Source organism: Petaurus breviceps, unplaced genomic scaffold, assembly GCF_028583685.1.
Source record: "Petaurus breviceps papuanus isolate PSGF00001 unplaced genomic scaffold, PetGlider_PUasm1.0 154, whole genome shotgun sequence".
Taxonomy (NCBI): domain Eukaryota; kingdom Metazoa; phylum Chordata; class Mammalia; order Diprotodontia; family Petauridae; genus Petaurus; species Petaurus breviceps.
This window is the reverse complement of record NW_027185715.1, coordinates 12,990,525-13,134,703: the sequence shown is the minus strand read 5'-3', so window position 1 is coordinate 13,134,703 and position 144,179 is coordinate 12,990,525.

The following is a 144,179-nucleotide window of genomic DNA, read 5'->3' as shown; positions in this document are numbered from 1 at the left end:
CATACATACACATGTATATACAGATATATGTATTTTTCTTAATTGTTGAGTCATTTTAGTCATGTCTGACTCTCCCTGACCTCATTTGGAATTTTCTGGGCAAAAATATTAGAGTAGTTTGACATTTCCCTCTCCAGCCCATTTTACAGATAAGAAAAAACTGAGACAAACAGGGTTAAGTGACTTGCCCAGGGTCACAAAGCTAGCAAGTGGCTGAGGCCAGATTTGAACTCAGATCTTGAATCCAGTTCCACCGGTCACCTGGCCTCAGTTTGTAAAGTGATTGTCTAACCTGCATTTTAGGAGACATTTTAACAATTTACCAAAAAGCATCTATTATATTAAATGCCTTTGATGTACCAGATGCTGTGTTAGGTACTGGGGATAAGAAGATTAAAATGAATCATTCCCTACCATCAAGGAACTTCCATCCTCTTGGTGGAAACAACCTATACACTGCTAAGCAAATCTAACATTTATCCATGGTAAATTTAGTCTCAGGGAGTCAAGACTGAGAGTGGGGTGGGATGGGCTGGAATCAGGAAACGCCTAATGCAGGTGGGAATAATTGAACTGAAGTTTGAAGGAATCTTGGGTATCTAAGAGCCAGAGCTGAAGAGAGGATGTATTCCAGGTTTCAAGTACAGTGTATGCAAAAGCATACGGATGGCATTTGGATGGTTCTCTAGAAAGACCATATCTTGTGTTTTATGTCTTGGGAAAAGATCACCTACCTGTGATTTCATTTGTATAGGAAACTCCCAAGTAAGGAAACTCCTTTACTAATTAATACATGTCTCCTCCTCTCCTAGAGTAGAGATGTCAAACACCTAAATCTTTGACCACATGCAGACCACAACTGTCCCCAAGCGGAGCCTGAACCAGATTAAAACGGAGTTGGGAAATTTTTAACAAAATAAATAAAAATACAATAAATCATAGATGATGTTACATTTTAAAATGAAGCCAGTATATGGTCTACAGGAGGGCTTCTTAAACGTTTTCCCCTCGACCCCTTTTCACTTTTCAGGCAGTATTTGTTCCCTGAGGGCATATGGAGCTGCACAAAGTGCCATGCTTTGTGTTCAGAACCAAGGCTGCAGTGAAATTGAGCAATGCAGCATGGGCAAGCATTACCAGAAACACCTCAGTTTCATTACTCCTTTGATTTTTGATTAATTTTTGGTCATTTGCCCATTCAGAAACCTTTTACTATTGCCAGATTTTTCACCACCCCACATGAGGTCATGGACACTTAAGAAGCCTTGGTCTATAGGATTCAGGTGTACAGATTAGTGTCTCCCATTTCTGTTTGACTTTGATAACCCTTATTTAGGCCCTGAGAGGTGAAATAATTTTTTTCTGGGGTCATACAGACAGTATGTATGAGAGACTGACTTGAACCAATGAGTCACTGCCTTCAGGCAGTGAGGTACAGTGAGTTACAGACTCTATCTGCTAGGCCACACTGGTTTAGTCTTATTTTACCTTATGAATATATTATTAATTTGTCAATTTTTTTTTGCCAGTGGGGTTTTGCTTATATGTTTTTGTTGCTTTTCGGTTTTTGTTTTGTTTTGTTTTGTTTTTTGCAGTTTGGCAGTCTCCATTGACCAAACCTGTTGGTTTAGTTTGCTTGAAGAAATCTTGAATCCGATTGCTTTTTAACCAATGTGATTTTGTTAAGTACATAGTAAGATCATTCAGAAGTGGAACCATTTTAAGAAAGTCAATGCTCTGTATGCAACTATAGCTTTTTCTGCATTCTGAAAGGAGATCTTCCAGCTGTTGGGCATCCCCCTTTTTCCTGTTAAAAAGACCACCCGTGGCTCTTAAAGAAGAATGGCTTTTTTACATAAATTTATGTAGTCTGAATTAGCAATGGAGCAGATATTGGAGATTCATTTCCTCCGTCTGCTTCTTCTTGGCAGCACCTGAGAGACAGAGGTTTTTCAGCTAATGAGGTCAGAGATTTGTATCTCCCTCATAGATTTGGTAGTGCCATATTCCTTCTTTCTAATGCTTATGAAGACCACAGCTAGTGCTGACAAAGGTGAAGCTTTCTGTTTTGTAAAGTATTGGCCTCTTTCTCCTGTCCTCACTGCCACCCCTCGACCCCCATTAAGAGGAATTGTTGCTACCATCATTAGTAGTAGTATTAGTATTCATAGGGGCAGCTAGGTGGCACAGTGGATAGAGTGCCAGACCTGGAGTCAGGCATCAGGGAGGCATCCTAAACCTAAGCCCAACCTCTACCCCTTAACCTAAAATTTTTCAGTGGAGGAAGGGCAGTCAGTGCTTCAGACACTTACCAACTGTGTGACCCTTGACAAGTCACTTTACCTATTTTGCTTCGGTTTCCTCATCTGTAAAATGAGCTGGAGAAGGAAATGGCAAACCATTCCAGCACCTCTGCCAAGAAAATCCCCAAATGGGGTCAGGAAGAATCAGAAAAGATTGAAACAGCTGAAAACAAACATGAGATAAGACTATAAGATTGAAGAGGTGTTTTTATCATTTATTTTGGGAACCAAGATGATAAAACTTCACAGTTAATATATTGGACTCAGCTTCCCAGCTGATGCAAGGGTCTAGTAGTGCTGACCTTTGGTTTGGAGAATTTAAGCTGAAATGGGATGAGGGGTTATCTTTTGTCTTTCTGGTCTGTGGCCACCTTCCAGGTTTTTCTTTACTTGGAATTACCTTCTCTCATGGCATAAGGATATTTCTAATCTCATACAGAATTGAACGGTCAACATGTTCTATTTGTCCAACATGTTTTATGTCAGCATCTTAGAATAGCTCAGCTTGCAGAAAGAAAAAAGAGAGTGAAATAATTCACAGTCACACATCTTTCAGCTTTCTCTAAATGCTTGTCATTGATGTTTAAGCATAGGTATTTAGCTCTGTCATAGTAATTCCCATCAGAAATATTAAATACTATTTCCCCCTATAGATACCAGTATTCAATTTAGACTGTGTTATCTGAAAAAGGCACATTCAGCAGCAAATACATTTTGTTCAGGCCAAATTAGCGTGGAATTAAAAGTAAAAAGATAATAAATTTTTGTCCTTTTTTATTCAGTGACACTGTCATCAACAGTGAAGGTTAGCTCCTGAAAAGACCGACATACAAATGTTTTATTACTACGACTAATAGCCTAGCATTTATAGAGCCCTCTAAGGTTTGCAGAGAACTTTACAAACATTATTTCATTTTGTCTTCACAACAACCCTGAGAGTTAGGTGCTATTATTATCCCCACTTTACAGATGAGGAAACTGAGGCAGATGATTTACCCAGGGTCACCCTGCTGCTAAGTGTTTGAGGCTAGATTTGACCTTGGGAATTACTGGCTCCAGTTTTGAGCTGTGTTTTATGCAGTGTGCTGAAGTCTCCAACAGTGAAATTTAACAAAGCGAAATGTAAAGTTGAACTCTAGGTTAAAAACCCAAACAGTTTATTGGACAATTAGGAGTCTGGGAAATCATGTTGTAACTGTAATACCTATGAGAAAGATTTCTGGGTTTTAGTTGACTGTAAGTTAAACATTAGACTAAAAGTTAGCTACACCTGGCTACCAAACAAATCTATTTTTTTTTTATTCTGACCTGTGATTGCATCCTCAGCATGGGAAATGTTAATTGTGGAAACACCCTTCATTGATGGAGATCGGCAACTGGTCTGGGACTTTTAGTCCGAGTCAGTTAGGGGGTTTGGTAACTAGAGCACTAGACTTGGAGTCAGAAGTCCTGAGTTCAAATGCTGCCCAGAAGTAGTGGTATGACCCTGGCCAAGTCACCTAAACTCTCTCAGCTTCATGTGTAAAATGGAGGTGATGCTAGCACCCTGCTCTCTGGTTTCTCCTGAGCATGAAATGAGACAAGATATGCAAAGCTCTTCCTAAAGGTTAAAATGCTAACTAAATGTTGTTGTTATTACTACAGAGTTGCCTGAGGGGCGCTGAGTGGTTAAGAAATAGGGTCTATACACTTAGTGTATGTCAGAAGCAGGACCCAAATCTTTCCATCTCCCTGGCCTGCCCTTTGTTGCCATCTACATTAATAGATGTAGACTGGCTGGAACAAGGGTTCGATAGACTCACTGTATTCTATAGACATTTACGCTAAACTCTGCCCAATGTATCGGTCAGATTTGTCTTTAGTTCTGGGCACCAATTTTTTTTTTTAAAGGAACATTTAATAGAAAACATCCAGAAAAGGTCACTCAGTGTTCTGGAAGTATGTTATATGAGGTGCATTCAAAAGACTTGGAGAAGACAAAGAGATGGGGGGAAGGGAGGCCGTAACATGATAACTCTCTTTTAATATTTGAAAGGTTGTAATTTGTAAGAGGAAATAGAGTGATTCTTTATAGCTCCAGAGGGCAGAACTATGTCCAATGGGTAGAAGTTATGGAGAGATATATTTTTACTCGTTAGAAGTAAAAATTCACACACAGCTTTGAAAGGATAGATGTGTTGTTTCATGAAATAGAGCAGAAAGTGGACCGCCATCTGTCACTGATGTTGTACAGGGTATTCTGAGTAGGAAAATAAGTCACATTATTTATCTTAGATAGTGTTATTTATTATTATCCTAAATAGTGTTATTTATTCTAAATAGTATTATTTATTATTATGGCTAAATAGTGTTATTTATCCTCATTAGTGCTATTTGGTTTCTTGAGTGACATCATTCATGTGGAAGCCTCCTGTCTTATAGAACTGTAGCTGTATAGCAGGTTCTCATCTCACCTTTATGGTTCTCTGATTGATTTTCTAGTTGCTCACTATCAGACATAAAAGCTAATTGATGGAACAGTCAAGAGGATAGACCAAGGAAGGTCTCATGACTCCCACTTCATTACTTTTTCTGTTATTATTCCTGGAGTGACACTGTAACCCCTTGGGCTGTTTTAACATTCAGGTTCCATAGAGACAATGAGAACTTCCCACAGAAAAGGAAAGAGAGGGGCAGCTAGGTGGCGCAGTGAATAGAGCACTGGCCCTGGAATCAGGAGGACCTAAGTTCAAATTCAGCCTCAGACACTTAACATTAGCTGTGTGACCTTGGGCAAGTCACTTAACCCCAATTGCCCTGCCTTCCCCCCTCCAAAAAAAAAAAAAAAGAAAGAGAAGGGAATTAACTGAGTGGGTATGTTAATTAGTGAGTCTGTAAAGAATGTGTGGAGTTTCATTAACTTCTTGTGTGGGTTGTAGGGAGAATTGAATGCAGGCAGACAGGAGTAGCATGCTTCTTAGAGCAGATTTTAGGATTCTTAAGTGTATTCCCATTGCTTAGCATGGCTCCCTGCATAAGTAAGCACTTAATAAATACTTGATTTTTGGTATTGTTTGGTCTCTGAGATAATATCCTGTCGTTTCAACAGGGGCTATCCAGAGACAGCAACCCTGCCTTTGTCAGACTGTAGGGGCAACCAAGCAATGGAAGATAAATGGGATGGGAGGCATACTTTGGAGCAAGTTGGGCAATGGGAACTTATAGACAACCACTTATATAGGATGAAGCAATTAATCAATCAGCCAACAAAGTTCGTTAAGCTTGGTTCTGTAAATCCTTCAAGAATCTGTGAGTTCATTGGTGTAAATATTTCTTCTAATGACAGTGATCATACCTTTCCCATGCCTAATTAAATCATTAATTCCTGTGTCCAAAAAAATGTATCACTTCCTAGCCAACCTCTTTGTGATAAACCTCCCTGAACTTTTAGCTAAAATTGCACTTCTATGGCAGAAACAGCCCCTTGCTAGGGCCCTACTCTAGCCTTTCCATCTTGGTAGAACCTGACTGAACTGTTGAGAACCCAAGCACTGCTTTCATGGTAGGATGAGGGCAGGATGTTTATGGGTGAATTCACTAAAGTACTTAGGTCAAATCTAGTTCTTTACTGTGAAGAGAAAACCAGGACCCAATATGGAGCTATAATTCTAGAAGACAAAATGCTTCAATGTGAATGATGTCACTTGGGAAACCAAGTAACGCCAGTGCTGTTTAGAATTTATGGTAGAATTGAATCTGTATATTTCCATTTGCAATATTGGAACTCTACCTAGATGTCTCATTAACAATTACATCTAGGCTTAGCGCCAAAAAGGCATTCTACAAAATTGATGTCAGTTGGTTTATCGGCCAGATAATGGATATCTATGGGACTTATTTTTTTCAAATAATAAATTTTATATGTTTAATAATTTCGATGGATATCAGCTGTCAAGCCAAAGGAGAAATTAAGTCCCAAATAAAACCTTGTACCTCAAACTATTTACATTTCTAGAACTGTGTGTGTGTTAATGAAATAATGACAATATATTGTAGTGTATGGAATTGAACTCCATACCCATAGTTGAATCTGGAGAAGTACAGTTAGGCAGATCACAAAATTCTCATTAAGATTTAATTTAAATTTAAGATTTCATTTAAACCAGCAGTCACTTAGAGAGTCCTCTTTTCACCTGCATTCCAAGGAATATACTTCAACAAGTTGCTCAGAGTTAGTAATATTTTAAAATAATATGATTTATTATAAATATTTTACTTTTCCCTTTTCTTCTCCAAAAGATGTGAAAATAGTGATTTGTGGCAAGTTTCTCATCTAGATCTCTTCCAATAGATGTAAAATGAATGATCATTTATTAATTTGTAATCTGAATACAGTAATCAATTTATTTAGGAGTATTCTTTCTTTATTATCAGCATTAGTAACTTGCCCAGGGTGAGCTAGTTAATGACTGAGACTGGATTTGAATTCAGGTCCTCTCCTGACTCTAGGCCTGGGCTCTATCTACTGTGCCACCTAGCTGCCCCCAGACTACTGTGTTTTAAAAGTTCATTTGTTAAGTTGTTGGCAATTTGGAACATATTTTTCTGTGGGAACAATGTTATCAATGGTGATTAGAGTTCCTAACCAGACAGCTAAGGTGTATTTAACTGATCATTTATAGTGGAACAATATTAATAGTCACCCCAAAACTTGAAGTTTCTTAGGATTTCTGAGTTACCAGGTCCCCTGAGCCTGAAAAACTCTAATCTTTGAGTGAGGCTTTCCTCCTGTTCACCCCTATCCCAGCCTTCAAAATCTTAGAATACGGATATTCTTTTAGTAATTTTATACAGATGTATTATAATAAATTTGTGCTTTGAGTTTAATTTAACAAACATTTGTTGTCTGCCGTATGAGAGTCAGCCAGCGTGGCAGGTAATGGACAAAGAAGTGGTCTGGAAGCCAGGGAGACCTGAATTCTAGTCCCATCTCTGATACATACTTGGCTGTGTGATCCTGGGAAAGTCACTTGACTTCAGGGCTCAGGGGTGTCAGAGTGCTCTGGAACCAGATTAAGATGTAATTGAGAAGTGCTTAACAAAACCAATAAAAATATAATATGATTTAGATCATTTTAATTTGTGGTTTTCTAAACCAATATGTGACCTGCAAGAATCTGTTTCTTTTTAATTTGACACTTGCTTTAAGACTGCTCTCTAAGACTTAAGTTGAAGGGAGGAAGCTGATCAGCATTAATTGAGGGAGTTTCTTGCCTTACAGAATTCCCTATATCTTATATGCTTTGTCTATGTCAGAGGTTCCCAAACTTATCTGGCATGTTGCTCCCTTAAAAAAAATAGCTGTGTCCCCTCCCCGACCCCTCAAAATCTACTTTCTTTAACACTTTAATGTTTTTCTTAAAATTCATGTCATTAAAAAGTTACAATTTTTAAAAAAATATGCATCTGAAATTTAAAAATTTATTGTAAATTTCTGGGGGTTTCTCCTGCATTGAAATTTTGATGATACAATGTAACCATATAGTATCGTATTGTAAACAAGTCATTACATGCAATTATTCCTGAATTATATAAGCACTTACCTGCCAACACTTGCTTGTTAAGACCTGTCAGCAGTTATAACTTGCATTTTGTGAATTTATTTGGAAAATAATATAATCACTACAACTTTAATTCTGTTATACAACAAATGAAATGGGTACAGTTTTTAAATTTTTTTTTCTCTTCTTTTCTTTCCTTATGCTTCTACCCCTCCTTATTTTTATTCAATGCCCCCCAATTGTATTCAAGGCTACTACCATGCTGCCACATCATTCCAGCACTCCCCAGGGGGCAATATCACCCACTTTGGGGACCTGTGGATAAGGCAATATGTCTGGTACTGGGATGACAAAGACAAAGACAGAGGTCAAGGGTTCATCGCCTGGAGTCTGGATTTTTTTTTTTTGAGCAATCGGGGTTAAGTAACTTGCTCAAGGTTACCCGGCCAGTTATTTCTGGGTGTGGTGCTAAGTATCAGAGCCCGGATTGGATCTCAAGTCATCCCAACTCTGAGGCTGGTGCTCTTACTCACTGTGCTACCTGGCTGCACCATCTGTGGGTTTTTAAAAAACATTTTGGGAGCAGCTAGACAGTGGATAGAACACCAGCCCTGGAGTCTGGAGGACCCGAGTTCAAATTCGGCCTTAGAGGCTTACTAGCTGTGAGGCCCTGGGCAAGTCACTTTTCTTTGAGTGCCTCAAAAAAACCCTAAAAGCATTTTGATAACTTTCAGAATCATTCATTTCCTTAGTAATCCTATGTAATTTATTTTATGCATTTAAAAACATCATTCTGAGAAAAGGTCAATAGGTATCAGCGGTTAAGAAGACCATGAAACAAAAAAGGTTAAGAATTCCTCACTTGGATGAACTTTAAGGCTCCTTCAAGCTCTAAATGTATAATCCTGTGGAATGGCCTTTGCTTTCTACCTGGTTCGAGGAGGAGGAATGCCACATTTGGAGAAATAATACAAATTAGTTTGAGAAAGGTTGTGAACATTAACCACTGGGGTGGTTTTGAGTGAGTCATTTAGCTGTCAAGAAAGGCTACGGAGAAGTCGCACCTGGGGGAAAAAGGAAGGAGGGAAAGAGAGCGGAAATAGGCCATTATTAAGTACCGATTATTTGCTGGACTGGGCTAATTGCTTTACAAATATTATCTTATTTGGTCCCCAGAGGTCTTGAGACATGTTACTGAGAAATGACCATTAAACCTGATCTGTAATGATATAAGGGACAGCTAGGTGGTACAGTAGAGACCCCAGCCTGGAGTCAGGGAAGATTCATCTTTGTGAATTCAAGTCTGGTCTCAGACACTTACTAGCTTTATGACCTTGGGCAAGTCACTTAACCCTGTTGGCCTCAGACCTGTATGATGAGCTGGAGAAGGAAATGACAAACTGCTCCAAATGTCTTCACCAAGAAAACCCAAATGGAGTCAGGAAGAGTTGGACAAAACTGAAAAGACTAACCAGCAGTATATAATAATTTATGAATTTTTAAATTTGAGTTTTCCATGGAAATTCTTGATAGTATAGCTATCAAGTGTTTTCTAAGTTAAAATAGAAGATATTTTGTTGAATTTATGATGAGCCAGGATGAAGCAGGGAATGCCATTATATTTTCCATTAAAATTTCTGTTTTATGCCTTATGACATTGACATACTTTCAGTCTGTATCACATTCATCTTGTCACTTGTCATGATTTGGATGCTTTTTAGATAATGTGTTTATTTTGGATAATAATTTCTTTTATAAGGTAATGTGGTATGAGAAAGATAATTTGAGTTACTTTCAAAATTTGGCAACTTGGAAATAAATGCTCAATTTGTTTTTATTGTGCAGTTTAGTTATTATGGAGGAGAATACTATAATCAAGCAAATCTTTCTTAAGCACCTGCTTTAGCTTGATGCTAAGTACTGAGGGGAGATCCCTGCTCTCAGGGAATTTATTAGTAGGGAATAAGGTGGGAGAGCAACACCATTGTATACCTAATACACAAAACTACGTGATACAATTCTTACTGAGATATAAGAACAGTGCTATCTGATTTCTGAGGGGAACATGTTCCCCAGACAGGGGAATTGGGGAAGAATTCTTCAAGGAGTTAACTTTTGAGTTAGACTTTATAGTACAGAAAGGAATGAAACTTGTTAACAAAGGAGTTCATTGGAACTGTGGGTACTCTACCCAAAGGAATGTTAATTTTCATGACTGAAACCTGGAAAGATATCTTGGAATTTACACCCAATTCACTCTGACTCTCTTTGATGGGCTAACAGTAGGTCCCAGCCCAAGCCCTACTTGGTTATTGTTTGGGCCCTGATTGACCCAAAATGTAAATGTAAATAGTGATTCTTTCTGTTTTTGCCAGAAGCCTTGACAGTCTTCCCCTCCTAGACTGATATTTTTTTTTTCCTCAGTCAAACTGAGACCTGGGAAAGACCTTAATTTAAAAAGTCCAAGGTCTCCCACTGAATCCAGGACCATCTCCAGTTGTCCTGATCTGCATCTTGGAATTGGACCCAGATAGCTCCAGGGGAGAAAGTGAAGCTGGGAGCTATGCATAGCCCTCCCTCACTTAAATCCAATTCACTTGCAAGTCATGGCATCACCTTCCTAAAGTCATGGTCCTCTTTGAGAACAAAGGGCAAGCAAAACCAGAGAACCATATGAGCAAATACAGGTAGGCATGAAAGTCTGGTGTGTGTTTGGAAGGTCAGAGGATTGTGATCGTAGACTTTGGAAAAAATACTTGTTTTTTGTATTTCTGTGTAGGTCTGTAAGGCAGAACCAAGACAAGTTAGCTGAAGGAGCAAATTTAAGTTAGTGTATGAGAAAAACAATCTTAATAATTAGGATTGTCTCAAAGTGGAGTGGGCTGCTTTAGGATGATGCATGCTTCTGCTCACTGGACATCTTGAAGCTGAAACTGGCTGTCCACTCTTCCTCAGGATTGTATTGGGAATTCTTTTTCATTTATGGATTTATGGGTAAGGTGGCTTCCATCGTCTCTCTGGACTCAGATTCTGTGATTTCAATTCTGTGAATCAGATGGAACATGGTGTGTGTGAAGGGAAGTAATATGAAATGAGTCTAAAAAAGTAAGATTGTGTTGACTGAGGAGGATCCTGAATGCCACACACAAAAACCAAATCTGAACTTACCTGATAAGCAATAAAGAGGCATAGAAGACTTTCGAGCAGAGAATTTGTTTTGTATTTCTATCCCATTACCTCGTATAGTAGGCTATTAATAAATACTTGTTGATTGATGACCAGGAAGATTAGTCTGGCAGCAGTCACTAGGAAGTGTGGATTGGAAGTACAGATTCAAGAGAAGTATTTAAGGTAGAACCGATTTCTGCCAGCATTTTGGTAAATAATTAAATAAGAAAAACATGGGAGAGAAGGAAGAGTCCCTGATAACTCCAAGGTTATTTACATGGGAGATTCCCGTGGTGCTATAAAAGGGAAAAGTAAAATCAAAAGAAGAAACAGGGCAAAACATAATGAGCTTGGTTTTAGCTATGTTGAATTTGAGGTCCAAGTGGGAAAACCAGGTGGATATAGCCTGTAGATAGTTGTAGGCATGTCTTTGTAACATCCTTTGTAAACATTTGCCCTACTTTTTGAATGGTGAATCATTGCTGTTAACATGCTGTAACCTACCTGTGTTTACCATGTTCCTTTTTTCCCCTTTGACCTTTTTGTAATTCCTCCTCAAAGTCTAGTTTACAAATGGAATGCCCTGAATGTCACTTTCACACATCGGTCAATTGAAATTTTAATCTTGGAATTGTAACATATCTGTCGTTGAATATTATCATACTTTGGCATGTAACCAGTCTTTACTAATATCATTGATTTGTAATCTGTGTGGCTAAATTTTGTTTCTTGGACAGAAACTCATACTACTTCTTTTCCTCTCATCTTCAAAATTCATCCTATTACCAATATCCTTATTGGTGTATAGAGTTCAGTTCAAATCCCTCCTCAGACAAATATTATTTATGTGACCCTGGATAAGTCATTTGAGTCACACCTGTCTATATCTGTTTCCTTTGGTCACTTGAGATTCCTCTCAGGTCTAAATTCCACAATCTTCTCTAGTTTGACTCCACTTCATTTGTAGTCCTTCTTTTAGATTACATGGCCTCAGCCCTGTACACTGGAGCCTTCCTCCCATATTCTTTGCTAAGGTAATATGTTACCCTGGTGAGACTTCATCAAGATGGGAAGGAAAGAGGCAAAAAGATAAGAGACAGCGAAAAATGAAATGAAATTAATATATCCTATATTGGTGTATCGTTAGATAGGTTATATGTCACCAAAAAATATTTCTAGAATCAGAGCAAAGTTGTAAAAAATACCATTCAAAGGATTGGCGAGCCATGGTCTCTTGCTACTAATTGGATTCTGTAACCACATTTCCATTCATGATGGGTTTTTCTCCCACTTTAAACAATAGATTACCATAGAATTTCATTATATTTATTTGGAGACTCTTACATTCTTTTTGACATTAACGTTATTAATTTGATAACTATAATTTCAGAGGCTTAGTCTGTTCTCCATCAGCTTTATTTTTAATCATTGATAGACACCAGTTTATATGAAATTCTGCAACATTGCATTTTGCAGAGATATACCTGAATACCCGACCAACATATTTTTAATAATATGAAGATGGTGGAGGCTTCTGGGGCAGGGAGGTAATAGTTGTTTCTAATTACTTCTGAACTATTCATACAATTTTATGTGACTGCTTTTGGCAGTGGCCCTAAGCTAGTAGTTTTAAAGGTGTAGGAAATCAGATCTTATTTGTGAAGAGTCATTTTGTGATAAACTAGGGCCCTGTCAAACAGAACCAATTAAGTATGTGATAGCAGCAGAAGTATTTATTTATCCCTGCTGATTCTAAGGTTCAGTGTTTTTAAAAGTCTCCATTAGATGAAATGGAAATTTTTTTAAAAGCTTCTTGCTTCCTAGTTATTTGGAAAGTTGTGATTAGTGCTTGACTTTTTACCAAACCCAGAATACATTTGGAAATGGTAATTAATCAAAACATTTTAAAAGCAATTGATAATTATCTCCTATTTGAGAATTTATCAACACAGTTCACTCTATTGCCATTATAATTTTTTAGAGGAAGCTATTGAACATTAAGGTAAGAAAGGTGAAACTTGCATGACTAGCAGCTAGTCATAAAGTTATGCCACATGGGCCAACTAAGAGATTTTGTTTTTCAGTTTGTTATTGGAGAATTGGGAAATTCCAAGGACTTGAAAATTATTATTGATGTCTTATTCTTTCTATTGATCGCAGATTTTATGGTTAGTAGGAAATAACAACATATCTATTTTATTTTTCAAAATACCAAAGTATTTATTTTACAGAAATTAGACAGAACTTAAAAAAAAAATCATAGACAAAGGTAGGAAAGCAGCCCGTGCTCTAGAGACAAGCTCATTGTCTACTGTCTCCTCTATAATTAAGCTCTTCAAGCCTGAGACCTTTGCTAAAGCACAGGATTTCCATTTTTAATCCGAAGGCCCTCATTTTATCTTTCATTGTCTCTTATCTTTTTGCCTCTTTCCTTCCCATCTTGATGAAGTCTCACCAGGGTAACATATTACCTTAGCAAAGAGTATGGGAGGAAGGCTCCAGTGTACAGGGCTGAGGCCATGTAATCTAAAAGAAGGACTACAAATAAAGTAGAATCAAACCAGAGAAGATTGTGGAATTTAGAGCTGAGAGGGATCTCAAGTGACCTCAAGGAAACAGATATAGACAGGTGTAACTCAAATGACTTACCCAGGGTCACATAAATAATATTTGTCTGAGGAGGGATTTGAACTGAACTCTTTCTGATCTCAAATCCAGGACATTATCCACCACACCATGCTTTTCAGAAATAGGTTTTGACCAGAACTCTAAAGGTGAAGAGGAACATGGATTGGGGGGAAAATCAAGATTTGAACTCAGGTCTTAACTCTTCAGTTAAATTTCTGTCCACTCTGCCATTCCACTGTTATTAATTTTCAAGTTGCAAGAAGGTTATATAAGGGGTGGCTAGGTGGCACAGTAAATAGAGCACTGGCCCTCGAGTCAGGAGGACCTGAGTTCAAATGTGGCCTCAGACACTTAACACTTACTAGCCATGTGACCTTGGGCAAGTCACTTAACTCCAATTGCCCTACCTTTCACCCTCCAAAAAGAAAAAAAAAAGCCTATATAAATATGCTTCCTAGTTCTTCCTCTGTTAACAATTATGTCTGTAACCTCTGGCTAACCCCTTGACTGTTTTCAGCCTCAATTTCCTCATCTATAAAATGAAAAGATTGCCCAAGAGAGCTAAGGATCCTTCTGTTGCTAAGATGAATTATTTCTCTGTTTCTCCTCAAAATGTATGCATAGTTTGTTTTTATTTTTTAAAGCAATGGATTTTGAATGAATTAGAGTGGACACTATCTATGTACCAAGCACTGTACTAAATGCTGGAAATATATATAGAAAAGCAAGACAATCCCTACTCTCAAAGAACTCACATCTTAATTAGGAAAGACTACACATATAGAAAGATTAAGCTCAAATGATATGGCAAAGCCCAAGAGCCCTTAGGGTACAACAGCAGGTCAGATGGTAATGCCCAGGGATCTGGTAATAAGTTAATCAAGTAATAAGACAAATCCTGAATGAATTTTCCTTCCTTCCTTCCTTCCTTCCTTCCTTTCTTCCTTCCTTCCTTCCTTCCTTCCTTCCTTCCTTCCTTCCTTCCTTCCTTCCTTCCTTCCTTCCTTCCTTCCTTCCTCCCTCCCTTCCCTTTCCCTCCCTTTCTTTTTTTGAGAGGCAGCTAGGTGGTGCAATGGGTAGAACATTGGCATCAAGAAGATTTAACTTCATGAGTTCAAATCTGGCTTCAGACACATATTAGCTAAGTGACCCTGGGCAAGACACCTAACCCCATTGGCCTCAGTTTCCTCATCTTTAAAATGAGCTAGAGAAGGAAGTAGCAAACCACTTGAGTATCTTTGCCAAGAAAGCCCCAAATAGGGGCATGAAGAGTCAACCATGACTGAAAAAGGACTGAAACCAAGGCAAAAGGCTCAGTGGTTCACCATCTCATCAGAGGGATTGTGATTGGTGGTCCCCTGTTTTTGCAAGTGGTGTGATCAATCAAATCAATTAGCAAATATTTCTTAAGTGCCTCCTTTGTGCCAGGCATTGTACATAGCCAAATCCCCAAGCAATAATTTTTGGGAAGGAGGTAATGATCCCTTGGAAGCAGAAGATGTGGATTTGAATCTCCTCCCTGCTAATTGCCACTGGGGTGACTTTGGCTAAATCACTCAGTTTACACATCTGTCAAATGAGGGATTTGACTAATTCTCTATGGCCCTTTTGTACTGATTCTGTGTTTCTATCCAGTATTCATGCACTGTCTGGCAACAAGAATATTGGGTATGATGCTGGCATACCTGGATTTTAATCTCCTCTCTGCTGCCTATCGCTTATATGACCTTTGGCAAATGAGTTAGCCTCCCTGAACTTCGAACTTCTTCCTCCATAAAATGAGGGTGTTGGTACTGAATCATCTATTAGGTCCTTTCCAACTCTTTAGCCAATGAATAATCAGCATCTATACAAGTCTATTTGTGCACTACATGGTTACTTTTCATCCTATAAAAGATTCCAAAATTCATCTAGCTTTTTGGAAAATAACTCAGAACTGGTTTGCCTCTCACCTTTGCCAAGTTATGTAACTACAGATGAATCATTAAAGAAGATACACATTCAAAAACCTACCTATGAATTCCCATATGGGTACCAGATTTACTTTTAGATAATTGTCATTGTGGGGGCAGCTATGTGGTACAGGGGATAGAGTGTGCCAGGTCTGGAGTCAGGAAGACTCATCCTCCTGAGTTCAATATGACCTCAGACACTTGCCATGTGTCTAACCCTGGGCAAGTCACTTAACCCCGTTTGTCTTAGTTTCCTCATCTATCAAACGAGTTGGAGAAGGAAATGGCAAACCACTCTATTGTCTTTGACAAGAAAACCTCAAATGGGGTCATGAACAGTTAGACATGATCGAAAAACAGCTAAAAATTGTTATGACGTACAGTGATATTATTTTGTTGTAAATATTAAAATAATTAACTACATAAAGTATGTATTAGTAATATCATTCATGAATAATGAAATGAATATTGAATATTCAATAAGTTACCTCATTTCTGTTATACTATGTGAGCTTGAGTTTTGCACAAGATTATCTTTTGAAGCTGCAATTAAATTTAAATGTCTCAGTCATGTGACATCATGGAAAGAGCTATGGATTTGGAAATAGATAATGTGGGTGCAGACCCCAAATATCTTGCTCATCAGTCATCTGTTTCACCCTTCTTTGCCTCATTTTTCCCATCTGTAAAATAAAGAAAGCAGTTTAGGTGAGATCTGAGTTCTCTTCCAGACATCAGTCTTATGACTTGACTTTTAATCTTTTCCACAAAGCTGAAGTATGCTCAACAAACCAGAGCTGGTCTTTCGCTGACATGACATTCTACTTTGAAGCGTATCATTGTACCCTCGCATTTGGCTGGAGGCATCTGAGAATTCCCAAATGTAATTAAGAAGCTATTTCACCTAAGAAGTCACAAGCAGTGCAAGTTTTCTTACCTGTGGAATCAGCACTTGTGTGTTTTGCAGACGGCTTGTAATTTAGGTTTTAAAATTTCCTATTAAATAAATACATGTTTCTTTCCAATCAATTAACATAACGTTGATTGAATATCTACTATGTACCAGGTCCTGTTCTAGGTTACGAAGTAGATAGAAAGATTTGAGATGGCCCTTGTCCTGAAAGAACTTACAATACAATGGAAGAAATAGGGCATGTTCACAAGTAATTCTATTGTAATGTGATAATAGTAATAATAATGCGATGCACAAAGATTTTAAGTGCATGAGTTGTTCTTTATCCTTCATTCTTGAAGTGAATGATGCCATGACTTGCTAGTGAACTGTACAAAGTCACCAGCCTCACTTTCTCCTCTGGAGCCATCCAGGTCCAGTGGCATGATTATAGATCAGGACAATACTAAACATTAGTGCTTGAGATTCAAATCCTATAGGGAGGTTGGAGGCAGGCTATAAAGAGCTTTACCGGACAAACAGAGGTATTTACATTTGATCTTAGCGGTCATAGGAAGCCGTTGGCGCTTACTGAATAACATGGTCGGACCTATGCTTTAGGAATGACACATGATAGCTGTGTGAAGGATGTATTGGGGAGGGACTTTGAGACTAGGAAAACAACTGGGAGGTATTGTAATAGTGTAGGCAAGGAGGAATCAGAGTCTTGAGCTAGGGTGGTGACTGTGAGTCGAAAGAAGACAGATTGAGAGATGTTGTGGGGGTAGAAATGAAAGGTTTGGCAAATAATTGTTTATTTGATGTAACAGTGTCTCTAGGCTGACTCTATGTTTTCAAATTTGGGCAGCTAGAAGAATGGTGGTGCCCTCTATGAATTTGGGAATAAGTAAAAGGGAAGGAGACAATAAAGAGAAAGATTAAAGGTGAAGAAAGGGGGAAAATGATGGATGGAGCAAGGTGTATCCAAGGAGACAGAAAAGAATCGTGAGTACAAGTAAAGGGTTTGGTATTTAAAATCTCCCCCAAACTGGCCCCAACCTACTTTTTTTTGCCTTATTATACATCACTGACTTTCATATACTCACTTTCTTACTGTCTTTATATGACAGTACATCTTCTTTCATATATTTGCTCAGAATTCATGCCTCAAGTGCCCTTCCTCCTCCCATCTGCACTAAGGTTTCTTCAGACACAGTTTAAAAGCCACATTCTATATGAAACCTTCCCCCTCAAATACCTTGTTTCCTCTTTTGTATATATACCTACATATGCACATATCCACAGTCCCCACACCCCCCAGGACCTCCTTGAGAACAGATATTGTTTAATTGTCTTTGTAACAACTGTAGCTTCTAACACAGTGTCTTGTACATAGATGCTAAATATTGCTTGTTGATTGATTGGTTGATTGATTGAAAAGAACTGAAAACAGGGGTTTTAAGGAGGCATATCATAATGGGTGGCCTCAATTTTGTGATTAAAGTCCGAGGCTAGGTCAGCAGCAGAGCGAGAAGCACTAGGGTGTAGTTTGGGGTTGAGAAGAATGGAAAATAACTCATTAGTTATCATTCCTTAAGGTTTGCAGTAATTGATGTTAGGAATTCATCTGGGATGAGTGATATGTAAAAAAGATGGCTGAGCAGGAATGAGGGCTCAGATGAGGTTAAAAAAACATTCCACAGCAAAATGTAGAATTAGAGAATCACCGTTTACAAGGAATGTAGATGTCGGTCTTTTCAACTTTGGTGTATGATTCATATTCATGGACTCTGGAGAGCTATCACTGTGCATTATTCCTAGAGGCTTTTTTTTTAGCTAAAATAAAGGGTTTATTAGTGCTGTAGTATTTCAATTCATGCTTTTGACCTTGTTCGTTAAAAGGGAAGTAGAAAACCCGGGTCTGAAAGACCTCCATTGCCAGAAATACTAGCCTAGAGAACAGCATTCAATAAGCATTGATTACTCAGTCTGATGCAGTTTACTGCTGATTTTATTCCTCTAAAAGAGTCAATTATTCTTGCCAGGACATTTTTATTCATGGACCTGCTATTTGAACTTGAATAATGAGTTTAAATAGAACAGAGTATTGAAAATAATTATTTAAAAACTGGTGTTTCTCAGTGATCTCAAAATGTTGATTTGGTAAATCATAAAGAAGGCCAGAGAATGCTTATTGGCAGAAAGTTATGGAATTATCGAGCACACATTCTACAGGAGAATGTAGTTCTGGACCCATTTTTATTTCAGCTTTTATTTCTATTGCATTTCTATAGTGTTCTCATCAGTCAGCTGGCATTTATTAAAGACCTACTGTGTAGTAGGCACTGTGCTGACATTGAAGATGTAAAGGAAGGCAAAACCAAACCAAACCAATCTCAGTTCCCAAGGGGCGCCATTCAAAGGGAATATCTAAACAAATATGCACAAATAAGATATATTGTACTTAGAGAAAAAGTAATAGAAATAATCAACAAAGGAAAGCCATTAAGAGATTCAAGAGGACTTCTTGCTGAAGATGGGACTTTTACTGAAACTTTGAAGGAAACTAGGACAGTTAGAAAGTAGATATGAGGAAGAATGATTTCAAGGCAAGGGGGATGCCCCCCCTCCCCCCCGCAGTGTGAATATTAGAAATTGGAGTCTTGTGTGTGAGGAACAGCAATATATTTATATAGTAGTAAGTACAAAGTGCTAAATCAAATCAGTCCTTGCTTATAAAACTTATTTGTTGACACTAATAATAATTTTTTGTACTTTTTTCTTCAATGTCTTTTTATTTTGTGAAATATTTCTTAATTGTACGAAAACTTTTTTAGTGTTTTTTAAAATTTTGAGTTCTACCTTCTCTCCCTCCCCTCTCCTTGAGAAGAGAGGCAAATTAATATAGCTTATACATATGAATTAACGCAAAACATATTTTCATATTAGCCATGTTGCAAAAGAAGTGACAGATCACAAAAAAAAAAGAAAGTTAAAAAAATATATGCCCTGATCTGCATTCAGATTCCATCAGTTCTTTCTCTGGAGGTGGATAGCATTTTTTCATCATCAGTCTTTTGGAATTTTCTTGGATCATTGTATTCCTGAGAATAGCTGAGTCATTCACAGCTGATTTATAATTGTTGCTATGTATAATATTCTGGTTCTACTCACTTCACTTTGCATCAGTTCATAAAAGTCTTTTCAGTTTTTTTCTGAAATCATTCTGCTCATCATATATTGTAGTACATCATTTATTATAGTCCATCACAATCATGTCACAACTTTTTCAGCTATTCCCCAGTTGATGAGTAGCTACTCAATTTTCAATTCTTTGCCACCATAAAAAAAAAGTTGCTGTAAATATTTTTGTACATGTAGGTCCTTTAAAAAAAATCTCTTTGGGATATAGACTTAGTAGTGGTATTGCTGGGTTTGCACAGTTTTGTAGCACTTTGGGCATAACTCCAAATTGCTTTCCAGAATGGTTGAATTGATTCACAATGCCACCATTAGTGCATTAGTGTCCCATTTTTTCCACATTCCCTCCAACATTGGTCATTTTTGTTTTCTGTCTTTCAGCCAGGCTTGTAGGTCTGAGGTGGTAACTCAGAGTTATTTTGATTTATATTTCTTTAATCAATAGTAATTTAGAGTATTTTTTCATATTACTATAGAGAACTTTAATTTCTTTGTCTGAAAACTGCCTGTTCATATCTTTTGACTGTTTATCGATTGGTGAATGATTTGTAGTCTTATAAATTGAACTCAGTTCTCTCCGTATTTTAGAAATGAGATCTTATTCAGAGAAACTTGTTGTAAACATTTTTTCTTCCAGTTTCTTGCTTTCCTTCTAATCTTGACTGCATTGGGGTTTTTTTTGTACAAAATCTTTTTAATTTCTTGTAATCAAATGAATACATTTTACATCCCATAATGCTCTCTACCTCTTATTTGGTCATAAATTCTTCTCATGAATACATTTCATATCCCATAATGCTCTCTACCTCTTATTTGGTCATAAATTCTTCTCATGAATACATTTCATATCCCATAATGCTCTCTACCTCTTATTTGGTCATAAGTTCTTTTCTTATCTATAGTTCTGACAGGTAAAAATTTCCATGCTCCACTAATTTGTTCATATTACCCTTTATGTCTAAATCACATTACCATTTTGACCTTATCTTGGTATATGGTATGAGATATTGATCTATGCCTAGTTTCTGCCAAACTTCTTTACGGTTTTTTCAGCAATTTTTATCGGTGAGTTTTTTTCCTAAAAACTTGGATCTAGATTACTATGGTCATTAATTACTAATGATGAACCTAATCTGTTTCTCTGGTCCACTACTTTTTTTCTTAGCCAGTACAAGATTGTTTTGATGATTATCGCTTTGTAATATAATTTGAAATCTGGAATAGCCAAGTTGCTTTTCTTAATTGATTCCCTTGATATTCTTGACCTTTTATTCTTCTAGATGAATTTTGTTACTATTTTTTCTAGCTCTATAAATTAATTCTTTGGTAATTAGATTGGTATAGCACTGAATAACTAAATTAACTTGGGTAGAATTTTCATTTTTGTTATATTGCCCTGATCTGTCCATGAGCAATTGATATTTCTTTAATTATCTAGATCTCTGACTTTGTGGAAAAAAGTGTTTTATAACTTTGTTTATATAATTTCTAGGTTTGTCCTGGCAGGTAGACTCACAAGTATTTTATATTGTTAACCTATATTTTACATTTCTCCTTCTTTTTCTTCCTGCTAGACTTTGTTCATAATCTATAAAAATGCTGATTTACATGGTTTTATTTTATATCCTACAACTTTACTGAAGTTATGTGTTTCAACAAGTTTTTAAGTTAATTCTCTATAATTTTATTTCCTCGTTGTCTATTCTAATTCCTTCAAATTCTTATTCTTTTCTTAGTGCTATCACTAGCATTTCTAGTACAATACTGAATAATAGTGGTAAAAATAGGCATCCTTGCTTCACCACTGATCTTACCAGAAAGGCTTCTAGCTTTTCTCTGCTAATGTACTTTTTAGTCAAGGTTTTTTTTTTAAATAAATGCGTCTGTAAATTGTTGATTTTTAATGAAAGATAGATTGGATACCAATTATATCAAAAATGTAAAGAAAATAGCTCAGAATTTGAAATAACTGGTTCAAGAACTTCAGTTAACATTGATCTTTATCGAACAAATTCATGCTTCTTAGTGAAAATCTATGGTGTAGACAGGGCATATGTTTGAAATGTGGTGGGGGTGGCTGTGGTGGGGAGGAGAATTAGTAATATAAAATGAGTACTAGAGTAAACATTTCATCCCTGTTTAAATGTTTGTTGAGGAATGGTGTGAAGACCAAATGAGAAGACATATGTAAAGTACTTGATAAAATGTAAATGTCAGCTATTATAATTATTGGTGCTAATATTAATATTCATAATAACTAACATGTATATAGTACCTACAATGGGCCGGGCACTGTGTTAAATGCTTCATTAATATTAGCTTACTTGATCCTCTTCCAACCCTGGGAGGTTGTTATTATTCCCATTTTACAGATAAAGAAATTGTAAATAGAATTTATTGATTGAGAAATCAAATAGGAGAAAGACTCATTACTCTCAGAGAAGGGGACTTAGTTCATATTATGTCCATTTCTTTACACAGGGTTTACTGAGAGTCCTTGATCCACCAAATTCCATCTCCCCATCAGCTAATCCCAAAAATTCTTGGATTAGTTTGGGAATAATAATCCTGTGAAACAGGGTTTCTTAACATTTTTTTACATGAAGACTCCTTTGGCAGATGAGTGAAACCTATGGACCCCTTCTCAGAATAATGTTTTAAAATGAATAAAATCAAATATGTAGAATTACAAAGAAAAATAATTCTGTATTATGTATGTATAAACAATTATGTCTTTTTTCCCATCCACATTCATGGATCCCCTGAAATCTAATGACTAACTTTTTGAGCATTCATGGACCCCAGGTTAAGAACCCCCGATTTAGATGAATTTATTATTTATTCCTAGTTACCATATTTCACGGTAGAGATTATATATAATATGTACCATACATACACACATATGTGTGCACATATATGTGTGTGTACCTATGTATGGATGTATATATATTAAAATATACAATATATATGCTGTTATTTGTCCTTCGTTTTCGAAAAGGACCAATGATATCACAGGATTATGTTCTGACTTGATGTGAATTGGTACATACATCTATATAAATATACATACATACACATATATATCTGAATAATTAAATGTCAGATTAACTTGTTTTCTTGAATTATAACTTTTATTATGTTTTCTTTGATTGGAATCTGAAATGGTTTACCTCTGTTCCAACCTCATATTTTTTTGCTTATGGGACCTGGTCATCTGCTCAGGACCTAAATAATAATTCCAGGAAATATTGTTCAGTGCTTCTAATTTGAATTTCCCACACCCTGAAAGCCATATATGACAACATAAAGAAAACAGCCGCAGTATTAAAGAAAAACATCCCTTTGGTTGTATGTTTCATTAACCTAGAAAATCTTAGCGCATGAATGAACTGGTAGACACACAATTTACAATGAATAATGAATGAGCTGGAGCTTTTTAAGTATCTAAGCTATATTGCTGATTGAATGCCTGGGAGTTCCTTACAAAGAGACTTGGATGAATCAGCTCCAAAATAAAGGATCTGCTGCTGACTCAACAATGTCTTTCTGCGTTTACTTATTTTAAGTTGTTTTTCAGTGTCTTATTACATGAGTAGTTCCCCAGACTCTGCTTGGAATATCCCATCTTAAATACTTGTAGTTAGAATAAGCTGTAAAATTGATAAGTTGCTCATCAACCCCTATTGTCTTTAAGACAGTCTATCAGGATACTGTCAGCAAAATACATTTGGGATAATGCTTTCATTAAGACAGCTTAAGGAGTGCAAATCTAGCCATAAAGACATGGATTTGCCTCCTTTGTCAGTTTTGTTATTATTTTGTTTCAGTTATATCTGATTCCCCTTGGCACCATTTGGGGTGTTCTTAGCAAAGATACTGGAGTGGTTTGCCATTTCCTTCTCTAACTCATTTTACAGATGAGGAAACCGAGGCAAACAGGGTTTAAGTGACTTGCCTTGGGTCACACTGCTAGTGTCTGAGGCCAGATTTAAATTCATGAAGATGGAGTCTTCTGATTACAAGCCCAGTCCTCCATTCACCTAGCTGGTCACCCCACCATGCCTGAATTTCACTTAATTGCCAACTGGGAAAGAGTTACACTGCCAATTTAGGTCAATCATATAGATTTTTCCTCAGGTCTTAATAAGTGATAGATAAAAGTATATCACCCCCTAACCTGCTAACTGGTATCTTTCTATTAAAATACATTTTTTATTTAAAAAACGTAGGACTTCTACTTCTAAGTAACATCCTACCCAAATTAGATCAAGGGATAAAAGACATACAAACTCAAATTATAAATTATTCAAATGATAAATTAAACATCGTTGGTCACTACTTAGCTGTTAAAAGTATCGCTTATCCAAATATTGGTTTTCTTTAACAGGAGAAAAAGGCCATATTATTTTTCTCCCATTCCCGCTGGAGAAAAGACTGACTTTCTATGGTCTCCTGATCAGAGAGAGTGTGTTAATTACCTCTTTAGCAATTTCTGTTAATCTGTGAATACCAACTGTTCTTTATTTCTCATAGAGGTGAGGTCTCTGCTCTGTGGCTCTGACTTCCTCCACCACCTCTCTAAGTACACACGTCTAGAATTTTAGAACTGGAAATTACCTCAGAGATCATCCAGGCCAAATACCTCATTTTACAGATGAAGAAACTAAGACCCTCAGAGCCTCTCCTGGCAGTTGAATTTATACCCCCATTTTATGACATGACTTCCTAAAGAGGATAGGTAGTTTTTCTTCTAAACATCTTTAAACCATCACAAAAACAAACCATGTTTTAAACAAAAACATATATATTTGGGTTTTTCCCCCCAGCGGGATTGTTTTTATGTTCCTGTTGAGCTGAATCTAAAAAATATTAAATTTAATAGACATAAATGTAAAGGTCTATGCTTATATTAAAAAAAGAAATTACAGGATGGGTGAGACATGGCCACATTGTTACCAGGTCCCTGTGAAAAGTAAATGAAGGAATTTCTGGACTTGCAAACCTAATATGAATCAGTATCATGACATCACAACCTTCCCTTCCCATCTCCCCCACCCCCCAAAAAAAGCTCAATGGAATCAGAGACTTCATTAACAGAGGCATAACAGTCAGAAAAAAAGGGATGTTGTAGCCTTGTTGTAGAGGCAGTTAGGTGCCTCTGCATAGAGCACTGGGCCTGGAATCAGGAAGACACGAGTTCAAAGGTGGCTTTAGACTGTATGACCCTGGGCAAGTCACTTAACCTCTGTTTGCCTTAATCCCCTGGAGAAAGAAATGGCAAATTACTCCAGCATCTATGCCAAGAAAACCACATGGACAGTATGGTTCATGCGGTCAAGAAACCCTCTAGTTAGCCTTTGTCAGACTATACCAGGAGTACTTTCAAAGTATGGTGACCAATAGAGTACTAAAAAAAAATGTTTCATAAAAATTAAACAATGCATTTATCCTGGAGGAGAAAAGACTTATAAGGGCCAACCAGCTGTCTCTCCGTATTTCAGTTTTCATTAGAAAGAGGGAACAGACTTAATTTGTAGAGGGAAGAATTAGAAATAACAAAGAGAACCAGAAAATGATTCCTGACTAAAAGTAGTCTTGGAGTGGAATGGGTTGTCTCTGGAGGTAATATGTTCCCTATCACTAGAGAGGTCTTTAAAGCAGTGACTGGAAAACCATTTGTCAAGACTAGTTTAGATGAAATGCCTCTGAAAGATCTCAAAGCACCAAAAAGAAAAGGGCAACGGAAAAGTGTGTTTCCCCTAGTTTTTGCTAATATTTACTCTGTCTTCTAACTCAAAATCTAGGTTCTCACTCCAAGAGGAGAAAATATTGGGAAACACTCTCACGTCTGACTTGGACAGAGGTCAAATTAAATTTTCTTTTCTTTTTTTAACTTTTTCTGGGACTTGCTTAGCAAGAAAGATAGTGCCTCTTGAAGAGCTGCTACCATATATAAAGGGAGAGTTATAGCTCTCCTATTTAACATAATGGTTTTTTTTTCTATCCCTACCTTCAAAGCTTCTGTGAAAATATGGCTTTTACTTAAGAAACTAATTCATTTACATTCAGTATTTCCTATCAGGTTGATATTCATTATAGTTCTGCAGGAACTTAAAATAAGACACGCTCAATAAATATTTGTTGAATTAATGTTGAATAAAGGTAATGTGCTGTAGATGGAAAGCATCTGGATGAGAAGTCAATAGAAGGCTTGGCTTTACCACTAGGTAGCTATGTGATCATGGGAAGTGTTTCATCCCTGGTTCCTCAGTTTCCTTATTTGAAAAATTTGAACTAGAAACCTATATGGTCTCTTTCAAATCTAAAAATTATATGATTTTACAATGAGTATTTTCTTTCTCATTTCAAGAGGGGAAATAAATGTATAGTTTTCATTAAATTATTTTCTACTCATTCAATAAAAACTTGAATGCTTTTCAGCCTCATTTTTTTCATCTGTAAAATGGACTAAAATGATCTCTTCTAGGTCTAAATCACTAGTCCTATGGAGAGTGGCAGGGAGGAGAGGTATTTTAAACCTCTCCTTGATCTCAAGAAATTTATATTCATGGTAAAACACTATATGCTTTTGGCACTGCTGATGGGGTGCTTGGCTGCCTGTGCTTGAACCCCAGTTTGTAAAATCATATTTCTCCCTAGCCTCAAAACACTGGCTCAGGCAGTTTCTCTCTAGCTCAAGGGCAGCATGCCCTAACAAAATACATATCTTTCTTCCTGATATAGTGGACAGCTGCACTTATAGAATTTAGTAGTTTGACCTAACTGCGTACTGGCTGAAGCAGCTGTGTATGGGGTCATACATAGCATATAAATCCTAGACCTGGTCATATGATCCTAGCTCATTATACATATCCTGAATCCCTCATTAGCTTGGGATATACTGAACTCCCAACATCCATCTTGTCAAACATGACATTGAGGGGTAGCAGCTTGGTCAGCCCTGACCATTAGGTGACTTAATGAGGTTTCAAGCCTAAAACCACACCTCTAGGCAGCTCCCTTTGGGCTATTTCCCAGTGAAATACACCTGCACAGCAGACATTATAAGTGCATGTTCCTTTAAGCACTGATCACTCCTTAACTCCTCCCTCATCCCACCCTTACTCAGTTAGCATAATTGACATCTGATTTACTATGGTTATCCTTTATAAACTTTAACTGTAACCCTTTAAGGTTGCAGGTTCCCTAAGAATTCTTGCCTGCTGTAAAGTATAGCAATAAACTTTTACCAACATGACTCAGAGAATGCTTGATCCTGTGAATTCATTCCAGATTGCCCACTGAGGGACTTCTCCCCCCCGCCCCTTCCTCACTGCCAATGTAAGGAGAAGTTGGCACTTCATTACATTTCATCTAAATACATGAAAGTTTGGAACAATGAATAGAAAGCTGACCGCAGGGTCAAGAAAACACCTCTAATGTCTACTATAGTGTTCTGACTCTGGGCAGGTCACTTAATTTCTCCCCTAACTCCCACCCCACAACTGTCAAAAATTATAAGTTGCAGAGAAGGGACTGATCTTCACTGGTAGAGGAACAAATATACTTAGCAGGAGTTCTCTGCACATCAAAATCACAGATACAGTAAAACAAAATTTAAACACTATGTAAATACAAATGCTAATTAGCATTAGTCTAAATAGTAATGCTTCTATAAACTGTTGGTATGTTTGTATGAGTTTAGAAAAATGTCAATGTCCTTCACATTTCTCAAAATGTATGTTTTTGCCAAAGTCTCTGAATTTTTACTCACTCTGACACATAGTAGGCACCTGAAAAATGCTTCTCAATTGATTCTAGTCAATTCATTAAACTTACTAACTTATTAAATTAATTCATTAAACTAATTAAGTGCTTGCTATGTTGAAGGCACTGTGGTAGACAGTCGGGTTACAAAGATTTTTTAAATGGCATAGATGCTACCCTCAGGGAATTTAGAGGTTTAGTGAAGAGGGGGATATAGTGATTACACAGATAAGGGTAAGGTAATGTAATAGGAGTAATGAGAGATTCAGACAAAGATTTGAGGAAAGAGAGAGCAGTTCAGTTAGGGAGATTGGGGAAGACTCCAGGGAGGAGGAGGTTGCTGCTGTTTTCAATAATTTTTCAGTCATGTTCAATTCTCCATGATCCCATTTTCTTGGCAAAGATTCTGGAGTGGTTTGCCATTTTTTTTCTCCAGCTTATTTTACAGATAAGGAAACTGAGGCAAACATGTAAAATGACTTGCTCAGGGTCATACAGATGGTAAGTGTCTGGAACTTGAACTAAATAAGAAGGATTATGAAAGGGGTAAATAATTTTATAACATTACTTTGCTATCTTGCCTATTAATTGACTTTATAAATCCCTTGAGGGCAGGAACTGCCTCTCAGATTTAAACAAATAAACAAAAATCACCTACAAGCAGGTAAATTGTAGGTACTGTGGAATCCTCAGTGGGTTGAATTTTAAAATTCCAAATATAGGATTTTTTTTAAAGCAATTGGGGTTATGTAACTTGCTCAAGGTTACATGGCCAGTTATTTGTGTGTGTGTGTGTGTGTGTGTGTGTGTGTGTGTGTGTGTGTGTATGGGTGCCAAGTATCTGAGGCCAGAACTGATCCCGGGTCTCCCGCTCTTACTCACTGCACCACCTGGCCACTCATCAAATATAGGATTTTGATTGAAATTTGAGAGAAACCAAAGAATCTGTGCAAATATAACATCCTTAGCAAGAAGGTTTTGGTGTTTCCCTTTGCTGAGCGCCTCCAGTTCTGCTCAACAAATCTTTACTTCAGATCCTGATAGTAAGAAACAAAATTCCTTGTCTCCATCTAGGAAGACAGCAGAAGCAGAAATGGGCAGCTGTGCTTTTTTATTCACTGATTGTGCTGTTCATAGCCCATAGATTTTAAGCCAGAAGGGAATTGAGAATCCGTCCCTTCCATGCCTCTCATTTTACAGATGAGGAAACAGTTCCTTTGGGACTAGCTGACTTCCTCTGGGTCCCATGGCTATGAATGATCAGAGCCAAGGTCTGAACTCAGATCTTCTGACTCCAGCGATAACACATTTACATGAATCCATCAAATGGCCATGACTTACTCTCTGTGGGTATTTGCTTTGTCAGTGCTGAAAGAAACCCCTCTATTCATTATTACATTATCTTAGTGGGTCATTGTGGCCAAATTTTTAGAAATGAGCTCCCATAAAACCTTACTAAGTTTATAGAAGACTAGTACAAAACCTGTCACTAGATCTTGTTAGGCGGTGAAAGACTGGAGGTGAAATATACCTTCAGGTAATTAGTGTATGTGTGATTTATTCATCCATCCACCATTAATTATTTATTAACATTTGTCTGCTTTACTTTCCTCAACTATAAAATGGGGATAATAATAGCACATATGTCATAGAGTTAATGTGAGGATCAAATGAGATGGTATTTATAAAAATGCTTAACACAGTACTTGACAAATAGCAAATGCTAAATAAATGTTAAGCACATAGGTGCAGTGGAGAGAGCTCTGGTCCTAGGGTCAGGAAGACTCATCTTCCAGAGTTCAAAGCCAGTGTCAGACACTTACCAGCTGTATGACCCTGGACAAGTCATTTAACCCTCGTTGCCTCAGTTTCCTCATCTGTAAAATGATCCAGAGAAGGAAATGGCAAATCACTCCAGCATCTCTGCCAAAAAAACCCCAAATGGGATCATGAAGAGTCAAACACAGCTGAATAAGGACGGTAGAACAACAATAAATGTTTGTTACCTGTCCCCCTTCCAATTTGGTAGGACCTGCAGCAGTTTGCAATTCAGCAATCTAATTGTCAGCAAACTCGGGGAACACCCATGTCATGATAAAGCAGTGATGATGATGATAATTGACAGTAATCAACTAGCTTTTTATTTCATTCTTTTAAAATTATATATTTATTTTAAACTTTCTTTTCTTTTTAAATTGAGTTTGTAGGTGAGAAAATTGAGTTTCAGAGAGGTTAAGTCACTTGCCCAGGATCATATAACTAGTGAAATTTTGTGACAGTATTGGAACTTGGGTCTTCTTGACTTCAGCACTTAGAACTTTATCCAGGACACCATCTAGCTGCCTGTGAGGCAAAGAAGTAATCTTTAGTGAAGATCTTCACCTCAGAGACTGTTGTCCTGACCTGTTTTGCCACTGGACTCAGATGACTCTGGAGGAAAGAATGAAGTCCAGCCCTACCTTTCTTAAATCCAGTTCACTTACATGTCAAGAAATCATCCTCTTGATGTCACTGGTCCTCTCCAAGGGCCATCAACAACAAACACCTTCCAGAACAAAAGTTCAGACCCAGTGCTTTCCTCTTTCCAGACAGTCTACGTCCATCCATTTAAAGGCGAATCTTCTTGCAGGCTTCTTCACCTCAATTTCTTCCTTTGTCTTTCCCCCAGTTCACCAAGGTAGTCCATGACATTCCCTTCTTTCTTGCCTTGGCTCTTAGAATTCTTTCCTTCTCTCCCACATAATCTGCAAAAGGAAAACAAATGAAAATCCCCAATCCCCCCGGAACAAGTAACGGGTAGATGTTATTCATCTCCACATTTGTCTGTGTTTCATTGCCCAAGACGTCTTTCCTAATATTGAACTCTCAATGCATACATGGCTTCATTCCAGTCTTCTAAATTGCCTCCTCTCCCCTAAAGTGAAAAATGTCGAGTGTATTGAAAAAAGGAGTGAGTTTATTAATATGGAAAAATATTTTACCTGATTTATAATGGAAAAATTGCAGTTATATCCTTCCTTTGCTGAGGTTAAGTCATTGTGCTAGGCAAGTAGTGCCTGACTTCAAGTTAATTGGCTAATGAAAACAATGTGGTACTCTAAGTACTGAATGTATATTATTGATGTTAATAATTAAATGGTGACATTCAATGCCAGGGAAATTCTTTTTGTATATGTGTCTGTGGGTTGTTGCTGTTTTTCCATAATATTTTCTTGCATTCTTGTTCTCATTGATTACATGCTTTTATCTGCTGTGTACAATTGACAGCAGCAGGTTTGTTATCTTCTTTCTAATCTAAAAAGCAAACATTTCCTTCAGTCCCAGGAAACTAAAGCCTGAATATCTTGGATATCTATGTAAATGATGGTAAGGACAGCTGAGCCTGTCTAATCAGCTTCTATCTGGTTTGGAGTCTACAAGCAGATCAGCAGTTTCTGGGCTGTGACCCTGGGCATCCACAGCAGAGATCATTAGGCCAGTGGCCATCCCTTCATTAAGTTTTGAGAATCATAGAAATGAGATTTTGTAAATGGATTTGGACAGCGACCAGTCTCTTGGATTTAGGATTAGAGTGTTCCTCCCCTAGTGGTATTTTGTTTCAGGGCAGTTAATTTTATATATCAGTATCATCAATCAATAAGCATTTATTAATGTGCTTAGCACTGGGGATTAAAAAAAAGCCAAATATGAAATAGTTCCTTCTCTTAAGAAACTTCGTTCTATCAGAGGAAGCAACTTGGGTGTATAGGCATTTATAGGATACATTCAAAATATATGTGAGTTGATTTTTTGGATGGGAGGCTGTAGCAGTTGGCAGGGAATTAGGCATGTCTTATGTAGGAGGAAGTGCTTGTGCTGAGCTTTGAAGGAAACCAGGAACTCTGAGGGGGAGAGGTTGTACATTACAGACATGGGGAGATATGGTGCAGCTTATACAAATGCATAGTGAGGGTAGATGAAATATTGTGTGCGATGAACAGAAAGAAGGCTAGTTTGGCCAGACCAGAGAAGGCATGAAGGAGAGTAGTGAGTTAATAAGCCTAAACAGGTAGGTTAGAAGGAAATTACACAGGGCTTTAAATCCCAAAATAAATTAACATGATAATTTTGTTGTATGTGTGAAAGGAATAGCAAGTTGTACCTTACAGTTTCATATGCAATCATCTTTTTTTTTTTTATCATACTGTTATGGGAATGCTTGTTTTATTCCATAAATTAAAAATAAAATTAAAAAAAATACCAAAAAGCAAGATTCTATTTAGTCCCAGGGCTTAATTAATAATAATAATAATGATAATTTTTATAAAGCCTCCTATATTCCAGGCACTAAGTGCTTTACAAATATTATTATTACAAATATCATTTTCATCCTCAATAGGAGATATATGCTATTGTTGTGGCCATTTTTGAGTTGAAATAACAGGCCAATGCTGGTTAAGTGATTTGCTCAATGTCCCACAGATAGTAAATGTCTGAGGACAGATTTGAACTCAGGTCTTCCTAAATTAGTAAATCAATGATTCTACTGTATAACATACATATATATGATACTAGGTTCTGAGCAGCTAGGTAGCTCAATGGATAGAGTACTGGATTTGGAAGACTCCTTTGTGAGTTCAAATCCAGCCCCAGACACCTACCAGCTGTACGACCTTGGGCAAGTCACTTAACTTCTTTTGCCTCAGTTTCCTCACTTGTAAAATGAGCTAGAGAAGGAAATAATAGAAAATTACTTCAATAGCTTTGCCAAGTAAATCCCTAAAGGGGTCAGAGAGAGTCAGACATGACTGAAAAAAAGGACGAAACAGTTGTACTAGGTTCTGGGCTTTCAAGGAGAAAGAATGAAACAAATGCCTACTCTTGAAGAGTTTATATTCTTGCTAACATATGCATATATGTGTATTTTATAGGGTACATTTTTGTACGAATAGACATTTAAATGTGAATATCCTTAGCACACTTGTCCCAGCCTTGTGCATGTAATTTATTCCTTCTGGATGGCCACAGAATCAGATGTACTAGGAATTTCTAAATTTAACCAAGTATTTTTTAATAGAATGCTTATAATAAATAAAAAGAGAAAAGAGAACCATCTAGCCTATTTTATAGTTCAAGCGTAAGCCTAAAATTATATTTTGCTCTGTGAAGTTCTAGAAAGAGATTCCATTTAATTGCTAATCGTTTTTACCAGTCACATTCTGCAGGAAAATCTGAAAAAATTCTTAAAAGCTATGTTCTCATCCTTTGTATTTTTAAACAAGCTACTATGCTTTGCTTTATCTAAACCCTTTCACAGAGTATGCATTCATTAGTGAAAAATACAGAGTGTTTTTTTTAATCCTATATTTGGTGGTATTTTAAATTATTTACCATTTACTTGACAGTCACAATGTGCTGGGCTGAAAATCTTAGTTTCCCTTTTCAGCTTCTGTTTGCAGTTCCTTTAATGTCCTTGCTTTTTAATCTCCTTTTCTTTCCTTCTCTTTCTTTTCATCTCTGTTTTCTCTTAACCTCCCCTACAACACATTCATTCACCCAGCTATTAGTGACTGGACACAGATGCATCCTTGAATTTAATTTCACATTCATCATTTGAAATATGACCGTGAGCAAAGCTTATGGTCTTTCGGTGCTGGGAAATCAATATGTTAATTTACCCCCCATCTTATTCCTAATGCAGTCTTTGAGAGAGTGAACTCTTCCTGTGAAATGAGATGTGGATAGTTTAGTGAGACCTGAGTGTTACCACCAGCACCCACCTTTATACAGCTGTATACCCAGATACAGGCAGCTCCCACATTTAGTGAAAATTAATCGTTTTGTGCTCAGATTAGACTTTCCCAGGTGTAACACGGTTAGAAATTGTGTCTTCTTGTCATGGCCAGTCCACCAAAAACCTCTGCATAGTGCTGTGAGTAGCATCATAGTTCTGAAAAAGACCTAGAGCCGGGTGGAAAGAGAACTGGGTGTGGGGTCAGAGGATGTAAATTTGAATCCTGGTTCTGCTGTTTTCTATCCATGTGACTGTGGGTGAGTGGCTCAGAATCTCATTTCCTATAAAATGAAGGGTGTTAGAAGACTTACTGGGAACAACTAGGGGGCTCCATAGTGCCCACCCTGAAGCCAGGAAGACTCATCTTCCAGATTTCAAATCTGGCCTCAGACACTAGCTGTGTGACCCTGGGCAAGTCACCTAACCCTGTTTGCCTCATTTGTAAAATGAGCTGGAGAAGGAAACAGCAAACCACTCCAGTATCTTTGCCAAGAAAACCCCAAATGGGGTCGTGGAGAGTCCCACATGATTGAAAAACAAAATTTACATAACTTCTAATGTCCCTTTCATTTCTAAAGTTCATGATTCTTATGATGTGTTATTATCATTCAGCCATGTCTGATTCTTCATGACCCTGTGGACCATACCGTCCGTGGGGTTTTCTTAGCAAGCATACTGGAGTGGTTTGCCATATCCCTCTCAGCTTCTTATGAGCTTGTCTAACCCAGTGCAGGAATCCATTCTAAGCTCTATTCGTTATTCATTTATTGGGCATTTACTATGTGCCAGGCACCTGAGACATCATCAACTGACCTCTGCTTTTTCTTATTATGGGGAGCTAACTATTTGTAAATAAGACAGACCCATTAAGTTGTCCAACAGCACTGATTAGCATTAAAAAATACATCTATCTATCTATACACACATATGTGTATGTATATGTGTATATACACATATACACATACATGCATATATATATGTTTATATACTCATTCAACCAAATCTGCCACCCAGTAATCACTGCCCATTGGTTATAGTTGTACCTTGGGGAACAGTAGAAGTAAGTTGGTTCCCGCTCCTAGGTAGTATTCAGATATTTGAAGATTATCATGTTCCTTCTAAACCTTCCTTTAATCTAGTCATCTCATATTCCTTCTGCAATTACTTATCTGGAAGGGTTTTTAGAGCTCCCACCATTCTGGTTCTCATATATGCATGCCATTTTCAGTGTCTCTCTTAAAAATGTTGATTTCCTGAACTGAACACACTGTTCCACATAGTTTAAGTCCAGGGCAAAGTACAGTGGGGCTTTTTTCTTCCTTCTTTTGGACGCCATCATTCTATAGTTTAGCCTAAGAAGGCATCTGACATTTTAGAAGGTAAGACACCATGTATGTTTTCTACTTTAACTTCTAGTTAACTGTTATAACTTAAAAAAAAATTAGATGTAGTAATTTTTAATTATCATTGTTAAGTCACATGTTGTTGATTTTACCTCTCCTTTCTAACTTTTTCAAATATTTCTAAATCTTTATTCCATCATCTGGCATATCACTGATATAAACATACATATACATATATAGATATAGATGCAGATATATGAGAGGGAGAGAGAGAGAGGAAAGCAAAAAATAATACTGACTTTTCTGGATCAGGCCGAACTTAGGCCTGTACAGCGATTTAGACTCAGGATTAGAATTCATGAAACACTGGAGGACCATAAAATACAATGAATGTGACTTTATTAATAGCAAAAAAATGTAAGATAATACAATCGTTAAGGTTATAAAAAGGTAGTAATTCAGATAAAATATCTACTCCCCTCTACCTCTGCACTCACCATGGTAAACAGCCATATTAGAAAGGCATTCATTACAGGGCACTGGGAATTCTGTTAAAGCATCTGACACCAGTTCCCCATAGGCTGAGCCTTTTATGCTTTAGGTGGCAAGAAAACTGATTGCCTGCTTTTCCCCTTTAAAGGATCAGTCTAGGCCTCCTTAAAACTACCACTATGTCTTTCCGCTGTCACCACAACAAAAAAGTACTCCCAAATTAATTTGTCAGACTATTCTGTGCAAAGCACTGTACTGAGTATTACAGGTATAAAGTTGAAAAATATAACATAATCCCTGCCCTCAAGTACCTCACAGTGTTCTAGGAGGTATTCAATTTATAGAAAAGTAAGTATTATATAAAAGCTAGTGTGATAATGTGGTATCGACTCCTAGGTGGTGGAGTGGGTAAAGTGCCAGACCTGGAGTCAGGAAAGACTCATCTTCCTGAGTTCAAATTTGGCATCAGACTAGCTGTGTGGCCCTGGAAAAGTCACTTAAACCTCTTTGCGTCAGATTAGTCATCTGTAAAATGAGCTAGAGAAAGAAATGGCAAACCACTCCAATATGTTTGTCAAGAAAATCACAAATAGGGGGTGGAGTCAAGATGGCAGAATAGAAACAGGACTTCCTTGCAGCTCAGGCTCCCACCTCCCCCAATTCATGTAAAAAATGACTCTAGACAAACTTTGGAGCTACAGAACCCACAAAATGACACAGAGAAACTAACCTCCTGCTGAGGACAGCCCGGCAGGCCGGCAGCAATTCTCTGGGCCTCAGTTTCTCCATTTGTAGAATGAGGGGATTGGACTAGTTGTCCTAAGTTCCTTCTAAACCTGGATCTATGATCCTGACATCCTTTTTTTTTTTTTAATAAAGTTGATAGACTGTATGAAGAAACAAGTTCTAGGCTATAATCAGTGATTGTAAGCATAGGGCTACTGCCATGGTGAACTCATTCACATGAATGAATTGAAAAAAGTCACATGAAGCTGAAAAGACTTTTGTCCAATGATTTGCAAACCCTTGGATTATACATGTAAACTAGATGGAGAAGTGTGAGTAAGTACTGTGTAATAATATAATATAATTAATACATTCCAAATCCAAATTATAATGAGAAGTAAATCTCCTACAATGGCAACAATATGAAGAAAAATGGTCTAGCTATGTATAATAATATATCATACATAATAATATACATATGTCATATATACATATAATAACATAAAATAATATAATTACTTGGAACTAGTGAAATGATTAAACACAAAGATTAATCATTAGTGGTTTAATGTCACTTTGGAAGGAATTGCCCAGGATCGTGGCCCAGGTACATCTGCTGTTTAGCATTTTATCAGTGACATCATAATGCATTTATCGGATTTACAGATGACAGAAAACTGCAGAGAGAGATAGTGAACATATTGTGGGACAGGTTCAGAATTTAAAAAGATCTTGAGAGGTGAGAATTTTGATTTAATTAAATAAGATGGTATTTAGTAGGGATAAATTTGAATTCTTAAAATTAAACTAAAAAAAAAACTAACCTAACAACTAAGGATATAGGGGGAGAATCAACTAGATATCCTTGTTCATTAACCTACTTTACTAGACTGCCAATTCATTGTGAGTTAACAGTGCAATATGGAAGGACATATTTTCGGGAATGGGGGTTGATGGTTCTGGGTACTCCATTTCAGAAAGAACTGATCAGCTGGAGTCTGCCCAGAGGAGGACAATTGTGAAAAGCTAGGGCAAAAAAGGAAAGATCAAATTGAAGGAGCTTTAGAAGATTAGCCAGCAGAAGGGAAGAATAGTCTCAGAAAGGTGATGGGAAGGGACATGGTGAAGGAATTAATTAGAGAGAATTTATTAAGTGCTTCTAGCCATAGAAAAGATAAAATAGCTCCTCCTTTCAAAGAGCTTCTGTGATTAGTTGTTGTTCAATCACTTTTCATTCATGTCCTAGTCTTTGCTATCCCATTTGGGATTTTTTGGCAAAGTATAGTGCCAACTCAATATTCCCAGTGCCAATGATGACTGTAAATATGTCAGCATAGTTCTCAATTGCAAAATATAACAGACTCTCCATATAGAAGACAGAAGCAAAACATTCATTCAAATACCAGGAAGCCAAATCCCAACACCAGGAAACCGAATCCATCATGGCAACATAGAAGTTACTACACTATAACATAGCAGAGAGTCACACCATCCTTTAGCCTTCCCATAAACAAGCACTCACAAGCCTAGCTGTCTCCCTCCCTGCATCCTCTCTCTCCCACTGGCTAGCTGCTCTGACTCCCAGCTTCCTCTGGGCTCTGCTCCACCCTTCAGCAAAGTCCTCTCATCACAGGCTCCATGTGATTACATTCAGCCTATCAGGAGGCAGAGAATTCCCTTAGGCTTATTAAGGGGCAGGGAAGATCTTCAAATTCCCATTCCCATTCCCCAAAGATACTGGAGTGATTTTTCATTTCTTTCTCTAGCTCATTTGACAGATGAGGAAAAAGGCAAACTGGGCTTAGTGACTGGCACAGGGTCACACAGCTAATAAGTGTCTGAGGTCAGATTACCCCTTTTGGGGTTTTCTTAACAAAGATGCTGGAGTGGTTTGCTGTTTCCTTCTCCAACTCATTTGACAGATGATGAAACAGAGGCAAAGGGGGTTAAGTGACTTGCCCAGGGTCACACACCTAGGAAGTGTCTGAGGCCAGATTTGACCTAGTGAGGTCTCATGCTGTATGCACTATGGCAGCACCTAGCTGGGATGGGAGTCTTCATAGATTTGAATGGTTATCACAGGAAACAGGGATTTCTTCATGGCCCTTGAAGGCAGTACCGGGAGCAACAAATAGAAATTTTAGAAAGACAGATTTTGGCTTAGGGCAAGGCCAAACTTCCTAACAAGTAGGTTTGATTGGAAAATGGAATGGAACCTCAGGAATAAAATATTCCCTCTTCTCTAGAGGTCTTAAAGGTGGTGCAATGGCTAGAGTGCTAGGCCTCACATCAGGAAGACCTGAGTTCCAATCCAGCTTCAGACACTTACTAGCTGTGTGACCCTGGACAAGTCAATTAACCTCTGTCTGCCTCATTCTCCCCATCTGTGAAATGGGAAAATACCAGCACCTCTACCTCACAAGGTTGTTTTTTTTTTTTTAAGCAATCGGGGTTAAGTAACTTACTCAAGGTTACATGGCCAGTTATTTCTGGGTGTGGTGCTGAGTATCTGAGCCCGGATTTGATCCAGGTCATCCCGACACTGGAGCTGGTGCTCTTACTCGCTGAGCCACCTGGCTGCCCCCATAAGGTTGTTTTAAGGATCAAATGAGATAATAATTGTAAAGCACTTAACACAGGGTCTGGCCCATAGTAGTTCTTAATAAATGATTATTTCTTTTTTTCCTTAAAGCAAAGACTAGACAATCATTTGCGGGATATTGTATAGAGAGGATTCGGATATAAGAGAGACTTGACGGCCTCTAATTGTATAATTCTGATTCTGTCTATGAAAGTGGTTGTTACAGTTTTTTTTAATTGCTAGGACTGTCGTTCTGGTAAGGGAAAGAAAGATAATGAATCATGTGTAGTCAGCATTCTGAAAGCTATTGTGTGTCATGGACTTCGGTCCTTATAGATGCTGTGTTCTGGGAGCAGTGCATGGATGTCCTTGTCTTGTGCCGGGCCCAGGGGGGGGAGGCAAAGACTGTTCCATAGGATAATTAATTCCTTTTGGGCAATTAGTGGGGAAGGGCGTGGTTGGAGGCCTGTGTGTGTGTGTGTGCACGTGTGTGTGTGTTACAATTCAATAGAGATTTCCACATCTGGGTTATTTTGATTGTTGGAACATTGATGGATATGTGTTCTCACTAGATTGAGTGCTTCCTCTTTTAATTTAGATTTCAATCTATTCTCATCCACTGAAGTTTTAGTCAGTGTCTTTTTATAAATCCTCCATAGCCAGATTTCCCAAAGCTCAGGAGACCATCTTCTGTTTTTAAAAACATTCCAGGGGGGTAGCAATGCCCTTGTCTTTTCATGTTTACTACATGACTTACCCAACCCCTTGTGGGGTGGTACATGTCTAAGGTGAAATATGTCACAGGGAATGGAAGATTTACCTAGTTAGAGATTTTTATTTTATGTAAAATTCAAAGAGGAAAAACAAATTCATTATTTAACCTCTGTGTGCCTCAGTTTCCTCATCTGTACAATGAGGATAATAACAGCCCCTACCTTTCAGGGTTGTTGTGAGGGTCAGCTGAGATAACGAAAGTAAAGTGTTAAGCACAGTGCTTGATACGTAGCAATTGTATAAATATTATAATGATGATGATGGATATGATGAGACCCTTCATGCTTCCCCTGATGGAAATGTTAGTGAATACAGTCTTACTGGTCACATTACTTCCCTTGCATCTTTCTCGTTATTATATTAACAGGACATTTCTCTTCCTGTGACATGGTAAGCCTCCAATACTGATGCTATCCTTTCATTCTAACACAATAATTTGAATGAAACGGTGCCAAGAAAATATTGCATTTTGTTATGCATGTACATAGCTAGACCATTTGATCTTTATATCATTCCTGTTGTAGGACGATTGCTTATTTGTAGTAGCAATAATAAGAATGATAATCATAATAGCTAACATTTATGGTTTCATTTGAACCTCACAACAACTCCGAGAGGTAGGTGCTGTTAATATCCCCATTTTACAGAGGAGGAAACTGAGGCAATCAGAGGTTATGTGACCTGCCCAGGATCACACAGCCGATAATTTTCTAAGGTTGGATTTGAACTCACATCTTCCTGATTTCCTGGCACTCTATCCACTGTCTGAGGCATAATTTGTTTGCTGAAGGCAGCCCAGGCAACCAAGAGATTAACTTCCTCAAATTATCATGAAAGTCATTGTTAGAATAGAAAATAGAATTGCTTGTTTCTGTCTTCAGTCCCTGAGTTCACTACCTAATCCTCTGGGTGATGCCAGCTCTTACATCATTAACTTTCTTAATTCCCCCAGGTTTATCTTTCCTCCTGTTGATGACTGAAGTATTTATTACTATGGAAACCATAGGCAAAGTGACAAAAGCCTACCCAATGTGAGTTTAAGCATCATCAGCTGAGCCTGGCTTTCTGTCAGTGTGCACACTAGAAATGCCTCCTGTTGTTACGAAAACATCTCAATTAATGGGCAATAATGGGGAAATGCAAGTTTAGAATCAGGTGACTTGGATAAAATGTTAATTCCAATAAGCATCATCAGAAAGTACCAGCCCTTCCCTAATAACAATGGGAAAAATCCCTATTTCTAACTCTTTTTTTGCTTTTTGGAGGAGGGAAGGCAGGGCAATTGGGGTTAAGTGACCTGCTCAAGGTCATACGGCTAGTGTGTCAAGTGCCTGAGTCCGCATTTGAATTCAAGTCCTCCTGACTCCGAGGACAGTGCTCTATTCACTGTGCCACCTAGCTGCCCCTCCCCCCATTCCTAACTCTTTAATGGAACACCAGTGGGATACAGAGACACAGCAGATATATACCCCTCCTCCCAGAAAAGATGGAGAAGTCTTCTTACCCCTTACCTTCCTGTCCTTTCCTGTCTACACTGGTCACCTTATTTTTTCCCCACAAAAGACATTGCATTTCATGATTCAGAATTTTTATCAGCTATCTATCCCCTTTACCTAGAATTCTCCGCTTCCTCGTCTCTACCTCTGTCTTTCCTGGCTTCCTTCAGGTCCCAGCTAAAATCCTCCCTTCTCTGACAAGCCTTCCCTAATCTTCTTCAATGCTTTTACTTTCCTTCTGTTATTTATCCTGAACATATCTTGTTTGTACTTAATTTTTTGCATATTGTCTCCCCCTTTCAACTGTAATCTCCTTGAAAGCAAGAGCCTTACTTACATTGTATCTCCACTTAATTTTTTGCATATTGTCTCCCCCTTTCAACTGTAATCTCCTTGAAAGCAAGAGCCTTACTTATATTGTATCTCCACTTAATTTTTTGCACATTGTCTCCCCCTTTCAACTGTAATCTCCCCGAAAGCAAGAGCCTTACTTACATTGTACACCCAGTGCCTGGTACCTAATAAATGCTTATTGACTGACTGGGCTACGAGAATGCTGATCGCTTCACATGGCGTTACATTTAAATCCACTGGGATATCTGGATACGTGTGAGCCCCAGCTAGACGTCCTTTTCCCTCCCTCATTTATGTAAAATTTAAAGCAATTTTCCCAAACTATTTCTAGAACCCTCTATAAATTTCAGAATATCCACCCCCCAGTAGATTGGGAGGGGGGCAACTAGGTAGAGCACTGGGCCTAGAGTCAGAAAGATCTGAGTTCAGATGTGGCCTCAGATGCTTACTAGCTGTGTGAACCTGGGCAAGTCATTTAACTCTGCCTTAGTTTCTTCATCTGTAAAATGAACTTGAGAAGGACATGTCAATCCCCTCCAGTATCTTTACCAAAAATACCTCAAATCCGGTCACGAAGAGTTGGGCACAACTGAAAATGACTGAATTAACAAAAGAATAAATCATTTAATCAGTGTTATTGCAAATATGGTTCCATGATTCTTCAAGGACATAGGAATAATTATTCACTGTTATAGCGAATCAGTTCTTGCCCACTGGATATGAACATTTGTTGGGAATTACTCACTTTCGTTTTTTGACCTTCACTCCTCCCTGATAAGTGGGTGGTGGTGGTTTTAATAAGGTGCGTCACAAGTGAGTCATTACAGGGCTAAAGTGGTTCAGGAGAAGGTTGTAAATTCAAGATTCGGTTTTTACAACATGTGAGCATCTGCATGATGTCACTGTGTGGTTGCGGCCAAGGAGAGCTGCTGACAACATGGCTGCGCTTCTGTATCTCCATTGACATATAGAAATCATGTCCTTGTCTCCTGCTTCAGTGATTATATAATTTCTTACATGCAATCTGCAATTTCAGTGTAATAAGGGAAATTTTATACTTTGTACTATATTAATCTCGCCAAAGGTCAGTTGCACTGATTCAAACAATTTTTAAGAATGCTGGAAAGGGCATTTGCCAGGAAAGTAAAGGATAGCATGGAAAATTCTCCTTGGATTATTTTTATTTAGTTAGATATTTAGTTAGAAAATAAAGGCTTAAACTCTAACACATGCTTTTGAGGACAAATCACTCTAAAAGCAATTTATTGTATAGAGTGCATAAATAATTAATGTAGATTTTGCTAAGCCCCTCCTCCCCTTCTTTCCTAGGATTGGTAATCTAAATATATACACACAACCCAGAGTCACATGGGTGACTGCTTTCTGCTTTGGTATGCCTCATGACAAGACTAGCTGGCAGAGAATCACATTTGCTGTTGTAGCAGTAAAAAAAAAAAAGTCTGAGTTCCACAAAGAGAAGATTTGAACAGAGTATTTTTTTTTTAAATGAGTAATTTATTTTAAACATTTATATTTAGACATCTCTCTGAGCTGAGGAGTTCTTTAAAAGTTCTTATGGATCCTAACAATTTTAAAAAATCTTGTAGTGGCTATATATGTATCATAGTATATGTTTATATTACATAGTTATATAGAAAATAAATCTATATTGACCTCTGTATAGATGTATGTCTATATATAGGTGTGTCTATAGATGTATCTGCATATATGGACACGTGCATATGTAGACATACAGACACACATTTATATGAAGTTTTGTATAGATACAAATACACAGTCAGATACAGATAGACATATGCATGCATGTGTTTATATTTACATATGTGTCTATATATTCATTTATTCATCATTTATATACCATCCCTTCCTTCCTCCCTCCCTCCCTCCTTTTTTCCTTCCTTCCTTCCCTCCCTCCCTTTCTTCCTTTCTTCCTCCCTTCCTTCCTTCCTTTCTCTCTTTCTTTCTTTCTTCCTCCCTTCTTCTTTCCCTCCTTCCTTCTTCCCTTCCTTCCCTCTCTCCCTCCCATCTCCAGAAGTCTTGACTTAAGTCTTGCCACAGGACTCCAATGACTGGAGGAAAAAGTGAGACTTGGTGGATTTTTAGAATGGGTTTCTTCACTGAGGAGTTCACTATACCAATGAAATCACAATCCCCATCCCAATTCTATGTGTATTTACTTTTTTAAAGTTTATGTATATATCAAGAAAGACATACATGCACATACATAGCTGAGTGTGTATCTATCTATATTTGTATGTCTATATAACATTCACTTTTATGAATATGTATGGATACATGTGTGTGTATAGTAGCCTGTTTCCCTTTCTTTTAGTGGCATGTAAATCCTTAAAAGTTTTTTCCCCAAAATCTCTATACTTAGCCCAAAGCCTTACAAATAGTATGCTATCTTTTAGCAAGCACACTGCAAAAATCTGTGTAGAACATCCTTGATTCATTTTGATGATGCTTCCCTATTTTGTAAATGAGAAATCTGAGACAGAAGGTAGTTGTAATTTCCCAGTGTTTTTTTAAGTTCTGAATTTTTAATCCTTAAGAAGACTAAATGTTTAAAACTCATCAGTGCAATCCTAAATTTTAGTCTTCAATTTACAAATGGCTTTCTCATAGTAGGTCTCAAGTTGAGATCAGACTTCTTTTTAATGCTTAATATTTAGGTAGTAATTGACAGATAATCGTTCTCTTAGATCGTGACTGATATAGTATTAAGTACAATGAGTTTGATGTCAACGGATCTTGGTTAGAGCCTCAGCTCTAATTTTATTAGTTGATAATTTCGGTAATTCACTTTAACACTTTGAGACTCAATTTACTCATCTGTCAAATATGGATATTTTCTCTACCAGCCTCACAGGGATGCTTGGAGAACAATGCTTGTAAACATAAAACTATATAAAGTGATGTATTATTACAATTGTATGGTTATACACAACTTCCTGGGATCATTTGCAATCAGATGAGCTTCTAAAGCTTTCATGAGTTGCATGCATTAAAATAATTAACATATTTTGTCAAAATGTCAGTCTTCAATAATATCTTTTTCCATATCTTAGTTGTCTATTACTATTGTATTTACATACTGTGCTAGCTTTCAGGCTTTAGTATTTGAGCTGTTACTAATTTTTGCTAATTTCCAAAGCAATTAGAGTACTTGATGAGTGACTTAGTAGTTGAACTAATTTTATTATAGTTTAAGATAACTAATTTTCATTATTTCACTTTCTAGTCAATATTTCAAAATGAAAACTCTTAGCATAATACAATTCTGATAATTAAAGTAATCTATTATGTCTATTAAAAAAAAACCCAAACGTAATGGAACAATGAAGCCGGAATAAATAATTTTATACATATGGGTCCTTTTCCTCTTTCTTTGATGTCTTTGGGGAATAGAACAATTGCTAGCTGAAAAATTATACACAGTTTAATAGCTTTTGGGGCCTAGTTCCAAATTGCTTTCCAGAATGTCTAGACCATAGCTCCACCAATAGCATATCAGTTTACCTCTTTTCCCACACTGCTTCCAGTATTTATCATTTTCCTTTATTGTTTAACTTTGCCAATCTAATGGGTGTGAGATGGTACTTCAAAATTGTTTCAGTTTTCATTTCTCAAATTATTAGTGATTTGGAGCATTTTTTGTGACTATCAACACCTTGGGGTTCTTCCTCTGAAAACTGCCTTTTCCTATCCTTTGACCATTTATCAGTTGGAGAATAAAACCAACTCTTCTAAAATACACCCTCGACTTCACTCCTGTTCATCTTCTCCAGAAGACTGCTCACGCTATCACTTTCTGTCTCATCTTTCACCTTTTCCTCTTTTATGTCTCCTTCATTGCTGCCTGCATACCTGCTCGTGTCTCCCCTCACTTAATCCCATCTTAACTACTGTTCTGTATCAATTCTCCCTTTTTCACCTAAGCTTTTTTGCAGATAAGATGTCTATATTTGGTGCCTTCACTTCTTCTCTTAGTTTCCTAAGCCCTCTGTGGTCTGGTCTCTATCTTTGTCATTCAACTGAAGCTGCTCTCTCTTCAAAGCTGCCAATAATTTCTTCATTGCCAAAACCATTGGTGATTTTCCAGTTCTCATAGTTCTTAACCTCCCTGCAGCATTGGAAATTGTTGATAACATCTCTTTCTCTATCCTATCTCTTCTCTGGGTCTTTGTGAAAATAGTTTCTTGATTTTCCTCCTACATGTCTGATAGCTCCCTAGTTTCTTTTGCTGAATCTTGTCATTCCCATTACACTGTGTGAGCTTCTTGAAGTCAGGGACCATCTTTTTCCTTTCTATCATCAATGCATAGCACAGTGTCACTTAGTAGGTACTTAATAGGTGCTTATTGAGCAAATACATTATTTTGGCTACTATAAATACCCAAATTAACTATAAAAGACATGTGAAAAAAGATACTATCTCCATCCAGAAAATTAACTGATAAATAGAAGTGTATATATAGAATAATTGACATATTGTAGTGCCAATACAATATTCACAGTACCCACAACCACTATAAATATACCTGCATGATGCTTGATCATAAAATATAACAGACTCTCCATATAAAAGATAGAAATGAAACATTTGTTCAGACACCAGAAAACCAAATCCCAACACCAGGAAACCTAGTCCATCATAGCAACATAGAAGTTAATGCACCACAAAGTAGCAGAAAGCTACACCATCCTTTAGCCTTCCCACAAGCCAATATTTTAACTCACAAGTCTGACTGATTCCCTAGGACTCATGCTCTCCTCCTCCTGGTCTAAGTAGCTCTTACTACCAGCTTCCTGTGGGCTCTGCTCCACCCCTCAGCAAACTCCTCCCACCACAGACTTATTGTGATTAAATTCAGCCTATTAGAAGGCAGAGTTTATTTTCAAAGCAGGGAAGGTCTTCAAATTCCATTAGGGACAAATTCCACTTAGAGACAGGGAAGATCTTCAAATTGGCATTACCTTTACGCATATATATATATGTGTGTGTGTGTGTACACACACCTATTTGTGTCTCATAGTATCCATCTCTAGGGTGGGGAGAAGGAAAGAAGAAAAAAAAGAAAGTAATTTACATGATTTTGTTTTATATTTGAAAGTCATAGCAAGTGGTGCATAGTAGATTTGCAGTTTCATGTACAATCATCTTTTTTATTGTACTTTGTTATAGAAATCTGTGCTTTATTCCACAAATTACATTAAAAATAAAATTCAGAAATAAATGCTTATTGGCAGACTGACTAAAAGTGAGTGGTGTCACTCAAGCCTCACCAGTAGACCTTCTTCTCTTTTCTCACAAAGCTCACACATTGTTGATATGTGGGTCATTCTAGGATCTGTATCTCTGGCTTATCACTCTACAGTCCTACATTACTCATTGCCTATTAGACATTTCTAGTTGGATGGTTTGGAGGTTTCTTGAACCCCGAAGTCCAAAAAAGGAAGTCATTTTCTCTCCCCAACCAACTCCTTTTCCCCATCTTCCCGATTGGTATCAAGAGGATCACCATAATTCTATTCACCTAGGCTTGCAGGCTTGGTGTGAGCCGCTCTCCCCTCCTCACTGTTATTCCATCCATATATTCAATCAGTTGAAAAATCTTTTTGTTTTTACCTTCGAAACATCTTCCATGTATGTCCTTATCTCTCCACCCACAGCTATAGGACTTTAGGAGATCCTCACCTCTTGCTGCCTAATTGGGGGGGCAGCCAGGTGGTGCAGTGGAGAGAGCACTGGCCTCAGAGTGAGGACCTGGATCTATTCTCAGACATTTGCTACCTGTATGACCCTAGACAAGTCCCTGATTGCCTCAAAAAAAAAAAGCCATGTAATCTCTTTGCTTCAAACCTTTTCCCACCTGAATCCATCTTCCATATAACTGCCAAAGCAATTTTTAAAAAGAATTGGCTTTTGGGGAGGCTAGGTGATGAAGTGAATAGAGCACTGGCCCTGGAGTCAGGAGGACCTGAGTTCAAATCCAGCCTCAGACACTTAGCACTTACTAGCCATGTGACCTTGGGCAAGTCACTTAACCCCAATTGCCTTCCTCCCTACAAAAAGCCCCCCCCCCCCAAATTTGGCTTGAACAAGCCACTTCTCTATTCAATAAACTCCAATGACTCCTGTTTGCCTCTAGGATTAGATATAAAGTCTTTAGCATGGCATTTAAACACCTTCACAACTGGGCCACTTCCTACCTTTCATTCCCTCCTCATGGTCTGTGATCCAATCATACTTGCCTATTTCCCGTCCATACACATGATATCCCATCTCCTATCCATACTGACTGTCACTCATGCCTGGAACGTTCCCTCACCTCTACTTCTTATCATCACCAACTTCATTTAAAAGTGAACTTAAATGTGTTCTACAAGAGGCCTTTACCAGTTCCCATTTTCTGGTATCTTCCTTTGTAAGATTACCTTCATGATCTATAAATGTGTATATGTATGTATACACACATACATATAAACCCCCCACACACATATACATTACACACATGTCCATATGTATGTGTGTATGCATGCACATGTACGTGTGAGTGTGTGTTTTCTTCCCCATTGGAATGTAATTTCCTTGTGATCAAGGACTATTTTTGCCCTTTTTTTCTTTAGTAAAAGCACAGTGCCTGGCATATAGTAAGCTCCTAATAAATGCTTGATCATTGGTGGACTCTTTACTCCATTGGTCTTACATGGTTTCATGGTGCCTGATGGCTGCTAGGCAGGTAGTCTCTATTGATTGATAACTCCTGGTGAAGGATGGACACATTACTTCCTTGGTCTTCCAGGATCTCATGCTGGTTTATGGCTACTGGGCATCTCACCTCTGCTGGGCATTACTCCCTGTTACCTTCATCTTGAGTCATCTCTTCAGGACTGGCTGCCTCTACTCTGGTTTCTCTTTTGCCCCATACACAGCTAACAACAGTCAGGCAGAGTGACCCCAGTTTGAAAGCATTTTCTTTTAATTCTCACAGGTGGAAATCATAACCCTTTGTTACAGATAAGTAATGTCGAATTAGACTACTCTCAGGTCCTCTCTGGTTGAGCATGCAGATGATTTTGAGACAAGGTAAAAGCTGAGCTTTGGAGGTGAGATCATTGTGACCATATTTATACTTTGTTAAATCCTTTATTTTTGGTGCTATTTTTTTGCCACAAAACACTAAAACTCTTTGTTTCCTTACACCTGAAACCCTAGAGGTCCTAGAAGAGTAACTATTATCTACATCTGTTTCTTCATTTCCAAAATGGCAGGGGTGGGGGGTGGGAGATTCTTCCTGTTTTAAATCTTATAATCTTTTCATAGGAATTACACTTCTAGCCAATTTTTGTCATCTGCCTTGTGGTGTGAATGAATTTTGTATCTCTTTTTTGGAAAGAATATGGAGTGTTTAAAAGCAGTACAATCTTGAAGAGGGTGAAGCAAGGTTTGCCACCTTGAGAGTGCAGATAAAAGGGCAAAGTACAAGGAGTTGAAGGTGCTGGAGGAAAAAACTCCCAATTTCATAGTTTTGACTAGGGTGGACCCATCCAAAAGTAACCTTCTTTCCCCTCTCTTCAGCCACCTATTCCCTCAATGACCATGTACAATAGTCTGTTTGAATTATAGGTAGAAAAGTTCAGAGGCGGCTAGGTGGTGCAGTGAGTAAAGCACCAGCCCCTGAGCCAGGAGGACCCGAGTTCGGTTCAGGCCTCAGACATTTAACACCCACACAAAAATATTAGCCGTGTAACCTTGGGCAAGTTACTTAACCCCAATTGCCCTCCAAAAGGCAAAAAAAAAAAGTTCATTTTTTCATAAGATTTGTGTAAGAAAAGGTTACTTTAGGTTGAATTTATCAAGATTTGTCCACTAAAAATAAATTTTACATGAAAATATCTAAAAAATAATTTGTAACATTAAGAGGAATTCTTGCAATGCTCCTTTGAAATTAGGGCCAGTGTCACAGGTGAGGACATTTGAAGCATATTAAGTAATCTAGCAGAAGAATTCAGGAATATTGGCTGTGACTTATTAGAAGCCTGTATGCCATCCTTGAAATATTACACTTACAATGGAATACCAAGACTTCATCTTAACTATTTGGAATCATATGGGGTAGGGGTATAAACTAATAACTTGTCCTTTCCCATTAGATTACAACTAAAGTGGTATTGGCCTCCATTAGGTTTTGTTGATAACGTTGAGGGCATGGCTTTCTGTTATGAATCTCTTCATGTAAAATGGAACCATACCTTGGAAAAGAGACTTCTCCATTGACTTTTAAATCTTATACAGTGCCTAGGACTTAAAATATTGTTGAATTACTATCCATTTCTAAGAAGAGCCATAAATGTACAAAGCAATAACTCTTAACATATTTGGGTATTCTAAGTCTTGTTGATAGATAATTGGTGGAAAATGTAGGTCTCAATTCAATTTTAGGGCATAATGATTCATATTTTTGGAATATTTTTTGTTTCTTATTAGAGTATTATTTCAAATTCTTCTATGAATTCAAGGAACCACTCTTTGGTTACAGCATGGAAGTTTGTTTCAGTGGACGAAGGGCCTCAAGGAGTTTTTGTTTATGATACCATGACTTAACTTGAATTCCCAAGTCCTTAGACTCTAAAAATGCTAATGTAATTGGTGGAACTTTCAATGAACGTTCTTTTTTCACTGTTATTATCTTTTTCCACATGACATTGCCATCATCCTTTGAGCTTGAAACTTTCAACCTTTAAAATGTTAAAAATTTTATATGTTAAATTTTACATGTTAAAATTTTTATACTCATTGAGTCCAAATGACATTTTGATCCTGTTGGAGAAAGATTGCATGAGATGAAGGCATTTAATTCCCTCCAGTGGAGCTATAGAGTTTGGTGCCCTATCTGATACATAAGTCTTCAAAGTGTTTTGGTTGACTCCTTTAGTTTGGAAGCCATACTTAATTCTGTTTCAGAGATGTAATGATTATATATATATATGGCTATACAGAACCATGTATCTCCCTGAAAAAATGCCACATTTATATGAATTGTTCTTCACATTATTCTGTTGATGGCATATTTTAAGTTACCAGGTAGAATTCAAGTACTTTAATGTTCTTCCTATATTTGAGTCCATTTTATATATTTAATTACATATTTGTTTATTTAGCTACAGTAGGTGAATGGTCATAAGTGCAGGATTGAGTCAAAGGCTTTGCAATACTCGACCAAAGCAGTATCTATAATATAGCACTTTTGAGCAACTTGTTTAGTAATTACTGAATTGTCACTTTTTTATATTTATGGAACTTTTTATCATACAATTTTTGCTTTTTAACCAATGTATCATTTTCTTGTTGATGTTTATAAATTTTTTTAGTGACAAGTTATGAATGCTTTGTGTAAAATACTTAAACACTTAATTGATCTATATTTGGAAGTGTCATTGGAGTCTTATCCTTTTCTAATAGAAATGCAATGCCTTCTGTTATGAAAGGTGTGATCAGACTTACATATAGGAGGATAAAGAGCATGGCTAGCAATTTATTCACCTCTGTATTTCTCAAGTTTCTATAATAAGGTTTTTGAATGATGTCGAAATATTAATTTTGTTCTTTGGCTTTCCTTTGATTTCTTGTATCCCTTTAATCTTTTGATTTTTTAGTTTCACTTGATGATAAAGGGAAACTAGAATTTCTAAGGGTCAGCTAGGTGGTATAGTGGATAGAGTACTAGACCTGCAGTCAGGGAGATTCATCTTTGTGAGTTCAGATCTGACCTCAGACACTTACTAGCTATGCAACTCTGGACCATTTACATAACATTGTTTGCCTCAGTTTCCAAATTTATAAAATGAGCTGGAGAAGGAAATGACAAACCACTCTAGTATCTTTTCCAGGAAAGCCTCATATGGGGTCACAAAGAGTGGGACACAACAGAAATGGCTGAAATACAACAGAAATTCTAATACGCTTTTGGCTTCCTTCCTACAAAACTCTCTTTTTTTCAGTTACTTTTCACTGGGCTACATGATTTTCAAATCTTCCCCCTCTTATCATGATTGGCATTACTGCTGACAAAAACGCATCTGAAGCCCTTGTTTCTAGCCCATAAGATCTCTTTCCAGTTTTATTATGACATAGCACTGACCCATTATGAATGTGTTCGTGTCCCCAGTCCATTTCATGTTCACTAATGCTTTGCCTATGTTCATGGGTAGTGCCATATGCACTGAAGCATTTCCAGAAAATGTATTCTTTATTTCTGATTTGTTTTGGTTCTTCTTGCTTTCATGTAGTACCAGAATATGAATGATGTCACTAGCTCTGCCATCCTTGTTGTCAAGCCGATCACCACAGTGGATTTGAAAAAGGGCCAGAATACAACTCTATGGTACCTTGTCTATTTCTTTGACTCTTAGATGCAGTTACTTGGAGTTAATCCGATTAGCAGTGTCAACAAAGTCCAGTTTGCCAGATTTTCAGGATTCTTGTAAGACCTTCATGGCCACGGTAATGCCCCTTTTGGTATGCTAGAGTTCTCACTGTACGTTACCCTGCCTGGCATTCCCCTATTCTGCCATCATCCACCCTCAAAATATGGATCATTGGTTGAACTTTGAGATAGTTATTAGTTATTATTATTACTGAGTATTATTGTAGGCACATGTAATAGTAAGTGGAACCATACCTTGGAAAAGAGACTTCTTCATAAGATGCTTTCATATTAGATGCCAACCTCTATTCCTCTATCCTATTACATACTTGACAAGATCCCAATTAAGTCAACATACTTGACTTCAGTGCCAAAGTAAGCAGAAGGGAAGAAGACAAAAACTGTTGGAAAATACCATTTATGATCTAAAATCAAAGGCTTGTAGACTTCTTAGAAGCTTCACACCTTTATATCATAAATACTTTCTTCAAGGAGAGATTTGGAGGGGGCTAACTAGAACAAGATATATGCTTCACAAAAAAGAAGGGACGAGAAAATGCATGCCATTAAAGCGGCTTTAGCCGAACGTGTTTTAAGCAAGAGGTTGACTCCCCTCCCCCTCCAGTTTTAGCTGGACAAAAATAAAAATAATGATTCTTTCTTTTCCATAGAAAAGTTTATCCAATGTGGAACTAGAGGTCAAGAGACCAAAAGAGGCAGAAAATGCTTTGTCCAGCAAACACCTAATCCTGAGGGGGAGAGGCAAGGCTGCCAAAGGCAATTTCTTTTTCTTATTGGGTGTGAGGTATATTCTTACTTTTGTACTTGTGAGATAAGATGTTCCATTCTCTCTTTACCCTCCTTTGATTGTATTGCTTTTTGAATTGAGAGAGGGACCTAAGATGTCTTTTTGTTCAATCTCCTACACCAGATGAGAATTTTCTCTGCAACATTTTTGATAGTGATGTTACAGCCTCAGCTTGAACATTTCTAGTGAAAGGAAACTCCTTACCTTACAAGGTATCCCTTTCTGTTTATTCCCACTTCCGATTGCTAGCACTTTTTTCCTTATGCCGAGCCAAAATCTCCCTTTCTTCGACATCCACCCATTAGTTCTAGTTTTACTCTCTGGATTAATCTCTAATACTTTTTCCAGGTAGTGGATTTCAAAATTTTTTCATTTATTTGAAGGACTGTGTCATCAGGGGAAATTCCTTCCCCCCTCAATCTTTTATTCTACTCCACAGGCCTCGATTCTTTTCAGCCCTTTTGCAGATTTCCTTCCCATTGTTGTAGATTCCTGTTTGTGACTGGCACTTTCCAAATGGAAGCCTCTCTGTGAGACCCTGTATAAGTCACTTGTGACTTGTTCACAAGTGAACATCATTTTCCAGCTGTGATTAATATGAGCACAGCTAGTCTTTTCCTTGTTCTGTATCTATGAATACTAAGTTGTAATAAATAAAATTAAATAGTGCCCAGAATAAAGAAAAGTGAGTGAAAAAAGAAAAGAATGAGTATGTTTCCTTTTTTCTCCATAATCACATCCCACTATTGAACTTGCAGTCAGATAAAAATCCTTAAGTTTCTTACACATAAGCTTCTTAGTCTTCCCAATCTATTCATAGAATTGATGCTTCTTTTGCCTTATTGAATTTGATTTTGTTTTAGCACCATTGTTCATTTTCTGAGGTCTTTCTGGATCCTGATTCTAACATCCAATGCATTAACTATCCCACCTGGTTTTATGGCCTATGAGACTGGTGGAAAGAGCCTTTAAACAGTCTTATCCCTTGTTTTCTTAAAAACTCAGCTTGAAGGCTACCTTTCTATATGAAGCCTTTTCTGATTCTCCCCCCCCCCCCATAGCTATCAGTGCCATACATTCCAAAATGTCCTTTCCTTACGTGTATTTGGTATTTGTTTATGTAAGGACATGCTATTTTTCCATCTTAGAATGTAAGCTCATTGAAGCAGGGACTGTTTCATTTTTGCCTTTATAACCCCTGTTTCTTGAACAGTTGCTGGTATGGAGTAGGTGTTGAATAGATGCTTGATTATTGCTTGATTGACATTTTATTTGCATTAACTGTATGATTCCATACGATCCCTGAGAAAGTCATTTTACCTCTATGAACCCAAGCTTGCTCCTCTGTAAAATAGGGAAATGAATGTTTGTACAACCTGACAAGCTGTTGTCCTTTGCAAACCCAAAAATGCTATATCAGCGTGAATTATCTGAAAATATGATAACAGTGTCTTCCAAGTTATTGATAAAAATGCTGAGTTGGAGAAGGCTATGGACAGAGAGCTAGATTACTAAGGAACACTGTCATTCAAATCTGATGCATTCCAAGTTGACATTGAGGCATTAGTTCTTTTGATTAAATCTATAAAAGTATGAGCATTGCTTAAAAAATACCCAAAGGTTTGTTTACTTTATGAGAAAGGATAGAAACAAATATTTATTGAGCACTGTGCTAAGGGGTTTACACATATCATTTCATCTTTATAAGAACCCTATGAAGGGGGTTCAATTATTTCTGTTTCACAATTGAGGAAAATGAGACAGAAAGAGGTTAAGTGACTTGCCCAGCATGTCACAGCTAATAAGTTTTGAGGGTCTGAGGGTCAAATTTAAACTCTGGTCTTCCTGACTTTAAGCCTAGTACCCTATCCACTACATCACCCAGCCATCTTGGTGTTAAACAGAGACACTAACTTGCCTTTTAGTGTTTAGTCGTTTTTTTTCATGATGTCTTTTGGAGATTTGCATGGCATTTCCTTCTCCAGCTCATTTACAGATGAGGAAACTGAGACAAACAGGGTTAAGTGACTTGTCCAGGGTCCTACAGCTAGGCTGGATTTGAACTCAGGTCTTCCTTCTGACTCCAGGCTTGCTACTCTCTTCAGTGTGCCACCTAGATGCTCTAGGTGAGCGGTAGTCTTACCAAAAGAAGCTAACAGTCCCAGGACTTTAAGATACAGGTAATTGTTTTTTTTTTTCTTTTTTTAACGCCTCAGATAATCTTTCCCAGCAGAGGAGAGCAGAAAGGGATTCAAATTAAAACCGAGCCCCTTATCCTAATCACTATTCCTTCCCAGTAAGCATAAATACAGAAATGTTTCTGTAGTGTAGAATAAAAAAAAACTGATATAAATAAATAAATGAACTGAATTTAGCTGCAAGTTTCACAATATAGAGAATAATAAGTAAGATTTTATAGCATTCATTTACTCACTCTTAGGAACAGATGTATCCTTAATGAAACAGGTGTTTCCTTAAAATATTTAAATTTTTTTTAAACTTTTTTTTTAGCTATGTGAACACTCCTTATTTTTGTGTCTTGTAGGTTCAAATTTTAATTTCTCTGATTTTCTTAAGATAGATTTTAAAGTTACAAGACCAGATGAGTTAACAAAATCGAGGCTGTCCTAGCAAAATTACTGTCCAACTACTGAGATTATTGTAGCCTGGGGCTAGTCCAGAAGACATATCAGTCCTTCCCTCTTTTACCTGTTGTCTCCCCCATTAGATTGTAAGCCCCTTGAGGGCAGAGACAATCTTGTCTTTTTTTGTACGTAGTGTTTGACTTATACCAGACACTTAAGTGCTTGTTGACTGACTGACACTTCAGTATGATCTGACAGGCAGACAATTAAGTGAGAAGAATACTAGATTTAAGAGGAGAAGAGCTAGGGGCAGCCAGGTAGCACAGCAAGTAAGAGCACAGGCTCCACTGTTGGGATGACTTGTGGATCGAATCCCAGGCTCAGACACTTAGCATCCACCCAGAAACACCTGGCCGTGTAACCTTGAGCAAGTTACTTAACCCTGATTGCTTTAAAAAAAAAATAGTAGAAGAGCCCTGATTTTGAACCCCCTTACCCAGACCTTCTACAGCCATGTGAACACAGATAATTCACTTTCTCTAAGCCCTAGTTTCTTCATCTTCAAAATGGAGACAGACATATTATCTCATAGGGTTGTTACATGGCTCTCTGTAAACATTTGAAGCATTCTAAAAATTGGAGTTTTTCTTTTCTTTTTGTTCTATCAGCCTATTCATATTTTTTCCTCATTCATTTTAATTTTCCTCCACTTTCTCTGTAGTTAAAAACAGAAGTGGAACCCGTTTTCTAACTGGTTGTTTATGTCCAGTTGGGATTTGGATGGTCAAATGGCCGCTCTGTGTTGCCCAAACTGTTTGTGCCTTTCCTGGGTGCCCAGCTGCACAATTTTCTTGGCAAAAAGTGGATAGTATTGGAAGGCATCGCACAGCAATGCCTTGTCATGGCAGGCGGCGGTTTGCCTCGTTAGGCAATGTAACTGCTTGCCTCACCACTTTGTAATTTCTGTCACTGGCGTAAAAGTGGGAAGACTTTTAGTGAGTTTTCTGGGGGAAAAATATAAAACAAACTCTTTGATAACGTGAGAGCATAATACAAGCTTAGCAGATGGCATTGTCATTTGTGACTTATCTATAATTATTATTCAATTTTAGGTGGTACTTATGTTCTTTGCCCAGAATGAGAAGATTCATTTGTATACATCATTATTATCTCTGCTGACATGTGCTCCAGTGACATTAATCTGTGTTTTATTTCCTGCGGCAGTAATAATGGGGTTGTCTCCCATGGCTGTATTATGTTGTCATGTTTTTCGGAAATCATCCTCACAGTACAAAGGAGATATCTCATGTGGGGATAAACTCTAAAATAACTGACATTTACCAGCCATGCGGGGAAGCACCTCATTTTTTTTCCACTTCATTCTGTTTTCTTGTCAAGCTGTAGCCTGGCCCATGATCATTGACACTGGGTAGACTGATGATTGTTTGTCATTGCATGGCGTACATCATTTCTGAGCTGCTGGTTATTTCAAAAGATGCTAATTAAAAAAAAAAGAGTATACTTCCTAGAAACATTCTTACCATTTCTCATTATAGCTTGGATGGTAGTCATCACAAGGTAATTACTGCCAATTCATTTGAAAATGGGGCTAAGATAGCTGGAATACAGATATGAGTCTTTGAAGGTTTAAAGTGAGAGATGTGGCGCATTCCAATTCTTTATTTGACTTTTTTCCTGCTAAAAAGGAATGGATGACCAGGTCGACTGCTTTGGGAGATGCATCATCGCTATAATGGTATTCAGTGAACTTCAGACACACGTGGTCATTTTCTAAATCTGATTCTGGAAGCAAAACACTGTAGCTTGCTGTGAGCCCACCAGGAGAAAGCTTGGAAATACTGATCCTTTCCTCCAATGTTCCTACTATAATTTTCTTTGGCAAAGTTATCTCTTAATTTTATTTGCATTTTGCATTAAAAACACCAAGCTGCCTGACAATGACTTTTATAAGTTAAGTGGTTTTAAATTAAATTCAACTCAACAAATGCTTATTGAGGATCCATTATGTGCAATGCACTTTGGAAAATGGTCGTATGTGCAGCAATGTAGTAATAATAATAATAACTGACATTAAAAAATGTTTTCAAGTTTTCAAAGCACATTGCTATCAGACTCAAATGAGATAATGGATGCTAGTTTGTGAGGGAGGTACTATAGGTAACAATTCCATCTAATTAATTAAGTTAATTAAATTAGCCAGCTAATTAGTTTAATTAAATCCATTTTACAGATGAAGAAAGAAGCTAATTGACTTGCCAAAGTCACAGCATTATGTTGTTGCAAGTTCCTCAAAAGGAGGGACTATCTTTTTTACCTTTTTTTAAATATCCCCAACATTTAGCACATTACCTGGCACTTAGTAAGTATTTGATAAAGGCTTATTGACTGACTGACACACTTCTTAAAGTAAGAGATTTTGACTAGCAGGATTTGAATCCAGTCTTCCTGACTACAAGCCTAACACTTCATCCACTATGCCACCATTTCTTTGCCTATGCTGTCGCCTAATGTGTTGTTTAGTCATTCAGTCGTGTCTGACTCTATGTGACCCCATCTGGTGTTCTGTGGGTAGAGATACTAGAGTGATTTGCTATTTCCTTCTTCGGTTCATTTTACAGATAAGGGAACTGAGGCAAATGGGGTTAAGTGACTTGCCCATAGTCACACAACCTATCAGTGTCTGAGTGTTTGAACTCAGGAAGATGAGTCTTCCTGACTCCAGCTCCAGTGGGTCTATCCACTGTGCCAACTAGATGCCCTTTAACCCAATAGGCTCCTGTTAAGCAAAGAGAATGATAAAATAAATAATGATGAAATAATTTGGATAATATTACTCCCTATCTACTTAGGAGATTTATTGAATTCTGGGTCTGAAGAACTCAAGCTGCTGAATCTCAAATGTGAGGAATTTAGCCAGGCATAGTTAATATTACAAGATTGAAAAGAGGGGGTAAGGTAGAAAAATAAGTTGAGCAAAGAAGGGAAAGAAGAACAAATAATAACAAATAAAATCTCTTGAAAGAAGATTATAGTGACCCAGCAGTGTCCTTATCTGTCATCACCTGAGGGCTTTGGGTCTTGGGGGCTTTAACTTTTTCTGTTCAAGGGGCGAGTCTTATTTATAAAATTGTACAGAATATTAAGTATGGCTTCAGCATTGGTAAGCCGCCTGCCTTCCAGAATGTCATGGTTGATCACTCAGGACTGCAATTTAATGTTAAATATAGTTCTTGTTTAGCTGGAACACCAGAGAAATACACCCAAACCCTAAGCCTAAGCCCTCTCAACCTTGCCCATAACCAATAGGGTAATGAGTGGAAGTTCAGTCATATTCAATCTGTTTCATGTAGCTTAAAGACCCAAGAAGGGACATGGAAGCTGACGTTAAAATATGCTTCAGGTCTTTTACTTTCTTCAACTCAATAACTTACAGGCATCAACAGTCCTTGAGAAATGACCCTTCGAAGCTTCCTGATGACAACACTCTCAAAATACATGGCAAGACTATGCAGACACTATTATAGGTAATTTTGTAGAGTCAGCAGAGTATTGTGGGTTAATTTTTTTTCAACCCCCAAACCTAAGCAAGACTCAAAGTCTTCTATCATATTACCTTGTAGTAGGGAAAATCATTACGTTGCCTGTAACAATGCTAATAAAAAATTATTTTTCTTTGTTTAAAAAAAAGGCCAATTTTTCAAAAGGCACACCACTCCAGTGTCTTGGCCAAGAAGACTCCAAATGGGGTCACGAAGAGTTGAACACGACTGAACAGTAACAGGGGCAGGCATCAGGGCAGATATGGCCTGTGGAAGGAAAGACCTAAATAAAAGGCCAATTTTAAAAAATGAGAAAATCAGACATTTTTGGAGTTAGAGCTAGATAACGTTCTCATTGAATTATGCTTCTCAGAGGAGGCATGACTATTGACAATGAAATGAAAAAAAATGAGGGATTTTCTAGAGATGAATTTTTTTTCATGGGGTTAAGAGGTATGACTGATTGGCCCAAAAAGTCCTTTCCGTCTTAAGGTTCCATGATTCTTTAAGTTTTATTTTTATTTGTATTTGTTTTGCTTTTTGTAGGAAGAAAGGTAGGGTAATTGGGCTTAAGTGACTTGCCCAAGGTCACATGACCATTTTGTGTTAAGTGGCTGAGGCCGCATTTGAACTCAGGTCCTCCTGACTCCAGGGCCAGTGCTCTATTCACTGTGCCACCTAGCTCCCTTATTCTTTAACTTTTAGAATCTGAAGCAGGATCCCAAAGGGGTTGGACACTATACCTACTCCTTTATCCACTTAGCATATGTTCTGAATCCACACATATGGACTAGACCAGGGGTGGGAAACCTGTGTCCTTGAGGCCACATGTGTCCCTCTAGGTCCTCAAGTGTAGTCTTTTGACTGAATCCAGACTTCACAAAACAAATCCTCTTAATAAAAGGATTTGTTCCGTAAAACCTGGACTCGGTCAAAAGGCCGTACCCAAGGACCTAGAAAGCCACATGTGGCTTAAGCACCTACCTCCCAAGGGTTGTTACGATTATAATTGTAAAGTGTTTAGCACAGTGCCTGGCTCATAGTAAGTGTGATATAAAATGTTAGTTGTTATTATGCCATCATCATTATCAGCAACAACAGTAAGAACTACTCCCAATAGATAAATGGCTAAAAGATATGAAGAGAGTTTTCCAAAGGGGGGGGGAAATTCATATGAAAAAATTATTCAAATCTCTAATAGAGAAGTCCAGATTAAGGCAAATCTGAGACCCCTACCTCATACCCAGCAGGTTAGCAAAGAGGACAAAAGAATAAATGACAATTTGGAAAGCAAGGTGCCCCACTATAGTGCAGCCGAAGCTGTGAATCAGTCCAGCCCTTCTAGAAAGCAACTGGAAGGTGCTCCCAAAGCCAGCTGTGCTAATATTTGGCTTGAACCCCCAAAATATCAGAGGAAAAGGACTCATACGTGTACAAAAATATTCAAAGTAGCAATTTTTGTACTGACAAAAATCTAGAAATTAAGCCTATTTATTAGGTAGTGTATAAATAAATTATATTAATAGAATAGAATAAAAATGGCAAAGTAGTTTCTAAGGAAGCTGGGAAGATATCTTTGAACTGATGCAGAATGACATGAACAGGAGCAGAACAATTTATATAATGATGACTTTCAGATGAAAAAGCTACTCTGAGAGCCCCTAGGGACTTTGTCATCCCCAGAGTACCTGGACGCTTAGCACCTATGGTTGATTAGAATCTGCTGATGTTTCCCTGTATTCCCTGTGCCCCACCACTTCCTTCCCCTTTTACATTTTTTGAAAACCTAAACAAGGTTTCCTCTTCCAGGGAGGAGCAGACAAAATAGGGTGTCAGTATTTAATTACTTTCTAGATCAAACTGCAAGTGGATTGAATGTTGATAATGTCTGACCCCTTATGGATGCATAACTTTGTCAGGATCACTGTGGTCACAACTCTTTCCAAGTAAGAGAAGAAAAGTGTGTTTAGGATGGGTTCTGGGTCCCAGGCATCCAGGCCTCCTAGAGCCTGTTCTGGGCTCCCTGTCCAGAGAAGGTGCTAGCCCCTAGGTCTCCTCTACAATGGAATCTCCTTCAGTTCCTCTAACAGAAAATCATCTTTTCCCCCTGTCTCTGGACTCTCATATCAAGTCGATAATGATGCTCACATATTGCATTGTATGTATAATCATTATTTACTATTGATTTGAAGCAGTTTGGTGGCCCAATGCCTACAGCACTGGACCTGGGGTCAGAAAGACCTGAATTCACATCCAACCTTAGTCTCTTACTAGGTTTGTGACCCTGGGCAAGTCATTTACCCTCTGTTTGCCTCAGTCTTCTCAACTGTAAAATGGGAATAATAACAGCCCCTACATCATAGGATGGCACTTAGTTTAGTGCCTGGCACATCATGGGTGTTATATAAATGATAATTTTCTTCTCTTTCTCCTTATTTGCCTTCCCTCTACATGCACTGGGGCAGCTGGGTGGCTCTGGGCATAGAGTCAGGATGACTCTGAGTTAAAATCTGGCTTCAGACACTTACTAGCTGTGTGACCCTGGGCGAGTCACTTAACCTTGTTTCCTTCAGTTTCCTTATCTGTCGAAGGAAATGGCAAACTACTCCAGTACCTTTGCCAAGAGAGTCCTGAATGGGATGTAATGTTAATGGGATATAAGGTCTTCCCCACTGATTAATATGCCTCACATGGAACCCATTAAGGGAAGGTTGTTTAGGGGAGGCTTGCTCATAGGACGGCTTCACACCTTTTGCTAATTTCTAATTAGGCAAGAGGGTTGTGATGCCTTCCGACTCTGAGAAGTGTATCTATACTCTGAGCTGGTATTTTGCTTTGGGGTCTTGCTTATGAGAAGGTTCTTATGATTCCCTGACCCAGATTCTGAGTGGCTGTATGTTCAGACCTCCCTGACTGCTCAGACATAAAGGCTCTCTCAGTCCAGAGATGTATGTAAAATGTATGCCTGATGCAGGCAGTCAGAGCCTTGTCTGTTGGTCTTTATTTCTCTGCTTGTATTTTCTCTGTATTTTCTTTGAAGTTCAAGGTGCTGACTTTTCCCCTGAACTAGTGAATTTAATTTTAAAAGATTGTTGACCCCTTAAAGAGCTATCTTTCCTAGTAAAGCAGATCTAAGAACCTGTGCTAACAGCCATCCCAGGTATGACAGTGTGGTTGTCGCTAAATGGGATCACAAAGAATTGGCCACAATTGAAACCTCTGAATAATAACAACTATGGGCATGATTCTTAATTCAAACTAATGAATTTATTGTTACAGAATCAAAGAATTTCAGAATCAGAAGATGCCTCATGGGCCACTTAGTCCAAACTCCCTCATTTTGCAAATGAGAAGACTGAGGCCTTAAAAACTGACTTTCTGAAGGTCACTCAAGTAATAATTAGTAGAATCTGGAGGTTCTAACTCAGGCCCTCTGACATCAAATCCAGTACCCTTTCCATGATATCATATTATGCTTTATACATATGTGGGGCCCAGTATATGTATTGAAATGAATTGAGTTGATATTCATTCTCATTTGAAATAAAAATAAATAAAGTATATAAATAAATATATTTAAATGTGTAAATATATTATATAAAAATTTTTTTAAAGATAAAAAGTGGCCAAATTGTTACTCTAAAAGTTATATAATAACATGCACTGTGTAACATTATGTATTTATTATAATATAGTTTTGTAGTATAGGATTATGCAACATTACTCTGTTTGCATGTATTTTTGCACCCACATCTATTTTAATATTTTTAAGTTGCCATTCAAAATTTTTAAGTAGCAATCCATTTGTATTTACATAAGCAAAATAATTCTATAATAATGCTTTTGGTTAAATAACAAGGGTAATGGGTACCCTCACACAACCTAAATGAATGAAATTCAGCCTAGAAGTCCCTGCAAAACATGACTAGGAAACCTAGAGGCTGCTTTGAAAAGCTCCCTGTACTTTCAAAATCACTTTTAAAAACTTTATATATGTTAATAAGGGTCACTATGAGAAAAAATAGGTCAGTCATAGGCAAAGAAATCTTTATCATCAGGGATGCAGGTTAGGTCTACTTAATTCAATACATTAGATATAACTCCATTTCCTGAGACATTCTGAAGATTTTTATTTCTACCTGGGTTTTTTTTTTTTGGTTTTGTTTTGTTGTTTGTTTGGAGGGGGAAGGCAGGGCAATTGGGGTTAAGTGACTGGCTCAATGTCACAGGTCTAATTTTGTGTTAAGTGTCTGAGGCTGGATTTGAACTCAGGTTGTCCTGACTCCAGGGCTGGTGCTCTATTCACTGTGCTACCTAGCTGCCCCAAAGTAAATATCTTTTTTTCTGGAGGGCAATTGGGGTTAAGTGACTTGCCCAAGGTCACACAGCTAGTAAGCGTTAAGTGTCTGAGGCTGGGGTTTTCTACCTGGTTTTGAAATGAAGTGAGGGCAGCTAGATGGTGCCCTGGATAGAACATCAGCCCTGGATTCAGGAGGATCTGAGTTCAAATGTGGCCTCATATACTTTACTAGCTGTGTGACCCTGGGCAAGTCACCTAACCCTGATTGCCTCAAAAAAAAGAAAGAAATGAAGAGAGGAGACTGTCTTTCAGTCTAGGGTGTATTGTTATGTCAACTAAGATTTACATTTTTATCACTATCTACTTACTACCTATATAGGACTTGGGCAAGACACTTACCCTTCTTTGGGCTTTGCTTTACTCCAATAAAACCAGTGGGCTGTACTGGACTTCTAAGGCGTCTTCTAATGCTAAGTCTGTGGTCTGATGATTCTTGTAAATCCACCTAGTACTTTCTAATAGCTCTATTATTTTTAGCTCCCTGACTAGGCTCCAACATTTCCCTAAACAAACTCTCTTTTTTAAGTACTTGTCATTTTTCTGCAGATTTCTGAAGGTCTATGCTTTTCCTATGGCTGACAAGTTGAAATCTGAGGGAATCATTTTATTTCCCTTCCATAGCTGAGCTGGGTGGTTCAGTGGATAGAATTTTGGGCCTGGAGTCACCAAGACCAGAGTCAAACATAGCTTTGGACACTTACTAGCTGTGGGACCCTGAGCAATTCACTTTAGCCTGTCTGCCTCAGTTTCCACACCTGTAAAATGAGTTGGAGAAGGAAATGGCAAACCACTTCAGTATCTTGGCCAAGAAAACCCCAGATGAGGTCATGAAGAGTCAGACACCACTGAAACAAGTGACTGAATATCAACAAGAAAATTGGAGAAAAGATAAGATTTGGAAAAACCTGGGTTCCAATCCTAGCTTTGCGAGTTATTAGATGGCTGATCTAGGGCATACTGCTTACCCTATTTAGGCATGAGTTTCCTTGTCAATAATCGAGAGGCTTGGTGACCTCCATGGGCTATTTCAATTGGAAATCTTTGATTCCATGATTGCAAACTCCTTCAAGACAGCCGACTGTATCTTCTCATCTCCTCCTAATAGTGTTAGGCAGGAGTAGACTTTCAAGAATTACTAATTAACTGACAATTCAAAAATAATTTTCTTGAATATTTTTCAGCTCAATTAACATAAGAACATAGTAGCAATCCCAGTATGATAATAGCTTCCTGGAAGCAGGATATATTATATCTCCCTAAAGAATCTCAATTTTAGAGCTCGGATCTTAGAGTCAGGAGGACCTGAGTTCAAATTCGGTCTCAGACACTTAAACCACCCCCCCCCACACACACACACAAAAGTAGCTGTGTGACCTTGGGCAAGTCACTTAACCCCAATTGCCCTCCAAAAAGCAAAGAAAAAAAAAGAATCTCAATTTTTAAAAGGGCTGAGAGAGCTCAGCAGCATCAGGAAGAAGTTTTAAGGGAAGGGAACAAGCATTTATTGAGCACCTACTATATGCCAAACACTTTACAAATATCTCATTTTTACATTTTAAGTGTTCCCAGGTGCAGGGCTCTGTGTTTGACACTAGGGGAAAAAACAAGTTGCTCTTTCCCTCTGAGAGCTTAATGCCAAAAACAAAACAAAACAAACCAAAAACCAACAAACCAAAGACCAAATGCTCAGCTTTCAATTAAAAAAAAAGTTGTCTTCTAAAAACTACAGTTTTCCCTATATGGTGTTTTCCGTTTTCATGTGATTTTTTTTACTCCTCTAAAAATGACTGAGCAGCCCTGTCAGATACAGGACTGTGCAGGTGTTTGGCAGACAGTCTCTTTAGAGTGTTGTATTCATTCCTATTATACTTTACCTGCAACAGCCCTCACAATGGTCGTCCCAAATTCTCTCTTAAATGGAATGGTCTAATCATAACAAATTGCGGTGCCAAGTTTATATTGGTTTATGATGTGGGTAAATGAATCCTTTTCATTTGTGATCTGTTGAAAATTGGGTCTTGCTGGCTGCACAGATGACAGGCTACTGTATTTCCCTTTATGTGTCCCTTTCCCTGTGGTTTTTTAGATTTGTAACCTGCTCTTTTATGAGGGGTAAGAATTCAATATAGATTTGAGTCTTTCTTACTTTTTTTTAATTACAGGATACATGGTTACCTAAATGTTTGCCTTTCAGACAACTGGGTTAAAATGATGAAATCAAATTGATGATACTCATTCACTTTCATATCATGTACAAAAGGGGAAGATGAATTTGCCATATTTATAAGTGGAGTGGATAGAGTGTAATGTTTAAACACATTTATTGAATTGGGCAGGGTTGTCAGATCACTTTAGTGGGCTATGAAATGATTCTTCACTGGAAAAGTCCCATCCTTTGAACTGTTTCAAACTGAATTCTAGCCTGACAGGAAAGAAGGTAGGAATAAGGAAAGAGAGGAAGCATTCATTAGATACCTACTATGTGTCAGACACTGTGTTGAACACTACAAACACCTTATTTCATCCTCACAACAATCTTGTAAGATAGGTGCTATTTTTATCATCCATATTTTGCAGTTGAGGAAAATGAGGCAGGCAGAGGTTACATGAGTTGCCTCAGCTAGTTTCTGAGTTTGCATTTGAACTCAGGTCTGCCAGAATCCATGCCCAGGGCACCTAAACTAGGCACTCAAAAATCTTAGATTACAATTAGAATTAGAGGGGGAGGATCTGAGTTCAAATCCAGCCTCAGACACTTACACACACACACACACACACAAACACAACCTAATTCCCTTGGCAAGGCCATTTAACCCAATTTCCCCCCCCCCCCAAAAAAAGGAATTAGAATCTTAGGTAAGGCCACCACTGTACGCTGTTAGGGAAACTGATTTTTTAAAACCATAAAGCATTTTTCTAGTTTTATTCTCTGTCTTTAAAAGCAGTGCTCAGGATTATGTATCTTTAGAGTGAGGTTGAATCTTGTCCCATTTCTTCCTTTGGCAGATTTATTTTTGTTTTCCCACCTCCAAGCAGGTGCTAACAGCTCCAGAAAAGCTTCCTCCCCTACTGCCCTCCTCTGCCACCTTTCTCTTTATTCCTTTTTCTTTCTAGTCACTCCTTTTCCTTTCTCTTCTTTCTCACCTTTGGATAGATGTAAACACATCTGAAGCATCTCTTTCAGATTTATTCCCACCTTTCCTTCACTCTTTTCTTTGCTTCTTTTAAGTTTCTTCTTCCAAGGCCTCCTTAACTTCTCCTTCCCTTCCCACCAGAGTGATGGGAGAAGAAGGGTTGATCTGGTTTGGGGGACCTGGGCCCCTCACCTCAAGCCCTAAATATGATCATAAAGTTCATTGTAACTTCACATTTGAAAGTGGATTTTTAAATATTTCTTTAACATAAACCTCCTTTTATAAAATACAAAAAATTCTCCTCCCTTTCTCCATGTCCTTCCCTCCCCCAAGCAGCCCTCCATAATATAGATCTGAAGATGAAAGAGAATTAAGTTTTCTCAACTCCTAGAATTTTTTTAGGCCACATCAGTTTAAATAATGTATTCTGTCATTTTTAGCAGAATACATAGAGCTCTTTCTGTGTGTTGTTTTAATGATTAAAGTAAAATCGTATATTTCAAAATCTCTTTGATATGTGAGATGGTGAATTAACCCCAAACTTCAGATCCATTGCTTAATGAGTAAAATCTTTACCGCAGAGTATCTGGTGGGAGGGCCACAGATCTGGAACCAAAATGGAGAGGTCTGCAGTCAAATCCTGAATTTAGGGCTCACCTAAATGAGCCCTTCTGACATCTGTAAAATTTCTTGGGGTTTCTGTGAGGGTCAGGTGGGACAATGTAGACCATAAAGCTCTCTAGAAATGCCATTTTAAAACTTTTTTTAATTCAAAAATGAGTTTGGGATGTGTGTTATTACACAAGATCTATTTTTGCATGTAGTTCTATTTTAATATTTCAAATTCCCATTCAAAAAATATTTCCTTAGCACCTACCTGTATTTAGCATTGCACAATAGTGCTATAAGCCAAGATTAACACAAGTGGCTTCTCTGAAGGAAGAGTTTACACTCTAAGGCAGGTGATGAGGTAGAAAAACAATATAATATATGTAGATGTGGGCAAAGTTCAGAAAATATGAAGAGATGTGAAAATAGTTGTTTTTTGTCCTTTGTTCTTGAAGAGGACTGATGACTGAGGACAAATGAATTGGATTTAAGTGAGGGAGGGCTGGGCAAAGTCACCAGCCTCACTTTCTCCTCTGGGGCCGTCTGGGTTCAGTGGCCAGATATAGATTAGGATAACTGGAAATGGCCCCTTGTGTGAGGCACCACATTCAAGTGGTGGTATCATTAATTTTAATGTCACAGCTAATGCTGGGGCAATTAAGTGGTGCTGTGGATAGAGCCCCAGGCCTGGAGTCAGGAAGATCTGAGTTCAAACCCAGTTTCAAACACTTACTAGCTGTGTGACCCTGAACAAGTCACTTCACCCTGTTTGCTTCTGTTTCCTCATCTGTAAAATGAGCTGGAGAAGGAAATGGCAAACCACCCCAGTATCTTTGCCAAGAAAATCTCAAATGAGGTCACAAAGAGTTGGACATGACTGAAACAACTGAACAGTGATTTAAACTTAATTTGCCTCAGGAGAAAAGTAAGAAAAAAAATTATTGGAGTGGCATTCAATGCCCTCTATAAAACCTGGGGCTTCCCAGCCTGTCTAGTCTTCTTATTCCCCTTCACGTGAGCGGCACCCCAGCCAGACTATACCCTTCACACTTTTCTGCCACTGAGACTTTGTTTTTTGGTGCCCTTTTTGCCCGGAATGCCCAGACTTCTCTCTGTTTGCTGTTTGGATGCCTAGGCTTCTTTGAAACATCTGCTTAGATGGTGTTCCACCACAATCCTTCAGTCCTTAAAGATACTTCACTATCTTGTGTGCCTTTTTAATGAACCTACCTTGTAATATGTTCCCTACCTTATTATTACCTGCCACATTCTCCTGCTGATAATCAGGTGATAATCTCTTTCAATCTCCTCAAACCTTGTTTCATACGTACCCCAGGCATGAACCACGGGATCAGCTTGAATTGGGCAGGCTTGGTTCCGACCAAGGCCTGTCATTAGGGTAGAATACCTTAGGGCTGGAATTTGTGCTTTAGATGTGTTGTGAATAGAAAAGAGTAATGGGCCAGGCCCACAGTGAGCCTGGGAGACATCCTGAATGATATAAGCATGCTGGGGACCAGAAGGCCAACTCACGGAAGTACGGAATCATGGAGTGCCTAGCAAGCCGTGCTCCTTCAGCTCCTTCCAGATTTACATTTGGAAGTTTGTCATTTTTTAAACATAAACCTCCTTTTTGAAAATACAAATAACTCTCTTTCCTCTTCGCCTCACATTCCCCCTCCCTCAAACAGTCTACCATAAAGACCTGAAGATGAAAGAGAATTAAGTTTTAAAGAATTTAAATTTTTAACATTAAAAGACAAAGAATCACAGGGCTCAGGTGAGGAAGGGAGACCTTATCGATTATCTAGTCTACCAGTTCTCACATTGTGTTATGGGAACTCCTGAGGGTCACCAACACCCTTTTGGGTATCTATGAGGTAAAATGTTTTTCATAGCGATACCACGATGCTTTAATTCCTTACCTGGTAAATAAACACTCACAGATGTAAGCCACATAAACCAAAGCTCTTTGGGGAGGACGGAGATTCTCAGTAATTTTTAAGATTGTAAAGAGGTCTTGAGACCAGAAAGTTTTAAAACTGCTGACCTAATCAATCTCTTCCTTCTACTTCTGCTGTCAGCCCAGCTCTTCTCCCACCTCAGTTTTCCAGGGAATACACACTAAAGAAATAGAAACTTTGGGTGTTATTACACAGATAGTAAATAGAATAGGATTAGAATCCAGTGTTCTCCAAAATCCAGCATTCATTACATAGCATTTTACAGCCTTCAGTTTGTTTACAATCCATTGGATGAAATCCTAGGTCAGGGGTGGGGAACCACATGTGGCCTCAAGGCTGTAGGTCATAGCTAACTAGCTATAGTGTTAAGGGGTCCTTGTGTCTTTAAGTTGCCATGTTTTCCAGGTATTCAGGAGGCCCTGAACATGTCAAGGGTGAACCCCTCCAACTCCCAGATGATAGAATTTGTCCCTGTGAATCTTTGGGAGTCAAGACAGACCGCAGTCAAGTCTGTACTGAGAAACTGCATGTTCCGCTGGGGATTCTTGTAGATAAGGAGACCATTTTATTTTAATAATATTTATTAAGCTATTACTATATTCCAGGATACAAGCAAGATAGTCCCTGCCTTCCAAGAGATTACATTCTAATTTGGGGGAAGACAGGCCATAAAGGGTGGAGAGGATTACCTGTAAGGAAGAGGAATCTCCTGGTCCAGAGTGGGAGAGGTTTGGAAAATGAGCTATCTGGGAAAGAAGGGAACCTGACTGGAACCCAGGGGTGTGCTGGTGGATGTTTAACAGCTGGCTTTCTGAAAAGGGCGAGACATCCTTTAAAGCTGAATCATTATTAACATTTTCTCTGTCACTTCCATAAGTCTAGACTGTCAACAAAACAATAAATCCAGCCTGATTTGTAGCGTTTGCTGATTCCAGATTTCATTCAGTAAATGCTCCCACTGAAACTTAACAATTGGCTTGCTGTTACAAGTTTCCAACACACCTCCACTGAGATCCCTCCTGAAATGGCAAAGGATTCTTTAGGAATATTCATGGAAAACAACAAACCATGTAATAATCACACAGAAAGGGGGGGGGGATAGGGAAGAGCTTGGAGGGCAATATGGACGCATCAACTGGCAGATGGATGGACTTTTACTAGAAGCTGAAGTGACTTGTGTCTAGAACAAGAATGAACAACCTTTCCTAAGTGGGGTACAATGTCACTGATGGCTGTTCTTCTGGGCTTGCCAGGATGGGATTGGTAGAGTTGAAAGTGCAGAGATGGGGGAACTCCCCAGCTCAAAAATATCTCCCTTGTACATTCTGCCATTTAGAAGTTAATTTTCTGGAATGACTTCCTCTTTAAAATGCAAATAATCCCCAAGAGCTTTGAATCTAATACCTTAGTGTGAATTACTTTAACGACATAATCAGATTTGCTTCTTCCCTGAGATTGGATAAGATCTGTCACACTCTAATTTTTGAGGTGGGGGAAGGGTAGTTCTGGAAAAGCAGGACTGAGTAGAATACGAAGATATAACTAGGGTAAGGTGACAATAGTGTTAGTCCAGGGCAGTGAATTTTGAGTATGTGTATGTCAGTTGCAGTCTTTCAACAAGGTAGAAACAGCGGAATTTAAAATTGATGTGAATAATTAATTTAACTAGGAAGCTGTTAAATGTTGAGCTAGCTGAACTCACCTTCCCTTCTCTGTTGTGTTATTGTATGTCCCCATATCTCTCTCTGCCTTCCATGGGATGGTGTCCCCTATCTTCTCCTCTTTTCCTACAGTTGAAGGCCACTTCCCCCTCCATAGGTTGTTTTGGTACTTGCCCTGGGAGTAAATATTCCTAATTAATGGTTCTCCTGGAGTGCTACAGTACTAGATTTTAAATATACTGACACATTGGAAACCAGGAGGTAAGACGGCCTATTTTCCAGTTTTTCCTAGGGCTGTGATGGTAGCTACTCTGAAGAGTACCTAGTCTTTGAAGACTTTTCTGAACTTCCTCCAGCTTCCCAAAAGATCCCCTGTGTATTTGAAGCCCAGTTGCTGAGCTTAACTAGCTTTACTTCAATGTAAGTAAATATCCAATTAGTTGCCAGATCACTTGGTTTCTGCCTCTACAATATGTCTCCCCTTCATGCCAGCTTCTCTCTGCCCAAATGGCCATTGTATAGTTGAAGTCCTTAAATTTAACTTCTTGCCTGGACTAATTGACGAGCCTCCTACTTCGTCTCCTTGATTCAAGTCTTTTCCTTTTACAATCCATCTTCCCATATCTGAAATGTACTCCCATCTCACTGCCTCCTCTCTGCTCAAGCAACACTGTCTACACAAAGATTTTCCTGATCCCCAAGTTTACTTTATATTTATTTCATATGTATTTATGTAAATATTGTCTCCCATAATTGAAAAAAGCCTTGCTGAGAGAAGGGACCATTTCATTTTTTTCTTTTGTGTCTTTGGCTCCTATCACAAAGCCAGGCAAATTGTATTCACTTCATACATGATTGTGGATTGATTAACTCACAGCAGCTTCAGGGTCACATATTTCTGATCATACCTTCATTTGGTTTTCTTAGTTGTCATCATCTGCTCCTATCCATCATTTTTCTTTATTTTTTCCTTGCTATGATTTATGACAGTTGCCATCCCATTCAGAATCATCACAGTCATTTTATTCATCCTAAACAATTTGTCTTTCTTCGATCCTAAATTGTACATCGGCATATATACAAACTTGGCCAAACTAACAAAGGCTCTTGTTTTCTTTTTTTTTTTAATGCTTCATTAACTTCTGGTTTACATCATTCATTTCTGCCAGATTTTGAGTTACAAATTTTTTCCCATTTTTCCCCTACCCACCACCCCAAAATAGCAGTCCCACAGGATATCCCCTCCTCCAATCTGCTCTCTCCCATATCTTCTCCCATACTCCCTTAGACTTTTCCAGTAGGGCATGGTGGATCTCTCTGCCCTAGTGCCTGTATATCTTATTTCCCAATTACATGTAAAATAGTATTAATAATAGTATAATTTATTTTTAAACATTTGATTTTAAAACTTTGAATTTCAGATTCATTCCCTTCCTCCCTTGTCACCCACCTTTACTGGGAAGATAAGCAATTCAGTATAGGTTGTACATATGTAGCTATGCAAAACATTACCATAGTAGATATATTGTAAAAGACTGAATATATTTTCCTCCCTCCTATCCCACCTCCCACTTATTCTATTCTCTACTTTGATTCTGTCTTTTTTTAAAAGTGGGTGCTTCCAACTTCCCTCCCTGCCAGCCTGCCCTCCCTTCCATCTTCCCCCTCTCATCCCCTTCCCCCCTACTCTCCTGTAGGGTGAGATACCCTATTTAGTGTGTATGTCATTCCCTCCCTGAGCCAAATTCAACGAGAATAAGGTTTTGCCTTTTTGCCTTCCTGTTCTTCCCCTCCATTGTAACAGTTTTCCCTTGCCTCTTCTATATGAGATAGTTTACCCCCATTCTGTCTCTACCCATCTCCTCTCATTATATTCCTCTCACCTCTTTATTTCACCTTTTAAGTATCATCCCTTCCTATTCAGTTGGTCCTATGCCTTCTATCTATGTATACCTGTAAACAGATATACACACATTCACATATGTATTCATATGCCCATATACCCTCCTATATAGACATATATATATATATATGTATTTCTATTCCCTTCAACTATTTTCATACTGAGAAAAGTTTCATAAGTTACAATTATCTTTTTTCCATGAAGGAATGTAAATAGTTCAACTTTAATAAGTTCCTTATGATTTCTTTTCCCTGTTTGCCTTTTTCATGCTTCTCTTGCTTCTTGTATCTGAATGTCAAATTTTCTGTTCAACTCTGATTTTTTTCATCAAGAATGTTTGAAAGTCCTCTTCCACTGAATGACCATATTTTCTTTCCCCTGAAACATGATATTCAGTTTTGCTGGGTAGGTGATTCTTGGTTTTAATCCCAGCTCCTTTGCCCTCCAGAATATCATATTCCAAGCCCTTTGATCCCTCATTGTAGAAGCTGCCAGATCCTGGGTTATCCTGATTGTGTTTCCACAATATTCAAATTGTTTCTTCCTGGCTGCTTGCTTGTAATATTCTCTCCTAGATCTGGGAATTCTGGAACCTGGCTACAATATTCCTAGGAGTTTTCTTTTTGGAATATTTTTCAGGAGGTGATCGGTAGATTCTTTCAAGCTCTATTTTGCCCTCTGGTTCTAAAATATCAGGGCAGTTTTCCTTGAGAATTTCTTGGAAGATGATTTCTAGGTTCTTTCTTTGATCATGGCTTTCAGGTAGTCCAATAATTTTTAAATTATCTCTCCTGGATCTGTTTTCCAGGTCGGTGGTTTTTCCCATGAGATATTTCACATTGCCTTCTATTCTTTCATTTGTTTGGATCTTGATTTCTCATAAAGTCACTAGCTTCCATTTGCTCCAGTCTAATTCTGAAGGAATGATTCTCCTCATTGAGCTTTTGAGATTCTTTTTCTATCTGACAAATTCGGCTTTTTAAAGCATTCTTCTCCTCATTGCCTTTTTGAGCCTCTTTTGTCATTTGAGTTAGTTTATTTTTTAAGGTGTTATTTTCCTCTCAGGCTGTTGACTCTCATTTCATAATTTTCTTGCATCGTTCTCATTTCTCTTCCCAATTTTTCTCCACTTCTCTTATCTGCTTCTTAAGGTTCTTTATGGCCTATAACCAGCTCGTATTTTCCTTTGAAGCTTTTGGTGCAGGAGTTCTGACTTCATTGTCTTCCTCCTGTTCCATACTTTGATCCTCTTTGTCACCAAAATAGGAGTGTAAAGTTGGGGTCTTCTGTTTATTTTGCTTCCTTTGCCTGCCCATGTCACCACTCAGTCACTTGACCCCTAGGCTTTTTGCCACAGTAGGACTCTGCCACCAAACAGGGGAGCTTTCATCCCAAATACTGGGGTTTTCTCAGCTGCTGGAGGTATTAGATGGGTGCCCTCTCTGAGGTCTCCACATGCTCTGGCAAGCTGGACACGCCCCAGGACCTCCACCCTAGACTGCAATCCAGATCCAAGCAGGTTAAAGCAAGAGTGATTACCCTTCAGACTGGTGCTTGGTTCCCCTACACTGCAGGCCAGGAGCTGAAGCTGCCACGTGGCACTGGCTGGCTGTGCCGGCCTCTCAGCAGCTTCTCACCCTGGGGGTAAAAGCCATGCACTCCTACTTACTGGTCCCAAAGTCCAGACTGCACTGACCTTTCACTTTATCCTTAGCATCTATGTGTTGATAATTCTGGAAATGGCCACAGCTGCTGCTGATCTGGAGTCCCTCTGGCAGGCGGCTGGTCAGGTCCTCCCTGGAGCTGAAACCTGTGGCTCCTGTAGGGCTCCGCTCAGCTCCCAGAGTGCTACACTGGCTGATTCCTGCCGGGCTGTCTTCAGTGGGATGTTAGCTTCTCTGTGTCATTTTGTGGGTTCTGTAGCTCCAAGGTTTGTTCAGAGTCCCCTTTTACATGAATTGGGGAAGGTGGGAGGCTCTTGGTTTCTGAATCTGATTTTGCTGTTTAGTCTCCCCTCTTGCAAATTTATGTGGTATAGTAGTCCATCATTCAAAGTATTAATTAATCATTATGGTGGAATAAAGACAACTGAGTAGTTATATCCATTCGATAATTTATTTGGTACACGCAGGTGCTGAAACAAACCAGGACCGAGGCTCTTGGTAGCCAAGGACCTAGCACTTTGGTTTCTTCACAGTTAATATACAATTTTCAGGTACTGAAAAACAGGAAAAACAGGATTATAGGTATTGAGATACCTGGTTTCTCATTGGTGGAGGGGAGCAGGAGACAATGTGGTGAGAGGGAGAGGGGTAGTTTTGTGTCATTCTTAAATCAGGTGACCTTTATGAAGGAGAGTAAATCTTGTGATTTATCCAAAATCAGGTGACTTACATGCAGCTGAAATTTAGCTTCAGAAAGTGGTGAAATTTTCCCAATATATTCCTCTTCCATTCATAAAGCCATTTCTTGCAACAAAAAATAGAAGTTCCTAAAAACTCTCATTTACTAAGACTAGCCAATATATCAGTTAGGTCTAATAGCATATGCTTCACTTTTTCCACTTATGCAAATACAGGAGAGAGGATTATATAATCTCTTAGCTCTTCTTTGAGGCCAAAACTCAGTGTTGTGTTGATTTGCATTTCTCTTATGATTAGAAGTTTGGAGCAATCTTTCATATGATTTTTAATAACTCGGTTTCCTTTTGAGAACTGGTCATATCCTTTGACCACATGTCTTTTTTTTTAATTAATTCTTTAATTTATTAATTTGTTTGTTTCCTTTTAATTTACAGGATTCAATTCCACAATTCCTTGAATTTCACATTTTGTCCCCCTCCCTCCTCTCCCCCCCATGGCGTCTTATAATCAAGTATAAGATCTGTAGATACTTTCACATTATACAATGGTCAGGTTATAAGGATGGATTGTACCAGCTGGGATGAAAAATGGTATAGAGGACATAAAATCAAATAAGAGAACAAAAAAGATCAGGTATTTTGCTTCCACCTGGATATAAATTTAGTTCTTTCTCTGGATGCATGTTTTTCTCTCCGTCATGCGTCTTTTGAGATTGACTTATATCCCTACATTGTTGAGAAGAGTCCAGTCTATCAAAGTTGGTCATCACACATATGTTGTGTCCGTAATTGTGTACAAATTCCTCCTGGTTCTACTCTTCTCACTCAGCATCAGTTCTTTTAAGCCTCTCCAGGTAAATATGAAGACCGCCTGCTCCCCGTTTCTTATAGCACAATAATATTCCATAACATGCATATACCACAACTTGTTCAGCCATTCCCCAATTGATGGACACCCCCTTAACTTCCAATTCTTTGCCACAACAAAAAGAACTGCTATAAACATTTTTGTACATATGGGTCTTTCTCCCATTTCTATGATCTCTTTGGGATATAACCCTAGGAGTGGTATTGCTGGATCAAAGGGTATGAAAGTATTTATAGCCCTTTGGGCATAGTTCCAGATTGCTCTCCAGAAAGGCTGGATCAGTTCACAGCTCCACCAACAATGCATTAGTGTTCCAGTTTGCCCACATCCTCTCCATGACCACATGTCTTTAGAGGAATGACATTTGATCTCATATATTTCCATTAGCTGCCTATATATATATCTTGGATATCAGATTCTCATGAAAGAAAATTGGTACATTTTCCTCCCAATTCTTTTCTTATTCTTGTTGTATTGATTTTGTTTGTGCAAAAGTCTTTCAATTTTATGTAATCAGAATTCTGTTTTAATCTTTTTTTTTAATTGCTTCTTCTTGTTTAAGCATTCTATTCCTAGCCATTGGTGTAAAAGATAGCTGACTACTCTCTGTTCTAAATTTTAAATGGTGTGATCATCTTCAATTTTGAGGCTGCATTTTTATTTTGATCTTATTACATGAAGTATAAGGTGTTGTTTTATAATCAAATTTCTGCCAAACCTCTTTCCAGTTTTTTCAGCAGTTCTCATCAAATAGGGAGTTCTCCCTCAAGCATTTTGTATTCTTAGGTTTGCTAAAACCCTGGGTTATTGAGTTGTTTTTGATCCATCCATATCTAGTCTATTCCACTAATTTGCTTTTCTGGGTTTTTTATTCACTACTGAGTAATTTAGATGATTACCATTTTATTATAATTTTAAGTATGGAATTGCTACTAACCTTTTTTATTATTGTATTTGAAATTATAGAACTTTTATTCCTTCTAATGAATTTTCCTGTTATTTTGTATAGCTCTATAAAGTATCTCACTGTGGGCATTCTTATGGTGCAGTTAGCATGGCCTGTTGTCAGACTTCCTGTTGAAGTAATCCCATAATTTTGCCACAATTTTGGGAATTGTTAACATTATTCTCCATCTACATTCCTTATGTGATAGAGTAATCCTTTCAATTACAACTTTTTGGGATATGTTCACTGTTTTATTGTTGACTTTGATCCTTTACAAAGGATGGTTATTAACTCTGCCATGAACAATTTTAGAACACCGAATGAATAGTGAGATTGATAACCTGAATACCATTTCCTTGTGATGTTTTTTTCATATAACATTATTATCATTAGTGTGCATTTGCCAGATTCTCCTTTGATTAAGGTGATCTGGGATATTTAAGTCTATGCCAGTAAATTATAAGATATAACAAGTCCTGTGAGCAAGGGACAGTTTTGAGGACAGGCCTGACTGATGAAATCTATGTTTGTCATTTGAGTCTATACCAAGCTAAGTGTGGAAAAGGTCATCACCAGTTGGGCTACAGGATAACACATTTAGTAACCACTGCAACTCTGAACAATTATCTGTTAAGATGTAAAGAGTTATACTCTTCAGTTAGTCAGATCAGGTAAAGTTTTGAGGTGCAGGGAGCATTTGAATTGAGTTGGCAACTCGAGAGAAAAAAAGTCTGTCGTGATAGTCAAGTTTATATGGTTGTAGCACTTTTCAAAAGCAGTAGAGGATAGAGAAAATGGTGGTCATGAAATCTGTAGTATTTTTCTCATCAATATGGGAGTGGGAAGTCAATTAGCTATCTCTGAGGCTAATCCTTTCATTCTACAAAGGAGGAAACAAAATACAAAACTCAATCAATATGTATTATGCACGTGTGATGAACCAGGTTGAGAATACAAGTACAAAAAAATCCAGCCAATCAGCAAGCATTTATTTGTTTTTTTTGTTAGTTTGTTTTGCTTTTTGGAGGGCATTTGGGGCTAAGTGACTTGCCCAAGGTCACACAGCTAGTTTTTGTGTTGTGTCTGAGGACAGATTTGAGCTCAGGTCCTCCTGACTCCAGGGCCAGTGCTCTATTCACTGCACCACCTAACTGCCCATCAGCAAGCATTTATTAAGGGCCAGGCACTGGGAATACAAATAAAAAAATATAATCAGGCTCTTCCATTCCACATTCCCACTGGGGAGACAGCACACATCTACGTGTCTACAAAACAGATCCACGGTAACCTTTGTGGGGAAGGTGCTAGCAATTTGGAGAATCCAGAAACAAACATAGTATGTAGAAGATGATGTTTGAACCAAGTGTTGAGGGAAAGAGGAGATTTCAGGAGGCAGAAGTGAGGATGGACATGCATTCCAGAAATATGGGAGACAGCCATTTCAAAAGTAGGGAAATGGGAGGTGAAGTGACCTTTGTGAAGAAGAGTAAGAAGGTCCCTTTGGCTGGTCCAGTTAGCTGAAAATATGGGGATTTATAAAGTGATTCATTTATGATCATCTTCCTGTATGTGTCTTTCTTTGAGTAAAGCACTGAACTGTATCCTGAGAACTGTTAGATCTATGAATTAGATGGAAAGTGGACAGCTCTTCTCCTTGGTTACTGTCGTGGCATTTGTCTACCTCCTTTTGTTACCAGCTGCCCATCCCTCTCTGTAACTGGGTGAAAGGATTTACTCAAGCTGCTCACCAGAATGCATTTGTCCTCTCCTAAACACAATTTCTTTCTCATCTCTCTAGTTCACTTGATTCAAAGTGACTTAATGGTACTTTTAAGACCTGCCAGTTTGCCTTGAAAAGAAGTAGCGCCTGTCTCATTTAGTTCTTAGTTGGGCTTTCTGCCTAGGAAAGTTCACTTGGCATACAAGTGGGCTGTGAGAGTTTCTTTGAATTCTGTATGTAGACTGGTATATCTGTCATTGATAAGAGAGAGAAGGAGAATATTTTCCCCAAGAATTGTTCTACAATAAGTTGTGTCCCCAGATCAACTAGTTTGGTTTATTTTGTTACTTTTATCAATGACTTATTATGTAGAATCAACAATTAATTTTAATTATAATACAGAGAATAAATTGGGACAGACACTTGAAAAAATATGGCCCCCTGGCTCATTATTCACCCTTGCCTTCTGCCAGTTTGCAAGTGAATATTATTGTCTTGGGAAAGAAGCAGTCATTCCCTGCAAATGTTATTTTCTTTCCCACCTCCTGATTCCTATACTCATTTGGGTGATTACAGCAATTACAGGAGTATATGCTCTTTCAATGGGCATATGACACAGTGGGCCCCAAAAGACCACTCTGCCAACCTTTTCCCAATGTAATTCCTATGATCATCCATGTTCCAGTTAACCTTTCCACAGAACGTTTGTATTGTTTTTCCTGGAATTCAATATTTCCTAGCATCTTTTGATTCTAGGAGGGTTCCTCTGACCATCACTGGGAACTGTTTATTTGCTGTGGCAGAGTTTCTTTATTGTTTTTTAGTGCTACATTTCACACCCTAGTTCTTGGCTGATTATAACAAAACAGCCCTGTCCTTTGTGGGTTTCTGTATTAGTCTTTTTGCTTGGTTTGTTCAGAAATAAACTCTTTATTGGAGTTTTCAATAGTAAACATTAGTACAAGTGGCAGGCCTCATAAATCAAAGACATCGGGCATGAAAACATAATAACCAAAGAGGAGGGAAATATCTGAGGGTCCATATAAGGGATGGAGGGATGAAAAAAAAGTACTGATGGGTGATGAGATACTTTGGCCTCATGATGCTCTGTGGACAGAAAATGACAGATGTATAGAGGAGCCTCTGTGTTTGATGGAGGAATTTGAGGGGTTGGGCCATGACACAAAGAGGCACAAGATGAAGAAAGAGGTGAGAAGAGAGTTAGCTTTGTAATGATGGGTATCATTGATAATCCTGAAGCTTTGAGAGTGTAACTAATTATTTGCCTTTTGAGAATCTGTGCTCTGCTACTATGAATGCTAATGCCTTATGTCTGCCATGCGAGGATTAGGCTGCCTGTGTAGGGAGAGGCCAGTCATGAGAAGATGGACCACTGCGTGATGGCTTCTTTGGCCATGGTGACCCAACCCATGCAAACCGGTGTCTTGCATTTGTGAAGAGTTCTTTCATGTCTGGTATTTCCTCTTATTTTGACAATATCTCTCTGAGATTAATAGAAATGTTGTATTTTTCTTGTTAGGTTAAATATTTGGAGTGACTCAAAAGTCTCAGGACAGATCTAAGCTTAAAATGACCATATGTTGGGGCAGCTAGGTGGCGCAGTGAATAGAGCTCTGGCCCCAGAGTCAGTTCCAGTCCAGCTTCAGACACTTAACACAAAACTAGCTGTGTGATCTTGGGCAAGTCACTTAGCCCCAATTGCCCTACCTTCCTCCCTCCAAAAAGCAAAAAAAAATTTTTTAATGACCATATGTATGTATGTGCGTGTATATACATATATATATATATATAATGTGTGTGTTGTATGTATTTGTTGTTGTTCAGTAATTTTTCTAATCATGTTCCCTTTTGTTCCTTCATGACTCCTTTTTGCTTTCCTTGAAAAAAGATACTAGAGTGCTTTCCCATTCCCTTCTCCAGTTTATTTTATGGATGAGAAAATTGAGGCAAACAGTGTGAAGAGACTTCCTCAGGGTCACACAGTAGTAAGTGTCTGAGGCCAGATTTGAGGTTGGGTCTTCCTGACTCCAGGCCTGGTGTTCTATCTATTGTGCCACCTAAATTACCCTCTTTTATGTGTGTACATGTGGTGTGTGTATATACATGTGTGCTCACATGTGTACATACACACATACATGTAAATGTATGCTTAAATGTAAATTATTTTGTTCTGTGGTGTGTGGGGCATTTTAATGAGTAAGAAGGGAAAAGGGAAAGGCAATATGGAATAGCAGTTTGGAGAATTGGTCACAGAGTCAGGAAAACCTGGGTTCAAGTCCCACCTCTCCTACATACCGTCATTGTGACCCTGGCAAGTCATTTAAGCTCTTGGTGTGGCAACAGCTGTCTTCTTGGGTGAGTATCCCAATGCTTAGTAGATTGCCCAGCACATACAAAATAAGGTGTGGTTTTTTTTGGTGTTTTGGTGATTGGGGTTAAGTGATTTACCCAGAGTCACATAGCTAGTGTATCTGAGGTTGGATTTGAACTCAGGTCCTCCTGACTCCAGGGCCAGAATAAGTTTTTGGCACAAACTATATCGCCATTAGTGTGAATACTGAATCCCCATGTTTACATGCAGTCAGTCACATTATCTGAAATTATGATTACATAAAATGTGGTACTTGATTCCAGCCCAGTAAAAAATGTGCATTGCAAATTGGAATGTTGCGATCATTTCATGGATTAAATTCTTTTGCACTAATCTAGACCAAGTTGTAAATGCTTTTTCATTCATTCAGAAGACTTAAAGTAGGAGGAATATCATATATCAGATAGTGGTTATATTTATTAACAAAGAGAAAGAGCATGGAAGTAAGCCCAAGACAGAGCAAATATCAGAGAAATATTTGAGTAAGAAGAAGGGGGCAAAAAGTGTATAAATAGGACTAGTGGGGGGAGTAGGGAAAGCAGATTTTCTGAGGTGAGAATGTGGGCAAAAGAGAGGCTAAGGTAGCATCCTGGGATCACTAAAGGTGACTGAGAGGACGGCATAGATAGGGAGTAAGAAGAAGAGGCCATCAATCATTCTGACTTGCAGTCTAAGCAAAAAAAGGCATCTTACTTAGCTGTGGGCAATGACTTCATAATAAAATCCCTGTATAGGAGGGCAGAAAGTAGCCCTTTGAGCACTCGGGGCTTTCCATCTCTCAGTAGGTTGCATATATGATCACGGTCAACCTTTCAAACATTATTCTTCCTTCCCACTCCACTAGTGCTGGAATGGGAGAGAACTTGCTGAAGATAGAAACCGATGTGCATGGCCCCGTGAGAATCACGATGTCAGTGTTTTAATGGATTTTTAAAAACAGACCCATAGACGCACATACACACTCACTCACACACACCCAACAACAACCCACCTTGCAGGAAGGCTGTCAGAGCACTGATGTGAATTTGATTTGAAGCCTTGTGTCCTAGAAAACCCCACTGTAATTCTTGCATGATTCTACCCCTAAAAACAGTACCCAGTAATTTGCCCAGAGCAAATATGTTGCATGGTGATTCTTTGCCTGTCCATCTGTATCCTCTTTATTGTATTTCTCTAACAAAATTAATCTGTGGTTTGCTTAATTTTCAGTAACAAAAAAAAAAAGAAAGAAATGAATGGGAAAGTCAAATAATTAGCAAGCGTATTTCCCTCTGGCTCGTTTTTTTTTTTTCTGAGTCTCATCACTTCTGTTTCTTCCTCCCACCCCTTTCTGTACTCTATCACTTTCAGGATGTGATTGCTACCAGTAAAGACAATATATGCACTGTGTAGTTGCATTTGAATGCAGAAGCATGTTCCCTGTGGAACTGACGCATGCTGAAATTGATAAGAAAAGGGATCATGGAAAGATTTGTCTTAGTAAGGGCAGCTTTTGTATCTGGACGTGCATTGGTCTTATTTCTCTAGCTCTCCTCATTGTCCCGTCTTGGGCACTTCTGATGAGCTCTGCCCTGATGTCTTTTGCTTTTTCCTTCCTTATCACCTTTACTCACACAGTTTTTTTTTCTTCTTCTCATGTCACCTCTGTTCCTTTTTTCCTCCTTCTGCCAGTGTAACTCTCTATCTTCCCATGAAGTTTGAAAAGATTTCTTTCTTTTACCATAAAAGGAGCTTTCAAAATCACCAAAGCCAATATGGAGGATGGAGAAATTGATATCCTGGATTGTTGCCTTATCCCTTCTGTGTTCCCTTTGATGTTTCTATCAATAGCTACTGAGATTGTATTGATTATTATTATTGAATCCTCATTGCTTTTTAGTGGTTTTGTTGTAAATCTTTTTTTTTTGCTTTTTTTTTTTCCTTTATAGAGTGGGGAAGATAAGGCAATTGGGGTTAAATGACTTGCCCAAGGTCACACAGCTAGTTTTTTGTGTGTGTGTTAATTGTCTGTGTCTGGATTTGAACTCAGGTCCTCCTGACTCCAGGGCTGGTGCTCTATTCGCTGCACCACCTAGCCACCCCTTTTATAAATCTTTTTTTAGCACTAAAATACTTATTTTTGTTTTCTTCCTTGTCTACCTTTGAGTAACAAAACATTTGTTATTTTTTCTTTTACACGTTGGAGTGCAGATGTAGCCATGCAAAATAGCATTGGTCTTTTACTCCAAGCTCTTTTAAAAATTGGGACAAGCAAGCATTATCTGTTAAGATTTGACCAAAGTTGTTGAGTCATGATAAAGAAATGGCAGCTAGTGGCAAAATGGATAGAGTACTGAGCCCAAAGTCAGGAAGACCTGAGTTCAAATTTCACTTCAGACACTTACTAGCTGTGTGACCCTGGGCAAGTCATTTAAGCTTATTTGCCTCAGTTTCCTCATCTGTAAAATGAACTGAAGAAGGAAATGGTATACTACTTCAGTATCTTTGCCAAGAAAACCTCAAAAGGGATCACAAAGAGTCGGACATGACTAAAATGACTGAACAACAACAAACCAATGTTTGCCATCAGCTATCATATAGAGGGAAGGAGAGAGGTGAATGTTAGAAGGGCTGAGGGAAATGATTTCATATTTTTCCAAGAGAGACAATGCTATGTAGTGAACTGAGTGCTAGTTTGGGAGTCCGTATGTCATGGGTTCAAATTCTTTCTTGCGTGTGTACTGACTGTGTGACCCTGGGCAATTCACTTAACCTCAACTTGCAGACTTTATGTTAAATAGAAGGTGTAGGGGCACTAGCAGGTGGTGCAGTGAATAGAGCACTGGTCCTGGAGTCAGGAGGATCTGAGTTCAAATCCAGCCTCAGACACTTGATCCCACTTACTAGCTTGTGACCTTGGGGCAAGTCACTTAACCTCAATTGCCCTCCAAAAAAAAAAATTAAGCAATAAATAAATAAATAAAATGGATGGATGGATGGATGAATACATACATACATACACATACATACATACATGCATGCATGCATACCTACATAAATAGAAGGTGTAAGCTGTTTTGGAAGGAGTCCTCACTGGGAGTTCCCTATCCCAGCAATATCCTGGGCCCAGTTCTCATCTCTAATCCTAAACCTAACCCTATTTTTAATCATCACCAAGGTGTTATTAATGACCACCAATTCAATCCATTCCCTGTATAACAGCTAAAGTAATATTCCTAATCACAGATCTGACCATGTTGATCTAGCACTCAAGGGTTACAGAATTTGAAAGGGACTTCAAGGGGCGGCTAGGTGGCAGAATGAATAGAGCACTAGCCCTGGAGTCAGGAGGACCTGAGTTCAAATCCAACCTCAGACACTTCACACACACACACACACACACACACACACACACACACACACACACACAAACCTAGCCGTGTGACCTTGGGCAAGTCACTTAACCCCAATTGCCCTACCTTCCTCCCTCCAAAAATAAATAAATAAATGAATGAATGAATGAATGAATAAATAAATAAATAAAGGGACTTTAGTAGCCATTTAGTCAGAACCCATGCAAAGGAGAATCCCCCTCTATGACATCCCTAACCAGTAGTTGTCTCTGCTTGAAGACCTCCTTCACAAGCTTGCCCAGGTTGGAACTACAGTGGATATTCATTGGCTTCATCCCACTGTTGCTTGACCCAGAAGCTTTGGCTGTCTCTGTGTTTGACCCAGGCTGCAATCCTCAAGGCCTCCGGGAGCACTTTCAGAGGCTCACCATGTTGCTGTGATCACGTTATCAGTCGTGCTGATAAAGAACGAGTTCCTCCAGCTGGTGCTACCACACCTTCTCGTGCCACTTTTAGACCGTTCTCATTGCTAGAAGGTCCCTTTCTTGGTATCAAGCCGAAATTGGCCTTTCTGCAACGCTAGTTCATCATCCCTGCTTCTGCCTTGCTTGGGATAAACGGACAAGTGCTCTCTCTCTTCCAGATACCAGCCCGATGACAGCTGCCATGCCCCCTAGTATTTTCCAGGCTGAAACTTCCTAATTCCAGCAGACGGTACTCCCATTCATTACATGAACTCCAAGCCCTTTACTCCTCCCATTGTCCTCGTCTGACCATTTTCCACCTTATCAATGTCCTTATTAAACCATGGTGCTCTGTGAGTTTGACAAGGGCAGTATGTAATAGGACTCTCATCACCTCCCAGTTCCTAGTAGCTGGGTTCTTCTTAATGCAGCCCAAGATCATATTATCTTTTTTTTTTCTTTCCTGCCTCATCACACGGCTGAATCATGTTGACCTTTCAGTTCACTAAAATTAGATTTTTTTTTTCAGAATTGCTGTTCAGCTGTGCTTTGTCCGTTGTATGTTTGTGAAGTTAATTTTTTTTTTTTGTACCAGCGCACAGGACTTTACCTTGATTCCTATTGAATTTCACCTTATTGGATTGAGCCCACAGCTCTAACCCAGAGGTGTCAAACAAGCTACCAGAGCACATATGGCTTGCAATACTCCCAGAGGCTTGAACCAGATTAAAATGTCATTGGGAAATGCTTAACAAAATAATTCAAAATGCAATGAAAAATAGATAATGTTAATATGTGGTTTTTTAAGTTAATATGTGTCCTGCAGAGTCCTTATGTATGACTCAATGGCCTTCATTTCTATTTGTGTTTGACACCACTGCTTTAACCTGTTAAGATCCTTTTGGATCAGGGTCGGCTAGGTGGCGCAGTGAATAGAACACCAGCCCTGGAGTCAGGAGGACCTCAGTTCAAATCTGGCCTCAGATGCTTAACACAAAAACTAGCTGTGTGACCTTGGGCAAGTCACTTAACCCCAGTTGCCCTCCCAAAAAAAAGATCCTTTCAGATGCTGACTCTATTATCTGTAAATCTGATGCCCATTTCATCTATTGCTTCATCTAAGTTACTGATAAAAATGTTTTAACAGTAAAGGACCAAGCACATATCTCTGAGAGGAGAGTGGGATATTGCACAGCATATCTCCTGCCATTGTGAGATTTTCTGCTTCTACAATTTAGGGAGCCAAGTTTTCTTCCCATTTCCCAGCAACAAAAGCAATGGCATTGAGAAGGATTTGAAAGCCAATTTATCAGCCCCTAGGTATCTGTCCCAAGCAAGTTTTTTATTATTCTCTTGGAAATAAGGTGATAAAAATGTAATTGCTGACACAACCTTAATGATAGCAGTGCAAGCATGCAACTGTAATTAAAAGAGAGTTTTTTTTTTAATTGTAGTAGACCTGGGAGAGTCTACATTCTTCAGATCTAAGGACTAACACAGAACTCAAATTAGTTTTTTGCTGCTTTAACTGTGTGGTCTGTTCTTCCTTCCTTCCTTCCTTCCTTCCTTCCTTCCTTCCTTCCTTCCTTCCTTCCTTCCTTCTTTCCTTCCTTCCTTCCTTTTTGACCTACTTAGAAGGCATCTTCTTCTGGCAAGAAAAATAAGCATTCTCTGCCTTCTTTCTTGTGTTTCAAAATGCTCTCATTGGCTACTAGATTTAGAGTGAGAGTGCACTTATGCATAGAAACCATCCAGTCCAGGCCTCATTTTATAGGTGCAGAAATTGATGCCCAGAGAGGTTAAGTGATTTGTCCCAGGTTAGTCGACAGTATGTTGCTGAGTTGTGATTTGAACATAGGCCTTTTGACTCAATACCTAGTATACTCTATATTGTATCACTTTACATTAACAATAATAATAATGATGATGATAATAGCTAATATTTATATAGTTTCTACTGTTAGTAAGCACTATCTCATTTGAGCCTTACAATAACACTAGGAGGTAACCTCTGTTATTGTCCCCATGTTATAGGTGCAGAAACTGAGGCAAACAGAGGTAAAGGGACTTGCCCAAGATCACACTAAGCTAATAAGTGTCTGTGGCTAGATTTGAACTCAAGGTCTTCTATACTCCAAGCTTGTGCTCTAAGCTCTGTACCACCTAACTCTAATTGGTAATGTTTCTGGAACTTCTAGACAGCCAGGTTACTCAGTAGGTAGAGCGCCAGGTCTGCAGTCAGGAAGACCTGAGTTCAAATGTGACCTCAGACACTTACTAGCTGTGTGACCCTGGGCAAGTCCCTTAAACTCTGTTTGCCTCAGTTTCCTCATGTGTAAAATGAGCTGGAGAAGGAAATAGCAAACCACTCCAGTTATCTTTGCCAAGAAAATCCAGATGAGGTCACAGAGTTGGAAATGACTAAAAAACAACTGAACAACAACAATTTTAGAATACTTACTTCTGAAATGCTATAGAATGAATTGTTCCTTTTCCCTTATTTTCCTTTGGAAGAAGGTTTAAAGATTCAATGCTATTGTAATTCAGATTCCAGAAGACAATTTCCGGCCTCCCCACCCAAATTTGGAAGACATCAAAATGGTGGACACCCAAATTGCTTTTGACACTGTCTTTTCTCCTTTGTTTAATCTTGCTTCTATTTTACTTGACAGCCAGGTCTTCCACTTAAAGTGATTAATTCATCTTCTTCAAGAATACTTGCAATGCTAGTCGTTCTTTGCCTTGCACAGTATTTTATATATTCTGGGTGCTCAGTAAATAGTGTTTTGTTGAGATAAATGGTTAGGTAACATCAAGGTCACCCTCCCTCTCTTTTTTCATCTCCTTTTCCCTCTCCCTTTCCCTTTCTCTGTCCCTTAAAACCCCATAAGAAAACAAATCTACAGAAGTGTTGGAATTGGCTATAAGCAATGCTAATTGGCCCATCCATACTCATCTGTGAGCTTTGTTCGCTAGACAAAGAGTACCCCTATGACTTCATACAGTTCTCTTTGCTCTTTGACCCCCGAAGATGAGAAAGACATCTTGCGCAAGCTCCAGATAGCTTAATGCATTTTATGACGTGAATAATTAAAGGTCTGCTCAGCCCAGTATGTTTTAATACCAATTTAACAATAGCATAAAGAGAATATTTATTGCTCAATACATCTTTGATGTGATAATTATAGCACAAATAACCTTTCCTATTTGTCAGCCCCAGTGCCCTGAAGTCCACTAGCATAGAAAAACAATAAATAAGGTTTCCCCAAGGTGCAAGGTACAATCTTGATGACCTCATTTGCTGAGTAATAAAATGGGATGGATATTAAAGTAACCTTACAGTGACCATTATTGCCTTTCATTAGTAAATTACTTTGATTTTCCCAGATAATGTGTGAATTACACATCCATTTCCTGGCTTTCAACTATGAGTATGGCTCCTTTCCAGAAGAACTCAAAGCACTTTATGTTGAAATAATTTCATCAACTTTTCTTTGACAGGGAGAGAGATATTACTTAGAATCTGTGTATTGCCATTCAGAAAGTTATTTTCTTTAAAAAATTTTTCTTGTGAACATAATGAATAAACTCATTATTAGAAACTTAACCAAGGAACTTGATAAACACAAAACTTTAATTATGCAGAAGAGTACAGAAAAGAGAATTCGGAACTCCTTTTATGTGTTTTTTAATTGTATATTAAGTTGAACTAAATAGCAACAAAACTTCCCGGCTTTCTTGAGCTTTCGCATAGCTGTTTTACACATAGGAAATGTAGGCATTGATCAGGGGATAGTTCACAACAAGCATCAACAAATATTTATTATTTGCTTCTTTTTGTAGAGAGTACTGTGGGGGAAATACTATGGGAAATAGTTCAGATAAGGTAGAATTCCTTCCTGCATAGGCTTATAGTCTAATCGTTTGTTGACATTCCTTCAGAAAAACAAAATGGTAGAATTATCATCAGAAGTCTTTTCTTAAAAGAATACCCATATATTGACAGCACTGAGGGTGATAAATTGTGAATGTACTCTTTGCTCAAGCTAAATCTTGACCAGGTTTCCTTAAATTGGTGATTGGTCACCAATTGGTGACAAATCGGTTACCAGGTTTCCTTGAATTCTAACCCATGGTCTTCATGCTGGATCTCAAGAGCTTGTTACCATTGTGTTGTCAAATTGATTTTCTAATCTAGAAGCATACTCTTGTCTCTAGGCTAAGGGTTTTTAACCTAGGGTCTGTGAACTGAAAAATGTTTTTTGATGACTGAATTTTGAAATACATTTTTTTTGTAAGCCTGTGCACTATTTTGTGCAGTTAAAATGTTATTTTGAGAAGTGTTAGTGAACACAATCACTGTAAAAGTACTGAGTGAGACCAAGAAATGGCTGTTTAATTCATAGTCAAGTACTCAAATGGATGTGTTATCAATTTGGAAGTCCCCTTCAATGAAATAAATGGTAACCCTTCCATACTTACCCATTCAATGTGACTCTTGTTCACGTTCTTTCAAAAGTTTACAGTGGGGGGTGGGGGACATCCAACATATTGGAGGCCATCTTCTCTTTCACCTGACATTATGAGAGTGCTGATGGATCACTGTGGCTGTCTACCTGTCACCCCTTACTCTTGCCATTTGACCAGCTAATCTTCTCTTGCTGTCAGACAATTATCTGATGATCTCCTATGCTACTATTTGTACCTTCTCATTGGTTATATGGTACATGATACTCAGAACCACAATATAATTCTCCATTGTCTTCTGAATAATACTTGCATTTGATTCTTTAGATTCAGTGATGTTCCAAGTCTCATTGCCTTATGGCAATATGGGTAATTAACAGTCAATAAAAGTTGATTAAGCACCTACTGTGTTACTGTGCTAAGTGCTGGGATAATGTGACTATTGGATAAAATGTTAAAAACAGAGAAACTATTTATAATGACAATATGAGCCTTTGCTTTTATGAGGAGCTTGGGACCAAACTCAAGCTTTGCAATTGCAAAAGAGCTTTACAATTTCCAAAAAGTAACTCAGTCTGCTCTCTGCTTTTTCAGCTTCATACCTAGCCCATTGGACCATCTGTCTGTAAAGCCAAACATGAGCAGCTTTCCAGAGGACTGCTGCTGTGAACAGCTTTCAAGGTTCTGATTACATAGTATAGCTAACTCTCTATTTATTCCATAACAAATCAGAGCAAAGCATTCATAGAAAATCAAAATACAGCATTCACCACATCAAAACTCAACAACGTATCACTAAAATGGCAACATAGTTTTCACCAAAGTGGTCACATAGTTTTAAACAAAGTACATTCATTTAGTCAATCACAAAATCCTTAATTCAATCACAAAGTACAAAAGTCAAAGTTCTCTACCCCTAGGTCACAGTAAATCATAATCTCATTCAGTACACAGTATCCAAGTAAAGTCTTCTTTCAGCTTGACTCAAGGCTGGCTCTCAGCTTCCATAATTCCTATTCCATGGTCCCAGCTTCAACTGTCACCTGGGTTCAAAGGCAGGCAGCTCCTATGTCCTTGTCCAGCTTCTTGTCCAGTTCTTTGTTCAGTTCTTTGTCCAGTTCCCATTCCATACTGAAGTTCACAGTGTCCAGTCCACCTCAAGTCCTTCACAGTTCCTGTTTCTGGGAAGACAAAGCTTAACAGAGCTCTGTTAGCCATTAACAAATGGCAAGAGTAAGGGGTGACAGATAGACAGCCACAGTGCTCCATCAGTACTGTCATAATGTCTGGTGAAAGAGAAGATGGTCTCCAACATATTGTATGTCCCCTACCCCCCATTGTAAACTTTTGAAAGACCATGAACAAGAGTCACATTGAATATTCATGCATATTGCCAGCACTATCATCAATTCACTATCTGCCTATGAAATCAACACAGACCCACAAACAAGGTCCAAGAGGTCAGCACAAATCATCAGTAAAGTCTCAGCACCTCCAAAACCGTCCTCCAGGACTTCTGTAAACATACAACCAAAAAATCCTTTTTCAGGGCTTCCAGTAAGGTCCAGGACTTCTGTACAAAGTATCACAAACAAACATCAACACAGAGCAGATAAACAAAGTGCCTGGATACCACAAGTCCCTAGTCTGGGCCTCTCCTTATATATGGTCATTAGCTCCTCCCCTTCCTGTTGCAGGAGTTCATGAGTTCTAGGGTTCACAAGTTGTGGGGTTCACATTCTGTTTCTCAACAGACTTGATACAAGGCTCAAAAGAAACTTGAACAGAAACAAGATGTTAATTCAGTAGCTGAAACAAGGTGTGAACTATCTCTGTGCTTGCAATTACACTGTCCAAGACTCAAAATTCTATCAAGACCTATCAAGTGTCCTCCCAAATAACCTGTTGAAAACAGGGCAACAAGTACTCTTCAGCTATTTGTTCTTTCCACTGTATGGATGGTCAGGCCAGACTCTATCAAGCGATTACCAATTCTTCCAGGAATGTTCTCCAATGCTGGGGATTGATGCTGTCTATGCAATTATGAAGGCTTTGACAATTCAAGAGAATGGAATCTGAGGGATGGGAAGACATCAAAGATATGGAAAACCTTTTGAAGTATATTGATTCTGAAAAAGGGACCAAGAGAACATCAATAACTATTGATCTGTACCTATTTTTCAAGTATATAAAAGCTCTATGAGAGTCATCTAAACATGAATGAAAGGCATCTTTAGTCAGGATATGGGTAGGAAATAAGCAGGCTTTAAGAGATGTTTGGCACTGGATTACATATTTGCTGTTTCACAATAACTGAAAGATGTAGAGTGTATATATAATTCTATTGAGCTAATTGTTGATTATAAAAAAATTTGATTCAGTAAATCAAAATGCTACTTTGGAGGATTTTTTACAAGGAGATCTATGCATAAATCAGAATCGCTCAAGAGTCCTTGGAAAATAAAAAAGAGAAATAACTATATAACAACCATGTGATAATAATCAGGTGAGACATTAAGGAGGGAGATGTATGCTCACCAAAGATATGTGCCACCATGATGGAGAAGAGCTAATGTAGAATCTAGGTTGGTTGCATAGTGAATCCCTACATATGCTCCTGTTCATGGAATGCATTGTACTGATCACAATTCATACATACTTGGGATAATCTATATTGTTTGGAAATGAAAGGCAGTAATGCTTATTCTAAGGGGATAACTTACTTTAACCAATAATTAACTAATACATTTTCTAATTCCTTAATTATAGAGAACATTTCAATAAAATGCATATGCACTTTGAATGTAGGGAAGTATTTGCTACATCAATGTAAATTTGATCATTTGTAGTATTGTTTTACATGATTATAAGTTGGTATTTTTGAAGGTTAGATCATTGTAATCGTGTGGTAAGTTAGAAATTAGTGATGATAGAAGGCTGTTTGACATTAGATTAAGAGAATTTTTTAAAAATGTCTTTAAAATAAGGGAAATATGGGGTGGCTAGGTGGTGCAGTGAATAGAGCACCGGCCCTGGAGTAAGGAGGACCTGAGTTCAAATTTCAAATCCGGCCTTAGGCCCTTAACACTTACTGTGTGTTTAGGCAAATTTACCCGTGACTTTAGGCAAATCGCTTAACCCCAATTGACCTCCAAAAAGCAATAATAATAATAATGGAAATATTATTGAAATGTAAAAGTATTGGAGACTTTAATTCAAAATGGATCCCCTCTTATGTGCAACCCTTGCAAATTTTAATCTACAGTTATAGGAATATTTGTTTACCTGGAAGATAGCGGGAATAACAAAATATAGAAACTTGAGGGCTTGTGTCACTCCATAATTATCATTATCAAAGATATATAGAAACTGTTTCACACTTCTTTAATATAAAAGTAGTAATAATACCTCTATATTTACATAGAAGATATCTTTTTATATATGGCAGAAGCCAAACCTTAAGAAATGACAACATGGATAATCTTAGCATTTGTCCAAAAAATAATGACTAATGTTATATCTCAGAAGAGTAAACATGCATTTTGCTTTATTGTTATTCTATTAAGCGTCATTGATGGCAGTAGCTATCAATTGTGTGGGTAAACTTCAAACCCACTGAATAGCAGACATCCTGGTCTTTTCAGAAGGCCTGTCTGAATGATGATATTTTCTCCCTAATATTACTATTGACTAGACCATGGATACTCATTCCATAGATAAGTGTAGCTTTCCCATCATGGGTGCATATTTAATCATGCATATTCTATTATATGTGCATATATTCAATTTTCTAAGATGGTATTACCAGAATTGTTTGACAATGTTGACTTGAATCATAGTATATTTCAATTGGAATTTACAGCAAATGTAACACAGAAATAAATACACAGAATTTTTAATATGAATTGTTTTAGTCTGAGTTTCTTTCTAATCTCTCTCTCTCTTTTTTTTTTCCTTTTGGAGGGCAGTTGGGGTTAAGTAACTTGCCCAAGGTTACATGGCTAGTTTTTTTTGTGTTAAGTGTCCAAGGCTGGAACCAAGCTCAGGTCCTCCCGATTCCGGGGCCAGCACTTGACTTACTGCACCACCTAGCCGCCCCTCTAGTCTCTTTTTAACAGAACCAAGTGAACATATAACTCTAGATCATTATGTGATTTTTTTGGTTATTGTTGTTAGCCATTCAGTTGTGGCTGATTATTTGTGATCTTACACCCCTCTCCTCCCTTCCCCCATGGACCATACTATCCATTAGGTTTTCTTGGCAAAGATAGTGGAGTGGTTTGCTATTTCCTTCTCCAGTGGGTGGTAGAAAACAGAGATTTAGTGATTTGCCTAGGGTCACAGAGCTAGTAAATGTCTGAGGTTTTGAACTCAGGTCTTCCAGGCCCAGCATTCTATCCACTGAGCCATTTAACTGCCTCCTAGGCAGAGGTTAAGTGACTTGCCCAAGGCCACACAGTAAGTGTATGGGGCCAGATTTGAACTCAGGTCATCCTGACTCCATGCCTAGCATTGTATCCACTGAGTCATCTAGAGGCCCTGTGTTATCTTAGAGATCTATTCTAAATTCCAATGAAGCAGTGCTTCCACAACATACTTAACTCCAAAGCAAAATATTAATGCACTTTCACAAGCTCAGTGTCATGATGGGGTAGTAGGTCACTAGATGGTGCATTAAGTACTTGGAGTCTAGAAGATCTGAGATCAAATCCTTCCTTGCTGTGTGATCTTGGACAAGTCACTTAACCTCTCTGTACCTCAGTTTCTCCAACTGTAAAATGGGAATGATATTGTCACCCACTTCATAAGGTTATTGGGACGATCAAATAAAATAATATGTATTAAGCACTTTGAAAACCTTGAAATTCCTCAGTGTATAAAATCTGGCTATGATTATCAGTAGTTGGAACTAGAAACGACTTTAGGTGTTTAGTCCAACAGCCTTATTCCTCAGAAAAGGAAATTAAAACCAAGAGATGTCCAGTGACTTACCACATTCGTCCAAATTTCTCTTCATGCGTTTACCTATTTCACATTTTCTCTTTTGAGCATTTAGTCTTTTGCATCCTATCATATTGTTTTCCATAGCAACCAACTTTGGTGTCTCAAATAGAGAGCTTAAACTTTGGATTGACTGGGAGTCAGCCTCAGCATAGATGAATCTGCTAATATACCAAGATTGCTTGATTTCTCATGTCCCTTGCCTAAAAAGAATTAAAATAATAAAAAAAAGATTCATACATCTTTGACCACCTAGTCTTCTTCCTCTGAATAGAATATTTTTCAACTTTCTCAGGATTTTCAGCACCTCTTTGGAAATGTAATTCTCAGCTTTATTTCTCCTCCTGCCTTTTCATTTTCAATCACTAACGTGCTCATATTTTATTTAAAACAAATAAGCAACACCTTTCATAATCCTTAATTTTAATATTTACATTTTTAGGCAACAGAAAATTAGTAGAAATTATTTTGAGGGTAAAGAAAAAGATAACAGGTTATATTTTCCCTCCTGGATCTTTCATTCTCCACTAAAACAGAACAAAACAAAACAAAACCTTCCATTCTGAAGTCCTGTGAGATTTCAGCTGGTACTCAGAGTAGAGAAGATAAACATTGAGGATTTTTCATGGCAGTTTGGAGAATTCTTTATCACTGTAACCACTGAGATAGAAATAGAAGAGAAGGTTGAAATTACATATTTGTTTATTAGAATACACATGAGTTGTCCAATGTACTGATACCATCCAACATGCCACTAATGTTGCCATTAGCACCAGCCAAGTCTGTAGGGGACATGTTGAGTCCCTGGAGGCCCTTGTTTTTCCTTCTTGATATTGGTTTCCTTTCATTTCAATATCTTAAGTGATCTTGTCCAAGGGTATAGTGCCTAAATTATAGCTAACTTTATTCTCATGACTTTTTATATGATCCTATGAGAACTATGGTAAGATAAAAGACTACCCTAGTACCACCCTGTAAGCATAAGCAAAGTGGGATTTTTTGTTGTTGTTTTTCTAGAGTTCAGTTTCCTAGGCTCAGTCTTAATTGTAAACATCTAGAGGATTAATCACCTTTGAACCCTGATAATTCACAGCTGTGTCACGTAGGTTTCATATCTTCTGACTGAGCCAATGAGGGGTCATGTCTTTGTTATATATTCTGGGAGGTTGGCATTTGCTTTGGAGGTTTGCTCGTGAGAAGGACCTTTTGATTCCCTGGACAGGACTCTGAGTAGCCATTTGTTAAGAGTCCTGCAACTAAGATGTTGGTGTTCCCCTGATCTGGTGGTATATATATGTAGGTGGTTGTATTATTCTGTTTAGACAGTTGGAGCCCTGTCTATTGGATTCTTTCTTGGATAATCATTTCTTTCTATTTATCTGTAAGATCATTAGCCCCTTTAAAGCTGTCTTTCCTTCAGAAAAGCAAGTCAAAGAAACTGTGCTAGCAGGCCATCTTGGGTGTGCTAGGGGGCTTGCTATTACATACCCAGAGTAGGATTTCTAAAAGTAATTATGGTGCCAGTACTTTGTGGATGTTAAGAATTATAGCCAAATATGGAAATGTGTTTTCTGTGACTTCACACATCTAAAAAGTGTCATATTACTTGCCTTCTCAGTCAGTGGAGGAGGCTGGAGAGAGGGACAGAATTCAGAAATGAAAATAGAAATAAAAAATTATAGCCTGTGATACATCATTTCACAGATCAAACTCAACCATGGATTGGTACTTAAAAGTATAAACATTAAGAATTTATTATTGAAGAATGAGATTCCCTGAAATAGAAATGTGACTTAAGCATCATTTAACCTGCTTTTATCCTTGTATATTTCAGCATACTTGATATATATTTTTACATTTAAACTGCCCGAGAGGTCTTCATTAATATATCTTCCTGTAGCCAATGGCTCTTTCTAACAATCTCACTAGTATTCAGACCTTTCTTAAAACTAGTAGCTTAAATTTATTCTGATTATTCACATGTATCTGGAAGGTCTCCTCTGGATTGATCTTCATTCAGTTGTGGAATTTTATTGGGCTCACTGCTTCAAAACATTGTGAAACTTATTAAGGAAAAATTAACTCATGGCTCATAAATTGCCTATTGAATTAATTTATTTCTATTAAGGAGCATGTCAAGTCCTTTTTTGTATGTTCTTTTTAGGTGCTGTATCTCCTCCTGACAAACACTGTTAAAGCTCATTTCTCAAATATATGTAATCTATAGCAAAGTGCTTGCCTTCTTGAAGGGAGGGGAAGGAGGGAGGAAGAAAATTTGAAATTCAACAATTTTAAAAATCACTGTCAAAATTTTTTTTACAAGTAAATGAGAAAAATAAAATAAAAAAAAGAAGTAGGTAGATCCATTAAGAAGCTGGTCCCAACTGCTGCTAACATAGTCCAAGGGAAAAAGAATTTGGTGTAAATTGGGATTGTGGCATTGTGAATAGAGAAGAGGTAACAGTTGCAGGAAGTATGGGAAAAAGTGCAATTAACCTTTGGATTTCATTATAATTATTATATGTCCACGAATAAGGAATTCAGTAAATGTTTTTTAAAAAAATCTCTGGCTTTTTGATTGGCTCTCTAAATGTTTTAAGTGGTTTATTCAGGAAAAAGATTTTATATAAGCTTTTCTTCTAATTCTTTTTTATAGCCTTTCCTTTTGACTATAGCCATTTGAATTGCTTTATAAACATTTTATTGCTGATTAGCTTACCTTTCTTCCTTTCTGCATCTTGAATATCTAATGTGAATTTCTTAAGGAGAAATACAGTAAAATATCTGCTGTTCATTACATTTTTGCATTGAAGAAATAGTTTTTTTAATTAATTATTTGATGTATGAAGGTGCCTTCCCAATAGGACCTCATTACTATGTGTGAATCATTTCATTTTCATTGATTCTGTTAACATTTTTATGTAACAACCTAGAAGAGAAAAGGGTGAATGCTATAGATAAAATATTTCATGAGATTAAAAAAAATGAAACAAGGCAATTGTTAGTCAGTGGGGTACAAGAACAGGAACACCTTGGCTGAGAGTTTGGGTCTCAAATCTGACACCAACCAGCTGGTGACCTTGGCCAGATGTTGTAGATTTCTCTGAGTCCCAGTTGCCTTATATGCAAAATGAGTGGGTTATGTTAGATCAAAGAGGTCAATCAAACTCATTGCAGTGGCCACAAGCAGCCTTGTAACTCCCAAATGCTGGGGCGGCTAGGTGTGTCAGTGAATAGAGCACCGGGCCTGAAGTCTGGAGGACCTGAGTTCAAATCCAGCCTCAGACACTTAACACAAAAACTAACCGTGTGTTTTTTGGGCCAGTCACTTAACCCCAATTGCCCTCCAAAAAGCAAAAAGAAAAAAAAAAAGAAAAGGAACTCCCAACTGCTGCAATGAGGAACCAGATCAAAATGTGATTGGGCAGTTTTGTTTTTTTTTTACCAAAGTAAATAGTACAGCACAATGTAGATAGTTATTTTGTGGTTTTTAAAGTCAATATTCTGTCTGTAGGGGTCTGTTTCCATATGAGTTTGATACCACTGTGGTAGATAATCTCTAAATAAGGTCCATTCTTAGGTGGCTAGGTGTCACAGTGAATAGAGCACGCCACTCCCCCTGACCCTGGAGTCAGGAGGACCTGCGTTCAAATCCAGCCTCAGACATTGAACATTTACTAGCCATGTGATCTTGGGCAAGTCACTTAACCCCAATTCTCCTACCTTTCCCCCTCCAAAAAAAAAAAAGAGCTCCATTGTTCTTCTGTAAAATGGGAATAATAATGATTTCACTCCTCACTTCATGGGACTGTTCACAAAGAAAACATTTTGTAAACCTGAAAGTGCTATGGGAAAGCAGGTGGCATATTAATTGAAATGCTGTTCTCTTGGGTTCAAGTTTCTCCTCTAACACATAGTGGCTTTGGGAAACAGAGGGAGTTATTTTATCTCAAAGCATACCCCAGGCATACCATAGGTCTCAGTGTTTAGCTAACACTGAGTTCCCTACATCAGTGGTGTCAAACTTGCAGCTGGAAAAACTCCCCTGTGCTACCATTTAACCTCCAGATTAAATTGTAGCTGGGAAATGTTTAACCAAATCTATAAAAATATAATAAAACATAGATGATGTTAATTTGTGTTTTTTTTAAAGCCAATATGCAGTGGCAGGAATCCTTTCTATTTGAGTTTCACTACTGCCTTATACTATGAAATCTTAGGTGTAGACAAAATAAACATAGTGTAGAAATGTGATTTCTTATATATGAATTATATGTTCCATTAATTTATTAATTATATAATTATGTAATACTTATAACCATATAATTATATATCATTTATTTATTATTATTTGTTATCCTTCCCATCTCTGATCCAAGGTCTCCCATTGCATCCTGGGCCATTTCCAGTCATCCTGATGAGTATCTGGTCACTGGATCCAGATGGCTCTGGAGGAGAAAGTGAGGCTGGTGACCTTGCACAGCTCTCCCTCACTCAAAATCAACATCAACTGCAAGTCATGTCATCATTTCCATGATGCCATGGTCCCCTTTGAAGACTAAGGACAAACACCAACAACCATCTCTGATATTCTGTGGTTAAATCATTTGATTGTAAACATTTGTCTTATGAAAATTACTTGGAATAAGCAAAACATTAGATACATCCCCTATCTGAGTGTAGGAGCAGTCAGTGTGGGAAGCAAGCAAGCAAACTCCAGAGACAGGTCTTCAGGGACATCAAAAATGACCTAGTATATGTGTGTGCGCATCTAAGAACACTGAGAATTTCACTTTCACCTCTTTGTTCATTTCTTTTTTTTTTTTAGCTTTTTGGAGGGCAGTTGGGGTTAAGTGACTTGTCCAAGGTCACACGGCTAGTTTTTGTGTTAAGTGTCTGAGGCTGGATTTGAACGCAGGTCCTTCTGACTCCAGGGCCGGTGCTCTATTCTCTGCGCCACCTAGCCGTCCCTGTTCATTTCTTTATCTACTCTTGGGGTCCTTGTTCTAAGCCATTTTTTTTCCTTTTGAGGTTCTGGCCATATTTATTGTAGCATTACCCTCTTTTGAGTTTTTCTCATGGGTTTCTCTTAACCCATAATATTTCTTCATTGTGGTTGGTTTATTTTCTTTTTTGTTTAATTGTATTTCTAGCCTCAGTTTCTGGTTTGGTATTTTGTGATGGGAGTGGCTGATTCCCCCTCTATAGTCTGGATGCCACAGTGGTTTTGGATCTAGCCCAGGCCTGGCTCTTGGGTCTCCTGGGGGCCCAACACAGGTATTACCGTTAGCTCTTCTCTGTCTCCTCCTTGTACATGTCCTGACACAGAGTTGGCTCTGTCCCCTGTCTTGGCCTTGACAAGCTTCCCCTGGATGTCTTTTATTGTGCTGATCACCCAGGGCAAGGCACCCCAGTGTTGGCACACATTGCTCTCTCTGTCCTGTCTTTTGTGGTGGCTGTCTGAAGCACTGGTTTCTGGCTTCTTGTAGGTTCCCCAGTGCAGGAGCTGCCTAAAGCTCTTTATTTCTGCTCTTCCTTTACAAGCTGCTTGGGTATTTGACTCACCTGACTTATTGCTTTGGCTCCAGAATGGCCTGGGTGGGAAAAGGGAGGGAAGTTTGTGCTGGTGTTTGACCCCTGAGGTAGCACTGGGCTGGACTGTGCAGTTCTGTGCTGGGGTCAGCTTCATACTTTCGGGGATGCCCCAGGTGAGTGCATACTGCCTGACCTTCCCACCCTGTGCAGTGGAGCTATCATGGCTGGGTTTTTCTCCTGCTGTTCTGACAGGTGAGGGCCAAGATCCTGCTGGATTTAAGCCCTAGCTTCTAATACTGCCTCCCTCCACTCCTGCCTCATCTCCACATGCATCATCTGCAGGCTTCTGGTGACATTCAGGAGGAGCTGATTGCTATGTCTCTTTGGTTTTCTTTTCTGGTGACTTGTTTGTCCTTCATTCTTAAAGAGGACCCATGACAGGGGCAGCTAAGTGGCACAGTGCATAGAGCACTGGCCCTGGAGTCAGGAGGACCTGAGTTCAAATGTGCCCTCAGACACTCGACACTAGCCGTGTGACCTCGGGCAAGTCTCTTAACCCCAACTGTCTTACCTTCCCCCCTCAAAAACACAACAAAACAAAAAAGGACCAATGACATCATGGGGTTGATGTCTTGACTTGCATGTGAATTGGATGTAAGTAAGGCAAATCATTGGAGTTCAGTGGCAGGACAAAAGATAAGATCATGGATAGCTTTTTAGAACTTTGTCAGAGGGTTTGTGGGAGAGCTGGGATCCTCTGCAACCTTTCATGTTGCCATCTTAATTGGAAGTACTGCTGTGTACATGTGACTGGGCAAATTACTTAATTTCTCCAGGTCTTGATTTCCTCATCTGCAAATGAAACCCACTAAAAAAAAATGCACACTTTTGCTCAAAAGAGAGCACAGATGTTTGTATGTCATGGATTTTGGAGTGGACAAATGTTATTGGGAAATCAAAAGAGAGGTCAAGAGAAGGGAGTAAGTTTAGATGGAAAAATAAGTTTAGTTTTAGACATAAAGAGTTTGAGGGGCTCATGGGACATCTGGGTGGAGATGTCTAACTGTCAGTTTAAAATGTGAAAAAGGGAGAGATAAGAACTTGATGTGTCGATTGGGATTTTCCTGTAGAGGAGTAATAATTGAAACTATGGAAATAAATGAGAATAATCAATAAAATGGTATAGAGGAATAAGAGAAGACTGTCTCACTTAGAGCCTTGGGGGATCCCCATTCTTAAAGAAGAGGAAAGAAAGAGAGAGAATCAGTAGGGGTGAAAAGAGGAGAGAGAGAAAAAGAGGAGGAAAGAAGGGAGAAGGGAGGGAAGGAGAGGGGGATAAAATCGAGAGAAGAAGGAGAAGAGAAGGAGGAAGGGAAAGAGAGAGAGAGGAGGTCAAGGGGAGAGACAGTAGTCTTAGGAAGTCAAGGAGTAAGAAAGTATGTAGAAGGAGGGGAAAATGATGGATAGGTGACTGCAAGGGCATTTATTAAATGCTTAGTATGCACTAAGCACTGTATTAGGCCTTGAAATAAAGGTAGAAAGGCAAGACAGTCCCAATCTCAAGGAGCTCACATTTTGATTAGGGAAGACAGCACAGTTTTGGAAGGTTTATCTGCAGTACAGATGCAAAGGTCAGTGATCTTTAGGGTACAGTAGGGTCACTGGTGACAAATCCCAAAACTTCTCAGGGCACACTCATTCTGAGTGTTTGGAGGAGATATTGTCAGGACATATCATGAGACTTGATAGACCATAGGCAACAGTGGCAGTAAGACCCTGTAGCCCTCCATCTTACCAGAAGGATTGTAGTAGATCATACTTACTTTTCCAAGGGACAACAGAGGTCATTTCTTGAGCAATTGCTGTTGAGAAGGAAGGTCGTAGTCCTAAAGATCAGGGTGGAGCAGGGCTCTGGGTTACTTCTGACAAAGGAGGAGGAGGAGCAGGTCAGCATCCAGATAGGAGAAGGCACAGAACACTTGGTGGGAATTGGGCAATGGGGGCTTGAGCGAAGAAAGAGAAGGTCTCCCTATTTCTGCTTGGCCCTGGAATCTGGGCTTGAGTGAGGAGGTTGGGACTGGGAACTGGAAATGGAAATTCCCCAGGCCTCCCCTGTGGGCTTCCTGTTGGACAGCTGGATGGTCAAAAATGTCAGAAGCATCAAGAAAGATGAGTCTGGTAGGAGTATACAGGAGGAAGGAGAAGCAGAAAGACATTAGGAGGTTGTCGTGATTGGTTTTTGTTTTTTCATTTTGTTTTGTTTGCTTTTTGGAGGGGGGGAAGGCAGGACAATTTGGGTTAAGTGACTTGTCCAAGGTCACATGGCTAGTAAGTGTTAAGTGTCTGAGACTGGATTTGAACTCAGATCCTCCTGACCCCAGGGCCAGTGCTCTCTTCACTGCGCCACCTAGTTGCTCCCATTGTGATTATTTTAGGATAATAGGGATAGAGAAGAAGATATAAGTGTGAGAGATTTTGGGAAAGCAGGAGAAAAAAAAAACTTTTTAACTAATTGGATATTCGGAGAACCAAAGCCTACCCCAAGGATTTGGAAATGGGAAACTGGGCTAATAAGCACAGTACTATTGACAGAAATAGTAAAGTAAGAAAGAGATCTAGGTCATGGTGCAAAAGATAATGAATCAGTCACAGACATAATGAGTTTTTGGCAGCAGCAAGACATCCCAGAGAAGAGAGTTGCATCCAGTGGACAGTTGTACTAGTCTGGGGCTCAGGAGTCTGCTCTTAATTCTCTCCTCCTAATAATTCCTCTTCTGATCATTATCTTGGAAATTAGTCTTGCCCAACCATCTTTCTCATTTTATTTTCAAGGTTGATGCGCAGCAATGTCACCAGTCCTCTGTAAGAAAACTACCCTCCTGCCCCCCCTTCTCTCCCACCTAGAACAAAAGTGAATAATATGTGAGTCATCAGCCGCAGAGAGGAGGTTCATTTATATCTCAGAGAAAGACTTTAGGCTGTTGTCTTAATTTCAAACTGCTTCATACAGAAAAGTCATCTTTAGCTATTTATTATCCAGTAGCAATTTTCCTTTGTCATAGCGGCGTATGATTTAGAGCTGGAAGGAACTTAAGCTAGAAGAAACTTTAGCCAACAGGACTGTTTCATTCAACTCTATCATTTTACACTTTAGAAAATTAAGGCCATGAGAGAAAGATGAATCGACTTGTCTAAGGTCACCAAATGCTCCCATATTTCAATGAACCCGGGCTCTCATCAGCGTGAGCATTTCTTGCATTGGCGATGATGTCGGTGCTTTCTTATTCTGGGTGACAGTACAGGGGATCCACCCAATGTGGCTGCCCATCTGATATCCCAACCTCTTTCTACATGTGGTTGAAGGCCACAGTGAAGGAGGGGGGGCATTCCAAACAAAAGAAAAGTGGTCTATATGATCTCCCCCTGTTTTGAAAGTGATAATGGCAGAAGGATGGGGTGGGACAAAGAGTCATATAGCTTTTATTGAACATAATCTGACTGTATTGGTCAAGTGGATTCCTGGAGAAGAGATGAGAACATGTCTCTGTTCCTTCAACACAGAGGTGGGGTGCCATGGTGGGTCGGAGTGGGGAAGAGTGCATGTACTTCTGAGTAGTTAATTAGTTTTGCTGACTTTTTTCCTCTTTATTTTTAGTTTTCAACATTCACTTTTATAAGATTTTGAGTTCTAAATTTTTCCCCCTCCACAAGATAGTGCGCAATCTGATAATAGACTTTACATATACAATCATTGGCCTTTTTTCTCTTAAATTCCTTTTTAAAATAAGGGGTGGTTTGATTGGTAGATGGGACAGGATGGGAAAGGGGAGGTTGATATATTCAGAAATTCAGTAATGTAATAACAAAAGTTATCAATAATTATTTGTAAAGAGAGGTGGGGAAAAAAAGACTCATTCAGAATGTTTTCAGACTTTCCAGATTCCCACAGAGAATGAGTGAAAGAATCAGGATTTAAAATCAGTTTCTTCTGACTCTAAAGAAATTGTCATATTCGCTGCACTGCAGTATTTCTTCCTATTATCTGTCTGCATCATTGTAAGTCAGAGATGACTTCACCTTTTTATGTTTTTGATCTGGACCTGTGATTTCATTGGTTTAGGGAACTCCCTAGAAGGAAATTCCCTGTACTGGGGCAGATCAATACCTGCTCTGAGATTTTTTTCACCAGTTAATGAGCATTTATTGAGTATTTACTCTGTGCTAGACACGGTATCAAGTGCTAAGGATAAAAAGTGAAAACAAAACTACGCCCTGCCCAAAACAAGCTTCCATCGCAATGGAGGGAAGTCTACGTACATGTAATGAAGGTTAGGGCAATAAGAATCCAGTCCTCACAAACTCAGCTCATAAAGAAGAAAGAGTTTGCTTTGCCTGGTGAATGCTTTTCAAAACAAGCTTCCATCGCAATGCAGGGAAGGCTATGTACATGTAATGAAGGTTAGGCCAATAAGAACCCAGTCCTTACAAACTTAGATCATAAAGAAGAAAGAGTTTGCTTTGCCTGGTGAATGCTTTTTGAATGCACACTGGGATCTGACTCAGCAGATAACTACCCCCCTCCCCCAAAAAAGACCTTTCCTTCACCACACAAAAAGGTGAACAGTCATAGAATATCTTTGTTTGCTCTGAAGTCCTGTACTACACATGCCCATAAGGACTACTGGAATCTTAATGACCAGTCCCCATGGTATATAAAAGGTGATACGTGAAATATACATACAAAATGTATGGGGAAGACCCCCTAGAGGGAAAGTTGGCCTCCAGAAGTTGGCATTTGAGCTGAAACTTGAAAGACACCAAGGATTCTTAGAGAAAGAAGTGGGGAAGAAGAGTATTCCAGAAATGGGGAGCATTCCTGCAAATGCATAGGATGGTAGATGGAGTATTGTATGTGAGGAACAACAAGTAAGTTACAATGAGTGGATTGTAGAGTGGATAAAGGGAACTGGAAAGATAAGACAGGGCCATGCTAAGAAAGGGCGGCTAGGTGGTGCAGTGGATGGAGTGCTGGGCCTGGAGTCAGGAGGACTCATCTTCCTGAATTCACATCTGGTCTCAGACACTTCCTAGCTGTGAGACCTTGGGCAAGTCACTTAACCCGGCTTGCCTCAGTTTCCTCATCTGTAAAATGAGCTGGAGAAGGAATATGGGAAACCACTCCAATATCCTTGCCAGGAAAACCCCAAATGGTGGTCACAAAGAGTTGGACATGACTGAAGAGGACTGGACAACAGCTAAGAAGTACATTAAATACCAAATAAGATTGGTGATGCCCTAGACAAAAATAGGTAAATGTGGAAGGGTGAGGTGGGTTTGGGGGGGAAGACAAGGAGTGAGTGCTCTTTTGGACACGTTGAGTTTGAGATGCCGATGGAACGTCCACTTTGAAATGTCCAGTTGGCTGTCAGTTTCACTGGGTTAATTTAGAATATTTTCTGAATGGCACTAAATGCATTTTTGCAGTCAACACTGCTGTGAATCAGAATGGCTTTTTGCCAAAACGTGGCTTGTTATTAGGGAGAGGAAAGAAGGAAGGAGGGGGGCAGGCAAGGGCTTTGACCCCATTGCTTAATTTCCCTGTGCCTAGGGCATACAGTGTAACACTCTCTGTGGCACAGTGCCTCAGAGCCCTTCTGCCCTGGCTCTGGCTGAAATTGGTTTACAGCTGAGTGGCATGTTCATGGGGGTTTCATTGACTCCCCATCTGTTAGTCTTTTATGAAAATTACATAGATGCAGGCTGTTAAAGAATATAGTAGCATTTGTAGAGGAATTAGTGTCAAGGCCCTACTTAGAACCTCTGGAAATTTTCTGATGTTAAAAATGGGGGAAAAAATCTTTCCAGGAAACTATTTCAGACAACAGAATTTTGTCTATGTGCACATACTTTAGCAGTGCCCATATCACATAATCACTATGACTTAGTTCCCACAGAGAAGTATTTTAGACTAAATACTTTGAGGCAGGTAGGTAGTGAAAAAAAAGTAGAGATTTGAACTTGGAGTCAGGAAATCTGGAGTTCAAACTTGGTCTCAGACACTCAGTAGCTGTGTGATCCCAGGCAAATCACTGAACCTTTCTGTGCATCACTACCCCCCTCTGTCAAGTGAGAGGTAGACTGAAAGAACATAGGAGTCAGAATTATTAGGCTCAAATCTCAGCTCTTCTAACTGTGTGATGATGAACACCCCTAACTTTTCAGGGGTGGGGGGCTTTACTTGATCTCTCAAATGAGGTCATAGGATTTAATGATCACTAAGGTTATCAGGGGAGGAAATTATCCCTTTTTGTTTATAGACAAGCATTCTCTGTGTTCTTTACTTTGTCCTCTAACCTTGCTACTTAAGATACTCATAAGACGTTGATGTTGTCCAAGAAGTGTCTTTTGCTGACAAATAATTCCTGCCTGCCTCAATTTCCTCAACTGTAAAATGGGAATATCTACAGCATCTACCACACAAAGTGTGAGAACCCAATGACGCGATGTTTGTAAACTGCAGTCAGCCTAGTGCCTCAAGCAGTCTTCCTTACTCCCATTAGACGTGTGTTTATATGTGTCTTTGAGGTTAGACTAAAAACAAGCCCAGCCATATTTCAGTTCTTTGCACTAAAACCATCTCATACAAGTTCCCATTCTTTACATTAAGGCAGCCATCATTTGTCTCCTAGCAGTCTGATAACTTCTTGCTTGGTTCTGAAGTACCTTAAAACGTACAGTGCTTGATTGAGGTAAGGGGTATACAGTGGGTTCTCTGTTTTGGGGTGGTGGGTAGGGGAAAGACAGGGAGAAAATTTGTAACTCAAAATCTTGTGGAAATGAATGATGTGAACTAAAAATAAACATAAAATTTAATTTTAAAAAATGTACAGTGCGCAGGGGGCAGCTAGGTAGTGCAGTGAATAGAGCACCAGCCCTGGAGTCAGGAGGACCTGAGTTCAAATCTGGTTTCAGAAACCTAATGCTTACTAGCTGTGTGATCTTGGGCAAGTCACTTAACCCCGATTGCCTCACCTCTCTCCTCCAAAAAAAAAAAATGGCACTCAGAAACCTGGTAATTTCTGAGGCTTTAAAAACCCTATTTGTAAAGGAAATATATGGTACATGTAGTGGAGGAGAGATCTTTTCTTAACATATCATCTTTCTAGTCAAGAAGAAAATGGGAGACTGCCTTCTGTTAATATGGACTTTCACTTCATAACTAGCCAGTTCCATTCATCCATAAATGGAACTGGCTAGTTATGAAGTCAGGGATAAAGGACTGAAGCAACCCTAACTTTAATCAGTTGGTCTTGTTTCTGGTAACTTTTTGACTAACTTATTTCAGTAGCTTTAAATGACCTCAAGGGTAATTGGACATTATCAAGAATAAACGATTGTGTTCATTTTGTAGGTGTTTTTGTACTTGAAGAGGATTAGGGGGAAAATACATGCACAGGTTTGTTACTAATGAAATTATCTTCAACATCATACCCTCAAATAGTTGTTTTCCTTTTTTGTTATCTTTACCAATTTAATGAAACCTCAGAGTTGTTTTAATTTGCATTTTTCTAATTATTAGTGACTGAGAACATTTCCCCCATGATTGTTGGTAGCATCAATAGTTACTTTAAGGACTGCCCATTCATGTCATTTGATCATTGACCTATTGGGGAATGGCTCTTGTTAAATTTTAATTGATTCTTTATATATCTTGGATATTAGATTTTATCATTAAAATTTGCTACAAAGATTTTTTTCTTTTTCTGTTTATTATTCTGATAAATTTAGTTTATGCAAAACTTTTTTTCAATTTTAGTTAATAATCATCCATTTTATGGAATCCCGCCTGAGCTATTTAAAACCCTAAAAGATGATGCTGTTAAAGTGCTACACTCAGTATGCCAGCAAATTAGGAAAACTCAACAGTGGCCACTGGATTGGAAAAGATCAGTTTATGTCCCAGTCCTAAAGAAGGGCAATGCCAAGAAATGTTCAAATTACCAAACAATTGCATTCATTTCACATGCCAGAAAAGTTATGCTTAAGATTCTGCAAGCTAGGCTTTAGCAGTATGTATACCAAGAATTATAAGAGCAGGCTGATTTTCAGAGAGGCAGAGGAACTAGAGACCAAATTGTCAACATTCGTGGGATTATGGAGAAACCAAGGGAGTTCCAGAAAAATATCTATTTCTGCTTCACTGACTACTCTAAAGCCTTTGACTCTGTGGATCATAACAAAATGTAGCAAGTCCTTGAAGAGATGGGATTAACAGGTCATCTTACTTATCTCCAGAGGAACCTGTATGTGGGCTAAGAAGCAACAGTTAGAACCAAACATAGAACAACTGATTGGTTTAACGTTGGAAAAGGAATACAACAAGGTTGTATATTGTCACCTTGTTTATTTAAATTATATGTGATACTTAATGTGAAATGTCAGGCTGGATGAATCAAAAGCTGAAATTAAGGTTGCTATGAGAACTGTCAGATATGTAGATGATATATTGATGAAAGTAAAAAACAATTAAGAAGCCCCTTGATGAGGGTGAAAGAAGACAATGTAAAAACTAGCTTGCAGCTTAACATCAGAAAAACTAAGATCTTGTCAATTGGTCCCATCAATTCCTGGCAACAGAGAGAGAAGAAATGGAAGCAGTGTCAGATTTTGTATTCTTAGGCTCAAATATCACTGCAGATGACAATTGCAGCTATGAAATTAAAAGACACGAATGTGAAAGTATTTGTAGATCATATACTTGATTGCATGCTGTCATGGGGGGAGGAGATGGAGGGGGAGGAAATTTGAAACTGAAGAGATTGTGGGACTGAATCTTGTCAACTAAAAGTAAACAAATTAATAAAGACAAAAAAATTGGAAATCTAAATTTTTTTTAATTAAAAAAATTAAAAGATACTTCCTCCTTGGAAAGAAAGCTATGGCAAATCTAGATAGCATACTAAAAAAGCAGAGATATCACCTTGGTGGAAAAGGGCTATATAAAAAGCTATGGCTTTTCCAGTCGCAATATATAGCTGTGAGAGTTGGACTACATGGAAAGATGAGCACCACAGGATGGAAGTTTTTGAATTATGGTATAGGAAAAGACTTTTGAGAATCCCTTGGACAGGAAGGAGATCAAACCAGTCGATAGTTAAAGAACCCAATTTAGACTAATTATTGGAAGGTCAAATACTAAAACTGAAGGAGAAAATACTTTGGCCACATAATGAGAAGATGGGACTCACTGGTAGAAGATCAAATACTAAAGCTGAAGGTTGAATACTTTGGCCACATAGTGAGAAAATGGGACTCGTTGGAAAAGGCCCAGATGTTGGGAAAGATTGAAGATAAAAAGAAAAGGTGATGGCAGAGGATGAGATGGATAGGTAGTGTCATGGAAACAACAAACATGAGCTTGGATATACTTTGGCAGATAGTTGAGGATAGATAAGGCCTGACCTGCTATGGTCTATGAAGAGTCAAACGTAAGAATGATAAAACAGCAAGTCTATTGTATCTCATTATCCCTTTAATGCTGTTTTTGGTCAAGAACTCTTCTTTCCATAATGGTAAAAAGTAACTCCATCCCTGTTCCTTTGATTTTTGTCATATGACATTTTATATCTAGGTCATATATTCAGTTAGAGATCATTATGGTAGATGGTATGATATGTTGGTCTAAACCTAATCTCTGCCAGATTGTTTTTTCCAAAAGTTTTTGTTGAATAGTGAGCCCTTACTCCATTAGCTGGAGTCCTTGGTTTACTACACACAACGCTACTATATTCAATGTCTTCTGAGTCTCGTTATGTGTTTAATTTTTTTTAGTGATCAACTTTTAAAGTTTTTTTTTAAATCTCACCAAATAGTTCTGATGACTATTGACTTGCAGTATAGTTTGAAAGCTGGTACTCCTAGACCCCCTTCTTTCTAACTTTTAAATTTTTTTCTGTTGAGATGTTTAATCTTTCCATTCCAGATGAATTTCGCTATTTTCCACTTTACTAGTTTTATTCATGTGGCACTGTACCTATAAGTTGATTTTGGTAAAATTGTCATTTTTTTCATATTGGCACTACTAGGTATGAGCAGTTAATATCAATTATTAATACCAATTATTTAGAACAGTTCCTCCTGTAAAGGGTATGTTTTAGTTTTATTCACATAGTTCCTGTGTGTCTTGCTAATTGGACTTACTAATAATTTATATACATATATATGACTCAGATTATTTGTATATTTCTCATAGATATTCTGTTGTAATTTTGAATGAAATGTTTTTTGTCTGCAGACTTTTGTTTTTAATAATAAAATGATGGCAATGATAGCTAGTATTTATATAACTTAAAATTTTTATTTACAAGTGCTTTAAAAATGTTATCCCATTTTATCCTCACAATATCCCTGGGAGGTAGGTGCTGCTGCTGCTGTTATCTCCATTTTGCAAATGAGAAAATTGAGTAAGACAGAGGTAAAGTGATTAGCTCAAGGTCAAACAGCCAGGAAGTATCTGAGCCTGAATTTGAACTAGGATCTTCCCAACTCCAAGTCTAGTAATTTATTCATTCTGCCACTTAGAATGGCTTACAATTTGGCATGATTTATTTTATTTCCTACTATGTACTAAATTTATTAAGTGCTGTAGTTAATTTTAGTTGACTTTCTAGGGTTTCCTAAATAAACCATCATATAATTTTCAACAAATGATTTTTTTCATCTTTGTCCATCCTTATTCCCTCAATTACCAGTATTATATTTCATAGAGATAAACTAAAGGACTTTCTAATACAATCAGGATAAAGCAAGGGTGTCCATTATTACCGCTAATATTTTATAAAGCTCTGTAAATGCTAGTTATAGTAATAAGACAGAAAAGAAATTGAGAGAGTAAGCATAGGCAAAGAAGAAACAAAATTACCAGGGTTTCACATGATATAATAGAGGTAACTCCCATCTTAACTCATTGTATTTCTTCATTGTGTTTCAGCATTTTTTAATTTTGTATAATCACATTTTCTATCACAACACTTGGATTAGAATTTTGTGGTTGGACTAGTTCCCTTTGGCATCCTTGGAAGTGTTTGGTATTCCATATTTGGTCCTGAGTGCCACTGTCACTTTGGATCCAGATAGGGTGGCTGGTATTAGGTCCCATCCCTTGCTTCAGTCCTTGATTCCTTCCTCAGTCTCATTGTGGTCCACTGTGCACTTTGGCCTTTCCCTGAGTTCAGTCTGTTTTCCTTGCTGCTGTCCATGTGAGAATATATGGTAGAATGTTTAGCATTGGCATGTAGTAGGTGCTAATTATTATCATTCTTGTTGTTACTGAGCACTGGTTTGTTATTGTTGTTGTCATTGTTACCCCTCTACTGGCTTTCACTGACTTCTGGTCATCTTTTAGTGCTATTCTGGACTACATGGAGGAGCTTCCCCCCCACCCCGCCCCGCACCAGCACCCACCTTTCACAGAACCCAAACCAAAAGACACAAAGTTATTGTTTTTCTATTATTCCAACTTACAAATAATGTCAAAGTTTCCAAGTTAACCTACATGTGCCTATTTAACCTATAATGCATAGAAGAGAGGGAATACATTTGTTATTTGTAGGCTGGTCTGCAACTCCCTATCTGCATACGAGAAATGCCATCTCTTTGTCATCATGTCAATCATTCTGTAGCAATATGGATTGACAAAGAGAAATTGCCCCTGTGAGGGAGCGAGGCTCTGGAATTGATTTACATTTGTTCTTTGAGTCTGTTCCTAAATTAAATTTAAGAATTGTCTATAGAAGGAACAAATCTGCATCTTTTAGCAAAAGATCATAATTTTACTTTTCACCATTCCACCTTAAAAAAAATGGGAAAAAAAGTTGTTGGGGTGAACATGGCAAAGGGAATGTATTAGACTTGTATTTTTTGTTTTCATGTAAAAAAGCAAACTCATAATTCTCCTTCAGTTCTGTAGTCAAGTGACTGTACCTGAGGATTGACCAACTTGAAAAGCCCTAGGGAAATTCTATATCCCACTTTCCATGAGTTAAATAAGTATTTTTGAAATGAGGTTAACATAAATTTATTTGTTAATTAGGTACTTAAAATTTAAGTTATAGTTTTTTTAAAGGCCTCTCTAATTACTGTTTAATGTGCATTATCTTCTTACCAGAGTGTTCCACTTTCCTAGGCAGACTTATAGACTCAATTCAGAATGATCTGCTGAAGATTTAATTCTTAATTCTCTTTGAGCTACAGTAATATGAATTAACTTTGGTAATAAATTTTCCACATTTGCAAAATGACTGCCCATGACTAGATTAGTTATTACTTTTCTGCACTGCAGTTGTGATCCTCTTGCCAAAGGCATGTTGACTTCTGGTGCACCTGTATTATTGATTTCAAAGTATTAACATTTTACCAGAATCATGGCTTTTTATATATTGAAAAAAAAAAGCTACCTTTTGGTTTGAAATCATGAATGCACACAGGTCATCATCATTTAAATGACTGAGGAATTGGGACTATGCATCTCTATTTCAAACAAAGATGTTAATTAAATTAAAGACAGCAAGAAAGTTTTTTTTTAAGTTAAATCTGCTTGTACTTTTGCCTTGTACATACTGCCCTCTGTCTACAAACTTGCAGATGTATAATTTTCTTTCTTTTTTAAGCTTTGTAGGTTGGTGGACTCTGTTACTATGTATACTATGAATTTTTTTTTCTTTGTAATAAGGTAGTTCTTGATTTACCAATGGATTATCTTCTAAAAATTCATTTGTGTATTGATTATTTGTATCTAGGCAAATATTTCCATGAAGAAACAGACTATTAAGGACAAAGTTTACATGTTTAACAGTTTTACTTACTGGGTCACCCCAGATCTGAAATTCACACTCAAATACAATTTGCAAATTGTAGTTCTAAGAGAGTACTTCTGCCACTGTGGATTAACCTGAATGCAATATATTGTTTTTACTTAACTGATAGAGATCTATCCAGAGGTGGAGAAACTCATGCAGTCCAGTCAGTCAGACCCTCTTAGGCAATTAGTCACTTAACAAGCATTAAGAATTTACTATGACAAGCACTGATGACAGTAAGTTTACCATCAGTAGAAGTATACAAACATGACTATTGCTGGCACAAAAATGAAACTGTCCCTAAGCTATTTTTTTTGAGAGGCAATTGGGGTTAAGTGACTTGCCCAGGGTCACACAGCTAGTAGTGTCAAGTGTCTGAGACCAGTTTTTGAATTCAGGTCCTCCTGACTCCAAGACTGGTGTCCTATCCACTGTGCCACCTAGCTACCCATTATTTCTTTCTTCAAGGAATTAACACCCTGCTGTAACTTGTATATTTGGGGAAGGCCATGAGTCAATCAGTTTATATTAAATGCCTCCTTTCTGGAAGGTCCCCTATTGAATATATAAAGTCAAAAATGAAATGGTCCCTCCTTGCATTTCTAGAGTGAAAACAACGTGTGCATGGGAGAATATAGAAGATACAGAAAAGATAAATATCAGATGATTTAGGAAGCCAACTCTAGCATCTAGGAGTGTAGAATGCAAAGTATTATTTTTAGTCATCCTACAGTAGGATTTTTGTTTTTGGTGGAGAATGAGATTTGTTGCATAATTTATATTTAATCAGTTTTAAAAAGTTAAAAGTATGTAAGTGATACTGTTAAGAATTCATTGTCACATAGTAGGCAGAATGCTGATTTGGAGTCAGGGAGTCTGAGTTCATATCCTAATTAATCTATTTATTACCTGTGAAAAAATTTTTTAACTCACCTATGGATGGATAAGCAAGGCAGCTGGTAGCACAGTGAATAGAGTGCTGGTCATGGAGACAGGAAGATTCATCTTACCAAGTTCAAATCTGGCCTCAGACACTACTCACTGACTGTGTAAACCTGGGCAGGTCACTTAACCCCCTTTGCCTCAATTTCCTCATCTGTAAGAAATTAGCTGGAAAAGGAAATGATAAACCACTTTAGTGTTTTTGCCCAGAAAACCCCAAATGGGGTCACAGAGAGTCAGATACAATTAAAACGACTAAACAGCAATGACAAAATGGCTGGGTAAAATGAAGATTATCTCCAGTGCTCCTTTCTTCTCTGTACACTAAATGAATGACATAAGAGTTCAAGGCCGCCATCGTTAATTGTGTGATCTTTGGGCAAGTTACAACCTCTTGTTTCTCTCACCTTTCTCACTTGTAAAATGGGGGGATTAGATTAGATGATTTCTGAGACCTCTTTCAGTTTTAAATCTACGGTCCCATGAATTAACAGTGCAAGGCAGCAGGACACTAAATTGCCCCAAAGACCTTTTAAGACTGTAGGTGCTTTTGGAGCTAAGGGAAAGGGCATATGAGTCTGGGCTGGAGCATTTGAATAATACCTTATAGATGGAATTTCAACTAGGTCTAGAAGAAATGGGGAGGGTCTCCCCAGTTGTAGAGATAGCCTTGATTCTGATGTGCTTAACCTCCATCTGACTAGATATTGGGACTGTGAGAGTCCCCTGCACTCATAAACCCTACCTTGACCATGGATAATTGGGCCAACTAATGTTCTTTCTTGACTCTGAATCCCTGGTCTTAGCATAGGGCTTGGATCATAGTAAGAGCTTAATAGATGCTTGTGAACCAGGGGAGGTGATTACCAAGAAGAGAAGAAGAAAGAGGCCACACAGTACAGAGGAAAGGATCCCCTAGGTTGAGATACCACTTCTGAATTAGTCATACTAAGCCGTGTTACTTTGAGCAATCTGCTTGGTCTTGGTTTCCTCATCTGTAAAATGAGGGGACTGGACCAGATGGCCTCTGAGGGCTCCTCCAGGTCTATGATCTTTTGGTTAAGATGAGAACTCTTTGTTAGGGAAAAGAACAAGAAAGTTGATTTGGGGCTTGATGACTAGGTGCCCATTTTATTGTCTGTATTTTCTCTCAACTTCACCAAGGTATTGTGGCAGGAAATGGAATGATACATATCTACATAGCAAGACAGATTTCCCAATGTGTAAAAACTTGGTAGGGGGAGTTTTCTGATCTGGGAGTTCCTCCTTCTGTTAAATCATAGGTCTTGTACCTATCCCTATCTAATATATTTAAACAAATATTTACTAAGTCCTTACTATTAGTGATGAATGGTACTAGGTTTATCTTGATAGAGAAAAATCTGCCTCTCTCTTTTTATATTCTAGTCCTAGGAGAGTGAGAAACTCTTGAGTTCTGTCTTTATAGCAACACATTCAAACAATATTCTCCTTGGCTTAGCTTGGGATCAGTTTCCCCCAATGACTTGCTCTCCACTCTGAAATATGTCAGGTCAATTTCTGTTTACATCCTGCTACCTATAGACAGACTAATGGGGTCCCTACTGATGTGGCCCTGATCTCTCAGGAACACGGAGCCAAAAATAAAACTCTCTGGGCTTAAGGACCGTCTCAGGGGAGATAAATACTTCCTCACACAACCAGCCAACAGAGGACAGAATCCCAGTATGGACAGCAAAAATTCCCTGGGTTATGGTCCAGCAAGTATCCAAGTTAGGAATCAGATGACTTTTTTCCATGATAACCTGCCTTGACAACATACAGAATCATTTCAGCACCAGCAAAGCATCTGTTTGTGCTCATTATTACAAACTGAGCTAATTTCCTTGAAACTGTGATTAGAAGGGAAGGGTTGTGTGGTAAGAACATACGTTCTCCAGCTTTTATACTATGGCTGGTCTTCTTCCTTTACCTTGTGCTTGCATATTCCTGCTTTCCCAGCTTCTGTGTCATCTAAGCAAACTCCATTGAAAACTCCAGCAATGGGTGTGGCCACCGGAGAACATACAGTTCTGCATGCTGCCTTTCAAACATCTGTGTGCCAGCAGGGGGTACAGGTGGAAGGGTTTCTTCATTTTCCTACTTTGGACCTGTTTATGTTGCTGACAGCAGTGGTGTATAAAAACCCAGCCTCATTAAGCTACTTGATCAGTATTCACATTTGGTCATGAATAATTTATTTTGACCTAATAAACAGCAGGGCCAAGCAGGTCCTTTCAGAGCCCCAGAAGCAAGATGATGACAGAAAGAGCTGGCCTTATTCCTGCTTTCTAATTTAACAGTACCCTTGACTTTATGGTTACTGAAGATATCAGCATATCAGAAACATTGGCATGGTCTAAAAAAAGCATGACCTTCATTTATTCTTTTTAAATAGATAAAATCAACACAAAATGTAAACCTATTTTTCACATAAACTTATGTGCACTACACTTGTGTGTAGTATATCTGAATATCATCAGCTTTTTGATCTCTAAGAAAACACTTTAAGATGGGAAAAATTAATTTCCCTGGCAGCCAAGATTTTTGGCTGTGCCATGATGAAATCAAGATTTACTGGGTCCAGAACACTTTCTTGATGATTTAATTTTAATCACAAAGTCTTAAAAATGTAGTTTCTTTTCCAAATGGGTATCAGCTAAATTATACTTCTCAAAAAGGAATATTGTACTTTTGAGAAGCAATAACTTTGAATCCCTTTTTTAGATTAGTTGAACAGTTTTCTTTGTGTGAAGAGTTGTGAGATGGCTTGATTTTTTTTTCCCATACCTCAACAATGTATGTAGGTTTCTCGGTCAACCTGCTGAGATTATTAGGATATCAGCCATTGGAAGGAGCCAGCAGATATCGTATAAGAAACTTCTATGATTATTGGCTTAGAAGATCTTTAGTGCTTCTAGAGGTCTATAGGAAAAAAAATCTAGCCCTGAATTTGCCCCGCATAATGCCCTTTTGTTTTCAAGAGGAGTCAGCTATGGAAGAGGAACCTAGTTTTTGATGTTTTGAGTTCTAGTGTTCTCTTTTCTGTGTTTCTAGCTGAGGGCAGCAAAGGGGGATGCATGCTTTTCTGTCATTCTCCACTCCTCACCCTGACTCATTTCTTATAAATCCGTAGTCACTGGATGGACACTGCCTCAGTCAAACTGAGACCTGTTAAAGACCTTAGCTTAAAATGGCCAAGGTCCCCCACTGCATCCTGGGCCATCTCCATTCATCCTGATCTGTATCTGGCCACTGGACCCAGATGGTTCCACAGAAGAAAGTGTGGCTGGTGACTTTGCACAGCCCTTCCTCACTTAAATCTAGTTCACTTGCCAGTCAGGGCATCACCTCGCTGATGTTGTGTTCCTCTTCAAGAACGATGGACAAACAACAATTCCTCTCACTGCACTTGGTGCTGATGCCTATTAGCAGCGACCAGCGAGCCGGGTCATCCAGCAGTGATCAGCGGTCCAGTACACACTGGCAAGATCTAGGCTTGCTTTGTGTTTCTTCACTTGTGAATTCTGTGTATTTCTCTTCTCACTGACACTGCGTATTTTTGGGAGACTGCATCCCAGGTTTATGAGGAAGATACTTTGTCATCCAAACATTTTAAAATATCCAAAAGCATTTTAAAATATTATAAAAATATTTAAGTTTTTAAAAACATTTTAAAATATCCAAAGCATTTTATCTCAGTAAATTCCTTTTTTTTTTTCCTTTTTGGAGGGGAAGGTAGGGCAATTGGGGTTAAGTGACTTGCCCAAGGTCACATGACTAGTTGTGTGTGTGTGTGTGTGTGTGTGTGTGAACTCAGGTCTTCCTGACTCCAGGACTAGTGCTCTATTCACTGCACCACCTAGCTGCCCAGTTCCTTTGTTTTGAGCTAATTATGTCAGCTGGCTGATTTGAAGGTAAACCTGTCGGTGGGGACTCATGAGCTATTTAACATTTTAGAAATGTAGATCCACAGAGTGTCTTGGACCTGGGGCAGCCATCAACTAATCTAAGCTGTGAATGTGAGTTGGGGGTGGCAGGGTGGATAACCAAAAGGGTGATATAGGACAGTTTTCAGGAAATACTTCATTGTAGCCTAGAATATTATTTTTTATTAAATATATAACCAAATATACATGAAAAAAATAACCAATCTGAGCAAGCATGTTAATTTCTGAGGCAGGATTCTGTAGCAGCAAGCACTCCAGCATACCCAAGGTGGCTGCCAACACAGGTTCTTAGATCTGCTTTGCTAAAGGAAAGCAACTCAAAATGGCTTAACAAGCTTACTTTAATCAATCAAACATATATCATTTACCTGGGTCAGAGGAAAAAGGTCAGCACCCCGAACTTTAGAAGACATAGACAGAAGTTACAAGACAGAAAAACAGATCAAGAAGACAGGCTTCTAAACTGTCCAACCATTACATCCATACCAAATCACAGTTACCAGAGAAGGAAGCATCAACATCTTTGCTTTTCAAAGCCGGGGGGGGGGGGCTCTCAACGGCTGCCCAGAGTCTCATCTGGTCAAATCACATATTTCTCAAAGTGAGCCCCAAAACAAAGTCTCACATCAGGGATTAAATAGCCTTCTTCTGGGTCAGAGAATGTAACAACCCTCTTGACCCACTGCCCAATCACAGAGCACCAAGGTGTGGGCAGTCCTGAAAAACAAGCCTCCCACCATAGGCTTCCAGGTACACTTAACCTAGGGGCAGGGAAGATCTTAAAAATTTACATTCTTATAACAGATTTTCATCTGCAAAACAATGCAAAAACCTATTACTGCATTAGTTTAGTCAAGTACACATTTGAAGAAGGGGGGGAAGATGTTTACTTTTGCAAAAGTAGGAGAGATGCTAGTACTTTTCCTCTAAAATGTATTTATTTTGTATATGTTTTGAATATACTTGGATGTGTGCGTACATAATGTGTGTATGTATGTATGTATGTATGTATGTATAGGGTAGCTAGGTGGTGCAGTGGATAGAGCACCAGCTGTGGAGTCAGGAGAACCTGAATTCAAATCCAGCCTCAGACACTTACTTTCTGTGTGACCATGGGCAATTGACTTAATCCTGTTTGCCTCAGTTTCCTCATCTGTAAAATGAGCTGGGGAAGGAAATGGCAAGCCACTGTAGTATCAAGAAAACCTTAAATGGAATCATGGAGTCAGACACAACTGAAACAACACCCAAATATATTCATATATAGCGTGTATATGTGTGTATATATATACACACACACACACACACACACACACACACACACACAAATACACACATACATATATATGGACATGTTAGTGTGGGTGCATATTCATACATTTACACACACATATGCCCACCCTCACATATATACATACACATATGTATATGTATGCATACATCTGTACACCCACCCACAATGTATGCCTGTGCATATATACACACATTTATAGATATGTATGTAGAGATATAGCTATATAGAAACATATAAATAATTATATATCTACATATAACTACATAGATATATTCACACATATATAGAAGTACCCCCACATACATATATATGTATATACACACATACACATATACCCACACCATCCTGTATGTATGTATGTATGCATGTATGCATGCATGCACACATGTGTAATGTAATGCCAAGGAAAGGCAACTTCCCAGGTTCAAAATACCAGCATAGGTGCTCTCTATTTTATTCAGTGACAAACCAAGAACAGAGAAGATTAAAACATGACATCATTCAAAATACAGCATTTACTAAGTGTGATTAAATAATCTCCAAGTACTACCCCACCCCAGGACCTTCCAATCATTCAATCAATTACAAAGTCCCTGTTCTAAATACTTCTCCACCCCTAGGCTATACCTTAATTAAGTCCACCACAAAACCCCTCTTCTCAAATGGAGATTAGTTTCCAAACATAGGTAAAGTACCTTCATTTGTCAATCACAGAGCACAATAAGGTCAAAAGTTCCCCACCCCTGGATCACAATTGAATCTACCCCGGAGTTACATCAAGTTTAAACACAGCACTTAATACCCAAATGGAGGTCTTTTCTTCATCTTGACAGGAGGCAAGTTCTCAGCAATCTTAGTTCCTGGGGAGACAAGGCTTAGCAAGGCCACAAGATACATTGCCAGTCCCTTCATGAATTTATCCTCTGTCTGTAGAACAGTCCTAGAACCCCTGAACACATTAGCAAAGCCCTCTCCTAGGATTTCTGTAAACATACAACAAGAAAATCCTTCTTCAGGGCTTCTGAACCAATAGAAAGGCTCCCAGACCCCTGCAACAACAGCACTGTCCTTCACCAGTGGACAGTATTCACTCTGTCTGCAGGACAGTCTCCAGACCCCTGCAACAACAGCACTGTCCCTCACCAGTGAACAGTATTCACTCTCTGTCTGCAGGACAGTCTCAGGGCTTCTTAGTGAACAGCCAGGTTCCAGGACTTCTTCAACAAAAGGACTGTCTTTCACCAGTGGACAAATCTGGCAAAACAACATCAAAACAGACAGACAAAGTACCAGCAAAACAGCCATGTCTCCTCAGTCCTTGGCAGCTCAGGGGGCAGGTCTCAAAAGTCCAGGGCAATTCAAAGCGGCCACCAGCAATTCTCTTAGTCTCTCTCTCTCCACGAGGTGCTGCTTCCAAAAAGATCTTCCGCCTCTCTCTAGTGTCTCTCCAAATCTACCTCACCAGCTCCTCCCAGTTCAGGACTTTCTTTTCACATCAACAAGCCCATCCCACAGGTGGGATTAACAAGCTCTGGGTTTTAACACAATCAATTTGAAAACCAAGCCAATACAGGGGAATCTTTAATTGCCATTACTATCACAACATGCTCCTTTAGGACAGGGACAGTTTGGTTTTCATCTTTATTTCCCCAGTGGCTAGCACAGTGTCTGGCATATAGAAGGCTCTTTATAAATGCTTGTTAATTGATTAAAGACAAATCAATTATACTTATTATGTATCACACACTGTAGTGTAATGTCTAGTGTTTTTACAAATACTATGCTTTGTTTTTTCCAGAATACAAATAGCTCACATGTGCTTGGTGTATATTTTCTTATTTTCTCCTTTGGTGACCTGGAAAGATCAAAATTATTTGAAAGATATCCCTAAAATTTCAGTTCAGTTATTTGTAATACTTCATGACTTAGCTTTTTTTCCCCTTCAAATACCTCTGAGTAAATATATGTTGTGTTTTTCTGTTTTGCAGATAATTCCTTTCACATTTTAAATGTATTTCAGTCTTTTCCTCTGTTGATTACATGTTATTTATGTTCCAGTCCTCTTTAATTATAAGACTTAGAGTTTTATGGCAAGAAGTAGTGGTTTCAGACTTGTATTTGGAAGCATTAACTTGTGAATTATGTCTTCCTTGCTTACTGAGTCCTAGTAAACAGACTTCTATGCATTTTATTAGCAAGATTACTTGTTATTTATGCCAGCACAAGAATCTGTTGCCCTTCCTGTTTGTGATTTGTATGAACCAAATTTTTTTTATTCTGTTTTAATTCAGAATGTCATGTTGTCTTGCCTTTCATATGTCCACCAATGTGTGATCACCTAAGCATTCTAGTAATTAAAATGTCACTTTCTGTATTATTAAATGGCATTTACTCATTTTCGTTAAAGCAACTGAAAAGTTTTAGAGATTAGATCCTGTAGGGAAATCTTGAAAATAAAAAAAGCGAGGAACTTTTGAAAAATACCATTTTTGACCAGTAGAGGGAGTCAATTAACATGAAATTCACGTTAGGATAGAATTATTAAAAAACTGATGAAAGCTGATTTTTTTAGTATAGAGATAGAAAATGTGTGGATATACATCTTATCCATCTACATGAAAAACTAACCAAAATAAGATGTTTTTAGTCAGAAATAATTTCTTCTTACATGTCTTTATTCTTTATATAATGTTGGTCCTTTCAACCATATTTTATACACACCTGCATTCTCATTGTACATTTTATGCACGTAAAGTCAGCATATATTTATGTTCCCTAATCTATAAGCATAACTTTAACTAAAGATCTTGAAATTACATATGAATTATTTTTATAAGAGTTCTTTCAAATAAATGATTACCATTATCAATTTCTGTAAAGTCATAACTTTAACTAAAGATCTTGAAATTACATATGAATTATTTTTATAAGAGTTCTTTCAAATAAATGATTACCATTATCAATTTCTGTAAAGTTCCCCTGTTTAAGCAAGAGATTGGCTTGAGGCTGTAGGTTGGCACAATGTGAACATTGAGTACCATGTTCAGAGTCAGGAAGATGTGGATTCCGATCCCACCTCCAATCTCTTTTCCCCTGGGAAAGTAACTTAGTATTGTTAGGTTAGAGCTCCCATACCGACTAAGAATACTCCCATACCGTACTGATAAAATTATACTCTTTATGGATTTATATAGACCTACCACAGTTTTTCACAATGATAGGAACTTTCCTAAAGGTTTCAGGCATTGTTACTGAGCAGGAAAATATTCATCATGGCAATCCAGTAACAAAACAGAGTTAAGAAGAAATTTAGCAATTTTTCACTAAAACTAGATAAATTGACTGAGATTCTGAAAATTCTTCATAGAGACAGCATGAGTTAATGAAAAGAGCACCAGGTTTGGCATCAGTGTACCAAAAAAAATCACTAAATAATTTTAGTATCTATGACTTCACTGTTGTGGGTAGTAGTGTGACTGATACTAAGAAAGAGAGGACTCTCTGATGTAGTGGATGGTCTTCAAGAGTCACTGTAATTGAAAACTCCTCCTACCAGCAGAGAGAGGTCAGAGCCTTGTTGGCAGCTTTGTCTTAGAGAACTGCCAAGATCACTGAGAGGTTACAGAGCTTACCCAGAGTCACATATATAGTATATATCAGAGGCAGAATTTGAACTCAAGTGTTCCTGGGTTGTTACTGTGTTGAGAACTGGTCTTGGAATCAGGAAGACCGGAGTTCAAAGGCAGCCTCAGTCACTTTTCAGCTCTGTGACCCTGGGCAAAGTCTGTTTGCCTCAGTTTCCTTATCTGTAAAATGGTGATTCATAATAGCACCTACTTCCCAGAATTGTTGTGTGGATAAAAGGAAATAGTATTTGAAGCACTTTGCAAACCTTAAAGCTCTATGTAAATGCTGGCTTTTGTTGTTATCATCATTGCTTTCATTGGTAAGCCAACTCACTCCTTCCAACATCCACTGTACTCTGGATGATAAAGATTTATGAAATGTTTACAATGTGGCAGACACTGTCCTATGCACTAGGCATACAAATACAATAAAACAAGATGGCTGTTTCTCTTATATTATAAGAAGAGAAAAGAAAACACACTGGGGCTCAAAAGGAGGGACACTTACTTCAGAGGGTACTTACTTATTTCTCCCCCCTCTAGCCCTCCAGTGTAGGGGAGACACAGTTAAGGGTGCTGAGTATCAAAACTGAATCAATCTCCTAGATGATAAGATTTCAGGTGACGAGGTTACCCTGTAGAACAGTTCCTCGAACCCAGGTCATTGGACTCCAATCCAGTGCTCTCTTTTCATTATATCATCCATGGAATGGACATCATCATATTAGTATCATGATAAGTTCTCCAGTTGATATTTCTGACTACCAAAACATACCTTTCCTCATGGTTAGTCCGCTGCATTCAAGATGAGAGATTTTATCTAATACATATCACCAGGGATAGAATTTCATGGGATTACTACACCATGACCATTCATGGGCACCATCTGGATCATCTTCACTCTAGTCAATTACATTTAAAAAAAAAAATGTGTCCTATAGCTATTTGGGTGGGGGAGAGACTATTAGAAAATCCCTGCATTTTAGCACCGGTCAGTCTCAGTGATTCAGTGCAAGCATTTTTTTCCCTATACCACTTAATTCTTTGCAAATACATGTGGCATTTTAGAATAAACTAATCTCCTTTTCTGAAAAGCTTATAATCTGAAGGCAAAAAAGCAGCGAAGGTACAAAATGGAGCCGTAGCTACAGTGTAGAAACCGTGGGGTGAAGGTCTTTGAGGTGTGAGGCTTCCCAGAAGATATAGGCTTTTGATATAATTTTGAAGTGTGAGAGAGCAGTGTTTTGGCATGATTTGGAAGGCCCTATCTTAAGGGAAGCCAACTTGCAAATTGAAAAATGTGTTTCATTTTTTTTTCTTCATTGAGAGATTTATATTGAAATCTGAAACTATTTTTACATCCTGCATGATAAGATACTATTATCATAATGTGGGCTATTTCAATAACAAAAATAACACAAATTTATTTAATACTTTATGCTTTAGAAATTATTTTCCTCCTGACAGTCCTCTGAGCCTGGTAATTCCAGTATAAAATCCACTTTACCAAAGAAGAAATTAAGCCCAGTGAGGTTGAATGACTGGCCCATGGTCATGCAGTATCAGAGAGGAAGAGATTTCTCTTTCTTCTTTTCCTACCCTACATTAGTCATACCCTATCCAGCAGTTTGAGTGTCAGACAGAATGAAAACCTGGAGCTGTCAGTGGACCCTGCTGGGTAGAAATGAGATTTCTGTCTCCTCCTGTCTTCATCACCCATGTAGCATTATCACACTAGGTCTTCTGACTCCAAGGTAAAAGGATAAAGTACGCTAATCTTTCTATACCACACTGGCCACTACATTTTCATGTAGCAAGTAGATAAGATTATCTTTTCATTCATTTTAAAGTACATGTACATTTGTGGCATATAGCTTTTGAAAATGCATAAGACATGTATATGTGTGTGTATGTGTAAGTGACCCCCATATAGAAGATCCATAATTAAAAGGTATTAAGGAAGTGTTAAGCCTGTTGTAAAGATATGACAACATCTCTTTAAGATGTAGATATGACTATATCTCTTTAAGCTCTATGAATACTTATCTGATGAAGTTGGAGAAGAGAACAGCCTTGGGTACTTTAAAGAGCTAAACCCAGAGGAGCTCAAGGTAGTCAAGTTTGGGAGGAGTTCTGAAGTGGGAACCCTACAGAGAGAGGGGAAAGGATTTTACTTTCTTCCTTCCCTACCTATGTGTCTTATAGTGGAACAGAAAGCATCCCATCTAGCAGCTTGAGGGTCTGAGAGCTTGAAAGCCCAGAGCTGCCAGTGGAGGAGATCCCTGCTGGGTGGAAAGGAGGGGATTTCTATCTCCTTCTTTCCACATTAGCCATGCAGCTTTGAAAGGATTTTTATTTGACTTGTAGAAGACACTGAATTGAGAGAGAGACACACTCCAGACTCCAGGGTGGGAAACCTGTGGCTTCGAGGCCACATGTGGTCCTCTAGGTCTTCAAGTGCCACCTTTTGACTGAGTCCAAGTTTCACAGAACAAATCCTTTTATTAAGAGGATTTTTTTCTGTGAAGTTTGGATTCAGTCAAAGGGCCACATTTGAGGACCTAGAGGGCCATATGTGGCCTTGAGGTTGCAGGTTCCCCACCCCTGTTCTGGAACATCACAGAGAATCAGTCGCTTAAGAGAGGAAGGATCTTTATAGAATTCAGTACCTAGCAGGAGAGAAGAGAATTGGACATTAGATACTATGAAAAAGAGAAAGAACTTATAGGATCAGAAGTTGTGAACCATTTTTTTCCTGTACATTGTATTTTACATTTGATCCCCCTTGTATGGAGTACAGGGACCCCAAAAAACCCCTTACCCAAATTTTAAAACTCAGAGACATCTCAAGGTAGGAACAGAAAGTATTTATTCAGTTCTCGTGAGAAAAGGGCGTCACCTCCACTAGGGTGGACTAGTGCAAGGAGGCGTGTTACAGAAAACAAAGCAAGGTTATATACCCTAGTGCAAACAAGCCCCCACCCACTACTATCCCTCAGCCCCATGGCTGGGAGGTGGGTTTACTGTCTAGGTGGGAAAATCCTCTCCAAAGACAAACAAGGAAGCAGGGTATACCCAATCCAAACATACATGTCCTTATTTGGCAGACTTAAGGCTGAGGTGGAGAAAGGGTCCTAAAGGACTTAATACTGATGTGGCAGTAAAGGAGGGGGATGACTCCCTACACTTTGAGTGTTACATCCTTGTAAATCATATGATTTCTGGTAAAGGGGACTCAGGTTTGTTCCCACAAGAAACCTTCCTAGATTTTAGGATATAGTCTGAGAAGTTTTCACCTCTCTAATTCACCCTCTTCCTGGGGACACTGTATTTTTGGGAGAGTGAACCTTAAGATAGTGGAGAAAATCTATTAATCACTAATGCTCTTACTATTCCATTTGAGTACATGAGTAAGCGCTTTCTCTAAGAGTTCATTGAGCTTGCTGGCTGATTGGTCATGGGAAGCACTGGCAGAGGTTTGGGAGCTATAGTACAGGCCTATAGCTCCCCAGTGTTACCCCTAGATCTTACAGTAGTACCATGTTTCCCCAATAATAAGACACTGTCTTATTATTTTTTTGGACAGAAAAACACCAGAGGGCTTATTTTCAGGGGAGGGCTTATTTTAATGAACATTGACAGCAATTTTAATAAACAGGTAAATGTGAACAAAAAAATGTACCTTTATTCAATAATGAATTCAATAAAGAACAGGATGACGCAGTCACTGCTGCAGCTCTGATTGGATGCAGCTCGGAGCGCGGCGTGCGTTTCACGAGGGGGGGGGGACGGTGCATACAGAGGGTACCGTAATGTAGCGTGTAGCGCAGGGGATCACCTTCACTACAGTAGCAATCTCAATAGGGCTTATTTTCGGGGGAGGGCTTATTTTAGAGGACTCTTACACAGTAAGGGAACGGCTTATTTTCGGGATAGGTCTTATTATCGGGGAAACACGGTAGCTGCATTCTGGGAGACCCAGCTCATGCTAGTATAAATTGGGGGAATAGCCCAGAGAGTTTCCACATTCACAGAATATATCCCGTCTTTTTGATAGATAGCATTTTTTGTGAAATGGTTTTTTTCTGAATTCTTGTTTACTCCCATTCATCCAGAGGAGATCCCTCTACCCTTCTTTTGTTAACTAAAGTGAGTTGTTAGCTTGTACAAGAAAATGCCTTCCTTTCCTACCACCCACCCTGAGCCATTTTTGGCTTTAGAATTTTGGCTTTTAAATGAGACATTAACGTGTGTTCGACTGAATCCTTCTTTGTTTTGTTATTGTAACTTTTAATTGAGGTTGTCTTTATTATGCCGCTCTTGCTGCCATTTTGTTGTAACTCATTTCTTAGTAATTGGATATGCACCTTCTTTGAAATTTAATTTTCTTTTGTGCTTGTAAAATGCGAAGAGCAAGACATACACATGTGAACTTTCATAGAACTTTCACTGTTGTTAAAAATGAGGATCAGAAATTACAGTCTTGAAAGCAGAGCTTTAAGCATTTAAACCAAGCCTAGGAATTGTCCAGGAAACAAAAGGAATGGGTTTAAGTAGGATAAATCTCAAAGTGGGGGAGGAAATTGTAATTCATTATTAAAGGAGAATACCATTGAGTCTCAGTGGGGAAATCATTGGGTTTTTTTTTTCCTTGACAGATAATCTGAAATTGATTCCCATGCAGGATAAATGAAATGAGTTTGATGGCCTTAGCTTGAGTGGAGAAGAATGAAGGTGATAAGCCCCCATTTCATTTTAGCATGAAGCATTGTACAACTTAGTATAGATGGTGGATAATAATGAAAAATGCACGTTCAATGCAATGCATAAAGAGGAATCTGAACATTGAAGCCTGAGACATTTCAGAAAGGAAGACTAAGTAAAACTGCCAAGCACCTTCTCAGAGGTCATCTAGGAAGTAACGACTTCATTTTAAACATGAAGAATCTGAGACTTTGTGGTATGAAGTGACTTGCCCAAGGTCACACACTTATACAAGCCCAGGTCTTCTAAGTCCAAGTTTATACTTTTCCTACTATACCATCATTGTGAGTGAATGAAAGAAAAGACGTATTCAGCACTTTCTATGTCTCAGGCACTGGGCTAATATCCCTGTCAGTGTCCTATAGAACACACATACTAACAGAAGGAGGCAACTTAGGTGGTTTCAGATGGAATTCAGATTGAAACACCCAGGGGTCCTTAAAGTGTAGCATGGTAATGAATCTTCTTTTATGTCATTTCCATCGATTAAACTTTTATCTATTTTTCCCCTGATGTAGATAACTTTTTTCTATATTGTTTGCATGGTGTCTCCCCCATCCATGAGCTCCTTGAGGGCAGGGACTTCTTTTTTTTAATATCACCCATTTCTGGCACATAGTAGGTGCTTAATAAATTGTTGACTGACTGACTGTTGAGCAATTTGGAAGTGCCAAAGACTATAGTAGGAAGAAGGTTCCTTTTGAGCTCTTCAGTACCTGTTGCTTCTGAAGAGATGAAGACTACCTGCAAAAGAAGCTGACAGGGGGCGGCCAGGTAGCACAGCGAGTAAGAGCACCGGCTCCAGTGTTGAGAAGACCTGGAGATCGAATCCCGGGCTCTGACACTTAGCACCCACCCAGAAACACCTGGCTGTGTAACCTTGAGCAAGTTACTTAACCCTAATTGCTTAGGGGCGGCCAGATGGCTCAGCGAGTAAGAGCACCGGCTCCAGTGTCGGGATGACCTGGATCAAATCTGGGCTCAGATACTCAGCACCACACCCAGAAATAACTGGCCGTGTAACCTTGAGCAAGTTACTTAACCCTGATTGCTTTAAAAAAAAAAAAAAAAGAAAGAAAAGAAGCTGACAGGTCAAATGTCCAGAAGAAATGATCCCTTAAATGATGCCTCCAGGGGCCAGGCTGGTAGCAGGACTGATGCTTAGGAGAGAGTGGAAAGATGGCCATTTTCCAGAGCTATTAAGCTTACTTGCCCATGGGTAGCAGTTGGTTGGCATCTAATTGTTGTGGTGGTAGGGATGGCAGGCCCCTAGGATAACTCTGGGATCCTGGCTAGAATCAGTTAGTGGTCTGCCGAATACTGCTATTTCTAAGATTTTTGTGAATATTACCCCCTTATGATTTATTTGCATGACTTAACACTTTACTTTATTAAAGGTCTCAAACTTAACATAATTCTGTTCTGCATTAAAAACCAATTGTTTTACTTAGTAGACCTTATTTTCTGTGTATCCTCAGGACTTAGCGTAGTCTATGGCACAAAGTGAACAAATAAAAGTTTATTCACTGATAATTTGTCTACTGAGGACTGTCTTTTTCGTGTATAAATGTATACATACACAAATATATTTTTTCATATTTATCTTGGGTAGCAGATCTTTATCAGAAAAACTTAGCTGGCACATAGGTGGCTGCATAATAAATGCTTTCCCTTTTTCCCATTTTATTGAAATGATGAGATTTTGGACTTTGTGCCAGGGCCAGGCTTCACCCACTCCTGCACTTTGTGGATGGGCTGATCTGGCCCTGTTGGCTCTCACCTCCTCAGGTGTGTCTGGGCTCAGAATGCTGGCAGCCTTCATTTTCCAGTCAGTGAGTGCTCTGGGGTTGACTGTTCCCACTCTGTACACTACCCTGGAACCTTTCTTGCAATTTTTCAGCATTGACAGTTTTTTTGTGTGTGCAGTCCTGGGCTAGTTGAAGGAACTTAGAAATGTTTCTTTTTGAAAATTTCTTGATTATTTTTTGAGTTGGTGCCCCTTAAGAATTATTGTTGGAGCATATGTATAAGAATACTAAGACATCTAAACTAGAACTTCCCAGCTAATCTCTTTAAAAACAATTGAAGAAATAGAAAACCAAAAAAAGTCTCAAAGGAAATAAGGATTGGGGAAGACTCAGTCACTCTCTCAGGAGAGCACATCAGTCTGAACTGACCAATAAGAGTTACCTGCTGCCATTTTTTGTTCTCAGCAACAGCAGTTAAAACAGAACTCCCTCATCTTTTTCCTCATGCATCTGCTATAGCTTGGCAAAAGTCTTAGTCTGCACATCTCATCTTCAGCTAGTCTTGTCTTAGTACCCCTGCTTAGAGGTACTTTTTGGGATCTTCACAGCATCAGTCTGAGAGTATAACCCTTTTCTCCCCTCAGCCTTTCCCCTTTGTAGCTGTATCCCCCATCTTCTCTTAAACCTTCATCTTCTCTCTCTCTGATTATATATGTATGTATACACACAGATGTATACATGTGTCTGTTAATGTATGTACACATATTCACATGTATATTAATTAGCATCAAGAATTCCTGTAAGGAATATATGTGGGTTTGCAAAAACACTTTTGCATACTTATCTCCTTTCCATGTCAGTTGTAGCAGTGTATAAACTGGCATGGAGTTCATAGACCAATCCCAATAAATAGCAAAAATTATACACATTTAACATAAGTAGCTAGGTGGATTAGGGGATAGAGTGTTGGACCTGGAGTCAGAAAGACCTGAGTTTATATCTAGCCTCAGACACCAGCTATGTGACCAGGGCAAGTTTTTCCTTAACCTCTGTCTGTCTCTCTACCTCCTATACTTGTTTTGAAGATCAAATGAGATAATATAAAAATGTTAGCTATTATTATTAATCACCATCATCACCATCTTCATCATCAAGTCCCTTAGCAGTTGACTTGGAGTCAGTTTTCTAGAACAGCAGGACCAAGGACAGAGCAAAATGTAAAATGTCAGAATTTGTTCAGTACTGTGAATGTCACTTCTCTTCTCATGGGTCTATTTCTGGACCAAGTGTTCTATGTCCTGCATAATAAAGTCTAGAGCAAAGGGGAATAATGTGCCACCTGGTCAGAATTTCTTAAACAGATGCCATAAAGAAAAAAAAAGGTAAAGCTCACATATTAGTAAACAATTCAAAAGTGTCCTAAGTGAAACGCTTTTCTTTTCTCCAGCAAGATTTCCCCTTCGCACATGTTCCTACCCAGTATTTGCTAGTGAGAGGTGAGAACTATTTCAAGATCCCATAACTGAGCAAATAATACTCTCAAAAATCAATCAACACCTCCTTACCCTGACAGACTGGATGCTTTCATTCCTTGCCTTGTGTCAGAGGAAGAAAGAATAGGTGGTTTTCTGTGTCTTGTCTTTTTTTTTTAAGTAGCTGCCTTTCCTTAGGGAAGAATGGGGCCATTCTGGTGTCATTGTCCAGGATTGGCACTCATCTGACTGTTCTTAGACAAGAAAAAACAGAGGCCATAAGCACAAGATCCCAAGATCATAGATAAACAGAAAGAAACCATTTGGTCTAATTCCCTCATTTTACTGCTGGGGAAACTGAGGCCCAGAAAAATGTGGGATTTAACTCAGGACCCTGTTCCTTCCATTGTACCAGGCACTTACAGCCCTTCTAGTTGTCCTGTAAAGAGAGTCTTTAGCCTCAGGCATTTTATTCTTTTCCTTTGTGCAAAAACAGTCCCTTGTGACATAAGGTCTTGTCTTTTAGAATTAATCATGAGGTTATGTGTCATGGAAATGAAGTCTTATAGTAAGTTGGAAGCATCAACAGTCTTATGCTGAGATTTACTAATCCATTTGTAATAATAATCTTTGTTCATGACCCAGGGACAGCATAGGGAGGAGGTGGTAGAGGGTACAGGTCTGGTCTTAGAAAACATTTTGCAACAGGCCATTCCACTTCTTTCACTTACTACCTAGGTGACCTTGGCGAAATAACTATCTAGACCGCACTTTCTTCATCTGTGAAATGAAGGGTTTGGACCATCTGGCCTCAGAGGCGCCTGCTCGTTCTAAGTCTTATTTCCTATGATTCTGTGTTTATTTCTGATGCCTCCATCTCCCCTGTGCAAGTCAGCTTTCCTGTTTCTTTCTCCATTTACAGAAAAAAAAAATTGCCACCAGCAACAATCTAATATTGTTGAATAAACATTAAGTAATACTCGAATTTTAAAAGAAGTGCCCCACCTTACAACCCCATGCTTAAGACCAAGGAATGGCTCTATAATAGTAAATTTAACATGTCTGTTCTTACAGGCCTGGCAGACGTCTGGAGTCAAAGTAAGACGTTATCAACATGTTTGGGAAACTGAGACTAGCCATTCTTTTGTAGGCCACCTCCAACCAAACTCTATACTCACTATGCGCTAAATATATGTCCTACAGTCCAGAAGTAACATGAAGGTTCCTGCTTCATCTCTTCCACAGAATTTTTAAAGGCTGCCAAAACACAATAATAATCACTAACATGATGCTTTAATTGCAAAACACTGTACGTTTATTTTTGATGCAATCTTCGGAAGAAATCTGTGAAGAGGCAGTAAGGTAGTTTAAAGGATAAAGTACTGAACTTGGAGGCAGAAAGATTTTAGTTCAAATCCTGCTCAGTTAACTGTGTGACCCTAAACAAGCCACCTTACTCTGAGACCCCGTCTCCTTGTCTGTAAAATGGGGATAGTAGCACCTGCCTCATGGTGTTGTGAAAATCAAATGAAATAACACGTGAGAAGCATTTTGGAAACCTTAAGGTGCTGTACATGTTAGCTAATTTTTTTAAGCTTACTACACTACTACTATTACTACTACTACCACTGCTCCAACTCCTACTCTCAGTCTTCCTCCTCCTCCTCTTCCTCCTCCTCCTATTTTCTATTGTTACTACTACTGGGCAGCTAGACTGCTCAGTGGATAGAGTGCTGGGCATAGAGTCAGGAAGACCTGAGTTCAAATCTGATCTCACTAGCAGTGTGACCCTGGGTAAGTCACTTAACCTCTCTTTGCCTTAATCTACTAGAGAAGGAATGGTAAACCACTCCTGTATCTTTGCCAAGAAAACCCCATGGGGACAGAATTGATGTTCTACGGTCCCCAGGGTCATGAACACACACCCCAACAATAACAGTGACCAGCAACAAAAACCACAGCAACACTACTACTACAACTAATGCTACTACTATAAATGTTATTACTTCTTATGTATAGAAAAGAAGGCCAAGCTAATTTGTGCTTATAAATAAAGCGATGTGTCGAAAACTGCAGAGTTTGGACCTAGAACAAGGTTTTCTTTTTTTTTTTTTTAAAGCAATCGGGATTAAGTAACTTGCTCAAGGTTACACAGCCAGTTATTTCTGGGTGTGGTGCTGAGTATCTGAGCCCGGATTTGATCCAGGTCATCCCGACACTGGAGCCGGTGCTCTTGCTCGCTGAGCCACCTGGCCGCCCCTAGAACAAGGTTTTCTTATCATCCCACATTCTTTCCAGCCTGCCATACCGGCTCTAAATTAAATGGTATGACGTTCTGAGAATTTTAAAATTTGCCTTCACTAGAATTGTTCTTGAATGCCACATTTTGGTGTGAGGCAGTTTTGGATTCTCAAATGCCCTCTCAGTGAAACACTGACAAATCATACCAGACTAAAAATCTCCATACAAAACCAGCAGCAGGCATGTGTCATCCCAAGACCAATATAGCAAAATTCAGAGAAGCTTACCGGGAGGCAAGGAAAGGGAATAAGTATTTATTAAGTCCCTCTATGTGTCTAGACACACATTATACTAAGTATTTTTTTTTTCACAAATATCTCATTTGAGCCTCACAACAACCTATTTTACAATAGAGAAGAGTGAGACAGACAGAGGTTAAGTGACTTACCCAAGGTCACACAGTTGGTAAGTGTTTAAGCCAGATTTGATCTCAGGTCTTCCTGACTCTAGGCCTGGCACTGTATCCACTGCCCTCAAGAATGGGCTAGCCCAGGCAATTGAAAATTGCACAGCCAAGAAGAGCAGATCCTAGGAATAACCATACTGCATGTGTCAGGGATCCAGAAGAATTTCTCATCTGTAGCAATTAATCTAAGTCTACATGTTTGATTCCAGAGCACAAGGGTCCCTTAGTGGGAGAGTAAGCACCCTGGATCCTTTTGTTCACATAAGATCTGTGCAAGAATCAAATAAAAATTTGTTTACTTGTTTTGTTTTTATTTAAAGCAGAAGGGTGAGGGTCTCACTTCCAATCAATCACCAGTCCCTAAAATCTCTAGGGAGAGCCCATGTGCTCTGGGAGCTCTAAGTGTGGAAGATTGATTTTCTTTCCTCTTTTGTTTTGTTTTTTTTTTTACTTAATCTTTGGTTTGTCAAAGGCCTTTGTAAATACTAAGACAGGTATTAATATGAGAATTTTGCAAAATAATGTCTGTTTGTTAAAATTCTGTGACCCTAAATTTAGGTGTATATTTCCCAAGTTCCCTAGTTATGATAGGTCTCTATTCTTGTTGACAAATGTCATTTTCCAGAATTATTTTTGTTAATTATGCCAAATAGACTTTATCAAAAAGCATTCCAAGTTGATTTCCTAGGGGCAGCAAAATTTTACAGGAAGAGTTTAAAGACCATCATCCTGTCACCTGTTAATGCCACTCAGTTCATGTTTGAAATTGCAAGCAGGGGGAGGCTAGGAGGCGCAGTGAATAGAGCATTGGCCCTGGAGTCAGGAGGACCTGAGTTCAAATCCAACCCCAAACACTTAACACTTACTAGCCATGTGACCTCGGGCAAGTCACTTAGCCCCAATTGCCCCTCCAAAAACAATAACAACAAAGAAATTTCAAGCAGCCAGGAGTAAAGTGTTGACATGTCCTGTTTTGCACCCTCATTCTAATGGTCAAAATAACCACAATATCTTGATTTTGGCAGACAAACAAATATGAAGCAAGATCTGCCCCAGACCCCTAGAAGCAGATACCCTATTCCCATTCCTCAAACCCTATAAAAGACATTGGTCTCCCCCTGAACAGTGTGACTACCAAGTGGGAGAGCCACATTTGTTGGTGAACTCAGTAAACCTTGTTTTGGTTTACAAACTTCTGGTCTGATTCCTTGGTTATTCCTGCCCCTATCACAGGGGGGATGATTTCTTCTCCTCCTTCCCCAGTTCAGTTGACATAGTCATAGACTAAAATCACAGACAGTGAGGTTTTAATCTGTTAATACATGGTGATCACAGCTCCAAGTGTGAACACTTTTCTCTAATAGTCCTAGAGATGAAGCTACTTACCCAGAGGGAAACACTATCCAGCAGTTAGAAATTCAATTCCAAAGAGTTTAAAGCACACTTGAAAAAACAGAAACATATACATCCAGAGAGTCAGGAGTGCAAAGAAGCAATCTTTTGAGCAATAAAACATCTTCTAGGAGTTCGAATTTTGGCATCAAAGAGGGAGCTGGTTGTGGACTTAAGAGAGGGCTTTAGAGAGGATTCCCTAAAGAGATAAAGGGCATCCAGGACTTCTAGTACTAGAGTTGTAGATTCCCTTGGCCACATGTGTTTCCCATTTGTGTGTCTCACTGCTATGGTTTCCCAAACTTATGCCTACTTTTCCCACTGACTGTGGTATTTATGGGAGATTGTGCTCTGGGATCATGGGGGCAATGTGTCATAACTACCATTCTTACTATACTGTTTTAGTAAATACCTTTACTAAGAGCTCATCATATCCACTGCCTGATTATTAATGAAAAGTGCATCAGTGGGCGCTCATGAATAATGGTGTTAGAAGTACATTCAATGAATAGACTGTTTTAGGTGGAATGTAAAGTGAATGAGTGTAATATGCAAATGGAGCTACATTGTGAAGTACTTTACCTGAAATAATGTCTTAGTTTATCCAACCACATCATTTAGCCTGATTATCTCGTTCCAGTACAAAATAATTCTTTTTCAGAAGACATTTAGGGTACAATACCTTCCATCTACATCTTCTGAGTCAAGGATAGGGATAAGTCAAATTCTCAAAAGACTTGGATCTGTGCTTCCTCACCCAACCTTGATGGTATCATGGTGAGTAATTATCATAAGAGTCTTCTAATGGAGTCCAGACTAGATCTCAAATTTAATCTAGATAGTCAGCATTAGCATTTTGTTGGACTTTTGCTAGCCAAGTAATACTGGGCTTATTATCTTCTGCTTGAATTGCATCTCATTTTCACGCATCACTGGAGATGCCCCTGTTCAGTCTTTATTTGAGTTTTCTTCTCAAGTGTGAAATGAGCTGATGATAAATCCTTAGTCACTTCAATGTCCAAATGATTGTGATGGATGGCTATAATCTTTTGCCTTCTGATAAATTTGCCTGTAACTGTTATTATAAAAGCTTGAGGGGTTCTTATTATGATGAGATGACACCTGGGATACACTGTCCCCTTTTCCCTACAACAGTAAGAAAAACAAAAAAACCCAAACAAAAGATCACCAAATCAGCGACTAACAAGGTATTGTGGAAAGAACACTGAACTTGGATTTAGGAAGATCTGAGTTCACATGTCATTTTTGGCCCATGCATGAGCTATCAGCTCTCTGAATCTGTTGCCTTATTGTAATGGGAATGCAAATTTGGAAGATCTTCCCTTCCCCTAGGCTAAAATGCACCTGAAGTCTGGGGAGGGAGGCTTGTTTTTCAGTAGATACTTCTTGATTGGCTAGTGAGTCAATAAGGTTGTTACATTCTCTGAGCCAGGAGAAGGCTATATAAGCCCTGATGTGTAGCTTTGTTTTTGGACTCACTTTGAGATGTGTTCTGTGATTTGATCTGAATTCTGGGAAGCCGTTGTTGAGAGTCCCCCGGCTTTGAAAAACCCAGATGTGGAAACCCAGATGTTAACTGGGTATGGATGTAATGGTTGGGCAGTTTGGAAAGCTGTCTACTTGATCTGTTAATGTCTTGATAATTCTGTCTGTATATTTTGAAGTTTGGGGTGCTGACCTTTTTCCCCTGAACAAGGTAAACGATATATGTCTGACTGATTAAAGTAAGCTTGTTAACCCATTTTGAGTTGCTTTCCTTTAACAAAGCAGATCCAAGAACCTGTATGGGCGGCAAACCCTGAGGACGCTTGGGGTGCTTGCTGCTACACTTATCTATAACATGGAAATAATGATACCTGGGCTCCTTAGGTCTTAGCGTTGTTGTGAACTTAAAATGAGAACATTTATGTAACATGATTTTCAATCCTTAAGATGCTATACACATAACTATTCCTTTACCTTTAGAAACCTACCTCAACTTTCAGAAATTAAGAAGTCTAATAAATACAATGACCAGCTATGATTCCAGAAGACAGATGATGAATGAGATAAAGAATGAAATACGTGTTTTCTGGTCCTGGCCAATACAGGAATTTGTTTTGCTTGTCTATGTGTGTTTGCACCAAAGGTTTTCTTTCTCTTTCTCTTTTTCCCAAAGTAGGATGGATTAAAATAACAGAGCAAAAATAAAGTTTTGTTCATTGAAAAAAAAAAATATAAAAGATTCTCCCTTTAAATGTGGTTCCCCCAAAAGGATCAATTTGTACTTTCAAAGGTTCTCTAGAAAATGTTCCCTCCAAATAAAAGAGAAATAATGGTGGCAATGGAGACATATAGAACATTCTAATCTGCAGTGGCATCATGAGATCCTAACTATGATAAATGCAGATGAGAAGGTTGGTTGCAAGAGACCCCAGTGATTTCTTGAGTACATCTGTTACCCTGTTTATCTATTAGCACCAATACGAAAGTCCAGACATGGTGATGGTAAAGATATTTTTCATGGTAAGCTAAAAGAGAGGAGGTAAAAAAAGAACATTATTTTACAGCTTTAATATAAGATGAATTTATATCAATTGCTTCTCTAATTTTCTACTAAGACATGCCTTCTTTAAAATAAACAAACAAAAAGATCTGGCTGTCCCTGTGAGATCTGCATTTCAAACAGCAGCTGAGGAGTGTTTCTATGAACTCCACAGTTTTATGGTGTTTTCTGGGTCTTGGTGGCTGGTGTACTTCCATTAGCATATGTTCCTGCATAATACCACATTTCATCCATCTGTGACTCCCCTTTGATCAATTAAACTTCTGTAGTGTCCTCACCAAACATGTTTGTAGAGAGGATGTGTAGAACACCTCTATTCCTAGGGATGAGTTTAATGTCAGTCCTGAAAATAAAATACTAGACATGAAGCTGAGAAAAAGGTAGCTTTAGAAATAAAAAATGTCCCACATAGGGAACTATTTCATTGACTGCTGGGACTCACAAAGAGTAAAGGAAAATGAATGTGTAGCAGGTCACTGGAGACTAGTATTTGCAGGCAGATATAAAGTCCCTATACCTGTCTATGTGAGCCCTCGGGAATCATCGAAATTGTGTGAATAAGCTTTAAAGAGAGAGCTGCCTTCTCCTGGTGAAGAAGTCTTGTGAGATATGGGTATGAGTTGGAATGCTGGGCTCATGAGTTTCCAAGAGGTGAATAGAGACAGACTGGATGGGTTAAGAGACTAGTCCAGCTGGCATTTGAATAGCTATCAGAGTTCAGCTGCTGCTGTTGCAGCTTCCATCCATAGTAACCCAGAGAAGAGACTAAAGCTGAAAAAAGGATATTGGGCTGAACTATTGTGACTTCAGCTTTCCGTATGTGCAAATTGATATCAAGCAGTGATTTCTGTTGCCTATTCCTCTCCCTCCCCTTCTTTGTTCAGGAGAGCTTATGTGAAGTCTAAGTTTTCCCATTCTTTTAAGTTATCTGTCCAATTAGCCAGCATAAGATAAAAGTGTGAGCAATCACATTAATTTCTGATTTGCATGTATTTCATTAGTAGAAATGGCATTTAATAGAGGAAGAGGCTATGAGTAGCATGGTGATCAAGGAGAAGAAGGAAACAGAAAATGAAATCCCTGTTGTCGAGAGTCACCAGGATTTGTTCCATCTGCAGCCAAATGAAACGCAATCTCATTGATTTCTATTTGATAACTTCTCAGAGCATGGCAAAAACATGACTAAATTTTTCTCCCTTCACACCTAGGCAAGGAAGGGGACTCTAAAAAGATAGCTTCTGCCTATTAGGAGGAGCCGGGTAAATAATTGCTTTGGATCACGCAGGCTCCTTCGTTCCTTCTGGGAATGTTCAACATGAAACCCCTCCTCAAAACTCTACAGAGTAACCCTGATAGGAGGAGAGTGGATAGAGAGGATTGAATGTGTTTGTATTCCAAAGAGGGGGGCCAGAGACAGAGAAAATTAGAATCCTAATCCTTCCTCTCCTACAGCAACCCAGACACTTTTTTTCACTTACTACAGACAATCCTGTATAAACAGAGAGGTACAAACATACTAAGATGGGGTACATGTATCGAAAATTTCTAAACTTAATAGAGAAGCCATTTGGGTATCTTTGCGGATCTTCAGTGCAATCAGATAAATGAGTTGACAGCATTGATTACTCTTTGAAAAGTAGATGCCATGTGCGGTATGTTTTTCTGCTACTCTCTTTTTCAATATCCTTTAAGGAATTGAAAGTATTTTTTAAAACTTCCATGCCAAATTTATCCATTCAATAGAAATGGATTTTGCTCTGATCTCATGAAAATAAATTTTAAAATGGGACCATTGGGTACATTTCCTATTTGGGCATAAACATAAAATCATTATGTAGTTCATGATCCTGCCTTCAGATTGGACTGCATGAGAAAGACTTTGAATAAGATATTTAATGAGATCTTGTACTAGATATGACACATCACATTACATATTGAACGGCCCTTCAAGAGGGGAGCTTTATCAGAAAAATTGTTTCATTTTGGTTAGAGATAGTTAAATGTTCTCCATTAATTCTCATCTTATATCGCTTTCAAGGCTCAGCTCATCTCACGTATTCCTAATCCTTCTTCCCTAATCCTTATATACCTTCTTCCTAATTCTTACTCAAAATTATCACTTATTCTGAATTATTTCAGTGCTTTTACTGCCTTGAACTCTTCCTTTTGAAAAAAAATTTTTTTTTAAAGCAATCAGGGTTAAGTAACTTGCTCAAGGTTACATGGCCAGTTATTTCTGGGTGTGGTGCTGAGTATCTGAGCCCAGATTTGATCCAGGTCATCCCGACACTGGAGCCGGTGCTCTTACTCGCTGAGCCACCTGGCCGCCCCTAAGCAATTGGGGTCAAGTAACTTGCTCAAGGTTACACGGCCAGGTGTTTCTGGGTGGGTGCTAAGTGTCTGAGCCCGGGATTCGATCTCCAGGTCTTCTCAACACTGGAGCCGGTGCTCTTACTCGCTGTGCTACCTGGCCGCCCCAAAATTTTTTATTTTTTTCTGAACTTTTCAGATGCCAATTCAAATGGCCAGTTGAACATAAATAGTAGAAAAGAACAAAAAGATTGTACAGGAAACTCTAGATCTCTGTAATATAGAGCACACTTTTTCTTTTTAAATATATAATAAGATCTGCCTAGAGCTTTCAAAGCTGTTCTGATTATCTGGGGTTCTTCTTTCTAGTCTTCCTTTTGTTTTCTCTCTCTCTAAAAAAAATGACACAATGACCTGCCTCCTTTTTTGGCTATTTTATTTCTGTTCCCTGCCATCCCACCTGTAATGTTAATGGGATATAACGTCTTCCCCTCCCATTAATAGGCCTGTTTGCCCAGCTGTGATATAGTCTGAATCACAGAACCCATTGAGGGAGGAACTTGCTTAAAGAGAAGCTTGCTTAGGGGAGGCTTGCTTAAAGGGAAGGCTTTCACACCTTTTGCTAATTTCTAATTAGGCACTGAGTCACTGAGGGTTATGATGCTTTCTGGCTCTGAGCAGTGTATATATACTCTGAGTTGGTGTTTTGCTTTGGGTTCTTCCTTATGAGAAGGATCTTGTGATTCCCTGGTTGACATTCTGAGTGGCCGTATGTTCAGAGCTCCCCGACTGCTCAGATGTAAAGGCTCTCTCTATCCAGGGATGTATGTAAAGTGTATAGCAATATTGCTGTGATTCAGATAGTCAGAGCCCTGTCTGTTTGTCTTTATTTCTCTTCTTGTGTTTTCTCTATCTGTATTTTCTCTGAAGTTCAGTGTGCTGATTTTTCCCCTGAACTAATGAATGTAATTTAAAAAGATTGTTAACCCGTTTCCTAGTAAAGCAGATCTAAGTACCTGTGCTAGCAGCCATCCTGGGTCTTCCAGTGTGGTTGCCCCTACACTACCTCATCTCAACCCACTGGGAAAAAAATGAATAAGAAAAACCTTTGTAACAAATATACATAGTAAACTTTACATTGTTCCTATGTTGATTCATGTATATTATTGTTCCCAATTAAATTCATTCATTCATTCATTCATTGAAAAATGGAAGAAGCTTTGTCCTGTGTGTTAGATAAGACAGGTAAGTTTAAATAAAATATATTCCTTGCTCTCTTGGTGTTTACACTTTTGTAGGTGATAAAACATAAATACCGATGACTATATTATACAATTAGTATGTTAAGTACATTAGAGAGTTATGAAACAGCATTACATGACACACAAGGAGAAATATTATTTGGCAGAGGGAGTCAGTGAAATCCTTCTGGAGAAGTCCTGGCAATCCTCTGGGACAGAAATTTGTACTGGGAGAGACAGACACTTGACTTCTTTTGTTTTTATAGAATGTTTGGGAATTTTAACAGCAAGGAAGAAGAATATAAGGCAATATTATGAATGAAGTCTCAGATGTGGAAAAGTTCAAGGCATATTCAGGACATAAGAGTGGTCTAGTTTTAGGGGAATTATAGTATATCAAGGAATATACCATGAGATAAAACTGAAGATGATGTCACAGTAGATTATGAGGTTACTGAAATTGCTAGGTAAGGAATGGAGGAGGATAGGTAGTCATCAGAAAACAAATCCAGTGATTTTAATGGATTACAAGCTATTGGCATCAACAGTTTGACACAGTGGCTAATTATATGCCAAGAAAAATAATTGTCTTGGATTGAATTGAGACACATTTTGTTGTTGTTCTCAAGTCATTTCAGTCATGTCTTACTTTGTGTGACCCCTTTTGGGGTTTTCTTGGCAAAGATATGGAATGGTTTGCCATTGCCTTCTACAGCTCATTTTATAGATGAGGAACTGAGGTAAACAGTGACTTGCCCAGGATTGCACAACTACTAAGTGTCTAAGGTTGGATTTGAACTCAGGTCCTCCTGAATCCAGGACTAATGCTCTATCTGCTGTGCTACCTATGTGTCCATTGAGAGACATAGCTTCCAAGAAAAAGGTACTGATCCACAACTGGAGTACTGTGTCAAATTTCAGGATAGGCATTCATATGCTAGAGAGTGTCCAGAAGAGGACAACCAGCATGATGAATCACCTTGAGTTGATGCTGTTTGAGGTTAGGTTGGAGAACCTAGCTTAGAGAAGACTTAAGGAGTGGGGGGTACTCAGGTGAGGGAGAAACATAATCGCTTTCTTCAAGTATTTGAAGGGCTGTCACTTGGAGGAGAGATAAGACTTGTTCTGTTTGAGAAATGGGGACCACTAATTTTTTTTTTTTATGAGCAATCGGGATTAAGTAACTTGCTCAAGGTTACACGGCCAGTTATTTCTGGGTGCGGAGCACGGATTCGATCCCCAGGTCATCCCGACACTGGAGCTGGTGCTCTTACTCGCTGAGCCACCTGGCCGCCCCCTGGGACCACTAATTCTTACATAAAAATCTCTATAGGCTGCATTTTAATCTAGTTTAAAAATGTGATGTTATTTGTGTCTTGTTGTATTTGTATTTATTTTGTTAAATATTTCCCAATTACATTTTAATCTGATTCTAACTACACTCAATAGTTTTCTGCCCATGGGCCACAAGTTTGGCATCTGTGATCTAGTCTGACTCCTTTATCTTATGGATGCGAAAACTGAGTCCCAAAGAAATGTCTTCTTGGACATGAAGATAAGATTCTGCCTAGACTTCCTCTTCTAAGTATAGATTCTCTTCTCTTTAGGGGATCTATTTCTTGACAGGAAGCCAGGCTCCCTGAGGGAATGCTCTTAAATCAAGGCCAACCAGCTGTACTAGAAACAATGTGGTTTCCAGGATCTGTAAGAGAGGCATCCCAAGACCCAGTATATTCCCGAAGTACACCAGAATGGTGTACATGCATGGCCATTATAATGCCCACTTAAAGTTTTAGGTTATTGAAATAATCTGGGGTAGAGAGCTGAGGGAGGTGTCAGTTTCACTTTCCTGAAAGACTGATAGAGTATGATGAATCAAAGAATTTGAGAGATAGAAAGGACTTTAATATCCATCTAGTCTCACTCATGAAAAGGAATTCCCATGATAACATACTTGACAAATGGTCATTCAACCTCTCCTTTGGAAATCTGTTAAGGAAGAGGAGCCCATTACCTCTAGAGATGACCTATTCTACTTTAGGACAACTAATTATTCGAAAGCTTTTGCTGACTTCTAGCATAAAATTCTTTGTAACTCTTTCCCCTAGTTCTGCCCCTGGGGGCCAAACAAATCTAATCCCGACTCCAAAGAATAATCCTTCAGATTCTTAAAGAGCTAAAATGTCACATAGCCTCATTCCTGCCTCCTCTTTACCACCGGAGCTCTCTTCTTCACATTCAACATGCCCAGTTTTTTTTTTCCAACTGATCATAATGAGACATGAACTCAATGTCTTTAGCTATCCTAGCTGTCTTCCTCTAGACACTTTCCAGTTGATCAAGCTCTTTCTTCAGCTACAATACCCAAAACGGAAGACATTACTCCAGCTGAGATTTGAAAAGGATAAGATGCAGTGAAACTATCAGATCTCAATCCTGGGAAATATCTCTCTCTTTTTTTTAAGCAATTGGGGTTAAGTAACTTGCTCAAGGTTACACAGCCAGTTATTTCTGGGTGTGGTGCTGAGTATCTGAGCCCGGATTTGATCTCCAGGTCTTCTCAACACTGGAGCTGGTGTTCTTACTCGCTGTGCTACCTGGCCGCCCCAATATCTCTTTCTTAATGTACCTGGGATCCCATTGACTTTTTTTTTTTTGGTCTACCCCATCACACTGCTGAGTTGAATTGACCTTGTAGGTCACTAAAACTTCCATATCTGTTTCAGAGCAACTGCTATCTAACCATGCCTCCCATCACCTTATACTTGTACCCAAACTCAGCACTTAGCCCTGCTCAACTTCACTTTATTAGATTCAACCCAGTGCTTTAGCCTGGCAAGATCTTCTCTGGATTATAATTCTGTGATTCATATGTTAGCTATCCTTCTTAATCTTATGTCATTTGTAAATTTGAAGAGCACACCAATTTATGCCTTTATCTAAATCATTAAAAAAAAATGTAAACAGCAAAGGGCCAAGCACAGGTCCCTGGAGTACTCTACTACATAAATCCTGGCACATTGGCATTTAGCCATTAGCACCTACTCTTTGAATCAGGCCATTGAAACTATAGTGAATCCTTTGGATTGTATTATCATTTAAGCCATCTCTCTCCATCTTCTCAGCAAAAATAGTATGAGACGAGGCGGCTGGATGGTGCAGTGAGCAAGAGCTCTGGTCCCAGAGTCAGGAGACCTGGGATTGGTTCCAGCCTCGAGCAAGTTACTTAACCCTGATTGCTTTAAAAAAAACAGTATGAGATTCTTTATCAGAAGCTTTGCTTAAAATCTGGTTAAACTATATCCATAGCATTTCCCTCAACTATTAGTTTAGTAATAGTTTTTAAAAAAGGAATTTTTTTTATTTTTAATTTTAAAAATTGAATTTTTAAAAAAGGAAATTAATTTAGCCTGATATAACTTGTTCTCAATAAAGCCTTGCTGGTTTTTAAAACTCACTTCTATTCACTGATCCATTCTAGAATTTCCCCAGGGGTCAAAGTCAATCTCACTGGTCTATACTTTTCTTGTCTTTTTAAAATCATTTTAAAAAAAATTAACAAGCATTTATTTTATCTCCCTTCCTCCATGCCTCTGTTGGGGAAAGGGAGGGGGAATTAGAGAAGAAACAACAAAACCCTTGTAACAAATATGCATAGTTGAGCAAAACAAACTCCTATACTGGTCATGTCCAAAAATGACTCACTTTGCATATTTACTCCATCACTTCTCTCTCAGGACGTAAATAACATTCTTGGTAACTGGTCATCTGGAATCATGGTTGATCATTGCCCTGAGCAGAAGTTTTAGATTTTTCAAAGTAATTAATTTGTACATTTTTCTTACAAGTATAAATTACTACTTTTGCGTTAGTTCATGTAAATCTTCCCAGATTTCTCCAACACCATCCCCTTTGTTGTTTCTTACATAACAATAATAGACCATTGCATGTATATTCTATTTTTTTTTTTGTTCAGTCATTCTCCATTTGGTGGATGTCCCCTTAATTTCTGGTTCTTTGCCACCACAAAAAACCTACTATAAACATTTTTGTCCCTGTGATCCTTTTCCTTCTTTTTTGATTTCTTTAGGGGAAAATCTGATAGTTATATCTATGGGTCAAATGGTATACCCAGCTTATTTTGGGGAAAATATAAAGTACTTCAAGAATGACTGGA